Source organism: Bos mutus, chromosome 17 (genome assembly GCF_027580195.1).
Source record: "Bos mutus isolate GX-2022 chromosome 17, NWIPB_WYAK_1.1, whole genome shotgun sequence".
Taxonomy (NCBI): domain Eukaryota; kingdom Metazoa; phylum Chordata; class Mammalia; order Artiodactyla; family Bovidae; genus Bos; species Bos mutus.
The window spans coordinates 22,976,852-23,121,030 of NC_091633.1; positions in this window are offsets into that span (position 1 = coordinate 22,976,852).

Here is a 144,179-nt window from a genome sequence, read left to right on the forward strand (position 1 = left end):
AGGGGCATCAATAAATGATATAGAGAATTAGATTGTATTTTGTAATTTGCAGTTGTGGGAAGGGGAACTCTTACTAGTGTCTTCAGATTCCAAATGGCATCTCTCTGTCATAGACTCTTAATAAAATCTCCAGTGCACTCTCCATTGGAAATCTATTTCTGTAAATGAGTCCATCAGTTACCAGAATTCATTTTACATCTAAAACTATGTTCTGAGAAGACATTAGCCCTTTCATGCCATCCTTTCAAATGGATTTCTATGGTCCTAGGAGATCCTGGAGAACATCAAGGCAGACCTTGGGCAAAGAAACAACATCTGGGTTATGGTTTCTTGGCACTGGTGGGACTGTATCCTGTCCAGAGAAGTGCAGTTTCATTTCCTAAAAATCCACCCTAACAATGAAGTTGATTTCATGTGTGAGCTCTCCTGACAAACTCTCCTCTGGATCTTATTTCTGACGTACCTACTAGTCTACACTGAACTTGTGAGTCCTGCTCAGTATCTTTGTACACCTGAGTCAGACAAGGATGCCATATGTTGAATGCCATATCAGCCAAGAGAGAAAAACAGATGTCAGGTTAAACCCGGACAACCCATGCATCCATTATCATTAAAAACATGTGATTCATTAAACCTCAACCATTCATACAATCTTTAAGCAACCAAAATTTATTTTAACCACTTTCATGGGCATCCATCCAAAATGTGTTTTGCTTTCATGCTCTGTAAGCAGAAAATGATGACTGTAGGATCATGTGTTTGTGTGTACGTGTGATCGTGTGTGTGTGTGATTGTGGGCACGTGTGTGTCTCACTAAGAATCATCACTGTAAACACTGGTGGTATGGTTGAGTACACGTGATTATCTCTGGAACTAATTCTTTTTTTAAACACTGAGTTTAAAAAATAATTTTATTTATTTTTGGCTGTGCTGAGTCTTCATTGCTGGGTGGGCCTTTCTCTAGTTGTGGGGAACAGAGGCTACTCTTGAGTCGTGGTGCACAGGCTTCTCATTGCGGTGGCTTCTCTTGTTGCAGAGAACTGGCTCTCGGGTGCACAGGCTTCAGTGGTTGCAGCATGTGGGCTCAGTACTTGCAGCTACAGGCCCAAGAGTGCAGGCTCAATAATCATGGTGCATGAGTTTAGTTGCTCCACAATATGTGGGATCTTCCAAGATCTGGGATCAAACCTGTGTCTCCTGCATTGGCAGGCAGATTCTTTATCACTGAGCCACCAGGAAAGCTCTGGAAATAATTCTTTAATACTCCTTGTTCCTCTACTCCATTGTCACAGACAAACAAGCTTTATGAATTCTTCCCTTTGGTTTTCATAGTTTCACTCCGAAATCTTACTACATATGCTGTCACTTTTCATTGCTTTTAGAATGCATTCTTGAAAGTTTGACGCATGCAGATTTGCTTCCTGTAAACAACTTTAGCCTGAAAAAATGTATTTTCTGTAATATAAGCTCCAAAAAAGAAGGATCTCTTTTCCCTTGTTCATCTAGGAACTGACGCATAACTGGGTTATACGGAGAGCCCATTAATATTCTTTTAACAAATAACCAGTTCCACTGGAGTTGTGTGTAAAATAAGAATAAATAGCTTTGAGAATCCAAGTGGCTTTACTTTGCTTACATTAATGAGCTTAAACAGAAACCTGGCTGGTCTGTATTGGCTTCTAAAGGGTTTTTGGTTATGTCACTAGAAAGTGTGTTTTATTATTTATTTTTAAAACTTATTTATTTATCTTTGGCTGCATTAGGTCTTCACTGTTGTGTGTGGGTTTCCTGGGGCCACTGCCGAGTTGTGGTGCATGGGCTTCTGGTTGTGGCAGTGTCTCGTTGCAGAGACAGGCTCTAGGGTGCACTGACTTCAGTAGTTGAAGGACATGGGCTTAGTTGCCCTGTGGCATGTAAAATCTTCCCAAACCAGGGATCTAACCTGTGTCCCCTACATTGTCAGGTGAATTCTTAACCACTGGATGACTAGGTAAGTTCAGAAGCTTTTTTCTTGTTACAAATTCTACCATTACTATCATCATCATTATTATTTTATGTATTTATTTTCATCCAAGTATCTTTGGCCCCTTATGGGGAATTCGCCTTCCTCCTCTCCACCTAAGTGGCCCCTGGCTGTGCAGTGGGTGAGACTCACGTTTACAACGCACAGGGTACAGGTTCCATCCCTGGTTGGAGAACTTAGATCCCATATGCACAACCAAATTTTTTTTTTTTTTAATCCAGTGGTTCTAGGAAAAATCTGTAGTGATTGACTTGTGAGAGCTCTCCAGTCAGGGATTTCAACTTGAACTCTGCCAGGTAAGCCAGGTTGGGGAAAAGTGAAAGTGAAAGTCGCTCAGTCGTGTCCGACTCTTTGCAACCCCATGGACTATACAGTCCACGAGATTCTCCAGGACAGAATACTTGAGTGGGTAGCCTTTTCCTTCTCCAGGGGATCTTCCCAACCCAGGGATTGAACCCAGGTCCCCCACATTGTGGGCAGATTCTTTACCAGCTGAGCCACAAGGGAAGCCCAAGAATACTGGAGTAGGTATCCTATCCCTTCTCCAGGGGATCTTCCTGACCCACGAATCGAACTGGGGTCTCCTGCATTGCAGGCTGATTCTTTACCAACTGAGCTATCAGGGAAGGGATGCTCCGAGAGATCTGAACACTCATTGCCTCTTGCATATTTTTCTTACTCCATTTGACTTTAATTTCCTTGCCCTACTCCAAACTCTTTGAGTGCCCTCCTGGTTTATTTATGTTTGTTTACTTCCATTTAAATCTCTCCACATCAACCAAGCCACTTATTTTGTCTGGGTAATTTATTGGCCCAGATGTTACTTCCTGCCTGCAGATTTTTTTGCAAGTTAGTCCAAAGTCTGGCCTTTTATCCTGTCTACTTTCTGCATCAATTCTCCTTCAGAAAACATGATGAGCTCATTTTAAGGGGAGCCAGTTGATAGGTTCTTTTGCCAAACTTTCCATTTGATTGGAGAATCTTCCTTTCATATTACTCATGGAGATTTCTCACCTTTAATGCAATGATGTAACGTGATGATGATTCTCCTGGTTAAAAGGAAGATTATCTTTCAATCATTCTGTCCAATCCAATTGTGATAATCTACTTTGTTCAATTAAATTTGGGAAGACTCCTTAACATTCTATTAGATTGAAAATGATCACAACCCCATGCCCTCTATAAAGTTATCTGTCCCTTCAAAAACGAGAAGGAAATGACAAGCCACTCCAGTATTCTTGCCTGGGAAATCCCATGGACAGAGGAGCCTGGCTGACTACAATCCATGGTGTCGCAAAAGAGTTGGACACAACTGAGTGACTAAAAAACAACAAACGTCTCAATATGTTTTATTTGATAATGAGTTTTACTAATAATTGCTATGCTAAGATTGTTCTGCCAAATATGTCATATTTGTCTTACCCCAGGAGAAATTCATTTCAATGATGGTAAATGCCAAATCATTCCAAGTGTTATCATTTTTGAAATATGGTCTCCTCATAAATTATAGTTTTCTAAACCGTTCCTTGTGAAAGGAATTTGCACTTGGTTATGGATTATATGTTTGCTTTCTTTCTTTTTTTTGTTATTCTCTGAGAATAAAGCTGGCAGACAACAGATATGGAAGTAGGTTATTTAAACTATCTTTCCTGGGCATCTCATTCTCTGCAGGCTGACATTTCTAAGACCCCAGAAAGGCATAAGCTAAGATGGAAATGCTTTGGCAGGATCTGTTCACACATTTGCTAGAAAAAGTGGCAGGGAGGGGCAAGCGTGTCAACTGTGGCTGATGGTGAGGGTTGCAAGGGTAGGAAAGACAGTCTTAGAACATTTTGAAATATTTTATGTTATTTTAGGCCTGCAATATTTTACAACTTGAGAGACAACGAATAAACTCTGAGAGGTTAGAAAAAGGAGTGATGGGTTTATTCAAGTGAAAACAGAGACCTTGTCTAAATTTTCTGTTTGCATATTTGTGTGTGCTTTAGTGTGTTTAATCAGCTTTTCATCTGATAGTTCTGTTCTGATTCTGAGATTCTGACATCATGTGTGCACATGTGACCTCTATCATGGGTATGGTAAATGTTGCAAAGAGAAAGTCTGTGAAGAGATCATTAGATTTGGACTCTGAAACGTTGGGGCTTTGTCTAGGAGGAGAAACTTACTAGGCAAACCTGGGCAAGTTATGGGACATCATTTTGACACCTAGAAATTGGTATATGATCTCTGCCTTGCATACTTACAAGAACACAGGAATAGTGTGAAAATCAAATGAGTTACCGGATGTGACAAAGTCAGTTCAGTTCAGTTGCTCCGACTCTTTGCGACTCTTTGGTCTACAGCACGACAGGCCTTCCTGTCCATCACTAACTTCCAGGGTTTACTCTAACTCATGTCCATTGAGTTGATGATGTCATCCAACCATCTCATCCTCTGTCATCCCCTTCTCTTCCCGCCTTCAATCTTTCCCAGCATCAGGGTCTTTTAAAATGAGTCAGCTCTTCGTATCACGTGGCCAAAGAATTGGAGTTTCAGCTTCAGCATCAGTCCTTCCAATGAACACCCAGGACTGATCTCCTTTAGGATTGACTGGTTGGATTTCCTTGCAGTCCAAGGGACTCTCAACAGTCCTCTCCAACACCACAGTTCAAAAGCATCAATTCTTCAGTGCTCAGCTTTCTTTATAGTCCAGATCTCACATCCATACATGACTACTGGAAAAACATAGCTTTGACTAGATGGAGCTTTGTTGGCAAAGTGATGTCTCTGCTTTTTAATATGCCATCTAGGTTAGTCATAACTTTCCTTCCAAGGAGTAAACATCTTTTGATTTCATGGCTGCAGTCACCATCTGCAGTGATTTTGGAGCCCCCCAAAATAAAGTCTGACACTGTTCCCACTGTTTCCCCATCTATTTCCCATGAAGTGATGGGACCAGATGCCATGATCTTGGTTTTCTGAATGTTGAGCTTTAAGCCAGCTTTTTCACTCTCCTTTTTCACTTTCATCAAGAGGCTCTTTAGTTCTTCTTCACTTTCTGCTATAAAGGTGGTGTCATCTGCATATCTGAGGTTATTGATATTTCTCCCGGCAATCTTGATTCCAGCTTGTGCTTCTTCCAGCCCAGCGTTTCTCATGATGTACTCTGCATATAAGTTAAATAAGCAGAGTGACAATATACAGCCTTGATGGACTCTTTTTCCTATTTGGAACCAGTCTGTTGTTCCATGTCCAGTTCTAACTGTCGCTTCCTGACCTGCATATAGGTTTCTCAGGAGGCAGGTCAGGTGGTCTGGTATTCCCATCTCTTTCAGAATTTTCCACAGTTTGTTGCAATCCACATAGTCAAAGGCTTTGGCATAGTCAATAAGCAGAAGTAGATGTTTTTCTGGAACTCTTGCTTTTTCGATGATCCAACGGATGTTGGCAATTTAATCTCTGGTTCCTCTGTGACAAAACATGGATGTGACAAAACATGAACAGAAGTCACACAGGAAGGAAGCATTTTTAATTATTCAGATTCTCCAAACTGTACAGGCTTCCCAGGTGGCACAGTGGTAAAGAATCTGCCTGCAATGCAGGAGACATGGGTTCGATCCCTGTGTAGGGAAGATGCCCTGGAGAAGGGAATTGTAACCCACTCCAGTACTCTTGCCTGGAGAATTCCATGGGCAGAGGAGCCTGGTGAGCTACCCATTGGGTCACAAAGAGTCTGAAATGACTGAGTGGCTCACACCGACTACTAATACTACTAAACTGTTTGTGCTGGGACAGTACTTCTCCAAATGTGATCAGGAGAAGCCTTGAGGGTCTCAGGAAATCACTTTAGGAAGACAGTGAGTTCAGAAAGGTGTTTATAATAATACAGTGGAATTTTCCAGAGGCTATACCATGTGTGATGTTGTCACCACTGGGAAGACAAATGGGATGTCTGTGTGGGTGTTCTTGTACTTTCTAAAACATTCTAACGTAGACAGTTTAGAGCAAAGTTATGCACAGTTCCAAAGAATAACTGTTTTTTTTTTTCCAGTACCTCCACTGGGCTTGTCCTACAAATCTTTAGTTCCACTAGCTAAATCTTTGCAACTCCCTTTTCATGTAATAAAACATCATCGTGAAAACACAAACTTTTCCTAGAACCTGTAAGGAAACACAAGAAATACACTGCTACCTTGTCTTGAATCAATTTATTAATTCTTTCCCAAAATCCATATTTAAAATTTTCCACAACGTTGTGATTATATGATTCAATAATATTTTATTTAACATGTCAGAAAATTTTTTATAACAGTTTTCTTATATTTAAAGTTGAATAGTTGGATTTCAAAATGGAGATTTGCTTTTCTAGCCCAAAGCTTTAAAATCTGCATAAAATGCTGAAAAACTGAAAACTGACTTATAAGCTAGTGTTCTAGCTCATGAAAGAGACAACTGTATTTAAAAAAACAAAAAACAAAAAAACTAGCTTGACCTTTTGAGAAATAAAACATAACAAAACCTATCTTTCCCTTAGCTTTACAAGTGTTAATTTGTGGTCTTCTTCACTAGAAATTTTCAAATAATAATATAGTGGCAGATTTTGTGATCTTTCAGAGTTAAAGACAAAGGAATTAAACCTTTTTAATGTAGATGCTTTATGTTTATAGAAAGTCAAAACTTAATTGGTTACTTGTTTTCATATTAGTGGGCTTGAAGAAAAAAAAGACATGGGTGCATCTTCAGGATAAATCACCATATTGCATTTACAGAAATGCTGCCCACAATAGGTGGAAGGATTTTAATACTTTGCAGAGCTGACATTACCAAATTTCTGATGGAAGAAAAGGTAGTGAAATTGAGGACAGAACTGCAGCTTTCTGGGATTCTGATTTACTTTTCAGATGTTTCTCTGAACTTGGATATCTCCCCCACATAGTGTTATCTTCCATTAAAATCATTCTTAGCAAAGTCCTGCCATGGGGCTAGAGGACACTGAAATAAGCATTCTCCAAACCTATCATTATAGGGAATTTAACTGGGCTTCTCTTTTGTGCTTAAGCGAAACTTGTCATTTGACAGAATCAAATACCTGTCACACTTTAAACCAGAGTTAATTGTGAATTACGGCTTGTTTGCAAGAATACACCATAAAAGTACTTACTGGGACTCTTTCCAAAGTTGGAGTGAATTTATGACACATTTGAGATTGGCTAATTATTTGTAAAGTCTATTCAATTTGTTAGGACTGCTGGTGGGAAAAGATTTATTAGAACTAATGTAAAATGTAATGAAATAGATTGACTCCTTATGAAATATTAATATTCATTAACTCTGGTCATTGTAAGTCTATATTTGTAATCTCTCCTTGGTGGATACTCCTAAGTCAAGCTGCAGATGGTGCTTTAAGCTCTTATGACCAGAAGCAGTCAAAGCCCTAAATAAAAAGCTTCTGAGAAAGACAAACGCCAAACAGGATAGTGATTATCTTACAGCGAATGATCGTGTTTGGGAAAGAGAAATCAATAGACTTCAACTCTCTCTCTCTCTCTCTCTCTCTCTCTATATATATATATATATATATAAACATCTACAAAGTAATACAATTCTAACATTTGCTTATATACTCAATGAAGTAGTATATATACAAAGCAGATGTTTATTTATGTATATGCAAAGTATTGGAGAAGGCGACTTAGCAGCAGCAGCATGCAAAGCATATATAAAGTATGCCTGTTGTGTTAAGTTGCTTCAGTCGTGTCTGACTCTTTGCGACCCCATGGATTGCAGACCAGCAGGCTCCCTCTGTCCACGGGATTCTCTAGGCAAAAATACTAGAGTGGGTTGCCATGCCCTCCTCTAGGGGCTCTTCCCAATCCAGTGATCAAATCCTTGTCTCTTATGTCTTCTACATAGGCAGGCAGGTTCTTTACCAAATAATGCCACCTGGGAAACCCATATAAAGTGTATATATATATATATATATATATATATATATATATATACACACATGCACATAGATTTATAGCTACTGCTTCCATCTGCCAACTGTAGTGCATCTCTTATTTAATTTCTTTTTTTTAATTAATTAATTTATTTATTTTACTTTACAATATTGTATTGATTTTGCCATACATTGACTTGAATCTGCCATGGGTGTACATGTGTTCCCCATCCTGAAACTCCCTTCCACCTCTCTCCCCATCCCATCCCTCTGGGTCTTGTTTAATTTCTATTAGGCATTTTAATTAGGTATTAGCACTTTTAGGATGGAGGCTGTCTTGTTCATTGCATCTGATACAACATTTAGAAACGTGTTTTTCTAACATGTTGAATGATTAACGTGGATCATTGGGGTAAGAGATTCTGTCACTGTAGTTGTTCACAGACCCAGAATGATGAAGGGTCAATCAAAATACAAGATTTCACAAAAATAAAGTTCCCATATGATCTCACAATCCCACACCTGCCTGCCAATGTAGAAGACATAAGAGACAAGGATTTGATCACTGGGTTGGGAAGAGCCCCTAGAGGAGGGCATGGCAACCCACTCTAGTATTTTTGCCTAGAGAAAATTCTACAAAAAGATACACGCACCCCAGTGTTTATAGCAGCAATATTCACAATAGCCAAGACATTTTGTATTGTTGTTTAGTGGCTAAGTTGTGTCCAACTGTTCATGATCCCATGGATGGAAGTAACCTAAATGTCTATCAACAGATGAATAAAGAAGATGTGGTACATGTATACAGTGGAATATTATTCAGCTATAAAAGGAATAATGCCATCTGCAGCCACATAGATGGACCTAGAGTTGTCCTACTGAGTGAAGTAAGTCAGAAAGACAAATACCACATGATATTGCTTATTTGTGAAATCTAAAAAAAAGTATGGTACAAATAAATACATTTACTAAACAAAAATAGTAACAGATGTAGAAAATAAACTTGTGGTTATCAAGGTGAAAATGGTGGGGGGATAAGCTGGGAGGCTGAGACTGACATGTACACACTCCTGTATATAAAACAGAGAACTAATAAAGACCTACTGCATAGCACAGGGAGCTCTACTCAGTTCTTTGCAATGACCTATATGGGAAAAGAATCTGTAAGAGTAGACATGTATGTATGTGTAACTGATCCATTTTACTGTACACCTGAAACTTGCACAACATTGTAGATCAACTACACTATAGTGCAATTTTTTTTAAAAGAGGAAGAGAAATACTGTAGGTTATCACTTATATGTGGAATCTAAAACGTGACACAAATGAATTTATCTATGAAACAGAAACATACTCACAGGCATAGAGAGTAGACTGGCAGTTGCCAAGAGGGAGGAGGCCCGAGGGATGGATTGGGAGTTTGGGATTAGTAGATGCAAACATGTATATATAGGATGGATAAACAACAGTTCCCACTGTACAGCAAAGGGAAATCCATTCAATACCCTGTGATAAACGATAGTGGGAAAGTATATGAAAAAGAATGTATGTATATATATATAACTGAATCCCTTTGCTGTACAGCAGAAATTAACACAGCATTGTAAATCAACTACACTTCAATAATGTAAAATTTAAGAAGTTTCATAGTCATGGAGGTGGAGAAGTGAGGTAGAGAGTCCAGACCAAGCAAATAAATACCTCCATTTTCATTTTGCATCAGCCAGCTCAAACAATTCACATGCCTACACCTCCTTGCAAGAAAGCCAGTCAGAACAACCAGCTGCGTTCTCAGGAGAGGGACAATGGTACCTGTGAAGTTTTTAAGGTTTGCTTTTACGCTCAGCAAATGTATACATGCTGAATGAACAAACTGATTGAACGACTGAGTGCTATTTCTGAACTTGACTTCTTTACTGAAAAATATTCATTAACTGTTTACTTTGTACCACAAGACGGTATACAGGGCACCAGGGGACGAACACTGAACAAAACCATGAAACACAAATAGAAGGAAACTCTTCTTAGCCTATCTGTTTATACATGGATTCTATTTATTCACCCTTTTCCATTGAACCTGGCAACTTTCAATTTCAGGGGATGGCCTTATTTTGAAAATGTGGAATCAATAGGTGGATCAACAATTTTAATTACCGGTAAACAGTTTTTAAAATGATACACAACTGTGGATCTTTCCTTTTCATCACTGACAATAAGCAGAAACATTCAATGTGCCTTAAAGTTAGCAGCTTTCTGCCCATCAAAATATGGCAAAAACCTCTGTGGTCAATGACATTTTTTAAAAGCAGGACTGGCAGAAACTTGACATACTTTTTAACTGGCACCCTGCCATTCCTGTCCATGTTCCACTGGCCAAATTAAATCCACGGCCAAGTTGACACCAGTAGAGAAGAAAGTGAAATGGTGTAACCCAGATTGGGCCTTGAATCCACATGCTAGGACTCAAACCTGGCCAAAATCCAATCTTCCAACTGAGATCACACACCTAGTTTCAGGACTTAAAGAAGCTCAGGTTCTTGATGCCTCATTGCATACAGAATTCAGTGACAGACAAAGTGGTAGGTAAGGAGCAGACTTCTTTAGAGAGAAACACCCCACACACAGAGTGGACCATCTCAGAAGGCAAGAGTGGCCTCAAAATATGGTGTGGATAAGTTTTTATGGGCTGGATAATTTCATAGGCTAATGAGTGGGAGAATTATTCCAACTATTTGGGGGGAAGGGGCAGAGATTTCCAGGAACTGGGCCACACCCAGTTTTTGATGGTCTGCCTTGGTACTGCCATGGCACCTGTGGGTGTGTCACTTAGCTTGCTGATGTGTTACAATGAGTGTATGCTGAAGCTCAAGGTCTACTGGAAGTCAACTCATTTACCATCTTGGACCAATTTGGTTCTAATCAGTTTATGTCATGTCTTCAGGCCATGTCATGCTTTCAAAGGTTGTACCCTGCTCCCTTCCCTTCTGTTTCAAAGCCTACCTGTCCCATGTGCTTGGGGAAAGGAGGAAAGACTCTTTGCTGAACAATCTTCCACATTAATGATGAAACTGTCATTATCATGATCACTATCACTGTTATTTATTGCTCTCATTAGCAATACAATCCACCCTTCCCATTTGAATACTCTTCATGATCTGCTTCATGCTTCTCACTTGCCCCTCAAAACCCAACTGACCTAAATCACCAGTGACTGTGACATAAGAGATGGGCTTTTGTCTTTTTTATAAAACATCACACTATGTGACAGTGTGGCCAGCAGATAGATGGTCCCTAGGAAATATTTGTTGTATGAGTTGGATGAACATAGTTCTTACACCTTTCAAGGAAAGTACAAAGAAGTTCACACTCCTGTTATGTATGTTAGTTATTGTCTAGACTGATTCCAAATAGGAAAAGGAGTACGTCAAGGCTGTATACTGTCACCCTGCTTATTTAACTTATATGCATAGTACATCATGAGAAATGCTGGACTGGAAGAAACACAAGATGGAATCAAGATTGCTGGGAGAAATATCAATAACCTCAGATATGCAGATGACACCACCCTTATGGCAGGAAGTGAAGAGGAACTAAAAAGCCTCTTGATGAAAGTGAAAGTGGAGAGTGAAAAAGTTGGCTTAAAGCTCAACATTCAGAAAACAAAGATCATGGCATCTGCTCCTATCACTTCATGGGAAATAGATGGGGAAACAGTGGAAACAGTGTCAGACTATTTTTCTGGGCTCCAAAATCACTGCAGATGGTGACTGCAGCCATGAAATTAAAAGATGCTTACTCCTTGGAAGGAAAGTTATGACCAACCTAGATGGCATATTGAAAAGCAGAGACATTATTTTGCCAACAAAGGTTCATCTAGTCAAGGCTATGGTTTTTCCTGTGGTCATGTATGAATGTGAGAGTTGGACTGTGAAGAAGGCTGAGCACCGAAGATTGATGCTTTTGAACTGTGGTGTTGGAGAAGACTTTTGAGAGTCCCTTGGACTGCAAGGAGATCCAACCAGTCCATTCTGAAGGAGATCAGCCCTGGGATTTCTTTGGAAGGAATGATGCTAAAGCTGAAACTCCAGTACTTTGGCCACCTCATGGGAAGAGTTGACTCATTGGAAAAGACTCTGATGCTGGGAGGGATTGGGGGCAGGAGAAGGGGACGACAGAGGATGAGATGGCTGGATGGCATCACTGACTCAATGGACATGAGTCTGAGTGAACTCTGGGAGTTGGTGATGGACAGGGAGGCCTGGCATGCTGCGATTCATTGGGTCGCAAAGAGTTGGACACGACTGAGCAACTGAACTGAACTGAACTGACTGATATTAACATACATGTTATATACCTGTACATGTTATATACATATGCACATAGGTATCATGCTCAGTCGCTCAGTTGTGTCTGACTCTTTGTAACTCCATGGACTGTAGACAACCAGCTCCCCTGTCCGTGGAATTTTCCAGGCAAGCATACTGGAGCGAGTTGCCATTTCCTCCTCCAGGGGATCTTCCCAGCCCAAGGACTGAACACATGTCTCCTGCACCTCAGGTGGATTCTTTACCACTGAGCCATCAGGGGAGCTCGCACATAGGTGTATGTTTGTGTATACACACACATACTGTATGTGTGTAAGAACATATCTGTGTGCATGTATATACAGTTGTTGAAATGACTTTCGGAATTGTATAAGTGATGGAGTTAGTGCTACTTTTGTTTGTCTGGTGGTTTCTGAAGATTCAGGCAGGACCATGAGAGAAACGTGAGGAAAAAGAATTTGTGCTAATGGCAAGGATGCTAATGGTGGAGTTGATTGAAAGTGAAAACTGCAAAAGTGTTATATGCAAAATGTAGTGTCACATGGCTGAGAGGGAGCCGTGTGAATCCCTGATGATTACAAACTGCAAATCAAGCTTTTCATTCCATCCTCCTGTTGTCTTAATGATTTCACAAACCAAACTGTTGCCCAGGGTACTAGGATACATCAGTATAACTATTTCAGGAAAAATAGCATAAAATAAAATCATGGAAAATTAGATCCTAAGAAAAACAACTCTCATCATTGTAATTTGTCACTCTTATCAACTCATCCAATTTTGCATTAACTTCTTTCATTAGCTCCTCTCTAACCTGCCTGTTGCTCTATTTGGAGTTTTGAATTTTTTTTTTCAAAAAAATAATTTTAATTGTAACGATTACTCAGACATAACTTTTTCAAGACCAAAATGCAAAATCGTAATTTCCATATTCATCATTTCTGAAAGTGCTCTACTTGGCTTTGCAACTTTTTTAATAAAAAGAGAAAATGTTCATTAAGTCTCAAGTGGAGAGTGGTTATATTTCTTATTAAAACTTTTCTAAGTAGTGCAAAGAAGATAGACGTAGAAAAATCAAATCTCCTAAGTGCTTATCCATCAGCAGTTTTGTTAAAAAGCTATCATTAAGAAAGAAAAAAATGCAAATTGCAGAAACGAGGTCACAATTTAATTGATACAAATTGCAGCCACCTGCTTATCTTATTTCCAAGGGAAAGGATTTTGCGTGTGCAATGAAGTAATTTCTTTGTAGGAAAGAAAAGTTGCTTGGCCATCTTTGTTGCTTAGGCATTAATTTAAATCTCCTAAATCCAGTCCACTTGGTTCTTGCAGCATCTGACCAGGATGTTAGCATCTGTGGCTGACTTGGGTGTCAGAGTAACAACCCCATTTCAAATGACAACATGCTCCCCAGGCCACAAGAGTCTGGAGAACGCACTGGGTAATTAATTGGTGATTTTAAAAAGGAGGACAGATCCAAAGGGTCTTGGATTGAAAATAAATTTACAGTTACCAAATGGGAAAAAGGAAGAGAGATAAACTGGGAATTTAGAATTAAAAACATACAAGGAACTATATTCAATGTCTTATAATAACCTATAGTGAAAAATAATCTGAAAAAGAATATCTATATCTATCTATCAATTACGTATCTGTGTATTAAAACTGAATCACTTTGCTGTATACCTGAAACATTGTAAATCAACTCTACTTCAATAAAAAATAAGAAGGATTAAAAAAACACAGAAAGTCTAGGACTGGCTTGTGAACACTACGGTATTACTTCTAGAGTTGGGTTAAGAGGGATGAGGTTCGGAGAGCTACAAATTTAAAATGTCAACATGGTGTCATGCGGGTACATAAGGAATAACGAGCCACGCTGTAGTCATTCTATACTTATACGTATGTGTGGGCTCCCCTGGTGGCTCAGATGGTGAGGAATTCGCCTGCAATGTGGGAGATCTGGATTCAATCCCTGAGTCTGGAAGATCCCCTGGAGAAGGGAATGGCTACCCACTCCAGTGCTGCTGCTGCTGCTGCTAAGTCGCTTCAGTCATGTCCGACTCTGTGCGACCCCATGGACTGCAGCCCACCAGGCACCCCTGTCCATGGGCTTTTCCAGGCAAGAGTGCTGGAGTGGGTTGCCATTGCCTTCCCCAACCCACTCCAGTATTCTTGAATATATATCTTCATCCTATAAATGCAAGTCCAGCACTAGTAATAAGTAATAAGTCAAAGAAAGGTCATCTGATTTTTTATTTTCCCATGTGGCATTTTGCCTGAAACTATACCTTTTTGTATGCATGCCATTATTTTGGAAAAGATTTTGAAACCAAATTATTTAGAAATTGAAGCCAACATATATATTAATAAAACCCCGAATAACCATTTACAACGGCATGGGAAGTTTTACTAATTATTAATAGATTTTTCCTTTGGGAGGTAGAATTTTAATCATTTTGTCTTTATTTTCTAATATTTATTTCATTATTTCTTTCTGACAACTGTTAGCTAGCTGAAATGCTTTTAATTTTAAAATATTTTAAAATGCTTTCTTTTTCCTAAAGGAGAGGGAGTTGAATTGTCAGTAATTTGGAACCAAGAAACCATAGGCTTGTCATATAACAATGACATATTTACTACTTATCTTCCTCACTGTTGCATTGTAGTCTGATAGAAAATGACTGCTTTCATGGCTAGAATTAGTTTCTAAAAATTTATAACCACATTTTCTGGGGCTCTTAATTCACTCAGCTTTTTAATTCCTTTCAAAGTACTAAAGAAGTTTTGCTTTGTTGAAAAGAACATTGTTCTCAACTTAGCAATGAAAAAAGTCAACTATGCTAAAAATCTGGCTCTTATCTAGACTATCAAGACTTGAGATTTTTGGGCAGTTATACATTCTGAAGTCCGTTCAGGGTCAGCCCTTCAGCTAAGGACCATGGACAGCATGATCTGTTTGTATCACGGCAGGGCACGAGGAGGAGAGGCGGCTACCTAGAACTGGGTAAAACCAATTTTAATAGCTATGTTTAATATCTTTTTATGGTGGCATATTTGACATAAATAGATTTAATTATGATAATCATTTTGAAATGTACAGAAATGCAACATCACAGCAGTGTGTAACAGAAACTAACTCAGTGTCATGGGTCAATTATACTTCCAAAACAAACAGGCTCACCCATAGAAAAAGAGATCAGAATTGTGGTTACCAGAAGGGGGTGGGGGAGGGGGAATGAAGGGAGAAGGGAGATGAAGGGGATGAAGGGAGTCAAATACACCCCCAAGCACTTACTTATGTCAAAGTTTGTACCTCCCAGTTATAAGATAAATATTAGGGATGAGATGTACAACGTGATCCATATAATTAGCACTGCTGTACATTCCTCTGTGGCCTTTCCTGGTTTCTCAGTGATAAAGAATTTGCCCGCAATGCAGTAGATGCAGGAGACACGATTTAGATCCCCAGGTCAGGAAGATCCCCTGGAGGAGGACATGACAACCCACTCCAGTATTCTTGCCTGGAGAATCCCATGGACAGAGGAGGCTGGCGGGTAACAGTCCGTAAAGACGCACAGAGTCAGTCACAGCTGAAACCACTTAGCATGCTCGTTACACTGTATGTTCTTGTTCAGTCACTAAGTTGTGTCCTACTCTTTGCAACCACATGGACTTCAGCGCACCAGGCTTCCCTGTCCTTCACTATCTTCTGGAGTATGGATGCTGAGCATCAGGTGGCCAAAGTACTGGAAAAAAGTACAAGTGGAAAAAAAGAACAGAAGATGAACCGAGCCTTTCCTGCTACTGCAGGAAAAGCCTGAAGCCCTACACTTGCCCCTCTCTGTACCCTTTCCTGGTAGGAAGCAAAAGCCTTGAGATTAACAGCCTGCCCAGCATCATGCAGGAATTTCTCAGGGAGTTCTCTCAGGCATGGGAAGGGTGTGTGTGTGTACTGCAGTGGAGGGAAAACCAGACAGTTGGGTCAGCCTGCTGAAGGAGAAACATTTCCTGTTCCAGAGCTTCCTGAATTCCTCAGTAGAACTTTTCACTAAGTTGTGGTTTGGACACTAGCTAATGGTAACTATTACCTTCTTTATTTATTTATTGGTCATGCCACCTGGCATGTAGGATCTTAGTTCCCTGACCAGGGATTGAACCCACACCCTCTGCACTGGAAGTGTGGAGTCTTACTGGACCGCCAGGGAGGTCCCCTCATCAACTTTGTTTAATAATTAAATGTATTTGTTTTTAACTGAAGGATAATCGCTCTATAGCATTGTGTTGGTTTCTGCCAAACATCAACATGAATCAGCCGTAAGTATGTCTGTGTCTCTTCCCTCTTGAACCTCCCTCCCCATCCCACCCTTCTGTGTTGTTACAGAGCCCGGTTTGAGTTCCCTCACATTCCCATTGGTGATCTATTTTATACAAGGTAACATCATCACCTTTTTAAAATTCAGTGCCTGGGGCCACTGTCCATGGTTTACTCTACCCCTGGTTCTCCATCAAAGCAGTAGTGTGCACGAAACATTCCTGTGTTATTGTTCCTAATAAGAGTAATCACTTCTGTTTGACAGCATATTATGGCAAACCTTTTACCTAACCAAGTGTGAAAGAGAAAAAGCATTGTGTCTATTGATTGTTGTCATATACTATTTTATTAAACAGTAACATATTTTCCACGAGTGAGTAATAGGAGGAGACATAAAATATGCATGCATATATTTGGAAATCCAGTCAGTCAGCTGAAAAACCCTATTACAGCTTCATTTTCTTGGTTGTGCTACAGTTTCCATTTGGATATCCTGAAAGGTAATTTTTTCCTTGACAGACATGGACTGCTCTTCTCAAGCTCACGTGTGTCAAATGCCTTGTCACTGAGATGATGGGAATTATTTGTTCAGGATCTAGTGGGAAATTAAACTTAGGGTTATACATGAGGTTTAAATTTGAGTTTAAGGATATGGTTAAGTGCTGTTTAAAATACATCAACTGTTTATTGAATATATATTATGTCCCAGGCACTGTGGAACCTAGTGATCAACAAAATCCTAGCCTTCAGTCAGCTTGTGCCTAGGTAGGGAATATAGCCAATGAGCCATTAAATGACAAGGTAATGAATTCTATGGTGGGAGGTGCGAGGAATCCTGGGACAGGGGCGTAAATTAGGATGTCAGGGCTAAGGAAAGACTTTCTCAGAGATATACATTCATGTTGAAGAACAAGGTTGTTGGAAGTAGGTTCAGCCAGGGAAGGAAAAGGAAGTCTTCAGGCAGACAGAACAGTAGGTGTAGCAGATGCTGGCAGGGCCACATGCTTCCTGCCCCCTTCCAACTGGTCCTACGCTAATCTCCTTTGCTTGAAGGCTCTCCCTCATCGCTCTAGCTTCTGAAATCTGCATGACAGGACAAAGGACAGAGGAAAGAACCCTGCTTCTTCCTAGAAGTCCTCAATCTATGAATATTTTCCAATCCTTTCCAACCTTGAATCTTGTGTGACCATGTGACTTACAGTGGTTGGATGCAGCGATGTACCATTTCTGAGTCTAGCTTCAAGACGGCTTGCACGCTTCTGTTTTTTCTCGTACCTCTGCCTGTAGCATTGGCATAAGCCTGGGCTCACCTGCTCAGGATGAGAGACCAGGTAAAGCATAGCCAGTTTTTCCAACAGAGGTTATCCTAAATTGGTCCATAATCAGCTGGCAGCCAGGCATGTAAATGAATGCCAGGCAAAACTGGGGGTGAAATTTGCTAAGGTAATATCAGTCAAGATCAGCACAACTGTTCAGTTTACACATAGACTTAGGAATATTAATAAATGGTTAAATAATAATTGCTCAGCATTACTGAATTTGGGAATTACTTATTACACACCATTATTATGACAACAGCTAACTGACACAAAACATACCATGATTTTAACTGGGCTTGTTAAGGATCTGGAACTAAATGAAAATTATCAAAATTCATGGGATACAGCAAATCACTGTCTAAAGGGAGATTTACAGCACTGAACGTGTATATTAGGAAAGAAAATATATCTTAAATCAGTAACCTAAGTTCTCACCTTAGGAAACTAGATAGAGAAAAGAAAAAAATCCAAAATAAGAAGAAAATAATAAGAATTAGAGCAGAAATTAATGACATTGAAGACAGTAAATTGGTAGAGAAAAATCAATGAAACTCAAACCAGGTTTTTTGAAAAGGTCCATAAAATTGATAAGCCTCTAGACAGGCTAAGGAAGAAAGAGAAAGGACACAAATTATTGACATCAAAAATGAAAGAGGGGACATTGCTACAGATCCGATGGACATTAAAAGATATTAAAGAAATAATATGAACTATGCTGACAAATTCAATAACCCAGATGAAATGGACCAATTCCTGGAAAGACACAATTTACTAAAACCCAACAAGAAGAAATAGACACTCCAACTAAGCTTATAGCTATTAAATAAATTAAATCAAAACTCATAACCTTTCCAAACAGAAGCTTCAGACCCAGAAGCAACATGAACGGATAAACTGCGGTACATCCAAATGATGGAATATTATTCAATGCTAAAAAGAAGCAAGCTATCAAGACATGAAAACACACAGAGGAAATGGAATTGCAGATTACTAAGTGAAAGAAGCCAATCTGAAAGGCTACCTGTCAGGCTACTTATTGTACAATGCCAATTATATGGTAGGAGACAATAAAATGATCTTTGGTTTGCCAGGGTTTTGAGGTAGAAGTGTTAAATAAACAGAATGCAGAGGATACTTGGGCCAGTAAAATTACTCTATGATACCATAATGATGAAAAATATAGTCATTCTGCATTTGTCCAAATTTGTAGAATGGCTAATACCAAGATGACCCCATGGATTCAGGGTGATTATAATGTGTCAATGTAGGTTTAGGGCTTCCCAGGTAGCGTTAGTGGTAAAGAACCCTCCTGCCAATGCAGGAGACATAAGAGATGCAGGTTTAATCCCTGGATCAGGGAGATACCCTGGAGGAGGGCATGGCAGCCCACTCCAATATTCTTGCCTAGAGAATCCCAGGAACAGAGAAGCCTGGAGGGCTATAGTCCATAGGGTTGCAAAGAGTCAGACATGATTAAATCAATTTAGCACGTGTGCCCAACATAGATTTGACTTATAACAAACATAGGTCTCTGTTGGGGGATGTTAAAAACAGGGGCAGCTGTGCAAGTATGGGGGCAGAGAATATGTGGGAAGCTTATCACTTTCCCCTTAATTTTGCTGCGAACCTAAAACTGCTTTAGAAATTGTCTTAACTGAAAAAAAAAGAAGACCCTAGGGAGTCCGAGAGACGCTCAAGAGGGAGCAGATATCTATACACATACAGCAGATTCACTTTGTTGTACAGCAGAAACTAACACAACACTGTAAAGCAATTATACTCCAATAATAAAATGAAAGAGCTTCCTTAGTGGCTCAGCAGTAAAGAATCTGCCCGTCAATGCAGGACACGCAGGCTTGATCCCTGGGTCCAGAAGATCCCCTGGAGTAGGAAATGACCACCCACTCTATATTCTTGCCTGGGAAATGCCACGGACAATGGAGCCTGGAAAGCTTTAGTCTATAGGGTCACAAAAGAGTTGGACACCACTTAGGGACTAAACAACAACAACAATAAGATAAGAAAATAAGAATAAATCCGTGCAGACATACATAAGAGAGAGGCTGAAGAGAGGTTAGTAACTTTCCCATAAGTCTGGGAAGCAGAAATTCAATTTATATTGAGAGTTTTCCTTCCAGAACCCAGGGGGCTCAATGACTCAGCTATACACTTCTGCTTCCATTAGCCACCTGCTGATTTGCTGCGCAGGTGGTACCAGTGATAAACGACCCATGCCAATGCAGGAGATGTAAGAGACCCGGGTTTGATCCCTGGGTCAGGAAGATCCCCTAGCGTGGGAAATGGCAACCCACTCCACTATTCTTCCTGGAGAATCCCATGGACAGGGGAGCCTGGTGGGCCACGGTCATGGAGTTGTAAAATGTCAGACAGAACTGAGTGACTGAGCATAGCATGCACGATTTGCTGCCAGGTTGGCATCCCCATCTAATCAGTACATGGTCAGCTCAGTCCTTCATTGTCTACTTCAGACGGTCTTCCTGTCTATCTGGCCACTCTAAAGAAATTTACCAGTTCTGATCTCCACTAGAATAATTTTGGATAGCCAAGAACCTGCTACTGAGAATACTATGGCGGCCACAGAATTCATCAGAAGATGCCTCTCACATTTATGCAAGAAAATTGCAAGGTGATAAACAAGACCCTTTCTGCTTTTCTGTTCAATGTTTTATTATGTTCCTCCTCAACTTCATGCGTGAAGACTACAGAGAGTTTTAAAAATTAATATCTGTACCTTATCTATACTGACTTGTCTTCCCCCTAAGCCACAGAAAGGCTTAGATGTAAAAATAGCTGTTAAATCTTTTATTACTCCCGCTATTTTGAAAAGAAGTTCACAAAGTCATCTCTGGTTGTGTATGAATCACCACTATTCCTATTTTGCTGTACTGTCTGGAAAGGAGAAAATTGAACACTACCCCACTAATTGCTGATCAACCAGCACATATTAGCTGTGGTACAAAGAGGTCCTTTAGTGCATTCATTGAAAGTATCACTGAGTAAGCTGGAGGATCCCAGCTAATGACTTTGGAAAAGCACTCTAAACAACGAATGCCAACTAATGAAACGAAATAGTATAATAGATACTGGGGCTCACAGTTTGATAGGCAAGGTCATCAGCCAGAGATGTCCTCATTTTGGAGCTTGGAAGCATCACAGAGGAGAAGTTTATGACTGAGAGAGAGCAGCAGGATGGTCTATTTCTCATTCATCCTTACTTCCAGGGTCCTCATGTGAAGAGTGGGGTAGACCTAACTCCCCTGTCAAGTTAGTCCTTAAACTCTGTTCCTTATCCTTCATCTTGCAAGACTGAAATATGAGTTTAGCCATGATTTCCAGAATTATCTTCCAGGGATAAGAGGCCTGGAAAACTGCTTACCTCCTGTGAACATTTAGCCAGACACCTTTATCCTTCCCTGGGCTCAAAGACAGGAGGAAGCTGGCTCGCCTGAGATGTTCGTGCTTGGGGAGGATCTTCAGAAGAGAGATATAGCTTCTGGTCAAATAAAGACCTCACCCCAGAGGCCCCGTAGGAGGCAGCAAGTCCCCTGGCTGGTGATTGTTCAGTCATTAAATTACGTCTGAGTCTTTGTGACCCCATGGGCTGTAGCCTGCCAGGCTTCTCTGTCCATGGGATTCTCCAGGCAAGAATACTGGAGTGGGTAACCATTTCCTTTTCCAGGGGATCTTCCCGACACAAGGATTGAACCTAAGTCTCCTGCATTGACAGGTGGATTTTAGTTCCCTGACTAGGAATTGAACCCCAGCCCCTACATTGGGAGCTTGGAGTTTTAGCCACTGGACTACCAGAGAAATTCCCTCCTGGATAATTTTTTTTAGACTCTTTATAGCAACTTCTTTCCCTTGTAGTGTAATTATCTACCTCCTCTCTCCTAGGTAATGACTTCCTGGAAAATAGAGGCATTTCTCTGTACCACTGTTTACTAAGGTAGGATATAATGAGTTACTGGTATGTGATTTAAATACACATTCTGTGCTTAGTCGCTCAGTCATGTCTGACTCTTGGCAACCCCATGGATTGTAGCCCACCAGGCTCCTCTGTCCATGGGGATTCTCCAGGAAAGAATACTGCAGTGGGTTGCCATGCCCTTTTCCAGGGGATCTTCCCAACCCAGGGATCAAACCCAGGTCTCCTGTGTTACAGGCAGATTCTTTACCATCTGAGCCACCAGGGAAGCCCAATTTAAGTATATAAATAATTACAAATAAGTAACAGATGTGTATTTTCATGTGTCTGAATATATGATATCACAATTTCATAGAGAGATTTGCTTGTCAGGTGGCTGAGCAGGTAAAAAATGTTCAAGCTCCTTTCACTGTCTAATGGGTTATAGATATTGTATGCCACGGAATACCTTAAAATATGCTTTCTGTGCATGCATGCATGCATGCTAAGTTACTTTAGTTGTGTCTGACTCTGCAATCCTGTGAACTGTAGCCTGCCAGGCTCCTCTGTACATGGGATTCTCCAGGCAAGAATACTGGAGTGGGTCACCATGCCCTTTCCAGGGGATCTTCCCAACCCAGGGATAGAACCCACAACTGTTATGTCTCCTCCATTGGTAGGTGGGTTCTTTACCACTAGCACCATCTGGGAAGCCCATACACTTCCTACTTTAGGAAATTACTAACTATGATTTAATATACAGAGCATACATATGAATTACGGCACTAATATTCTCAGAGTAGCAGTTGTTCTTTCTGGAGATTCTATTCATCTATAAAACAGACACACATCACATCTTCAAGTGACATTTATAAGTCACTCTGTACTGCATGCACAGTCTTCCAGTTGACTATAGTCTACCTACTTGGTTTATTGATTGAAATCACTTCTTGGCAGATGATGATCCTTAGAAAATGTCACAAATTATATACCTTCATAATCTGTGCTACAAAGGGAAAAACGAAACCAAGACAAACAAACAAAAAACCAGGGAGTTTGAACAGTATGTTATAAAACAGATGAATCATACCTGGTCTCTTAGTTTCAACCCCTGGTAACTCCTTCAAGTCAGGCTGGAGGCATGAACTATGGACACGACCAGCAGGTGAAACATACCTTCCTGTTGAGCTTGACACACTGAAGTAATTTCAAGCTCCATTAAATCATGATTCATCTCTGCTTGGTGATGTACATATGACTCTGTCTAAATACATATGTTTCCATGAACTGATATGCATCAGAAATTGTGTACCCAAGGGCTGGCTGGGACATTCTAGTCATTCTGTGGGGTTTTAAAGATGTGAAAAAAAAAATGTGCCTATGGTTGAGAATGATGTAAATCCCTGTGTTTCAACTTTAAGAAAGATGCTAAGCCATAACAGTATTTAATCATTTAGCTGTTATAAGGCTGCCATATTAGGTCTGCCATGTTAGTTGACTTGACATTCCAAATTTTATGCTAAAAGTAGAACTACCATCCAGTTCAGTTCAGTTCAGTTCAGTCCCTCAGTCGTGTCCAGCTCTTTGTGACCCCATGAATCCCAGCACGCCAGGCCTCCCTGTCCATCATCAACTCCCGGAGTTCACTCAGACTCACGTCCATAGAGTCAGTGATGCCATCCAGCCACCTCATCCTCTGTTGTCCCCTTCTCCTCCTGCCCCCAATCCCTCTCAGCATCAGAGTCTTTTCCAATGAGTCAACTCTTCACATGCGGTGGCCAAAGTACTGGTTTTTCAGCTTTAGCATCATTCCTTCCAAAGAAATCCCAGGGCTGATCTTCAGAATGGACTGGTTGGATCTCCTTGGATCTCTATTAAAGGAGACTGGTTGTCTCCTTTAAGTCTCCAGACTTAAACAAACATTTCTCCAAAGAAGACATACAGATCAGATCAGATCAGATCCGTTGCTCAGTTGTGTCTGCTGCGACGGGCGCGCCAAAGCGCAGGCGGCTGCAAGCAGGGCCGAGAGGAGCCACCCCACGTCCGAGGTCAGGGGCAGAAGCCGGGAGGACCCCCATGCCCGAAGGGCGGCGGCCAGAGGAGTTACCCCACATCCGAGGTCAGGGGGGGCGGCCGAGAGGAGATACCCAGCGTCCGAGGTCAGGGGCCGCGAGGAGAGGAGTTACCCGCGTCCGAGGTCAGGGGCGGCAGCTGGGAGGAGCTACCCCACGCCCCTAAGCCCGAGGCCAAGGGCCAGTGGGGAGGAGCAATCCCACGACCGAGGCCAGGGGCGGTGGCCGGGAAGACCAACCCCACGTCCAAGGAGCTGTGGCTGCGCGGGCACAGGAGGGCCTAGAGAAGCTATCCCATGTTGAAGGTCAGGAAGGGCGGCGGTGAGGAGGTAGCCCTCGTCCAAGGTAAGGAGCAATGGCTGTGCTTTGCTGGAGCAGCCGTGAAGAGATACTCCACGCCGAAGGTAAGAGAAACCCAAGTAAGACGGTAAGTGTTGCAAGAGGGCATCAGAGGGCAAACACACTGAAACCATACTCACAGAAAATTAGTCAATCTAATCACACTAGGACCACAGCCTTGTCTAACTCAATGAAACTAAGCCATGCCCGTGGGGCAACCCAAGATGACGGGTCATGGTGGAGAGATTTGACAGAATGTGGTCCACTGGAGAAGGGAATGGCAAACCACTTCAGTATTCTTGCCTTGAGAACCCCATGAACAGTATGAAAAGGCAAAATGATAGGATACTGAAAGAGAAACTCCCCAGGTCAGTAGGTGCCCAATATGCTACTGGAGATCAGTGGAGAAATAACTCCAGAAAGAATGAAGAGATGGAGCCAAAGCAAAAACAATACCCAGCTGTGGATGTGACTGGTGATACAAGCAAGGTCCGATGCTGTAAAGAGCAATATTGCATAGGAACCTGGAATGTCAGGTCCATGAATCAAGGCAAATTGGAAGTGGTCAAACGAGAGATGGCAAGAGTGAATGTCGACATTCTAGGAATCAGTGAACTGAAATGGACTGGAATGGGTGAATTTAACTCAGATGACCATTATATCTACTACTGCAGGCAGGAATCCCTTAGAAGAAATGGAGTGGCCATCATGGTCAACAAAAGAGTCCAAAATGCAGTACTTGGATGCAATCTCAAAAATGACAGAATGATCTCTGTTCGTTTCCAAGGCAAACCATTCAATATCACAGTAATCCAAGTCTATGCCCCAACCAGTAACGCTGAAGAAGCTGAAGTTGAACGGTTCTATGAAGACCTACAAGACCTTTTAGAACTAACACCCAAAAAAGATGTCCTTTTCATTATAGGGGACTGGGATGCAAAAGTAGAAAGTCAAGAAACACCTGGAGTAACAGGCAAATTTGGCCTTGGAATACGGAATGAAGCAGGGCAAAGACTAATAGAGTTTTGCCAAGAAAATGCACTGGTCATAACAAACACCCTCTTCCAACAACACAAGAGAAGACTCTATACATGGACATCACCAGATGGTCAACACCGAAATCAGATTGATTATATTCTTTGCAAATAGAGCTCCAAAGATGGAGCTCTATACAGTCAGCAAAAACAAGACCAGGAGCTGGCTGTGGCTCAGACCATGAACTCCTTATTGCCAAATTCAGACTTAAATTGAAGAAAGTAGGGAAAACCACTAGACCATTCAGGTATGACTTAAATCAAATCCCTTATAATTATACAGTGGAAGTGAGAAATAGATTTAAGGGCCTAGATCTGATAGAGTGCCTGATGAACTATGGAATGAGGTTCGTGACACTGTACAGGAGACAGGGATCAAGAAGACATACAAATGGCTAACAAACACATGAAAAGATGCTCAGCATCGCTCATTAATAGAGAAAAGCAAATCAAAACTACAATAAGATAACACCTCACACTGGTCAGAATGGCCATCATAAAAAAGTCTACAAACAATAAATGCTGGGAAGGGTGTGGAGAAAAGGGAATGCTCTTGTACTGTTGGTGGGAATGTAAATTGTTACCCCCACTATGGAAGACGGTATGGAGATTCCTTAAAAAACTAGGAATAAAACCACCATATGACCCAGCAATCCCACTCCTAGGCATATACCCTGAGGAAACCAAAGTTGAAAAGGACACATATATCCCATTGTTCATTGCAGCACTATTTACAATAGCTAGAAGATGGAAGCAACCTAGATGTCCATCGACAGATGAATGGATAAAGAAGTTGTGGAATGTTACAATGGAATATTACTCAGCCATAAAAAGGAATGCATTGGAGTCAGTTCTGATGAGGTGGATGAACCTAGAACCTATTATACAGAGTGAAGTGAGTCAGAAAGAGAGATAAATATCACATTCTAATGCATATATATGAATCTAGGAAAATGGTACTGAAGAATTTATTTACAGGACAGCAATGGAGAAACAGACATAAGAGAATAGGCTTACGGACATGGGGAGAAGGGAGGAGACGGTGAGATGTAAAAAAAAGTAACATGGAAACTTACATTACTATGTGTAAAATAAATAGCCAAAGGGAATTTGCTGTATGGCTCAGGAAACTCAAACAGGGGCTCTGTATCAATCTAGAAGTGTGGGATGGGGTGGGAGATGGCAGGGAGGTTCAAAAGGGCGGGTGTATATGTATACCTATGGCTGATTCATGTTGAGGTTTGATGGAAAACAACAAAATTCTTTAAAATAGTTATCCTTCAATAAAAGAATAAATTAAAAAAAAAATGGAACTCAATTAAAACAAATTGAAAATTTTATGGTCCTGTGGTTAACACTCTGCACTTCCAATGCAGGGGTGTGGGTTCATCCTTGGTCAGGAAACCGGGATACTACATACTGTGAATCATAGCCAAGAAAATATATTAATTTTTCAAAATTTAGTTTAGATTTGGGTTTAGTTTAAATTTAGATTTAAAGAAAATTGAGAGGATAGTACAGAGATTCTATATATACCCTACACTAAACTTTCTTTATTCTAGATTCTGATGATTTAATAATGCTAATTTACTTTACATCTACTGCTATATTATTTCTTTTAAAATGAAGATAAAAGATCTAAAAATAATTTTAAAAGGAATTTAAGTATAAAATAGATAATGAATATCGATTTAAGTTCCTAATACTTAAAGACCTTTTATTAAGTGAATTAACCTACAATTGCCTATTAGTTCAGATTTCAATCATCACTAAAATTAAATCTGCGCGTTATCTCTTCTTTTTTGGAGCAGATTTAATACTTTGATGCTACCTCATCAGACAGCTCCACTCCTCATTCTAGCACTCTGAAGCATTATTAAGTATCCCTGAAAATGATGACACTCCTCTTTTACTGATAGAAAGATCAATATCAATTTTTAAAAGCAATAATAGACTCAAATAGAAAAATGATCCTAGAAGTGGACAGAAAAATCAACAGAGATTGGCTCTATGGCAAATTTACCAAAATGATACAGAATTCTTCGTATCAAAATACTAAAGTCTCCAACTTGCATGGATTTCCAAGGAAACACAGTTGCACCCATCCAAAGTTATCTGTGCTTTGTAACACCCTGTATATGAAGACTGTGGTTGCTCAACTTCAACTCTAGAGTCAGCTCCCTCGTTCACTGTGTCCTTTTCGAACTTGAGTCCAAAGGAAAAAAATACAGGTTCTTTTCCTGGATGGATTCGCAGCTTCCGATGTGCAGCTGATAACTCGGGATTTCTATGGGTAAGTCTTCATTTGGTTCATCGTCCTCTAAAGTGATGGATGAAATCCTTACATCTGAGGACCCAATTTGCAAGCATCATCTGTGCCAGTCCATTTTCTATCTGTCTTATTTCTCTTATCTCAGACCTTGGAACTTCTGCACATCTACTGAATCTGCATATGTTACCATGGCAACTGCATCAGAAAATCAGGGCCCAGGAGTGAGGAATTCAGGTATAAAAATTTTACACAGGTCACTGAAATGTGGGAGCACAAGTGTTTGAGTTTGCAATCATTAGCTTCCTTTCCTTAAAAAAAAATCATTGTCTAGGGGCTTCTCTGGTGGTTCAGTGGTAAAGAATTGACCTGCTAATGCAGGAGACACAGGCTCAATCCCTGATCTGGGAAGATCCCACATCTTAGTTACTATGGAGTAACTAAGCCCGTGTACCACAATTTTTTTTTTTCAGGGACACAACATGCTTGGCACACCTGTGCAAATCCTTTATTAGAGCAACAACCAAAGTACAGAATGGCTCACATTTTTGTTCTTGCTATAGCAACTACTGAGCCTGTGCTCTCCAGCCCAGGAACTGCAACTGCTGAGCCCAAGTGCTGAAGCATGCGTGCCCTAGAGCTTGTTCTCTGCAACAAGAAAGCCACTGCGATGAAAAGCGCACGCCCTGCAGCTAGAGAGTAACCCCCACTCACTGCAATTAGAAAAAAAGCCCAAGCAGCAATAAGACCCAGCACAGCCAAAAATACATAAAAAATTTAAAAATCATTATCCAGAAGCTTTCCTATTGGTCATAGGAAAACTAGTCTGGCAACTATTTGTTCATACAATCTTAAGACCTATTGCATTAGGAGGTAGAGTGTATGTGATGCAAAAATAAAGTAAGTAATTTAATATTTTTATTTTAGAGTCTGATGTGATTATTGGAAAAGATTCTAACATTTTTGAAATGCACAGTACAGAAAATAAAAGATGTTCCTCTTTCTCCCACCATCTTATCCCCCCAAAATAACTACTGCTGGCATTCCTATGTCCAGACTTGTAGCTCAAATTAACTGTTCAAATGAGAAGCAGATGATTAACAGAGCTAGGGAAGTTTTATTTATATGGTGTTATATCAAATACACTAAAGATATTTCTGACTGATCTTCCCTCTGCCTGAAATACATTATTCTCCCACATCCTGACTTTATTCAAGTCTTTGCTATAATATGGCAATCAGTTCAGTTCAGTTGCTCAGTCATGTCCAACCCTTTTTGACCCCATGGACTGCCACACACCAGGCTTCCTTGTCCATCACCAACACCCGGAGCTTGTTCAAACTCAAGCCCATAAAGTTGGTGATGCCATCCAATTGTCTCATCCTCTGTTGTCCCTTTCTCCTCCTGCCTTCAGTCTTCCCCAGCATCAGGGTCTTTTCCAGTGAGCCAGTTCTTTGCATCAAGTGGCCAAAGTATTGGAGTTTCAGCTTCAACATCAGTCTTTTGAATGAACACCCAGGACTGATCTCCTTTAGAATGGACTGGTTGGATCTCCTTGCAGTCCAAGGGACTCTCAAGAGTCTTCTCCAACACCACAGTTCAAAAGCATCAATTCTTTGGCACTCAGCTTTCTTTACAGTCCAACTCTCACATCCTACATAACTACTGGAAAAACCATAGCCTTGACTAGATGGACCTTTGTTGGCAAAGTTGTCTCTGCTTTCTAATATGCTGTCTAGGTTGGTCATAACTTTCCTTCCAAGAAGTAAGCGTTTTTAATGTCATGCTGCAGTCACCATTTGCAGTGATTTTGGAGCCCCCCAACCCAAAATAAAGCTAGCCACTGTTTCTACTGCTTCCCCATCTATTTGCCATGAAGTTATGGGACTGGATGCCATGAACTTCGTTTTCTGAATGTTGAGCTTTAAGTCAGCTTTTTCACTCTCCTCTTTCACTTTCATCAAGAGGCTCTTTAGTTCTTCTTCACTTTCTGCCATAAGGGTGGTATCATCTGCATATCTGAGGTGATTGATATTTCTCCCAGCAATCTTGATTCCAGCTTGTGCTTCATCCAGTCCAGCGTTTCTAATGATGTACTCTGCATATAAATTAAATAAGCAGAATGACAGTATACAGCCTTGACGGACTCCTTTTCCTATTTGGAACCAGTCTGTTGTTCCATGTCCAGTTCTAACTGTTGCTTACTGACCTGCATACAAATTTCTCAAGAGGCAGGTCAGGTGGTCTGGTATTCCCATCTCTTTCAGAATTTTCCACAGTTGATTGTGATCCACACAGTCAAAGGCTTTGGCATAGTCAATAAAGCAGAAATAGATGTTTTTCTGGAACTCTCTTGCCTTTTTGATGATCCAGCGCATGTTGGCAATTGGATCTCTGGTTCCTCTGCCTTTTCTAAAACCAGCTTGAACATCAGGAAGTTCACGGTTCACATATTGTTGAAGCCTGGCTTGGAGAATTTTGAGAATTACTTTACTAGTGTATGAGATGAGTGCAATTATGCAGTAGTTTGAGCATTCTTTGGCATTGCCTTTCTTTGGGATTGGAATGAAAACCGACCTTTTCTAGTCCCGTGGCCATTGCTGAGTTTTCCAAATTTGCTGGTATATTGAGTTGCAGCACTTTCACAGCATCATCTTTTAGGATTTGAAATAGCTCAACTGGAATTCCATCACCTCCACTAGCTTTGTTTGTAATGATGCTTCCTAAAGCCCACTTGACTTCACACTCCAGGATGTCTGGAGTACAGGATGAAGCAGGGGCAAAGGCTAATAGAGTTTTGCCAAGAGAATGCACTGGTCATAGCAAACAGCCTCTTCCAACAACATGAGAGAAGACTCTACACATGAACATCACCAGATGGTCAATACTGAAATCAGATTGATTATATTCTTTGCAGCCAAAGATGGAGAAGCTCTATACAGTCAGCAAAAACAAGACCGGGAGCTGACTGTGGCTCAGATCATGAACTCCTTATTGCCAAATTCAGACTTAAGTTGAATAAAGTAGGAAAAACCACTAGACCATTCAGGTATGACCTAAATCAAACCCCTTATGATTATACAGTGGAAGTGAGAAATAGATTTAAGGGACTCGATCTGATGGACAGAGTGCCTGATGAGCTATGGACAGAGGTTTGTGACATTGTACAGGAGACAGGGATCAAGACCATCCCCAAGAAAAAGAAATGCAAAAAAGAAAATGGTTGTCTGAGGAGGTCTTACAAATAGCTGTGGAAAAATATTGCAATAAGGAAGAATAAATCTGACTCTATATTGGATCAGTTTCTTTTACTTTAACCTTTGTATCTATTGCTTTTGCTACAAGTTAAGAGTGTTGCCTATAGCCTGAAATACACAGGATATCCCATTCTCAAGGCTCTGACCTTTAAAGGTATAACACTTTTCCATTTTCTTAGAGACAAAAAGTTGCAGAAGAGAGAATCACATTTGTCTTGTTGAAAGTTTACAGGAACATCATGACCTTACCTATGTGGACAGCTTGCAAGAACAAAGGATTCTGACACCAAGAAATTTGTAGCAACCAGTCACACCCTCTCGCCTTTCAATATAAAAGAAGCCTGAATTCTTTCTACTTGTTTGTTTTTATTTTCAAAGCCAGTATTTATTTAGAGCTGCCCATCTGTTTGTCTTTCTTTTACTTTTTATTTTTTACATTATGAAAGTATGATAACACATTTACAGAAGACTTGGAAAATGCAGAAGAATTTATTATAAAGTAGATAAATTAAGATTTTTAGTTGGGGTTTCAGTATCAAACTCTCAAAAATTAATAGAATGAGCATACAGAGAAGTAGAAAGATACAGTAGACCTGAATGGGACTTGAACCAATTCAACATAATTAATATTTATACAGTTTTCACACAACAGTAGGATGCAAATTCAAGTTCTCATAGACTGTAAACTAGGAGACATTGGAACATATCCAGGTACTTATAAAAACAAGGTGCAAAAATTTCATGGTCGAAAGGTATTGATTTCATATAGAGTCTGAAAAGAAACTTGAATTCTTACTTGGGGAAGAAAGATTTTTGGGACACTAGTCTGCATTATTCTTGGTTTGCTGGCTTTCTAAATAAAGCTCTGTCCCTTGCCACAGCTCGTCATCTCTCAGTTCATTGGCCTGCCGCATCATGGTGAGCAGTACAAGCTTGAACTCTCAATCTTTCATTCACAAAGACTTTGCTGACCACCTTAACTGAAATAACAGCCATTGTCTCTCCAGGCAGCTCTATCTTTCCTCTGTTTTGTATTTCTTTAGCGCACCATCACCCTCTGGGAGTTATTATATATTCATCTGTATACCTGTCTTGTTGACTGTCTTCCCCTCAGTTCAGTTCAGTCTCTTAGTCGTGTCCGACTCTTTGCGACCCCATGAACTGCAGCACGCCAGGCCTCCCTGTACATTACCAATCCCTGGAGTTTACCCAAACTCAGGTCCATTGCGTCAGTGATGTCATCCAACAATCTTATCCTCTGTCGTCCCCTTCTCCTCCTGCCCTCAATCTTTCCCAGCATCAGGGTCTTTTCCAATGAGTCAGCTGTTCGCATCAGGTGGCCAAAGTATTGGAGTCTCAGCTTCAATATCAGTCCTTCCAATGAACAGCCAGGACTGATCTCCTTTAGGATGGACTGGTTGCATCTCCTTGCAGACCAAGGGACTCTCAAGAGTCTTCTCCAACACCACAGTTCAAAAGCATCGGTTGTTTGGCACTCAGCTTTCTATATAGTCCTCCTTGATGATAATCCTTATGAGGACAGAAGCTCTACCACTTTGGGTCACAGTATATCACAGCACCACCAGGCCAAACACAGATTGAGACCGTGATGCACATGTTTGTTGAACCAATGAAAAGCAGAAGAATGCTCTGCATGTCTCTTCTCTCCTATGTGTGCTCAGAGCAGACAGGTCTAATCACTTGAATGATTCCCTTTTCCCTTAGGTCTCCTCACTTGGATACTCTTCCCCATCTGGGGCTCCCAGAAGCTACCGAGAAGGCACTGGAGCTGTTGACGACCAGCAAACACTGTCCTTGCTGATCTCAGGTCTAATCTGTGACTTGGGTAACTGCAGACTACCAATGTATCAGATGTTAGTGTGATTGTTACAGGCACTTTTATTCCCTTCTTAGCATCACTCTGAAAACTGAGTGATGTGTATATGTCAATCCCAGCCTCCTAATTTATCTCCCCCGCCTATATCCTACTAACCATAAGTTTGTTTTCTACTTCTCTAACTGTTTCTGCTTTGTAGATAAGTTCATTTGTACTCTTTTTCTTTTTAAGATTCCACATAAAAGTGATATCATATACTATTTGTCTTTCTCTGACTTCACTCAGCATGATAATCTCTAGGTCCATCCATATTGCTGTAAATGGCATTATTTCGTTATTTTCTTTGGTATGACATAGATGTACTATTATATATAAAATAGGTAACTAATAAGGACCTGCTCTATAGCACTGGGAACCCTACTCAATACTCTGTAATGACCTATATGGAAAAGAATCTAAAAAAGAGTGGATACATGTATATGTATAACTGATTCACTTTGCTATATACCTGGAACTAACACAACATTGTAAATAAATTATAATAATTTTTTTAAGTAAACAAATGAGACCTAAAAAAAGGTGAATGAACCTTCTCCATTGGATCAGAAGGAAACACTGCAAAGGAGACAGGATAAACAGTCACATTTACAAAAATAACAGACCTTCCACTTGTTTTTGAATTCTGTTTTCCCAACTTGCTACCTTCTTTTTACTGATGTTTTTTTACTCAAAAATTGGAATAATAATAGAACCGACCTCTCAGAATTGAGTTGTAGAATTTAACGCTAATAAATGTAGAGCAGTTGGAAATTTGGTACATGATAATTTAAGTATTTGCTAGTACTATTATTATCATAACATTCAATCATAAGAACCTGTGTTATCAGTATTATTCAACACAGTTTTTTTTTTTTAGTGCGAACATGCCTGATTATAAGTTTTAAAGAAGTGGATTTCAAATATTTTGATCACAACTCACTACAAGAAACACACTTTATACTTTGAGCAATACATATGTTTACAAAAACTTGTGTCCACACACATATACTAAAACAAAATTTCACAAATCTGTTTTTATCCTCACTAGCTGCAGTGTTGTCAAGTACATCCTACTATGCCCAGGTTTGTTCTATTCTAAGCTAGAATGCTCTAATTGATTTATAAAATAAATACTGGCTCTGACCTATTAACTTATTTCACACCGCTAGTGTGTTGTGGACTGCAGCTTGAGACACTGCCCTAGAAGCAATCTTGGGCTCTTAGAGCAGCAAAGCTTATTGGATATTTATTTTTTCTTATTTTCTGATTTCTAATGTCTTCACCACATTTTCTTCATTCAATATTATTTTCCCCACTGGTTTCAAATTGTGTTTTATTTATATTAGCTTAGTGGCTAATCTTAAATTTTCGTTAGCATATTGTAGGTTTCACCAAGACTATTTTTTCTATACATATATATTTTTTTATTGAAGTATAGTTGACGTACAATGTTTCAGGTGCACAGCAAGGTGATTCAGTTATACATATACACATATATTATCTTTCAGATTATTTTCCATTATAGGTTATTACAAGATATTGACTATAGTTTCCTGTGCTATACAGTAAAGCTTTGTTGCTTGTTGTGTATCTATTTTTTAAAAATTAGAAATCTAGTATTCTATTCATGCTAAGTCAAACAAGTTCACACAGACAATTTAAAAAACAAAATGCATATTTTTTCTTTAATTATATTCTTGGGTCTGTGCATATGGTATAGTCTAGTATTTGAATTTTTTTTACACTTTTACAGAAAAAATTCAATTCTTGGGCATGGATAATATTTTTTATAAAATTAGAAAAAATGGTAATTAGAACTCCCCACCAAGGAGAGGGATCAGACACTGACTCAGGCACAAGTTGTCTCAAATATCCTCAGGTTTAATTAGACAAAAGTTACAGCTGTGGGTATTGTTTCTGATTTGCGAAATGTATCAGCAGGCAGGAAAAATTAGCAAGACATATGCGGAGCCTAATCCACCAAATGAAAAGGATTCTGTTTGAAGCTCAGTTTTGCAGATACTGGCCAAATGATTTTGGACACTTCTTTTAATCTGCCACTACATCAGATGCGTTATGTATAAAATGGAGGTGTTCATTGCTGCCAAGTAATGTTGTTACAAGATTAATAGAATTTCTTCCCCTATGTTGTAGAGAAACATAGTGTACTTCAGATAAAGAAGATATTTAAGGAAGAAAGTAATGGCTCCAAACAAACAAGCACAAGGAATACAAGGAAACTTTTCAAGGTGTTGATCATGTCTATTACCTTGATTGTGGAGATGCTATCATGGGTATTTACATATGTCTAAACTTATCAAATGTACACATTAAATATGTGTGGTTCTTTCTATGTCAACTATAACTCAATAAATCCATGTTTTAAAATAAGAAAGTGTGGATCACTTGATTTTTTTAAACTGGAGGTTTTCAAATAACTCATAACCACGAAAATTGTTTATCAAGGTCCTCAACAAGTTTTGAACTGTATTATATAGTTTATAAACTGAATTGTTAAATAAAACATAAGCTCTAAAATTTTTAGTTTGATAAAATTGATTCAATTATTTTTATATAAGACCTCACTTCTATCTGAAGTTCTAACAAAAAAATGACTTTTAGAAAAAGTATATTATTTAATAAGTTATTCCCCAACAGCAACAATTTAGGATGCACAAAAGGCTGTATGAATAAATCAACTGATCCATCTAATATTGCCTTGAAAGGAACTCATGCTAATGCACTATAACCTGGGCTGCAGGAAAAAACTTTCACTGGGGCTTTGTTTATATCTTGTATTGTTTTTGGTGCTAAAGAAAAGAGCCCATTGCCATCCTTCTGTCCTTATAAAGGGACACTCATGGGGAAACAGAGTTCAACACAAGGAATTTCACTTTACAACCAAACTTATTATTAACTTTTATTGCAAAAGCCAAAGGAATCCTTTTATGTAACCATAAGAAGTAAAAACTAAATTTCAGATATTATACCATCATCATGAGACATTCACAAAAAAATATTTTGCTTAGAGTGATTTAAAGGGAATTTTTATTTCAGTAAAACTACTAAGAACATTAATTTCCAATGGTAAAAATTCTATGACTAGTCAGAAAGGGCATGGGTTTTGCTGCTGAAATGTGCAAACACAAAAACATATTTTTTAATAGTCATAGAAAAACCTCCAATGTGTTTAACTGTGGCAATGATTTCTGCTCTACTTCAATTATAGGGTCCTTATCCAAGGGAGAAAGGTATTGATTAAAACCTGGGAAACTTTGTGGGCGGAGCAGGGTGGGATGAACTGGGAAACTGGGATTGTCATATATATACCACTGATACTGTGTATAAAATAGATAACTAGTAAGAACCTACTGTATAGCTCAGGGAACTCTACTCAGTGTTCCATGGTGACCTAAATGTGAAGGAAATCCAAAACAGGGGATTTATGTATATGTATAGCTGATTCACATTGCTGTACAGTAGAAATTAATACAACATTGTAAGGCAACTCTACACCAATAAAAATTAATTTAAAACAATAAAACCAGGGAAGCTTCTTACTGTTTGTAGTAAGATCTAATATTCAGTGGAGGAGCTGAGAAGTTGACGGCATAGCTTTAGAGTTGCAAAAGGAGAGTGTAATGGGCAAAATAATGACCCCTCCCAAAGACGTCCATGTCTTAATTCCCAGAACCTGTGTACATGTGTTACCATACCTTATAAAGGGGGATTAAAGGAGTAGATGAAATTAGGCTTGTCAACTAGCTGACCTTAAAATAAGGAGATTGTCCAGAATTCTCTGGGTGGGCTCCATATAATCATAAGGATCAAAAGAAATTTAAATAATGCGGACAAAAGAGGCAAAATGAGAAAGATTCAACTGGCCTTGTTTTAAAGATGGAAGAAGGGGCCATGAGCCAAGGAAAGCAGGCAACTTCTAACACCTGAAAAAGGCCGAAAACAGATTCTCCCCTAGAACTTCCAGAAGTGAGGCATGCTCCTGGCACTTTGATTTTTAACTCAGAGAGGCCTGTGTAGGACCTCTCACCCACAGACTCATAAGAGCATAAGAGTAGATTATTTTAAGCCACTAAGATCATGGTAATTTGTTACAGCAGCACCAGAAAACCAGTACAGGCTACTTAATCTAAAAATCTGTGAAGATTAAATTTATTGGAAATGAACATATTTTCCTAAATCGTTGAGTGAGATTTTGGTCCAGTTTAGCAGTGACATCAAGTACCTTATTTCTTCATATGAGAAATCTGTGCCAAGACATGGCTTCTACCTAATGGATGCTACACAACCTTGTAAGGCTGGTGTGCAACAAACATGCAAAATGATGACCCAGTGAAGACAGTTTTGGCCCAAATTCTGTTAATGCAGTAGTGCAGAAATCCTTCTTTACAGAATTTAAGTTTCAGGTCTGGGACAGTCAAAGCCAAAACTGACATCAAGACCACAGTGAAAAAAAAGGAAGATGATGGAAACTTTAGTGGTTATGTGCTGTCTCTTAGGATACAGGTACTGCAAGGTTAATTATAAACATGAAAATGCATTGGTTAAGTACTGTTTAAAATTATTTATTTTTGGTCGTGCTCGGCCTTTGTTGCTTCAACGCAGTCTTTCTTTAGTTGCAGGGGCTACGCTCTAGTTGCGGTGTGTGGACTTCTCATTGCAGTGGCTTCTCTTGTTGTGGTGCGTTCACTCTAGGTGCGTGAGCTTCAGCAGTTGCAGCACTCAAGCTCTGTAGCTGCATCGTGCAGCATGCAGATTCTAGAATGTGAGCTCAGTAGCTGCATCGTGCAGCATGCAGATTCTAGAATGTGAGCTCAGTAGTTGCATCTCATGCACTTTGTTGCTCCATGCAAGTGGAATCTTCCTGAATCAGGCTTCAAACTTACATTCCCTAAACTGGCAGGTGGATTCTTATCCACTGTACCACCAGGGAAGTCCTGATTGAACATTTTAAATTACTCATGTCTCTATATGAAAATAGAGAAAATATACAGACAGGTCAGTGGTGCCCCTTCCCCCTGACACTCCCCAGCCTCCATCGCCCACTGAAGCTCCAAGCCCCTTGTACTGAATTTAAACACTGGACTAAGAGAAGTTAAAAAAAAGAAAAAAGAAAAAGAAAATCATAGCAAAGATTGGAGGAAATTCATTTCCCTAAATATTTCTCTGTGCCTATGTCTCTGCCTTGGTCGACTTACCCCTTAATCCATCTCTCTCTCTCTCTCTCATTCTCTCTCTCTCTCTCTCTCTCTCTCTCTCTCACACACACACACACACATCTTACCTAACCATGTATTTCCAAATAGGGACATTGGTTGAGAAAATCTAAGAAGATTAACAGGAATTAGGGGATCCTAAATCTTTAGGAAGCAGATCCTCAGTGGCTGAGAAATGTCTTTTCACCAGTAACTGAGGCAGATTTCTGTGTCAATAAAGCATAGAAGAAACTTAATCAGCTCAGTCTGCTATATTTCTTTTGCATTCTATTATTAACCCGTACCAGAAGAGCTTGTTTGTCTGCTCTGTGTGGGCTCTTGGGTTTGCTAAAGAGGACGGTGGCAATGCCTTGGATGCATCCATTTCTACAGAGTTCTGCCTGGGTTCGCAGAACTCTAATTAAATACCCTGAGCTTCAGCACATGGGTTAGGACTGCCAGACAGAGGGACTTGAGCTCTAATCTGTCTTAAAACCATGTCCCTGATCTCCCTCCTCCCTACATCCCAGTACATGTGCTCGAAAGTGAAAGAAAAGGGGCAGTGATGTGGTTCAGGGGGTGTGGAGAGCCATGCTGCAGAGATGGTCAGAGAGCTGGCATTTCCCACATCACTTGGTCATTTTCACTCTCATGACCACCCGATTCCTAATCAGACTTTAGATGCCTCATAGACTTCAGATATTTTGGAATGAGGTGTGGCAGAGGGTAAAGTTGCTAAAATTCCACCTGCCACATGATTGCAGGAAACTCAGTGTATTTCCCTGCCTTCTCGAGGTAAAAATAAAAGTGACCAAGAGGGTCTCTTCAAAGTAATGGACTTATGCTGCTAAACCCTACCTGCTGTCTGCTCAGAATCCTGGACAGGGGCTGTTCTCTCCCTTTTATATCTACTGGAGGGCACACGCAGATTGGGGAAAAGGCTATTTTTTAAAGATTTTTTTATGTGAACCATTTTTAAAGTCTTTTTGAATTTGTTACAATATTGCTTTGGAATTTTCTTGTGTTTTTGGTTTTTCGCCACAAGGCATGTAGGATCTTTAGCTATCCATCTGGGGATCAAACCCACTGATTGAAGGTGAAGTCTTATCCATTGGGAAGTACCAGAAGTGGCTATTTTAATCATTTATCTATTTTGTGTTTTCCCTGCAATTGGAACAAGCATAGTACATTTGTTCTACATACTACATATGAAACAAGTGGATTTATGTGATGTCCTATAATAGCTGCTTCTACTTGGATGGGGTGAAAATACATGTGGGGTAGCACTCTGTCATGCATCCCACCATCAACACCACACATGCTCACTTCTCACCAGTCCTCACTGCTGAGCATCTCTCTAAGCAAAGAGCTACATCTAATGTGAAAGGGGCTTCTATCTGAGAAACAGAAGAGCTTGTTCATGAAGGGAATGAAAATTGAAGCCACTGTTGAGCTATTGTGTCATTGTTGTTTTTAGTCCCTAAGTGGTGTCTAACTCCTTGTGACCCCATGGACTGTAGCCCACTAGGATCCTCTGTCCATGGGATTTTCCAGGCAAGAATACTGGAGTGTGTTGTCATTTTCTTCTTCAGGGGATCTTCTTGACCCAGGGATTGAACCCTCACTTCCTGCCTTGGCAGGCGGATTCTTTACCACAGAGCCACCAGGGAAGCTCCTCCTGTGTCATAAATGAGTACAAACGCAGGGCTATTTACAGTTTCACATGGCACAGAGCTCTGGAATTGTGTCTATCCAGTTACCCCATTTGGAGGACTTTTCATTAAGGGGTCTAGCTATGGCCAGAACCCATTTGGCAACTGGACATGAGAGTGTGAGCCTACTATAAATGTTAGGGTGCTGTGAAGTCTGAAACCAAATTGTGATTCAAGTCTTTAAAGAAGAACCAGTTTCTAAAGAAGAGAAGCTTAAAATTTAGACTCAACACAATGATTGTGGGCTGGGTGGGAGCAGAACTGAAATACTATGTTAAATTCCCATTATAGTTGTTAGGTTAGTTTCACTTTCCCAGAAAAAGTGAAATCTTGCTGAAAAGCTGAGACCATGGGATTTTATGAGCTTTGAACATCTTTTGCATAGGTGTTTGACATATAATAAGTATATGGCACAGCTATACTTATATTGCTGAGGACATGCATAAGCATAGTTTCAAGGACTTACAAGTTAAGGACATCTGCAAATAACCACAACTTATTTATCCCATTTAAAATGAATATTTCTTAAAGAGAAAGACAAATACATATGATATCACTTATACGTAGAATCTAAAATATGTATGACACAAATGAACTTATGTGCAAAACACAAGCAGCCTCAGAGATGTAGAGAACACACTTGTGGCTGCCAAGGGGGAAGAGGGTTGGGGGAGGAATAGGGTGGAAGGTTGGGGTTAGCAGATGTAAGCTTTTTATCTAAATAGAATGGATAAACAACGAGGTTGTACTGTAGAGCACAGGGAACTATATTCACTATCTTGTGATAAACCATAATGGAAAAGAATATGAAACACACATATATATATATGTAAAACTGAATCAATTTGCATACAGCAGAAATTAACACAATATTGTAAATCAACTATGCTTCAATTTAAAAAAGAAAGAAAATGAATACTTAGCATTATTAAATTTTGTGTAAATATAAAAAATGCCCTCAATTTAGTTATATCATAAGTTGATATTATGAGATTCCCCCTCCAACTTAACATGTCAGCCTTGTTTTCTTTAAACTTAAGTCTTGTGTTTAGATTACTTTTCTGTAAACCACCTTTGGCTGCTTATTCTGACAGAGCTTAGTTTGTAGCTGGGATTAATTTAAATAGCTCAACAAAGAAAACAATGCTTGATTTTGTCTAAAAGCTTTTGGTCATCAGTCTTATGGAAAATTCAAGTATTGACTAGAAGAAATAAAATCAGCTTTCCTCACACAGACCTGAACATGAAGTTTCAGCTACTCCAACAAAAGTAAGAGCTATAACCTCAAGGGGGGGAAATGGAAAATAGGTTTGTTTTGGCTTATGGAATTTCCAGGGCAATTCCCACAACACCACATGTCATGGGACAACATGGAGCTATTATCATCCCCATTTTACAGACGGGAACACTGAGGTATGGAGAGGCAAAAGTGCTCCATGAGGCCGGGAGCAGCCAGACCTGGGGTCAGACCCAGACAGTCTGGCTCTGGTATCTAAGCTCCTATTCACATTCTGACTCGAGGACCTGCTGGGCTATCCAGCACCCAGGTGACCTTGAATCTTTTTTTTTTTGGTTGCTCTGTGAGTCTTTTGGGATCTTAGTTCCCAGTGAAAGTTCAGAGTTCTAACCACTGGACCACCAGGGAATTCCCAAATGACCTTGAATCTTAAATGTACCCTTATGTATCATGGAATAACACTGTGGAACTTGTGAATATCAATGAGGTAGTCAATATGTTGTCAAGGTATATTAAACTGGGCTCTAGAGATTAAGGGCTTACTTGCTGGCTTAGACAGTAAAAAATCTGCCTGTAATTTGGAACACCCGGGTTCAATCCCTGGGTCAGAAAGATCCCCTGAAGATGGGAATGGCTACCTACTCCAGTATTCTTGCCTGGAGAATTCCATGGATAGGGAACCTGGCCCACTACAGTCCATGGGGTCACAAAGAGTCAGACCCAACTGAGAAACTAACACTTTCACTTTTTTTTCACTAGAGGTTAAGCATCTTACTCATGCCAGGCTAGGCAGTTCTGTGTGCATGACTCTACCTGGGCTGCCCAACTCCTTGCCCCCCTCACCCCCCCTACACACCACTCCTCTGGTGAGCTGCCCTCCACACCATTAGCATCTCTACTCCCTCCTCCTGTCACTTCTTCCACCTGAAATGTTCCCTCTAGGAATCCTGGATTGTCCACTCTTAAAGGACCACATTCATTTCATAATTCCAAACAGCAATGGCACACACTGTCTATACCAAACTGTCTTGCTCCTGAGTCCTGTCTACACCTTCTGTATGTTTGCATGTTACCTTCCCAACCAAAGAGCAAGATCTCCAAGTTCCGACTAGGAGGCTGATGACAGTATCTAAGGCGCCTAGCATAGATTTCATTTCCCAGTGGGTGAAGGTACTACACGTTGAATTCTGATTGATCTGACTGTATCACTCACGGATGCCCTAACCACCTGGATCACTGTTATTGATCACTGTATTCCAAAGCTCATGTAGAAATCTGTGAGAAAGATGATAAGTAATTTTTGATGTATTTTTTAAAAATTGAGATATGGTTGCTCTACAATGTTGTGTTAATTTCTGCTGTACGATGAAGTGAATCAGCTATATGTATACACATAGCCCCTCCCTCTTGTGCCTCCCCTCTCCCCCAATCCCCTCCCCACCCTAGGTCATCACAGAGCACCAAGTTGAGCTCCCTGTGCTATACAGCAGCTTCCCACTAGCTATCTATCTTACACATGGTAGTGTATATATGTCAATCCCATTCTCCCAATTCATCCCACCTCCCCTTCTCACTGAGTCCAAACGTCCATTCTCTACAGCTGCCTGTCTATCCCTGCCCTGCAAGTAGGTTCATCTGTACCATTTTTCTGGATTCCATATATAGTCATTAATGTGAGATATTTGATTTTCCCTTTCTGACTTACTTCACTCTGTACAACATTGTCTAGCTTCATCCACATCTCCACAAATGACCCTGTTTCATTTCTTTTTATAGCTGAGTAATATTCCACTGTATGTATGTATCACATCTACTTTATTCATTCATCTGTCAATGGACAGTTAGGTTGCTTTCGGGTCCTGGCTAGTTTTTGGTGTATTTTATTTTATTCATTGTTAAGTGGAAGTATAATTGACTTAAGATATTTTTAAATAAAAGTTTTGGCTCTCATGGAAGCAATTTAAAACTCAGAAATGTACAACCACAGTGGCCCAGCTCAGAATAATACCCCATCTCTACAACTTGTGGCCCACATGATTACAAATCCTCTGTAGGTCATCCAGCTGTAGAGGGAGGAATGAACTTGGCTTTTAAAATTATTTTTTGGCTTTAACAACACTTAGAATCCAATTTCTACTGGCAGGGATGAGTCATGTCTCTCCCTGGCACTCTCATAGCTGGTGGGGAAGAGTAATCATGTGTATTGATCTCTCTGACTTCCTGTCTATTCATATTTTCAAAAGATGTGTAGGGAACACATTTGCTTTGACAGCACTGTGCTTCTGATCAAGTGAAAAACTCTAAGAAAAATCAGAAGCATCTATTATGTTTCAACCTTACTCATAACTCTTGAATACATGGGTAGTAGCATAAAGGGTGTATTTCCAGAGACTTAAGGATTTTCCTCTAATAAAATTATGGTCATCAGAAACATCTTACCCATTTAATGGAAACTGAAAATATCACTCACCTAAAAATATTGTTTTGGCTACTACGTAGCCAGTCAAAGTTTCTCTCTGTTACCTCAATTCCTTTTTAAGAATTTACTGTGAAAATGTCCAGCATACAAAAAGACATAAAATATAATACAATATGGGGGAGGGATGAATGAGAGTTTGGGATTAGTGGATGTAAACTATTATATATACTATATATTATATATATATATTATATATATAATATATATATTATATAAACTATATCCATTCTATATTATATAGAATGGATAAATAACAAGGTCCTACTGTAGAGTGCAGGAAGCTCTATTCAATATCCGGTGATAAGTCATCATGGAAAAGAATATGAAAAAGAATGTATATATATGTGTGTGTATAAATATACATATTTTGTGTATGTTTGTTGTACAACAACAATTACTTTGTTGTACAGCAGTAATCAACACACCACTGTAAATCAACTATGGTGATGGTGACTTAGTCGCTCAGTCATGGCCGACTCTTCTCAACGGTATGGACAGTAGCCCACCAGGCTCCTCTGTCCATGGGATTTTCCAGGCAAGAATACTGGAGTGGGTTGCTATTTCTTTCTCCAGGGGAACTTCCCAATCCAGGAATCGAATCCGGTCTCCTGTATTGCAGGCAGTCTTCTGCATAGCAGGAGGATTCTTTACTGACTGAGCAAAATCAACTATACTTCAACAAAAATAATGGAGATTCTTCAATAATTGGTTGCTAATTTATAGAAGTCAACATGCATAAGAAATCATTTTGATTGGGATCAGGAGCCAAGAGGAAGACAAAGTCACTTTTTGGGAAGTCTTGTCTGTGTTTAGATTTAACCTACTTTGCTTAAGAAAAGCCACCTGTATTCCTTGTTGGCAGATACCTGGGGATTTGCGTCTGTTATTCCCTCCAAGATAATTTCCTGACTCAACAAATGAGCATTGCAGGTGGAAGAAAATAATAACACTTTTCTGACACTGTGTCAAGGATAAAGATTCCACATTTAACAAGAATAAATAACCATTTCCCCCTACCCAGGTTTAAAAGTAGGTCAAGAAATTAGGTTAAGGAATTCAGAAGCCCCTTGTTATCTCTGTGCCTTGAATTTCAAGGGTTTGAAGCACGTGTTGGCCTCTCATGATTGCAGGAGGCTGCAGGGCTGGAAGGTAATTATGGACTCTTCCTCCCCTGTTCACGCTGCTCTGGACAGGTGACCCTTTATATAAAAATCTCAAAGTATCATGTCAATTTCCACAAACTTTCTGTAATAGAAAAAAAAAAATGCTATTGAAACTCTGGGCAGAAAAATGCAGCTGTTGTGTTCAAAGCTCTTTACTTTCTATCTGACAGCAAAAGACAATGGTTTTGGGTGTGACAAGTCAATCCATTGTGCTCCATCCTTGCTAGAAGCACTGCTCAGGTATGAGCCTTAGGCCTGGGAGAACTCTATTCAGGTGACTCATTGCAGAGGTCTCAGTTTTCAAGAGAAAAAAAAAAAAGAATGATCTCCAGGATGGAGATGAACAGGAAGGAAAGCCAAAAGCTAAAGATGATGCTGGATTTTCCCATTGGCCAGGCAGGCAGTGGGAGTCAGTGGAATAGTCTATGTTGGGATTTTATAAAACCTTAACCAGCCACAAGAGATGGTCCAGGATTCCAGAAAAGTGATATTGATCCAAGTGATCTGGAGCCACAGTATTCATTAACCTCCTTCTAGCAATGGCAAAAATGTACTTTAATTTCAAATAACATATTATTTGCAACATGATGAAAGTGTGATTGGTATTCTTTGTTGATGGAAGAAATAAATTACAATATTGAGGTCTGGTGGCAAGACCAGAATTTAGATTCTCTCTTTCTGTGTGATTCACTGGGACCAAACTGATTTCTAGACAAGGCAACGGATAGAGGAGGGTTTCTGAATTTTGGAATACAGCTTCATGAACTTGTTCAGAGGCTTTTAGTCAGTGTTCTGACAGCTAATTACCTTCCCTTCCCCAGGAAACCAGAAAAGAATAGTTCTTATTTTTTTAAGTGGTTTATCACTGCTATGGAAAATCAATCCAAACAGTTATATATCCCAGTCAAATGGTGTAAAATTATTTCTACATAGCAACAATAAAATAAAGATATAACTTATATGGCCTGAAATAAATATTGCTTCTTTTAAATTGATCATATAGGAAAGGGCAGTTGCATAAAAGGAAAAAAAACACAAAAAGCTAACAAACATGGACATTTTAAGCTAAAAAGGGTTTTTATCATTGCTACTCCTGATACTATTTAATTGTAGCCTCGGATTAATCATCTCAAAAACTGTGTTTTTGAAATAATAACCTTCATATACTTTTTTAATGGCTACAAAAGAAAAATATATTCATTGCAGAAGTTAGGGGATGCAAATAATTTGTAATATAAGTCATACACCTACCAAGAACAGCTATTTTTATTGTATATTCCTGGAGGCTTGCTCCTTAGAAGAAAAGTTATGCATAGCATATTAAATAGCATATTAAAAAGCAAAGACATTGCATTGCCAACAAAGTTCCATCTAGTCAAAGCTATGGTTTTTCCAGTAGTCATGTTTGGATGTGAGAGTTTGGACTATAAAGAAAGCTGAGCACCAAAGAATTGATGCTTTTGAACTGTGGTGTTGGAGAAGACTCTTGGATTGTCCCTTGGACTGCAAGGAGATCCAACCAGTCCATCCTAAAGGAAATTAGTCCTGAATATTCATAGGAAAGACTGATACTGAAGCTGAAACTCCAATACTTTGGCCACCTGGTGCAAAGAACTGACTCATTGGAAAAGACCCTGATGCTGGGAAAGATTAAAGGCGGGAGGACAAGGGGACGAGAGAGGATGAGATGGTTGGATGGCATCACTGACTTGATGGACATGAGTTTGAGTAAGCTCCGGGAGTTGGTGATGGACAGGGAAGCCTGTCATGGGGCAGTCCATGGGGTCGCAAAGATTCGGACATGACTGAGCGACTAAACTGAACTGAAACACATACATTTCTTGTGTTACACAGAAACTTCGAATTAGCTAACTCTTCTACACATGGTAATGCTTGAGTTTGAGTAAACTCCGGGAGTTGCTGATGGACAGGGAGGCCTGGCGTGCTGCGATTCATGGGGTCGCAAAGAGTCGGACACGACTGAGCAACTGAACTGAACTGAATGCATATGTTTCAGTGATACTCTCTCAGTTCTTCCCACCCTCTCCTCCCCTGCTCTGTTCGCAAGCCTGTTCTCTATGTCTGAGAATTCCTGCCCTGCAAATAGGTTCATCAGTACCATTTCTTTAGATTCCATATTTATGCATTAACACGTGATACTTGTTTTTCTCTTTCTTACTTCACTCTGTATAACAGGCTATCCAGGTTCATTCCACTAGAATGCATGGGGTAGGGGGTGGCAGGGAGGTTCAAGAAGGACGGGATATATGCACACTTATGGCTGATTCACATTGCTGTACAGCAGAAATTGACACAAAATTGTAAAGCAATTATCCTCCAACCAAAATAAATTAAAAAGATAAATACATATATTTCTTTATTTGCAGTATGTGTATAATTACAGCATACTGTTTTCACTTTCTGTATCGTGAAGCTGTACAATGTATTTTTTTTTCTATAGCATCAGTTTTAATGCCTTCATTGAATTCAGTTGAAAACAGTATATTTTATGTATCTAGTTTCATAACGTTGGGACTTTTGACGAGTTTCATTGTCACTGATAATTACATCATTCCCAATATCTTTGAACATATGTCCAATTATACCCTAGGATAATTTCTAGAAGTGGAATTTCTGGATTTGCATAGATTTGAATATATTTGTCCCTCCGAAAGTACCATTAAGAGTGTTTCTTGATACCTACTCATTTTCCCTTATGCAGAAATTGTCCTGTAACTGTCCCCTTGGTCTATGGAGTAACAACCCCTGGAAAACCGTAGACTTGTGGCAGCAAACTAGATAAAATCTAGAGTCTCTCTGTATATAGGCCTCTTCATAGGGGCCACCCACTCTCTTCCTAAGGCTGGCTCCCTGCCATCTCTCTTGAGTTTTCAGACAAGGAAGCGAGGGCTCCTGAGAGATTCCGGGAGAATCTTGGGGACACCTTATCCCCTATGACACTGTTAGGAAGGAGAACGCTTCCCAGTCTTTCCCCAGCCAGCAGAATGCTCTGTGTCTGTGTCTGTGTGCGTGTGTGTAAAATTCAGATATAGAAGGCAAAAATCAAACAATCCAAAACAAAAGTTAAGCAGCAAGTTCAATATTAAATGAAGGTCAACCCAATTAAACTGTAACACAGGTGTTTAGAAAATCATTACACCCGTGAGACCAGCTCCCAGCTCGAGAAACAGCATGTGGCCAGCCTGGGTGGCCCATGCTCCCTTCCTGTTACCACATACTTAAAGACAACCACCGCCCTCACTTCTAACAGGAAAATGGATTGATTTCGCCTGTATCTGTACTTTATAGAATTGGAATCATACAAGTATGTACTTTGCTTTTTCGCTGACTTCTTAAGCAAATCTGTGATGTCTGAAAGATTGACAGCCTATGTTTCTGGATGAATCTGGCTTCTTTTGCCAAACATTATGTTGCCAGAACTACTGCAGATCTTTACTCAAAGCCTACCAATCTCCATCTGTAACAGAAGTTAGCATAAGTCTTTAGTTCTAGGGTCCAGAGTTAATAAAGGAAGCTACCAACAAACAAACAAAAATATCCAAATGGAAACAGCTGGGACCAAGATGGCACTGAATCTGACTTCCAACATATCCTGTCTCATTATATGCTGATTTGAATCTATTAGCATATTAAATGACACAGCTACCAGCAGGCAGGATGGGACATGAAGAAGGGAAAGAGGATGAAAAAGGGTGGCACTCCTCTCCCTTGAAAAGCCCTGCCCCTCCCGTGGTAGACTAACGCATATGCCTCCCCATCACTCGCCTCGCTCCTCCTCCCTTTGTCTTCACTCTCTAAAATTAAATCCCTCTTCCCGGGTGGGTGAGAAGCTGATCTGTGAACTTAGTTCTCTTTCTCCATTCTTCCACCACTGAATAAAGCTTACACTTCTGATTCACTATTTGGCTGCTCAAAACCTAATGGAAAAAAAATTTTAAAGCCTCAGTTGGACTAGTGCCAAGCAGGATCCATACAACTTAATTTGGTAACAATTATGGTACATGGAGTTGTGGATAAGTTTTATTGTTGCTGTAGAATATTTCTGAGCATGAAGATCATTTTATCATTCCCACAGGCGCTTCTTGAGACTGCTATGGGCCAGCTATTTTCTAGATTCTAAGAATATTAAGGTGACCAAGGTCAGATAAAGCTTGTATTTTATTGGAGGCACATATGACTCATAAGTTTTGGGGGAAAATAAGTATTCCATGGACCATAATGCGGTGAGTGTGAAGGAGTGTGAGATGATAAGTAGGAAATACAATTTAGGGAACTTCCCTGATGGTCCAGTGGTTAAAACTCCATGCTCCCAACGCAGGGGGCCTGGGGTTTGATCCCTGGTCAGGGAATTGGATCCCACATGCCACAACCTGTGGAGCAATGATCAAAGATCCTGTGAGCTGCAATTAAGAACCAAATAAATAAATTTTTAAAAAGAAAGGAAGGAAAATGGTCTACAGAGGTCATTTCAAAAATCTCCAAATGGGATGGTCTTGGGCTGAGATCTAAATGAAAATTAGGGGTCAGAAAAAATAAGATGGACTGTTAGATCATTTCATAAGAAGAGGTCAATGAGACAAAGGCCCTGAATTGGAAACAAATCCAGTCTCTCTGAGCCAGAGATATGAAGGGCTCTGTGACAAGAACATGATGAAAACAGGGGAAAAAATGCATGGGATTTAAAGGTTGGAAGGGACCAAATGCTGAAGATTCCTAAAGGCTCCAGGTTCTCTTCCACCGGTGCATCTATGTCCCAGTATCTAAATCCCACCCTTCTTCTAAGGGCTTCAGTCAGATAAGTTTAGTTGTTGTTAGTTGCTAAGTCATGTCTGACTCTTTGCAACCCCATGAACTGTAGCCCACCAGGCTTCTCTGTCCATGGGATTTCCCAGGCAAGAATACTGGAGGGGGTTGCCATTTCCTTTTCCAGGGGATCTTCCCCACCCAGGGATCGAACCTGAGTCTCCTGCATTGGCAGGTGGATTCTTAACCACTGAGTCACTGGGCAGCCTCCAATTAGTTTAAGGGGCCTCCTAATCACTTCCTCTGAACTCTGTTACATCTGCAAAGACAATGTTTCCAAGGAAGGTTAAGTTTACAGGTACTAGCGATAGGACTGGAGAAGGCAATGGCATCCCACTCCAGTACTCTTGCCTGGAAAATCCCATGGACGGAGGGGCCTGGTGGGCTGCAGTCCATGGGGTTGCAAAGAGTTGGACACTACTGAGCGACTTCACTTTCAATTTCACTTTCATGCATTGGAGAAGGAAATGGCGGCCCACTCTAGTGTTCTTGCCTGGAGAATCCCAGGGACGGGGGAGCCTGGTGGGCTGCCGTCTATGGGGTCGCAGAGTCGGACATGACTGAAGTGACTTCGCAGCAGCAGCAGCAGCGATAGGACTTCAGCGTAATTTTGAAGGACCCAGTTCAACCCACTAAAATGACGGTCAGCAAGGTCTTATTTCTCTAGACCACAGATTCCACATCAGTAAAATAATATAATAAAATAATAATAATAGAAACAATGAAATCAGCATCAATCAATGGGTTATTCTAAGAATTAAAGGCGATCAGGGTGGACACTGCATCGCTCTAAAGGCATACTCCTTTATAGTGGAAGGAACTGGATGATATTAGAAAGTTTTTTCCTTGTTCAGGTCTTTAGGGAGGAAGAATATGGTGGGGAAAGTATGGGGAAGCAGACAGAGAATGGGTGTGAATCAGAAAAACAATTTTACTTTTTTCAGGTTCTACATCAAATCTATAATGAAACAGGAATTTTTTTTTTTTTTTAAAGGGACTCTTAATCCAACTTGGGAAACCTTAGCATTTCAGACTTTCCATAGTTGAAATGCTGCCAAATTAGAGCAGAATCTGAGAAAATATCATATGAAAACAGTTTAAATTATATAACATCAGACAACTCTTTATTACTAAGCAATCTGAAAAGCCTATACAAAGAAAATCGTATCTACACAGTCACAAGACTGAGCCAACAGAACTAAAATCTGTGTGCTGTATGTCTACATGGACATTTTCTGTATCACATCAGAAATTCTTACCTTATTTTCAGACATACCCTCAAGGCACCAATAACTTGATTTTTGCTCATGGAGAAATCACCCATTTCAGCCTCCTGCATATTGTAGTGACAACACTTCCTTTGCCTTTAGAATCTTCTCTGAATTCCCAGAATTCAAGTTTCCAATGCTATTAGCTTGCCACCTTTTCTCAATTTAGAAATTCTCATGGTCCCCAGGGGAAATTTCCAAAGGATAAATTTAGGAGACTGCTTAGCTACTCAATGTTCTGTTCTAAATATCCATTTCCAAGTACAAATTTGACAGCCATGCACAGATGCACATGGCATGAGCTAAGTACAAATGTATTTCAAGAACAATGCAAGACTCTGTAACCCTAACACCGTTGGTCCCAAGTGGGCAATTTGTGCACCTGCTAGCATTACCATTCTTTTGCTGATAGTTTTGAAACACCTTCATAGGTGACAGCCACATGCAGAAGAAAGCATGCAGGAAAAGGTTAACAAGAGACAGGAGTGTGATATGCCAGGGACATCGGAAAATCATCTGATGAATATAATATTCAAGCTTCACTCTCTGAGAGATACAGTACAAAGGGCACATGTGCCAAGAGAAATAATTCTCCATAAGCTGCTGCATGAATAAATGAAGCAAGAATATCCCATAAGTGCAAGTTCTGTTCTTAGGAAATTAGCCCAGGTTGCTGGGCTGGAGGGTCAGCTAGTCTCAAAAGACTTGTGTGTTGGCTGTTAGTGGGAACTTAAGTTTGTACAGCCACTGTGAAAAACAGTATGGAGATTCCTCAAAAACCTAAAAATAGAATTACCGTATGATCTGGCAATCACACTCCTGGGCATATATCCAGACAAAAGTCTAATTCAAAAAGATACCTGCACCCCTGTGTTCACAGCAGAACTATTCACAATAGCCAAGACTTGAAAACAACCTGAATATCCATTGACAGATTAATGGGTAAAGAAGACATAGTACATATATACAATGAAATATTACTCAGCCAGGAAAAGGAATGAGAGAATGCTGTTTGCGGCAACATGAATGCAGCTAGAGATTATCATACTAAGTGAAGTAAGTCAGAAAGAGAAAGACAACATATGATATCACTTATATGTGGAATCTAAAATATGACACAAATGAATCTGTCTATGCAACAGAATCATAAACACAGAGAGCAGACTGGTTGTTGCCAAAAGGGAACAAGTTGGGAGAGGGCTAGAGTGGGGTTAGCAGATACAAACTTTTGTATATAGAATGGATAAATAACAGTGTTCTACTATATAACACAAGGAACTATATTCAATATCCTATAATAAACTCTAATGGAAAAGAATATTTTTAAAAAGAATATATATACATTCTTTATATATATATAGTCTCTAAATCATGTCTTACTTTTGTGACCCCATAGACTATAGCCCTCCAAGCTTCTCTGTCCATGGGATTTCCCTGGCAAGAATACTGGAGTGGGTTGTTATTTCCTTGTCCAGGGTATCATTCTTATCCAGGGATAGAATCGACGTCTCCTGTGTTGCAGGTGGATTCTATGCATATATATATCTGTCAACCCATTCCAGTATTCTTGCCTGAAAATTCCATGGACAAAAGATCCTGGTGGGCTGCAGTCCATGGGGTCACAAAGAGTTATATATGGCTGAAGCAACTGAGTATGACACAACACACACACACACACACACACACACACATACTGTACTCAGTTATATATATATAACTGAATAACTTTACTATAAAGAAATTAACACATTGTGAATCAACTATAGTTCAATTAAAGATGTGTGTTGGTAAAGTTTTCAAGAAGTTTGAAGAGATATTTGTATTTCTGGGATTCTTTTGCACAGCTAGCTAAATAAAGGATAAAGCTTTCTCTCTTGACCATTGTTTTCTTGCCAAGATATCTCTAAAGATTAGTTTGTTACTGAGATTTAGTGTTGCTAAGTTTGGTTGATTCACTGTCTAGAATCCCCCTTTTTTTTTTTTAAATTTTATTTTATTTTTAAACTTTACATAATTGTATTAGTTTTGCCTTGACTGGGATAGATAATGCAGCATATATGTAGCCTACAAGTTTATAGCAACACACGTAAATTTCTTCAAATGTCCATCTCAGAGTAAGTCTCTTATTTGGCCAATGAAAAGGAGACAGAAACCAAGCACTTTTTCCCAAGTCATATTCATATATCTTTTCTCATGAGGTTTTATTGTGAGTCTAGTAACTGCATACAGATTCCCAACTTTAGAAATTAGCTTATGAATATTTCATTCATATCTGAGAAAATAATTTGCCCTACAGTCATGTTGACAGCTTGGAAACTGAAATATGTCCTGTGGTTCATTTTGCCTGGAAGTGGAATATTCAATTCTACATGCTGATTAGTGTATCTATCTTATTGGGATTAAAAGTCACATCCTTAGATAAAGATGTGATATATATCATCTATCTATCTATCTTTACACACACACACACACATATATATCAATACCTCACATAATATTCCATTGTGTGTGTATATATATACATATATAATGGAATATTACTCAACCATAAAAAAGAATAAAATAATGCCATTTGCAGCAACATGGATGGACCTAAAGATTATCATACTGAAGTAAGTCAGAGAAAAACAAATACCATATGATATCACTTATATGTGGAATCTAACTGCTACTGCTACTGCTGCTAAGTCACTTCAGTCGTGTCTGACTCTGCGACCCCATAGACGGCAGCCCACCAGGCTCCCCCGTCCCTGGGATTCTCCAGGCAAGAACACTGGAGTGGGTTGCCATTTCCTTCTCCAATGCATGAAAGCAAAAAGTGGAAGTGAAGTCGCTCAGTTGTGTCCGACTCTTAGCGACCCCATGGACTGCAGCCTACCAGGCTCCTCTGTCCATGGGATTTTCCAGGCAAGAGTACTGGAGTGGGGTGCCATTGCCTTCTCCAGGTGGAATCTAAAATGTGACACAAATGAATATATCTACAAAACAGAAACAGACTCAGGTAAAGAGAAAAGATTTTTGGTTGCCAAGGGGGAGGAGATGAGGGAGGGAAGGGCTGGGAGTTTGGCATTAGCAGATGTAAAGTCTTATGTATAGGATGGATGAACAACAAGATCCTACTATATAGCACAGGGAACTATATCCCATATCCCATATCTTGTGGAAAACCGTCATTAAAAGAATATGAAAATATATATATATATATATATATATATATATATACTTTGCTGTATATATATACACACTTTGTGATATATATATCATTTCACTGTACAGAAGAGAGTAATATGACATTGTAAATCAGCTATACTTCGATAAAAATTTCGTTTAAAAAGTCACATCCTTCACAGCTGCTTCCTACTGTCAATAGTCCAAGAAGGGGAGTGGAAGGGAGAGATTAAAAATCAGCCCAGGACTGACTTGAATTCAGGCCAAAGGCTGAATAATAAAGGCTTTCAATAAACTCACCTGTTCACTAATATTTATCTCCTAATCCATTCTCCAGGGAGCAGCCAGAGTGATCTATTTAAAACATAAGTCACATATTGTGTTTCTGTGCTTGAAACTCTCCATGAATCACTCATTTTCCACTTATAATAAAGTGCACACACCTGGCCATAATCTACCAGTCTGCCTCCCATCCTGAACCTTCATCTCCTCTTCACCCTCTGCCCACCACCTCCAGTCACACTGACGTCTCCATAGGCATCAGCCCCACACAGTCACTTTAGGCCAGTTACCAGCATAAAACCCTTTAAAATGATGACTCAACTCCTCTGTTCACACAAAAACCCTTTGGGTGCAGAAATGGTACTTTACATAGTTCTGTTTCTTCCACGAAGTTTCCTACACTTACTCAACGGGTCATACCTAATGCCGGTATGTGGCTTGTAAATTCAGAACCCTAGTGGAAATCTCCTGTAGAAAATGGCCTTTGAACATCTCTTAAGATATCTTTAAAGTATGCAGTACACAGGTGTTTCATGACTGCAGCCATGAAATTAAAAGACGCTTACTCCTTGGAAGGAAAGTTATGACCAACCTAGATAGCATATTCAAAAGCAGAGACATTACTTTGCCAACAAAGGTCCATCTAGTCAAGGCTATGGTTTTTCCTGTGGTCATGTATGGATGTGAGAGTTGGACTGTGAAGAAGGCTGAGCGCTGATGAATTGATGCTTTTGTACTGTGGTATTGGAGAAGACTCTTGAGAGTCCCTTGGACTGCAAGGAGATCCAACCAGTCCATTCTGAAGGAGATCAGCCCTGGGATTTCTTTGGAAGGAATGATGCTAAAGCTGAAACTCCAATACTTTGGCCACCTCATGCGAAGAGTTGACTCATTGGAAAAGACTCTGATGCTGGGAGGGATTGGGGGCAGGAGGAGAAGGGGACGACAGAGGATGAGATGGCTGGATGGCATCACTGACTCGATGGACGTGAGTCTGAGTGAACTCCGAGAGTTGGTGATGGACAGGGAGGCCTGGCGTGCTGCAATTCATGGAGTCGCAAAGAGTCGGACACGACTGAGCGACTGATCTGATCTGATCTGAACATTGTTCTCTGTAGTAATAATGCCTGTAGAAGATGAAAACCACTGAGACAAAACAAAGAAAGCAGTAAAACCAAAGATTCAAAGCAGACATTTAAAGGTCCAAATCATTATTCTTTTAGGACACCTATCAAGTCCTTAGCTGTCAATGAGAGATGGTGGATAATTTACAAGCATTCCAGCTTGCCTTGCTGTTTCTTCCGTTCCATTTTCATGCTTAGCCTCTATAATCTCAGGCTTCCCAGGTGGTGCTAGTGGTAAAGAACCTGCCCACAACGCAGGAGACAGAAGAGATGCGGGTTCAACCCCTGGGTCAGGAAGATCCCCTAGAGAAAGAAGCGGCAATCCACTCCAGTATTCTCGTCTGGAGAATCCCACGGACAGAGGAGCCTGGCAGACTCCAGCCCATGGGGTTGCAGAGTCAGACATGATTGAAGCGATTAGCATGACACACACACACACTCTATAATCTCAGCACGTGTTAGTACAGGGGTCCCCAAACCCCAGGATACCAGCAGGAGTCTGTAGCCTGTTGGGAACTGGGCCACACAGTAGGAGGTGAGCAGCAAATGAACAAGTGAAGCTTCATCTGTATTTACAGCCCCTCCCCATCACTTGTTTTATGACTTGAGATAGCAAATGATGATGGCCTTAAAATTTTAAGACTATTTCAAATCTCCATACCTTCTGGATGGAAGTAAAGGCAGAATATCCTGAGAATGCCACAAAAGCACTAAAAAGTCTGCTTCCATTTCCAACATCCTTTCTTTGTGAAGCTGGATTTTCTGCAGTGATAGCAGCCAAAACGAGATTAGGGAGTAGGCTGGATACAAGCAACCACATTTCAGGTGTCACTGTCTCCCATCACTCCCAGATGGGACAGTTTAGTTGCAGGAAAACAAGTTTAGGGCTGTCACTGATTTCTGCATTATGGTACAACTATTCATTATATATCACAATGTAATAATAATAGAAATAAAATGCACGATAAATGTAAAGTGCTGGAATCATCCCCAAACCATCCCCCTACCACCCCAGTCCATGGAAAAATTGTCTTCCACAAAACTGGTCCCTGGTGCCAAAAAGGCTGGGAACTGCTGTGTTAGTAGATTTTCTTGTTGGGAAGATTTGATGCAATTACATGCTCACACCTCACTCACCCATGGATTAGGTATTAATCCTGTCAAAACACTTGCCCTTATGATGTCACACCACTATCTACAGAAGATGCTCAACATGTGTGAAGCAGGAAGTGTTGACCAAAACATCAAGATTTCCAAAGTAAGGCCACAGACCAGGAAGCAGATTTTCAAAGGAGTATCTGAACAGTTAGTTATTCAATGGTTGTTAAAGCTTTTCAACCATTTCAGTAACATAAAAGATGCTGGAGAAGGGAGGAGATGGCAAGTTGCAAGGATTTCCGGGCTGATCGAAGAAACAGTGTTCCCAAGATGGCAGCAGAACATCTTTATGTGAATGTCTCCTTGGCAGGTTGCATTCTGGGAAGCCCCTCAGCACAGACAGTTCAGAGGTCACTCCTGCCCTTTAGAGCTCTCAGACCCAGAGAGTCCCAGCCTATCTAGACACTCAGCTCCTTCCCGCATGAATTCCCTTGCTCTTCATCCTTTCTGTGGAGGGAAGAAGGGGAGGAAAAATAGAGAGTGGTTATTTCCATAGATGCTTCACAGAACACTGGTGCATTCCTAATATAAAATGTCAAGAAAGTAAAAATGGTGGATGTAGACCTCAATATTAAAGCCAATAATTTACAAAATAGGGGAACCTTAGAAAGATTCCCACTGAGATCATGAACAGCCCAAGAAGGTCCACCATTTCCCCTATTATTTAAAGTTAGCCTTGAGATACTAGCCAAGACAGACTAAATGAAACAGTCAAGGGTATACAAATCAGATAGAAAAAATAAGTGTCTCTATTTGCAGAGGACCTCACCATAAACCTAGAGAGCCAATGATGACACTAACTCTATAAGAACCCTGCAAAACATAAAATTAAGTTACAAAAATTAATAGCATTTATATGCATCTGTAATAACTAGTTAGATGATGCAAGGAATCTGTGGATCTCATTTTTAATAGCAGCAAAGTAGATAAGTATTTTAGGATAAATGTAAGCAGAAATGTTCAAAGCCAACATGCAAAAAAAATCTATAAAACTCTCAAGACAAAAATAAACTTGAACATTGTATGGTCTCTCTTTTTCTAAGTAGGACATCTCAAGATCATCAATATTTTAAGTCATTGACGTTTTAATACTTTTTTTGGACTGACACAAACTGATGTTACATTTAATATGGAAAGTAAACACACAAGAATAGCCAGGAAAATATTACTGAAAAGTCTGAGGAGTATCAAAATAAGTAAATAAATAAGAGCAGTGAGTGGCTGGCATTAGTACAAGAGTTGCCAGATCAGTGGACTGGAATAGGAAGTTCTGAATAGACCTAAAGGCATGTAATTCTATAGTCTATGGTTACCATGACATTTCAAAACATGTGGGCAACATAGTCTTTAAAATAAATGGTGTTGGAATAAATGAGTAGTCATTCAGTCAGAGACCATATAGTTAGATCCATTCCTCACACCATACACAAGACAAACTTCCAAATGAATGAGAACTAAATTAAACGAAAGAAAAGTGAAGGAAGGAGGGAGGAGGGAAAGAAAGAAAGAGGAATGGGAGGAGTGAAAGAGGAAAGAAAGAAAGAAAAAGAAAAGAATAGAGACAGGAAAGAAAATGTGATGATAAGTGGATTTCTATTTTATCTGAGTCTAGGGAAAACCTTTCCAAATATGGCTGAGGCTGGTGGAAGAAGCTACACAAAGCACACCCCTCAGGCCTAAGTCCAGCTCCTCCCTCATGACTCTCTATAAACCCGCTGTGCATGATAGGGCTAAAATAGAAGCTTACCTTCAAGGATGGGAATTATTCCTCCAAAGCCTGATGAGGCACAAAACACCCACAGGCATATTTGTAGGCAAGCAAGAATCAGCATAAACAGCAGCTGCAAGAGCCCCTTGACACAGACAAATAGAGGGATTTCTGCTCCTAACACTAAGATAGGGAATAGATCTGCCCAGAATGGTGAATGAGTTACCTACCTTGTGTTAACCCCAACACCAGAGTAAAAAATAGCTCTTTGCTGCTGGCCTAAACATCAGAGAAGGAAATGGCAACCCTCTCCAGTGTTCTTGCCTGGAGAATCCCAGGGACGGAGGAGCCTGGTGGGCTGCCGTCTATGGGGTGGCACAGAGTAGGACACGACTGAAGCGACTTAGCAGCAGCAGTAGCAGCTGGCCTAAACAGTTTCTGGATCTATCTTTCTAATTAAAATTGAATCTATGTTTATATTTTTTAAAAGGCAATAGAATAACAGGAAATCATAAAAAAATAAATCAACCTTGAATATTCATTGGAAGAACTGATGCTGAAGCTGAAACTGCTATACTTTGGCCATCTGATGCGAAAAGTCAACTCATTGGAAAAGACCCTGATGCTGGGAAAGACTGAGGGCAGGAGACAGGGGTGACAGAGGATAAGATGGTTGGATGATGCCTCTGACTCAATGGACATGAGTGTAAGCAAACTCCAGGAGACAGGGGAGAACAGAGAAGCCCAGCATGCTGCAGTCCATGGGGTCACAAAGAGTTGGACATGACTTAGCAACTGAACAACAAATATTTATATTTTTTAGAAAGGCAATACAATAACAGGACTAAAATCATGTTTCCCCTAAAATAAGTAAACTCAACAGTCATTCTTTCTTACATTATTAAAGGATAATTTTTGTGGTCCTTTAACTTTTAAAATTTTTATACAATTTAAAAAATTACTTTCCATTTATAGCTATTATAAAATATTGGCTACATTCCCCATGTTGTATATGATCCTTGAACCTATTTTATGCCCAAGAGTTTGTACTCCCATCCCCCAAACTTTATATCCCCCTCACCTCTCCCCTTTCCCACTTGTAACCACTAGTTTGTTCTTTATATCTGTGAGTCTGCTTCTATTGTGTTATTATTCATTTTAAATGTTTTATTTCTGTCTGAAGTGTAACAGCATAATCTTAGTCATTTAAGAATAAAGGCAATTAGGATTTCTCTGTGGTCCAGTGGTTAAGAATCCACCTGTCAATGCAAGAGACATGGGTTTGATCCTTGATCCAGGAAGATCCTACATGCCACAGCAGCTGAGCCGGTGCACCACAGCTGCTGAAGCCCACGCACCTAGAGCCTGTGCTCCACATCAAGAGAAGCCGCTGCATTGAGAAGCTTGTGCATCGCAACTAGAGAAAGCCCGCACGTAGCAATGAAAACCCAGCACAGCTCAAAATAAAACTAAATAATAAGTACTTTTTAAATAACTTACAAAAAGAATTTAGTTAAAAGCAGCTTCTCTTTTCTCCACCCAGAAACTGATCAGAATACAAGAGCAAACAAAAATTTTTCCATTTTCTTCTGGGGTAAAACCCAAGTCTCTAGGTCCATCAAGTCTATATCTGCAAAGCCAACCAGGGTTAGCCAGTCCCCATGTACATAACTAGGGTGGTACATCAGGATAATAGCCACCTAGGTCTCTGCACAGTTCAGCCCTGTTTGAGTCAGAAAGGAGAGAGCTTGAGGATGGAATGAAGAACAGGTAACAGGTGTAAACTCTCCTCCTGGCTGGAATCAGAAAGAGTCTTGAACATTAATCACTAAAACTTTTCTTTCTTTCTTATTATTTTTCCTTACCCCTAAACTTTCTGATCACACCAGACTCATGAAATATTTTATGGCCGGTAAATAAGCAGATTTTTTTTTTCTAAACACGAACCTGTTTTACTTGATGGTCTCTTTTGAAAAATAAGCCCATGTATCCATTTTTGTCTCCAGTTACCTGTAATTTTGTAGCCTATTAAGTTTCCCTGCACTCACTGTCCTTTCCTGAAATGTTAATGCTATCTTTGAAGACCATATTAAATCACCTTTCCATTAAAATGAAGAAATGGCCCTCGAGTTCTTTATTTCTTGTGGCTCATTTCCTGCTGAAACTATGCTCTGAAACCCTTGGCTGTCTTGTGCATCAGTGCATTGCACAAATCTTTACGGGCTACTGGAATCACCATCTCTGGAGGCTGAGGAATTCCACGTGCTGCTCATCTTTTTCTGCAATGCAGCAGTAACTTGCCCACAGCGTCGGTTCCATCTTAGTGATGTCAAGTGAGCTGATAGTCCATTTAAGAAGAAACAAAAAATGTAGGCATTGGCACTCAGACTGGGACCAGGGAGCCTCTGCTGCAGTGCTGCAATGCTTGCACCTGGACAAAACTCTCTTCCAACAACAAAGTACAAAGAAACTATAGGGCACTAAAAATAACTGCAAGCGCAGTTGGGACAAATTCTGGGCACATGTACACCCATGGCTGATTCATGTCAATATAGGGCAAAAACCACTACAACATTGTAAAGTAATTAGCCTCCAATTAAAATAAACTAATTAAATTTTTTAAAAGGTTTTAAAAAACCCAACTGCTACTTCTGAAGAGCCGGGAGCAAAAACCCAGGGTCAGGAGCAAAAGCAGGGTACTGGGCATGCCCCCTGCAGACACCATCACATAAGGAGTGGGCAAAACACCTAAGCCATCCATCTAGCCTGACCCCTGGACTCATCCCTACAGTCACCCCATGTAAGGAACCAGCTCACCCCTCCTGCATTGGAGCAAGCAAGCAAGCGAACCTGTTGCTTATTCTTACTTCCCCCCTGCTGCAAAACGGGCCCAAATAAAGGCCCTGAATTTCTTGCCTAGCCTCTAGTCAATTTCTATTGATGGGGGAGGGCCAAGAATCCTGGTCAGTATGAGCATCCATTGCCAGAAAGCACTGGATTTAATGAGAAGAACTAGGTATGGCCTTTCCAGTAAGGGAATGATGGGGTGAAAAAGAGCAGTCCTGTGGTACCTGGTGGCTTCTTTCCCATCAGTTTGAACTTTCTACAGAATCTAGTGACATAAATACCAAGTTGACCCTGTTTAACTGGAAAAAAAAAAATCTGAGGGATTTTTTTGTTGACTTGTGATTAAAATAATAGGGACTGAACTGTGGCTCCAGGCTTGCCTAGAACCTGGGGCTTAAATGAGAGCATCCTTCTTGGTTTTCCTCCATCCTTCATCCAGTTTTTTGCTGAGTTTGACTCATCTATGGGGTTGTATGATGTAGTCCCATTGTTTCAGCTACCCATTCCATCTTGACATTTTAAGCAGAAAATAAATCATCTCTCTTTAATGGCTCCAGAAAAAACATGTGAATTCAACTTTGCTTAGACCAATCTGGGTACACTTAGAGAGTATTTCCATGCCTGGGGCAACCATCTGTTCAACTCTGTTTGAGTTCCCTGATCCAATCCCAAAATCCACATGTAGAGACCTTCCAAAACACAAGGACAAATAACGGGAAAGAAGTGTTCCCCAAATGGAATTGGGTGCTGGGACCACAAAGCAGTGGGGTGGGGGCATACTTAGTAACTGGATCATCCATAAGGACCAAATGAGCACACCTCATACGGAAGGGGGTGCAGATATTTCCACTTCCATTCCATGACTAAAACTTAACCAGGCGGCCACACTTGACTTCAAGAGGGCCTGGGACATGCGATCTTTATTGTGGATGTTCAAATGCCCAGCTCACTTGGAGTTATTATTGGGTTGGCCAAAAAGTTTGTTGAGGTTTTTTCCATCCGACGTGACAATGCGTTCTTCCAATGCAATGGAAGAATGGCTATGGAGGACAACTCATGGTCTCTGCAATATTTTATTATACCCGTTCCAGCAGCAGTGTTTTGCCTGGCCATATGCTCTCTTGAATAGGAAAAGGTAGGGGAACTTCCCTGGTGGCCCAGTGGTTGAGAGTTTGCCTTCCAATGCTGGGTCAATCACTGGTCGGGATCCCACATACCTTATGGCCAAAAAAACAAAACATAAAACAACAGAAGCAATATTGTAACAAATTCAGTAAAGACTTTAAAAAGCTCCACATTAAAAAAAAAACAACTTTAACAAATAAAAATTTTTTTCAAAGATTAAAAAAAGTAAGTAAATACAGTGAGATACTGCTCCTATCATCATCATACAATTTGTGTTTCAGAGACAATGTATTAAAAAGCTGATAACTCTGATGTTATATAAGAAATAAACGTGTCTTGTGTTTGTTTCAGGTTCCTGGGGTGGAGCTTCTAAATCCTTGGAATTTCCCCAGTGAAAGGAGTAGTAGTATTCTTGGTAGCCTCTTCTGAGTATATCCTATTGAAGCGACTCCATGGTGGGACCCTAGGTAGTCTCAGGACAGGAGTTGGTATTGATAACAGGATGAAACACTATCAAGGTGTTGAGACTGAGCCACATGCTGTCAGGTTGACCTCTAAGGAGGTGAAAAGGGTGGCAGTTTGAGTTCAATCATGGGATCAGTGATTCAGTCAATTCCACTGACGTAATGAATCCCCAAAAGAGAGTCTGGACAGCTTGGGTAGCATCCTGGTTGGTGAACAATAGATGTATCGGGATGATGATCTGTCCTGAATCCAAGGGAAAAATGGACACAGAGGCTCTGTGTTTGGACTTTCTCCCTGCGTGTCTCTTAACTTGGCTGCTCTTGATTTGTATGCATTAAATACAACTGTCATTGTAATAGAGTGCTTTCCTGAGCCTTCTGAATTGTCCTAGGAAGAAAATCATGAGACAACACCTAATTTGTAGCCAGCTGGTCAGAAGGACAAGGGTCTGGGGATCCCTGAACTTGTGACTGGCATCTTAAGTGAGGGCATCCTTTTGGGGACTTTACCCTTAATCTGTAGAGTCTGTGTTAGCTTTGGATGGTTAGCGCCAGAGTGGGATTTCAATAACTCCGTCCCTTAGTTCTCTTGAGGATGTACCTAGGAGGAGGACGTCTGGGTCATCAGACAGGTATCGGTTTAGATTTAATAGATGCTATTTCTACATGTTGTTAGGGCTTCCTGGTGGCTCTGCTGGTAAAAAAAAAAAAAAAAAATCCACCTGCAGTGCAGGAGACCTGGGTTCTATCCCTGAGTTATGAAGATTCCCTGAAGAAGGAAATGACAACCCATTCCAGTATTCTTGCCTGGGACATTACATTGACAGAGGAGCCTGGTGGGCTACAGTCCATGGAGTTGCAAGAGTTGGACATGACTTAGCGACTAAATTACCACTACCACTACATGTTGTTAGACACTCAGAGTCATTTTATTTCAATTTAGTATGTATTTTCCTCCACCTACATGTGTATTCACCAAAAGCACCTTCCTGAGTGAAGATGAGTTCTTTCTCATGAAGTCTTAAACTGAAGAAACCATTCTGCTACTTGACCCAATTGTGTATTCTTGTCTATTATTCTTTTTTAAAACTATGTGTTTATTTGGCTGAGTAAGGTCTTAATAGCAGCATGTAGGATCTAGTTCCCTGATCAGGGATGGAACCCAGACTCCCTGCCCTGGGAGTGTGGCGTCTTAGCCACTGGACCACCAGGGAACTCCCCTGTCTATTATTCTTTACTGATCAGCTTCAGAAGGTCCCTGGGGTACTGCCTGTCCTCTGAAGGTGGAGGGAAAGAAAAACCAGCTCATGCATCCTTCATTGTTTTCTATTGAAAATCCCGCTTGGATTGTTTGATTAACTGAAGCTTTCCCCGTAACTCTGCTTTGAACTCGTCTCATATTTTGCATCCACAAACATCCATTGTACCTCAATTATTTTGCAACAGAGAAGCAAATCTCTTGAAGGAAACAAAAAACAAGAAAGGAAAAGGAAACCTATGAACTCCGGGCTGGACTTTAGTCCTTTCTCATGAAGTCTCAATCAAACAACACTATTCCATGTTTTCCAGGTTCACTGTTTTTATTGCTCTGGAAACCTCCTGGCAGGGTCAGAATTTCAGAAAGTGTAATCACATGCATGGCAGCCTCCATACCTGCCTGCACCATTAGCCCATATTCTGTAACAGAGCAAAGTAAGCTTCTGTGGCTTTGTGCCAGTGGCTGAACCACAGCCCTCAATTTGTCCTGAAACATTCAAAGGAAGGACTTTGCTCCTGGAGAACAGTCTTCAAAGAATGCTTCCACAGAAGCATGAAAACATACCTCAGAATGGATACATTTTTTTTTTTTTATTTATTTTTTTTATTTATTTATTTTTTTTTTAAATTTTATTTTAAAAAAAAAAATCACATGCTCCCATCCTGAACCCTCCTCCTCCCAACCTCCCCATACCATCCCCCTGGGCCTTCCCAGCGCACCAGCCCCAAGCATCCAGCATCGTGCACTGAACCTGGACTGGCATCTCGTTTCATACATGACATTTCACATGTTTCAGTGACATTCTCCCAAATCTTCCCACCCTCTCCCACAGAGTCCATAAGACTGTTCTATACATCAGTGTCTCTTTTGCTGTCTCGTACACAGGGTTATCGTTACCATCTTTCTAAATTCCATATACATGCGTTAGTATACTGTATTTATGTTTTTCCTTCTGGCTTACTTCACTCTGTATAATAGTCTCCAGTTTCATCCACCTCATTAGAACTGATTCAAATGTATTCTTTTTAATGGCTGAGTAATACTCCATTGTGTATATGTACCACAGCTTTCTTATCCATTCATCTGCTGATGGACATCTAGGTTGCTTCCATGTCCTAGCTATTATAAACAGTGCTGCGATGAACATTGGGGTACACGTGTCTCTTTCCCTTCTGGTTTCCTCAGTGTGTATGCCCAGCAGTGGGATTGCTGGATCATAAGGCAGTTCTATTTCCAGTTTTTAAGGAATCTCCACACTGTTCTCCATAGTGGCTGTACTAATTTGCATTCCCACCAACAGTGCAAGAGGGTTCCCTTTTCTCCACACCCTCTCCAGCATTTATTATTTGTAGACTTTTGGATCGCAGCCATTCTGACTGGTGTGAAATGGTACCTCATAGTGGTTTTGATTTGCATTTCTCTGATAAAGAGTGATGTTGAACATCTTTTTCAAGTGTTTGTTAGCCATCTGTATGTCTTCTTTGGAGAAATGTCTATTTAGATCTTTGGCCCATTTTTTGATTGGGTCATTTATTTTTCTGGAGTTGAGCTGTAGGAGTTGCTTGTATATTTTGAGATTAGTTGTTTGTCGGTTGCTTCATTTGCTATTATTTTCTCCCATTCTGAAGGCTGTCTTTTCACCTTGCTAATAGTTTCCTTTGATGTGCAGAAGCTTTTAAGTTTAATTAGGTCCCATTTGTTTATTTTTGCTTTTATTTCCAATATTCTGGGAGGTGGGTCATAGAGGATCCTGCTGTGATGTATGTCAGAGAGTGTTTTGCCTATGTTCTCCTCTAGGAGTTTTATAGTTTCTGGTCTTATATTGAGATCTTTAATCCATTTTGAGTTTATTTTTGTATATGGTGTTAGAAAGTGTTCTAGTTTCATTCTTTTACAAGTGGTTGACCAGATTTCCCAGCACCACTTGTTAAAGAGATTGTCTTTAATCCACTGTATATTCTTGCCTCCTTTGTCAAAGATAAGGTGTCCATATGTGCGTGGATTTATCTCTGGGCTTTCTATTTTGTTCCATTGATCTATATTTCTGTCTTTGTGCCAGTACCATACTGTCTTGATAACTGTGGCTTTGTAGTAGAGCCTGAAGTCAGGTAGGTTGATTCCTCCAGTTCCATTTTTCTTTCTCAAGATCGCTTTGGCTATTCGAGGTTTTTTGTATTTCCATACAAATTGTGAAATTATTTGTTCTAGCTCTGTGAAGAATACTGTTGGTAGCTTGATAGGGATTGCATTGAATCTATAAATTGCTTTGGGTAGTATACTCATTTTCACTATATTGATTCTTCCAATCCATGAACATGGTATATTTCTCCATCTATTAGTGTCCTCTTTGATTTCTTTCACCAGTGTTTTATAGTTTTCTATATATAGGTCTTTAGTTTCTTTAGGTAGATATATTCCTAAGTATTTTATTCTCTTCGTTGCAATGGTGAATGGAATTGTTTCTTGATTTCTCTTTCTGTTTTCTCATTATTAGTGTATAGGAATGCAAGGGATTTCTGTGTGTTGATTTTATATCCTGCAACTTTACTATAATCATTGATTAGTTCTAGTAATTTTCTGGTGGAGTCTTTAGGGTTTTCTATGTAGAGGATCATGTCATCTGCAAATAGTGAGAGTTTTACTTCTTCTTTTCCAATTTGGATTCCTTTTATTTCTTTTTCTGCTCTGATTGCTGTGGCCAAAACTTCCAAAACTATGTTGAATAGTAATGGTGAAAGTGGGCACCCTTGTTTTGTTCCTGACTTTAGAGGAAATGCTTTCAATTTTTCACCATTAAGGATAATGTTTGCTGTGGGTTTGTCATATATAGCTTTTATTATGTTGAGGTATGTTCCTTCTATTCCTGCTTTCTGGAGAGTTTTTATCATAAATGGGTGTTGAATTTTGTCAAAGGCTTTCTCTGCATCTATTGAGATAATCATATGGTTTTTGTTTTCAATTTGTTAATGTGGTGTATTACATTGATTGATTTGCGGATATTGAAGAATCCTTGCATCCCTGGGATAAAGCCCACTTGGTCATGGTGTATGATCTTTTTAATGTGTTGTTGGATTCTGATTGCTAGAATTTTGTTTAGGATTTTTGCATCTATGTTCATCAGTGATATTGGCCTATAGTTTTTTTTTTTGTGGCATCTTTGTCAGGTTTTGTATTAGGGTGATGGTGGCCTCATAGAATGAGTTTGGAAGTTTACCTTCCTCTGCAATTTTCTGGAAGAGTTTGAGCAGGATAGGTGTTAGCTCTTCTCTAAATTTTTGGTAGAATTCAGCTGTGAAGCCGTCTGGACCTGGGCTTTTGTTTGCTGGAAGATTTTTGATTACAGTTTCAATTTCCATGCTTGTGATGGGTCTGTTAAGGTTTTCTATTTCTTCCTGGTCGAGTTTTGGAAAGTTGTACTTTTCTAAGAATTTGTCCATTTCTTCCTCGTTGTCCATTTTATTGGCATATAATTGTTGATAATAGTCTCTTATGATCCTTTGTATTTCTATATTGTCTGTTGTGATCTCTCCACTGTCATTTCTAATTTTATTGATTTGATTTTTTCTCCTTTGTTTCTTGATGAGTCTGGCTAATGGTTTGTCAATTTTATTTATCCTTTCAAAGAACCAGCTTTTGGCTTTGTTGATTTTTGCTATGGTCTCTTTTGTTTCTTTTGCATTTATTTCTGCTCTAATTTTTAAGATTTCTTTCCTTCTACTAACCCTGGGGTTCTTCATTTCTTCCTTTTCTAGTTGTTTGAGGTGTAGAGTTAGGTTATTTATTTGACTTTTTCTTGTTTCTTGAGGTGTGCCTGTATTGCTATGAACTTTCCCTTAGGACTGCTTTTACTGTGTCCCACAAGTTTTGGTTTGTTGTGTTTTCATTTTCATTCGTTTCTATGCAAATTTTGATTTCTTTTTGATTTCTTCTGTGATTTGTTGGTTATTCAGCAGGGTGTTGTTCAGCCTCCATATGTTGGAATTTTTAATAGTTTTCTCCTGTAATTGAGATCTAATCTTACTGCATTGTGGTCAGAAAAGATGCTTGGAATGATTTCTATTTTTTTGAATTTACCAAGGCTAGCTTTATGGCCCAGGATGTGATCTATCCTGGAGAAGGTTCCATGTGCGCTTGAGAAAAAGGTGAAATTCATTGTTTTGGGATGAAATGTCCTATAGATATCAATTAGGTCTAACTGGTCTATTGTATCGTTTAAAGTTTGTATTTCCTTGTTAATTTTCTGTTTAGTTGATCTATCCATAGGTGTGAGGGGGTATTAAAGTCTCCCACTATTATTGTGTTATTGTTAATTTCTCCTTTCATACTTGTTAGCATTTGTCTTACATACTGCGGTGCTCCGTGTTGGGTGCATATATATTTATGATTGTTATATCTTCTTCTTGGATTGATCCTTTGATCATTATGTAGTGACCTTCTTTGTCTCTTTTCACAGCCTTTGTTTTAAAGTCTATTTTATCTGATATGAGTATTGCTACTCCTGCTTTCTTTTGGTCCCTATTTGCATGGAAAATCTTTTTCCAGCCCTTCACTTTCAGTCTGTATGTGTCCCCTGTTTTGAGGTGGGTCTCCTGTAGACAACATATGTAGGGGTCTTTTTTTTTGTATCCATTCAGCCAGTCTTTGTCTTTTGGTTGGGGCATTCAACCCATTTACGTTTAAGGTAATTACTGATAAGTATGATCCCGTTGCCATTTACTTTATTGTTTGGGGTTGAATTTATACACCATTTTTGTGTTTCCTGTCTAGAGAATATCCTTTAGTATTTGTTGTAGAGCTGGTTTGGTGGTGCAGAATTCTCTCAGCTTTTGCTTATCTGAGAAGCTTTTGATTTCTCCTTCATACTTGAATGAAATCCTTGCTGGGTACAATAATCTGGGCTGTAGGTTATTTTCTTTCATCATTTTAAGTATGTCTTGCCATTCCCTCCTGGCTTGAAGAGTTTCTATTGAAAGATCAGCTGTTATCCTTATGGGAATTCCTTGTGTGTTATTTGTTGTTTTTCCCTTGCTGCTTTTAATATTTGTTCTTTGTGTTTGATCTTTGTTAATTTGAGTAATATGTGTCTTGGGGTGTTTCATTTTTGGGTTTATCCTGTTTGGGATTCTCTGGGTTTCTTGGACTTGGGTGATTATTTCCCTTCCCAGTTTAGGGAAGTTTTCAACTATTATCTCCTCAAGTATTTTCTCATGGTCTTTCTTTTGTCTTCTTCTTCTGGGACCCTATGATTGAATGTTGTAGCGTTTAATATTATCCTGGAGGTCTCTGAGATTGTCCTCATTTCTTTTAATTCGTTTTTCTTTTATTCTCTCTGATTCATTTATTTCTACCATTCTATCTTCTAATTCACTAATCCTATCTTCTGCCTCTGTTATTCTACTATTTGTTGCCTCCAGAGTGTTTTTAATTTCATTTATTGCATTATTCATTGTATATTGACTCTTTTTATTTCTTCTAGGTCCTTGTTAAACCTTTCTTGCATCTTCTCAATCCTTGTCTCCAAGCTATTTATCTGTGATTCCATTTTAATTTCTAGATTTTGGATCAATTTCACTATCATTATTCGGAATTCTTTATCAGGTAGATTCCCTATCTCTTCCTCTTTTGTTTGGTTTGGTGGGCATTTATCCTGTTCCTTTATCTGCTGGCTATTCCTCTGTCTCTTCATCTTGTTTAAATTGCTGAGTATGGGGTGTCCTTTCTGTATTCTGGCAGTTTGTGGAGTTCTCTTTATTGTGGCTATTCCTCACTGTGTGTGGGTTTGTACAGGTGGCTTGTCAAGGTTTCCTGGTTAGGAAGCTTGTGTCAGTGTTCTGATGGGTGGAACTGTATTTCTTCTCTTTGTTCAGTCGCGCTGTGGGGAGGGAGGGAGGATGCTGCAAGCAAATAACACTGGCGTGCGCCGCAGTGCCTCAGCCACACTGGGTCTGCCCCCTCCACCGCGTGTAGCCTCCCTGCCCACACTGCTCGGGCTCTAGGTTGTTCCGCCGGGAACAGTCCGAGGCTGGCCCTGGGTTGCATGTACCTCCCAGGTCCAAGCCGCTCAGGTTCAGGCACTCGGATAGTCCTCAGAGGCGCAGACTCAGTTGGGCCTGAGTATTGTGCTCTTCCCAGGTCCGAGCAGCACAAGTGATGAGGTGTTTGGCGAGCGCCAATGCTGCGACTTATCGCCTCCCGCCCTTTCGGTTATCTGGGCGCAAAACCGCGCACCTTCTTAGGCAGATGTTAACCGTCCAGACCCCAAGAAGTTTTAGTTAGCAAAGAAGCCTGCTTACAGTTTTATAGATAATGTCTCTCTGGGGCTGCGATTGCCCCCTTCCGCTCTGGCTGCCTATCACCGAGGGGAAGGTCTGCAGCCGGCTATCTCTATTCAATTCTTTGTTCGTCTTGCTGGCCTGACGGTCTTAGGTTGGGGCTGGCTTTTCGCGTAGTAGATATCCCACAGTCTAGTTTGTTAGCCCAAATTATTTCGCTCAGATAGTGCTCAGGGTATTCAGGCCAGATTCTTACTCTAAGCGATGCAGCCCGCGCTGCGCCTCCCTGCCCGGCCCCCGCTTGTTAATGGCGCCTGCAGGCGTCTGCGCTGCTTCTCCACTGGGGGAGTTACCGTAGGACTCGCAATCTTCGAGTTTTAATTGTTTATTTATTTTTTTCTTCCTGTTATGTTGCCCTCTGTGCTTCCAAAGCTCGGCACAGATTCGCAGTGAGAAGGTTTCCTGGTGTTTGGAAACTTCTCTCTTTTTAAGACTCCCTTCCCGGGACGGAGCTCCGTCCCTCCCTCTTTTGTCTCTTTTTTTGTCTTTTATATTTTTTCCTACCTCCTTTCGAAGAGTTGGATTACTTTTCTGGGTGCCTGATGTCCTCTGCGGCATTCAGAAGTTGTTTTGTGGAATTTACTCGACGTTTAAATGCTCTTTTTGATGAATTTGTGGGGAGAAAGTGTTCTCCCTGTCCTACTCCTCCGCCATCTTGGCTCCTCCTCCAGAATGGATACATTTTAATAGGGAGGCTTCCCTTGTGGCTCAAAGGTAAAGAATCTGCCTGCCGATGCAGGAGATGTAGGTTCGATCCCTGGATCAGGGAAGATACCCTGAAGGAAATGGCAACCCACTCCAGTATTTCTGCCTGGGAAATCCCATGGACAGAGAGCCTGACGGGCTACAGTCCAGGAGGTCGCATGACTTAGCGACTAAGCAACATAAACAATAGGGAGGCACAATGTCATCCTCTAGCAGCTCAAATCGCCTTTACTTCTAAGGCTCCAAACAGGAAAACCAATACTCTGGTTTTACAAAGGTGTGAAAGATGCTAACACAGATCTCAAGCTGGAATTTAAAGAGTGATGACGTGAGTGTGTGTTTCCCGACAAGGAGCTCCAAACATCAGTGTGGGGCTTGATGCTGGAGGGCGGGAGACCTGCTGTGCGTATTCCCTGTGCGGCTGGGATCACGTGGACCTTAGGATGCTGAATCTTGTACTGAGCTCTGTGGCTGCACTTTTCATCAGCTGCCCTAGGCAGGCAAAAGCGTGATTACTCGGTGTTTCTGAGAAAACGGAATTGATGCTGAGAGTTTCTGGAGGTAGTGATGAGAGCTGTTGTGCTCATTGGCTATTGGTGTTCTGAGCACCTACTGTAGAGAAAGATAATGAAAGGAAGAAGGTGAAGGATTACTTTGCGTGTCATCATCCCCCAAGGAAACCTGCAGCAATGAGGACCTTATCCCATGGATTCAGCTGCCACGATCCCATGCAACTTCTCTATGAGAAGCCTGGCACACAAGGCCAAGGCCATCCTCAGGCCTTTCATGGTTCTGAGAGTCTCCCCTGAGATGCCCTGGGGGCTGCTTCCCTGGGGACCATGACAGAACACTCCCAGCATTCCATTCAGGACCAAAGCTGCTCCAGGTAATCTGGAGATCTGATTCAGGGGAAGGTCAAGGGAGAGGGGAAGGAAAACTTGTTCGTGTACCCTGAAAGATGCTCCCTGGTTCCTTCACATTTTATTTAAATCATTAACAGCTTTGGTGAGGTACACAAAGCTGCATATATTTAAAGATATTTAATGTGTACAGTCTGATGCGTGTTGAAATATAAATGAATGTCATATCTATATGATAGCTACAGTGTCTATCTACCCATCCATCCATTCATCCATCTGTATATCTATATCCATCCTTTTTATCTACCTATCAACCTATTTATCTATTATCTCTCCATTATATATATATGTATGTACAAATCTATCCATCAATCTATTCTATCCATCCATTTATCTCTACATCGATATCCATCAATCTTTATGTATGTATGTATCTATCTCTCTAATACCACAGGATTGTTTTGTCTTCATATGTCATCAGTTTGATCACAAATATATACTTTCATCTAAGTCATTTCCAGTGGAGACTTCTTTTACAGTGAATTAAATTGGGCATGACCTTTAGATCTAATGGGCTTGCTGCTGCTGCTGCTGCTAAGTCGCTTCAGTCGTGTCCAACTCTGTGTGACCCCATAGACGGCAGCCCACCAGGCTCCCCCGTCCCTGGGATTCTCCAGGCAAGAACACTGGAGTGGGTTGCCCTTTCCTTCTCCAATGCATGAAAATGAAAAGTGAAAGTGGAGTCACTCAGTCGTGTCTGACCCTCAGCGACCCCATGGACTGCAGCCCACCAGGCTCCTCCGTCCATGGGATTTTCCAGGCAAGAGTACTGGAGTGGGGTGCCATTGCCTTCTCCACTAATGGGCTTAAATGCCAACAAAAAATGATACAGTGCATCAGGACATTTTCCCCAAAGGAAAAAAAATCTCCCAGTAACAATGATCATGAAGTTATAGATAAGGCTCTTCAGAAGCTGATCTCCCTGCAATTGAGCTGTGGACCACGGTAGGTGCTTTTGTTAGTTCAAGGGAATGATCAGAGGAAAAAAACTCTTCATCCATTTGGCCTCAGGGAAGAACTAGGCAGGATGCTGAAGATTTGCTGGGACAAAGGAGTTGAATTTCTGATAAAATAAAAATGAAGCATGTTCCCCCTGTTAATGATAATGACCAGAGTTAAGTGAGCACAGTGTTGTCTAATGAAGAAGTAATTTTTTCATCATCCCTTAAAAGGCGTAACCAGACTTGAATGAAATGTTGCATCACACAGCCCATATCAGAGGGCAACAGGATTCTTTCCAGGTTCCTCACATGAAAGATGGCCTTCCCAGATGGCACCAGTAGTAAAGAACCCACCTGCCACTGCAGGAGACCTAAGAGATGCAGTTTTGATCCCTGGGTTGGGAATATCCCCTGGAGGAGGGCATGGAACCCACTCCAGTATTCTTGCCTGGAGAATCCCATGGACAGAGGAGCCTGGAGGGCTACAGTCCACAGGGTCACAAAGAGTCGGACATGATGAAAGCAACTTAGCATACGCAGACAGTCATGAAAGATACAGCTTAATCAGCACAGCCCTTTATACAGAGCAAGACAGCGGAGATGTGTCCAAAGGACCCGCTAATACATTTTAGCATCATGACTCATGAGCTATAGCTTTTGATCTGTTCTTAAATAAATAAACTTGAAGAAAATCAGTTCCCGGAATTTGACAAAATCACTAAGTCCAGGGATGACTCTATTAGGATTGATTCCCTGTTGAGGACAGCTTTAGTCATTAATGGCTAAAGACCAGCTTTTATTTTTAAAAGGTAAAAGAGAAAAAATAGGCACAGACACACACCATTTATTATTTTTCCATTCTTTTTTTTAAGTTGTGAGTTTAAATCCTCAGCACTTAAAATTTTACATGCGATTTGTAGATTTCTTTAAAAAAATATTTCAAATGCTATTTAAATAGCATCCTGATATTTCTCTGTACCATTTCTATACTTGCAGTGTTGCAAACAATTTGTGGGCAATAGACAGTTTTCTGAACCAATCTACCCTTCTCCAAGGAAGCATAGCTGTTTTTGTAAATGCTTCAGCATTTTATTTTCACTAATTACAGAGGGGAAAAAAGCAAACAAAACAAAACCTCAAACAAAACCAAAATAAAGACAACCATGCACACACACACACACACACACACACAAAGAAACGCAGAGCTACTTACCTGCTCCTTGTTTATTCTATTTTCTCCCTTTAGGGCTTCCACTTCTGGAGATTTCAATATGGCTCAATGCCTTACATCTGAAAAAAATTTCATTGTACATAAACACAAGATAGTGTCAAATTACTTAATGTCTCCCTGCTCATAGGAGACATCTGTGTTTTGTTTATTTGGTTTGGTTTTGTATTCCCAGCTTTTCCCTTCCCATAGACGATCCTCCTTTTGGTATTAGCACCTAATTTCCTAGGGGGACACACCTGCCCCATCCACTACATCTCCCTGGATCATTTCAGAGAAGAGGTTAAGCTCAATCCCAGGATGCAGGAAGTCATCTGACCCAAGCCTGGCCAATCACTGCATCACACCCCGTGGTGTGGTTGTTTAGTCGATAAGTTGTGTCCAACTATTTTGTGACCCTGTGGACTGTAGCCTGCCAGGATCCTCCATCCTTGGGATTTCCCAGGCAAGAATACTGGAGTGGATTGTTATTTCCTTCAAGGGATCTTCCCAACCCAGGGATTGAACCCACTTCTCTTGCATAGGCAGGAGGATTCTTTACAACTGAGCCCTATCACACCCCATAGAGAGTATATAAATGACAGACACGTAGGCCAATGACATATCCCCTGGCACTTTGCTGGGTCTATGGAGAGGCAGTTGCCCTTAATTCACTCCAGTTTCTAATGAGATAAGTGAATAGTTATGAACTGCATGGACCTGTCAACTAAAAAAAAAAAAAAAAATTTCACAACCTAAACTTTGAGACTTATGTTTTATTCAGAGGGAATTTTTAGGACTTCAGGCCAGGGAGGCAGTGTCTCAAGTAACCCTGAGAGAACTGCTACAAGGAAGTGAGCAGGAGAGCCAGGATATATAGGAGTTTTCCAACAAGGGCAGATGATAGGAATAAAATATTACTGTTAATTAAAGAAAACTGGAAATCTCAAGTTAATTCAGAGCTTTTCTATTTATAGGAAGATGCAAGAGTCTGGACTCACTGAAATCATTCTTTGGTATGCACCTCAGCTATCTGTGGCAAGAATCCTGTGTTTTCACATCCTGAAATTCCTCAGGGCTCACTGTAGGGAGTAGCTACAATCTGATGGTTGGTAAATGGCAGGTATTCTTTCCTTCCCGAGTTCCCTCAGGGCACACTGGCTCAGTCAGAGGGCTGCAATTACTGATAACTGCGACATCCTTTGTTTACTGATATAGCAGGCAATATTCCACTTCTCAGAACTATCTTGTTTTCACTTAGGAAGAGTCTACCTGAAAACTACGGAATAAAATGGAGCCCAAAAGACAGAAGTTCTATTGCCATAAATCAACTTTTGAATTTTGGTTTTCTCCTGTACTTTTCAGCAACAGCAGGCAATGTATACATTTAATTTTAATTTTTGCTTAGTCATGGTCGAGTGAGGTCTCGGTCACTTGAGTATAAGAATCCTGAAAAAATACACTCATGGTAGACTCTGCACCTTATTTACCCTTAATAAGCTCTCTCCTGCATCTGTGCCTTGGAAGCACTGCTTCCTACATCCAAGATGCGTTTCCCTTCTCTTCGTCTGGAAACTCTGTGGCAGGAGTTTAAGCACATGCCACATCTTCGTCTACTTTCCCAGGACAGGCCAATGGATGCCGTTTATGGCTCATAGTGTGTTAGTCATTCAGTAATGGCCTACACTTTGTTACTTCATGGACTGTAGCTCACCAGGATCCTCTGTCCATGAAATTCTCCTGGCAGGAATACTGGAGTGGGTTACCATTTCCTTCTCCAGGGGACCTCCCTGACCCAGGGATTAGACTGGGGTGTCCTGCGTTTCAGGCAGATTCTTTACAATGTGGCCATAAGCCTTTGACTATGAGTGGACTATGAGTGACAGAAGATATGTTGGTGGGGGGTGGTGTCTGTGCTTCCTTAATTTCTTCAGCCTCTAATACAGGGCTGGCCATGAAGTAACTCAGTAATGTGCTGACTATTCACAAGAGCCCAGACATGGAAACAACCTACATGTCTATTGACAGATGAATGGATAAAGAAGATATACATATATACAGTAGGATACTACTCAGCCATTAAAAAGAATGAAATAATGTTATCTGCATCAACATGGATGCAATTAGAGATTATGATAATAAGTTGAGTAACTCAGATAGGTTACGACAAATACCATATGATATCACTTCTATGTGGAGTCTAAAATATGACACAAAGACACCTGTCTAAGAAACAGAAAGAGACTCACAGACATAGCAAACAGACTTGGGGTTGCCAAGGGGGACAGAAGGTGGGGGAGGAAAGATTTGTGAGTTCAGAATTAGCAGATGCAAACTACTATATATCAAAAGGATAAACAGCAAGATCCTACTGTAGAGCACATGGAACTATATTCTATATCCTGTGATAAACCATAAGGGAAAAATATGAAAAAGAATATATATATATACATATAATAGAATCACTATGCTATACAGTAGAAATTAACAATATTGCAAACCAACCATATTTCAATAAAAAAATAATAGTGTGGTTGACTTTATTTTTTTGGGCTCCAAAATCACTGTAGATGGTGACTGCAGCCATGAAATTAAAAGACTCTTATTCCTTGGAAGGAAAGTTATGACCAACCTAGATAGCATATTAAAAAGCAGACACATTACTTTGTCAACAAAGATCCATTTAGTCAAGGTTATGGTTTTTCCAGTGGTCATGTATGGATGTGAGAGTTGGACTATAAAGAAAGCTGAGCACCAAAGGATTGATGCTTTTGAAGTGTGGTGTTGGAGAAGACTCTTGAGAGTCCCTTGGACTGCAAGGAGATCCAACCAGTCCATCCTAAAGGAAATCAGTCGTGGGTGTTCATTGGAAGGATTGATGTTGAAGCTGAAACTCCAATACTTTGGCCACCTGATGCGAAGAGCTGACTCATTTGAAAAGACCCTGATGCTGGAAAGATTGAGGGCAGGAGGAGAAGGGAATGACAGAGGATGAGATGGCTGGATGGCATCACCAACTCAATGGACATGAGTTTGGGTAAACTCCGGGAGTTGGTGATGGACAGGGAGGCATGGCATGCTGTGATTCATGGGGTCCCAAAGAGTCGGACACAAATGAGCGACTGAACTGAACTGAACTGAGGGAGCAGAGGAGCCTCTATCTACAATTCTTTATGGATTTTGATGTCTTTCAGGTGCCCAGCTCACTGAAAAAACTCTCCTTTATTTCCCAGGATTTCTGAATGTCTTCCTCTTCCAGCTCTCCATCAGGAGTGGAGCATAACCACCCACACCATGTCCATTCAGTCTGCTGTGCTTTGAGGGATTTGAGACATTTATTTCCCATATCAGCCATCTCTTGAGGCTGGAAGTGAGAGATCAGGATGCCAAGCACTGTCCTAGAAACATTAATTAAACAATTCTTTTAATAGTTCAACAAATAGGCACTGGAAGAATTATTGTCTTACACGAAGGAATCAGAAGACCTGCAAAATGAATCTGTCAAGATTACACTTGACATTTTTTTTTTGACTTTTTATTTTTTGGCCATAGTGAGCAGCATGTGGGATCTTTGTTCCCTGACAAGGGATCAAACCTGTGTCCCTGCATTGGAAGTGTGGAGTCTTAACCACTGGATCACCAGGGAAGTCCCTGTACTTGAAAAATTAAATATATATATAATAGATGCATATAAATATATATATATAGGACATACATCCTAATATTTATATAATATATATAGCCTTATACATATCATCATATAATACTTCCTAATGAATATATAATAATATAATATATAGTATATTGCTGATAGGCTTCCCTCATAGCTCAGTTGGTAAAGAATCCACCTGCAATGCAGGAGACCCCAGTTTGATCCCTGGGTCGGGAAGATTCCCTGGAGAAGGGATAGGCTATCCACTCCAGTATTCTTGGACTTCCCTTGTAGCTCAGCTGGTAAAGAATCTGCCTGTAATGTGGGAGACCTGGGTTCAATCCCTGAGTTGGAAAGATCCCCTGGAGAAGGGAAAGGCTACCCACTCCAGTATTCTGGCTTGGAGAATTCCATGGACTGTATGTATAGTCCATTGGGTCGCAAAGAGTTGGACAGCACTGAGCAACTTTCACTTTCACATTGCTAAGATATAAATATATATATATGGCTTCCTAGGTGGCGCTAGTGGTAAAGAACCAGCCTGCCAGTGCAGGAGATGTAAGAGACAGGGATTTGATCCCTGGGTTGGGAAGACGCCCTGGAGGAGGGCATGGCCACCCACCCATGGGAGAATTCCCATGAACAGAAGAGCCTGGTGGCCTAAGTCCATAGGGTCGCAAATGCTGGCTTTGACCTCCAGCAGTCTTCCTCTAGAGCCCCCGTTCTGAACCTGCACTCTTCCTTGTCTTCATATTGACCTTCATCTTAAATAGGATCTGCTCTTTGAAAATGGCTCTATATAAATACAGTATGACGATGAGGCATAAGAATGAATTATGAGGGGATGGGATAATTAGAAATATTCAAGGACACTGGTTCTTACCTTTGAGTACACATTGAAATCGCCTGGGAAAACGACCAGCCTCTCAGTTCTGTGCAGGAATATCTGATGTTCCTGTTTTTCATCTCAAAGAGCGCCACCAGTTGGTGGTAACCACATACTACAACTAGCTTTACCTGCACTACTGAATTTGTGCAATTATAAAAATGACTGCTTTGGGTGTAAACATCCTTTCACAGTATATGCATACATTGAGAGACTCATTGATAGCTAGAAATCCCACAATTGGTATTTGCAAGAGTCACATTTTCATCTAGTGTTGTAAAAATAAACAACAATTTTGGAAAGCATCTTTGAAGTTGTCCTCTCCCTCATGATATTTCAAAGCAAACATGAGTCCTGTGGGATTCTCCAGGTAGCTTGATTTCAGTTTTAAAAACAAGATTACTGGTTTATCAAATTTTTCAGGGGTGCCTGACAATCAGGATGGACTTCTCTTCCCTCCAAGGCTACCACAGGACCCCCTGCCGGAGGTGGTTCAGCAATGTTTTAGACCCTCCATAACACTCCCCACCAACCCTGGAGCAAAGCCCATTAAGAGTCAGAATAAGAGAAAAACACACAGAGGGCATCTGAGCCAGTTCCAGCCTTCAGGGAACCCAATTTCTGCTAAAGAGGATAAGATTCATCCCCCAGAACAATACTGAGAACAACTTAAGATTATAAACTAGAGATAGCAACATGGTTCCATGATGGCTGGGTTTTATCCACAGATATATGTTGTTGGGCCCACGGCTTATTGCCAAAAAGGAAAATTTGACAACATTCAAAACATCAGAATGTTTTATATAAAAATCAGATCCCTGGCTTCTCTTGAGAAAAATCAGATGTCCCATCAATACCTGTCCTGCATTTCCACACCTAGGACATTTGGTTGAGCTGAACAGTGGCCCCTGCCCAAGTGTTTCCACTTCCTAAACCTGTGAATATTCTGGGCTCACAGACTTAGGAAATGAAACGTTAGCCTTGTCTTTGTTGTAATTAACAAGGGTAGATAGGAATAAATAATCATAATATTATCACTTTCCATTGTACCATCCAACTTAGCATTCCATTTCAGGAGTGCCCCTCAAACCAATTAGTAGTGAATTATTTATGTTAGCAGCTGCTGCCAAGTATATTCCAGCTGTTGCTTCATGAAGAGCATTCTGTGCAATTCAAATTTTGCCCAAGGCCCATGTAAGAAACCAAAGTCAACATCAAGTGTAAGGAATTTATTATCTCATGTTCAAAGTTAAAGATGTAGTCACACACAGAGACCCTTCATATGCAAAGCAAAGATATCAATCCTTCCTGTCCAATTTTGACTTTAAGGTTGCAAATTAGAACTCTTATTTGCTCTCATGTTCTGTGCAAGATCTGGTCTTATAAGGAAACCCAAGTGCGAATTCTCCCACTACCAAAGGCAGACACTTTGAGGGTCAGTTGTAGGGTAGAATCCACCACTTGGGGGCCCCTCAAGTACCTTGACATTCCCTTCATTTGCAAAATATCACTTATGAGCACACAAACTTTCATAGTAACCAGAGCAAAACCTTACTATGCAGTCAAAATATTGACAGTGTCAAAAGAAATTAATTGAGATATGTGTTAACTTTCTTTTTTTTCTTTTTTTTTTTAAATTTATTTATTTTTTAAAGTTTATTTTATTTTTAAACTTTACAATATTGTATTAGTTTTGCCAAATATCGAAATGAATCCGCCACAGGTATACCTGTGTTCCCCATCCTGAACCCTCCTCCCTCCTCTCTCCTCATACCTTCCCTCTGGGTCGTCCCAGTGCACCAGCCCCAAGCATCCAGTATCGTGCATCAAACCTGGACTGGCGACTCGTTTCATACATGATATTATACATGTTCCAATGGCTTCCCACATAAAAACTCATCCATTTATTTTATCATCACTCAACACCCCATTTCCATTCCCAAGATAGCAGGTCGGTAACAGGACAACGTATTTGGAATAATCTGTTCAGTAATTGTTAGCAGATTGAATTTAGGAGAGTTCCATTTAAGTGGGAATTTTAAAATTAATTTTTATTATAGTTCCTTCACAACATTGTGTTAGTTTCTACTGTACAGCAAAGTGAACCAACTATACATATACACATAGACCCTCTTTTTTGGATTTCCTTCCCATTTAGATCACCACAGAGCCCTGAGTAGAGTTCCCTGAGCTATACAGTAGGTTCCTATTGTTACCTGTTTCATATATATGCATGTATGTGTGAATATGTGTGAATCCCAGTCTCCCAATTCATTCCACCCTCCTCCTTCCCCCTTGGTATCCACACATTTGTTCTCTACATTTGTATTCTGTATTTGTTCTCTATTTCTGCTTTGCAAATAAAATCTTCTATACCATTTTTCTAGATTCTACATATATGTGTTAATATTCGATACTTGTTTATCTCTTTTTGACTTACTTCACTCTGTAGTAAGTAAGAACCTAGACACATCCATGTCTCTACAAATGGTTCAATTTCCTTCCTTTTTATGGCTGAGTAATATTCTTAATGGGAAATTTTGGAAATGTAAAGGGGGGCTGTGCTCGTGGGAATTTTAGCAACAGTTATGTAAATGGTAATGAGAAATATGATCGTCTAGCTGGTGTTTGGGAGGATCCAGGTGTCCATTGATGGAATGAGTAGATAAACAAAATGCTGTCTATTCATACAGTGGAATGACATTCAGCTTCAAAATATAAGGAACAACAATCTATGCTACAACATAGATGAACCGTGAGTACACTATGTGAATTAACTAATCACAAAAAGACAGATACTGTATGATTCCAGTTACACAAGGTCCCTACAGTAGTCAACATCATAGACACAGAATGCAGAATTGGTGGGTAACCAGGAACTAGGGAGAGGGAGGGATGGGTAGTTAGTGTTTAAAGGGGACAGAACTTCCCTGGTGGTCCAGTGGTAAGACTCCATGCTCCTAATGCAGGCAGCCCAGGTTCAATCCCTGATCAAGGAACTAGATCCCACATGCCGCAACTAAGCGTTTGCATGCTGTAGTGAAGACAGAAGATGTCCTGCAACTAAGATGTCCCATGTGCTGCAACTGAGATCAGAGGCAGCCAAATAAATAAATAAATATTAGTGAAGACAGAGCCTAGACACATTCTGAATGTATTTCAGGCTGTTGAATTGTCCACTTAAAATGGTTAAGATGGTAAAATTTAGGTTATATGTATTTACCACAGTAAAAGGTGGAGAAACAAAGATAAGATAAATAATATTCCTTAAAGGAATTTTGAAAAGAATTCAGTCTATGGGTTTGTTTATCTGGTGCAGGAAGAATGGGGCCACTACCCCCCAGAAAAATGAGAGCTATGCTTCTTCAATCTCTCATGTTATTTATTTGCTATTACTGAAGACATTTAAATTGCTTGTTTAATACACTTTTTAAAGTTTTCATTGAAGTCTAGTTGATTTATAATGTCATGCTAATTTCTGCATGTTAAAGTGACTCAGTTATACATACATATATATATATTTTTTCATATTCTTTTCCATCATGCTTTATCACAGGATACTGAATATAGTTCCCTGTGCTCTACAACAGGACTTTGTTGTTTATGCATTCTATATATAATAGTTTACACCTGTTAATTCCAAAACCCTCAATTCATATTTCCCCACACCCCAATACACTTTTATATTGAAAATAACATTACAAAAAATAAGATCATATATTTCAAACTAAGCCATACAATTAAAGAAAAGTGAATTTGAGGTTTTTCCCTGAAACAATTCAAGGACAGAGATGACCCAGCTGACATGAGGTTGGCTGCCCAGGACCCAGGTGTCTAAGTGTGTGATGGAGCCCAGAAGGGCAAGGGCTTAGGACTCTGCCCTAACGAGGTGCCCTGGTGATCCCTGTCTTGGCAACAGCAAAGAACAGCACTGTTGCCATGGACCTCGAATACGTGGCAGCCACCTTCAGGAGGGACAGAACTGAGGCTCCTCCTGGTGACCTCCAAGTAGCAGACTTAATGAGACCTAAAGTCATAAAGTGCCGGGGTCCAGCCCTGGCTGATCCAGGGAGTTCGAAGCGAGGACGGTGTTGGCGAGGATCAGGATACAATAGCTTCAATTAGATATTAATTAGAGATGTAAAGAGTAATAGAATGAGGATAGCTCAGTAGGAAAATTCAGTGGAGAAAAGAGGCTGAGTAGCTTGGTTTACGCAGGAGACCAATAAAACTTCAAGACAAGAAGTTTGCACCACTTACGTAGGCCGCAGGCGTCCTTCCATTCTCCCGAAGGAGAGGAGACACTGAGGCCTCCCCGGTCAGATCTTAGAAGCCCAGGCATAATTAGTAAGCATGGCAGTTTCCATGCTCCAGATGGAGACTCAGCCAGAATTTGAGAGAGAGAGAGACATGGGGAGACCAGTCTTTCGAGGAGCTGATCCCAATTCTTTATTTTCCATGGTCTACTTTTATACACTGAGATGTTATGCAAAAGTCACGCGGGGTCAGCAGTCCTGACTTTTATCAAAGTCAGGTGCTTCATACAAATGTATACAGAGGTCTTAGGGATGTTACATCATCTTCTGGCCAGGGGACCTGCTGACAATTTATGACCCTCTCCTTGTGACAGCGGTCAGTCAACCAGGACACTTATTTCTCCAGGGGTGATTATTCTTAAAACAGACGCCACCCAAATAAAGTTACATTCCTATAGGGTGAGGGTATAGTGGGTTTTAGTTAAGGAAAGAATTTACTTAGCCTAAGGTCTAACGTGATTTATATCAAAGGTTAATACTTATTTCTTCTATATATTCATTAATGTGTGTAAGGGCAGGGGATATGGAGACTTAGCAACAAACATTGACTCAACAAATGAAAAACCCTTCACCAATACAATTTCTAATCAGCCCATTATACTTATACTAATAGTTTTCTAACTTTTCTAAGAAACCTGTTTTTAGAAGGTTTAAAGCATCTCGTGCCTCTCACAGTTGGGAGGCTGTGAGCAATCACATGTGGCCGAACAAGCCTGTCAGGCAGGCTAGAGAACCTTCAGAGGAGTTTGTAGGTTAAAACACTCTTGTCATACCCAGGAGTTTTTATTAACTGGAGCTCTAAGTTAACTCCTTCTCCGAAAGAGGTGGTGGGGGACAGCCCCCTGTAAAGTCAGAGGTGTAGGTGAGAGCACAAAGTAGTACAGTAGGCAGGCTCTGGTTATGGGGGTAGATGTTCGAGGATTTCCAGGGGGACTCCTGAGGCTCGATCCTGCCTTTGCATATGTCGAGCCTCCTTCCTCATGACCTTTGCCACGGGTGGAGTGCCTCGCGCTGGCCCCCAACAATAAAGGGTGGTTGTTAAGGAGTAACAGTGGGCAGGTGTCACTGGTCGACAGACCAACAGTCCTCTCAGGTCACCAGTCAACATCTACTAATATTCTAAGGTCTGATAGTGACATGTCATATAACAGCAATGAGACATTGATTTTATCTAAATGTGTAAATTTTAAACAGGCTTCAAGTCCTTCTATATTATAATAGTTCCATCTATAATAGTTCCATCTCAAAAACAGTTGGCAGAAAATGGGTACAGGTCACCATTGGCACTGCCACCACCCTGACCCACACCACTGTCACCCCTCTGGGACCTTGATAAGAATCCTCAATCTGTCTCCATGATTCCTTTTGTGGCCCTCTGCCAGAGACATCATTCTAACTTTTTCAACTGAAGAGTAGTTGTTCACAATGTTGTGTTAATTTCTGCTGTGCAGCAGTGATTCAGTTATACATGTACATATAACACATTCTTTTAAAAGACTCTTTTCCACCACAGTTTATCATAGGATACTGAATATAGCTCCCTGTGCTCTACAGTAGGACCTTTTGTTTATCCATTCTGTACAAAAACACTAGCATCTGCTAACCCCAACCTCCCACTCCACCCCTCCCCACTCCCCTCCCCCTTGGCAACAGCCAGTCTGTTCTCTTTGTCCCCTAAGTCTGTTTGGTAGATACGCTCATTTGGAGCCTTCACTTAAAAGGTGAAATGGCAGCATGCCTTGCTCCCTCTTCCCAGCCTTCAAGGACATCTCATTTCACTTAGAATTTTTAAAAATGCCAAGTGATCACTGACACTCAGAGTGACCTGACCCCACGCCCTCCATCTCCTGTCGCCTCCCAGTTCCTCACTGAGCACAGTTACTTGGTGTTTGTTAATTCCTGGATGCAAAACAACTTTGGCCTTTTAAAAAGGGGGAATCTTAGTTTTGGAGGCTTTTATATAAGAATACCTAAAACCCTCACAAGGTATCAAGAGATACATGACTGATTGTGTTGAGCATCTTTGTGTAAAAAGCCAAATTGGTGGACAAAGTTTGTTTTTGGGAAGACTTGCGTGTCACAGGTAGGAGTGAAGGCAGCTGCCAGCACACACAGCCCAGAGAGCCCAGGAGGAGCTGTGAGGCTTCCAAGCAATATATCAATCTTGACAGCGAGGCTTGGATGCTGATTACGTTGCGGACACGGGGAGATGAAAGACGCTCCAGAACCTTCGTCTTGGCGGCGTCTTTTCTCCAGACGCCAGGGCAGTGGAGCGCCTGCCTCTGCAGGTGACACGGATGTTGCTCCTTGGCCCAGAGATGGATGGTAAACAGATGGAAGGAACTCACTGACGCGGCTGCTCTCTTCCTCACCCTCTCCACCTCGGCTGTAAAATCCAGCACTGTGGATTTCAGTGAAGAGGGCTTATTGGGGAAGTTCAGGGAGCACCGGCTGAGAAGTTGGATGGCATAAAGAGAATGCAGGCACTAAGGGTGCTCCCCGAAGCTATCTGCCAGCCGGGGATTACTGTATCTCAATCACTTGGTTGACATTCTGGGAAAAACTGCAACACACACACACACACACACACACACACACACACACCCATCAGAAGGATATATCTAGGATGTGAGGGAGGCGGGGTATTTATGAGCATGCGTGCTCAGTCCCTTCAGTCTTAATCAGAATCTTTGCGACCCCATGGACTGTAACCTGCCAGGCTTCTCTGTCCATGCCATTCTCCAGGCAAGAATACTGAGGTGGGTTGCCAGGCCCTCCTCCTTGGGATCTTCCTGACTCAGAGATCAAACCTACATATCTTAAGTATCCTGCATTGACAGGCTGGTTCTTTACCACTCGCGCATGTGGGAAGCCCTCCTTTTGTCTATAAATAAATAGGCATTATTTTGCCTAAAAATAAATTAATTAATTTTATTTATTTGCCTGCACCAGGTCTTTGTTGCAGCACACTGGATCTTCGATTTTCCTTGCGGCACGCAGAATTTTTAGTTGCAGCATGTGAACTACTTAGCTGTGGCCTGTGGGATCTATTTCCTTGACCAGGGATTGAACCCAGGCCCCCTTCATTAGGAATTTGGAGTCTTAGGCACTGAACCACCAGGGAAATCCCTGGACCAGTTCTCATTGTCATTTATGCTTCAGTTTGTACCTGCAGCTGCATGGTGATCAGACTGTGCTGCTCTTATGTATTTGACTATCCCCACTAGACTACATACTAACTGAAGGCTAGTGTTGTGGGCTTCAGCACATAAAAATGCAGCACTCCCAGCTCAGTTTGAATCTCAGATGAACAAAGAATATGTTTTTAGTTTAAGTGTATTCCGCGTGTATCCTGTACATGTGGTATTGACTGGGAATCACATACTACCTGGCACTGGACAGGGGCTAATTCTGATGAGTGAATGGACAGGGTATTTGAAGTAGTCACTAGCTAATTATCTAAAGGTGGACATGCCTCTGGTTTTACAGCAAGCCTGTGTTAACCTTGCCACAGCGGAGTCTGCACAGGGATCACTTTTTCTCAGTGACAAGAGGTTCAGTGTGCATGATCTTCAGGAAATGCATTGGCTCTCTGTCAGGGCCAGTCATCACCTTTCAGGGTAAAAACATGGAAATCATAGCATGGCGGAAACAATGAAGCTGTGATCAGTTTGTGGGTAAATAACCTTGTGTCTAAGCACCCACGTGTTTTGTGTCTCTTTGTCTTTAATCATTCACGGAAGCAACTGTGTTATTAAATTTAATAGAATGTCACAATGGGCTCACAACGGTTACTTCCCTTCTCACTTGCTCAGTTGAGAAATCTGCCTTGATGTCCTGTCCAAGACAAGCGATGCCTTTTATGAGGCAAAAGTTTGCTGCTATTGGGTAGATGATCATGGAGGACATGGAGTCCCAGGCCACCAGCAGACACGCACGGACCCTGGGAAACTGACACTGATCAGCTTCCATTCACTCTTTTCACTGCAAATTTATTAAGGAATTTCACTCCCTCCCTGGAAAATTTGTGAAAATTGTACATTTTTTCTATATCTATTTCCATACATGCTGATATCTGATCATTAGAATGGATTTTTTCCCCAATCTATGGATTATGCATGAAAATTCTTCCAGAAAGAACGGCAGATAAAGCATTGTAGATAAATCATTGTGCTTCTTGTAGAGTTGTTGGAAAGGCTACTTCTTTGAGAATTCCAAGAAGATACTTTGTATAGAATTTTCTGTCCAGTAAATCCTGACTCAGAGGTTGACATCTGGTGGGAGATGTAACAGCCTTGACATTGATACATTGACATATAGGGAACTCAAGCCTGCCTTCCATCAGGGGCAGAAGTGGTTGAAGTAAGTGAAGGAAACTGGATCTATGGGTCTACTGGCAGCTGGAAGGTAAGCTTGATTCTAAATAAGGGTGTAAATGATACAGGATTCCAAAAATGTAACTTTTGGCTGTGTGCCATGACAATTGAAGAGACATTTCTTTTTTTTAAAAAAATACTGCTTTTGCTTCTTGGTTGCACTGGGTCTTTGTTGCTCCTGGAGGGCTTTCTCCACTTGTGGTGAGCAGGGGCACTCCTCTCCATTGTAGTGCATGGGCTTCCCCTTGTGGTGGCCTCTCTTGTTGCCAAGCACAGGCTCTAGGTGCCTGGGCTTCGGTAGTTGCAACAAGCAGCCTCAGAATCGCAGCTTGCAGGCCCTGGAGCATGGGCTCAGCAGTTGTGATGATTGGGTCAGTCCTCTGCACCTTGTGGGATCTTCCCAGACCAGGGATAGAACCCATGTCCCCTGCATTGGCAGGTGGATTCTTAACCACTGGATCCCGAGGGAAGCCCTAGAAGAGACATATCTAACTAAGGGTGAGAGCTGATCCAAGAATACTCATCATTTTTTTCTTCTGAATTTTATTTCTTTATTTATGGCTGCTCTGCATCATCATTGCTTTGCACAGGCTGTCTCTAGTTGTGATGAGCAGGGGCTTCTCTTTGTTGCGGTGGCTTCTCTTCTTGTGGAGCTCAGGCTTTAGGCATACAGGCTTCAGTAGTTGTGGCACATGGGCTTAGTTGCCCCACAGCGTGTGGGATATTCCCAGACCATGGATCAAACCCCTGTCCCCTGCATTAGCAGGTGGATTCTTAACCATTGGATCACACAGCAAGTCCTAATACTCATCTTCTTATCTTCACTTAATATCTACAAATGTGCTTCAGCACCCATCAGAGTATTGAAGAAGTTTCCTATGAACCAGAATCCATAAAGGAAGTTAGATTTGATTTATTTCGTATGATGAATCCCTACCTTGTCACTGATTCTGTGAGGCCATGGGCTTACTGAAGTCTAGCATAAGACTGGTAAGAGCTGGCATATTTAATCTAGGAATTAATATTAATATAAATTATTATTGATAAATGAGATTTTTGCAACTTAGTAATGATGTGGGAAACCATTCTTCCCCCTACTGTGGACAATTAACCATTGAGAGAATAATTATAGACCTCATAAAAGTAAAAATCAAATTAAATAGTTGGATATGCTTAGGGAATTAGAAAATGTCCTACTCATTAGTTTTCATAATTAAGAACAAGAAACATAAAACTGCTCAATAATATCATGATAAATAATTTAATCTTTTATTTTCACTCTCCATTATGGTAAATTAGGAGAAAATGAGATGAAAGGGGACAGAGACTGAGAAAATACGCTGGGTTTACAGAAGAGCTGGGAAGCTAGAGGCTTTGGGTTTGCCAAGTCTGCACTTCATTACAAGAGTTATTTCCATTGTACAACAATTAAATTCAGTGTTTTCTTGGGCCTCATTTAGATGTACCTGTGACCTGGGGTCAGAAGAGAGACAGAGAAAGAGAAAAAGAAATACAGAGACAGAGAGGGAGATGCTTCAGTAACTTTTTTTAAAGATTTTTTTATGTAGACCATTTTTAAAGTCTCTATTGAATTTGTTACAGTATTGCTTCTGATTTATGTTTTGACTTTTTGGCTGAAATGCATATAGAATCTTAGCTCCCTGACCAGGGATCAGTGCCTTCAAGTGCATTGGAAGGCAAAGTCCCAACCACTTGACTGCCAGGAAAGTTCCTTAGTGACTCTTTCAATGACTGATACAAGTGGAGAACATATTCTTCTCAGGTTTCCATGGAATAGTTTACCAATACAGTAAGTCCCATACATATAAACAAGTTCTGTTCCAAGATCGCATTCTTAGGTAAGTCCAATTTGTTTATAAGTTCTACAAAGTTAGCCTCGGTACTCAACTAACACAATCGGCTATATAGTACTGTGATGTAATCAATTTAAAGTACATTTCACACACATAATATAACCAAAAAGCACAACAAATTAAAAATATTTTTAATCTTGCAGTACAGGACCTTGATAAGTACAGCAGCACAGTATAACAGCTGGCTTGCCCGGGCTGGCATTGAGTGAATGGTCAGGAAGAGTCATGGGAGGAAGGAGAGGAGGTGAGAGATGGTAGAGCTGAAGGATTTTCAGCAACAGGAGATGGAGGGCAAGCTGCAGTTTCACTCACACCTGAAATGGATGGCCCAGGTTCTGGTTCTTTGCTCAAAGCAGATGCATTTCTGCATCTTTGAACATTTGCAACTTGAAGGTTGGTATGTAGGAACTTACTCTATAGATCATATTCTGGGACCTAATGAAAGGTTTAAGTAATTGTAAAGGTTTAAAATAATATGATTTATATTATCTGACCAAAAAGGAACTAAATTGGAAATTGTCAGGGGAGTTTGTAATTTCCTCAGTTCTGTCTTGTTGCAGCAAAAATTTGAAGCGATGCATGGACCAGTGTTACAGCTCAGTTTTATTTGGCAAGCAAAGGAAAATACATCCTTGAGGCATGAGGGCAGGCCAACCCAAAAGACACAAAGAGAAGAGAAGGCCACGGCTGAATTTTGGCTCCTCTTTTTATATGGGTTTTCTCCTCCCCCTGAGCCTGCCCTATGTAAATTGGGCTAGCCAGGAGGGCTGTTTGTTTTACCTGAGGTCCTCACTCTGGTCCTTGTACCTTCCTTTGTTCTATTTTTGCAGGCTTTTCCCTTCTTTGTCTTTTAGCCACTGCCATTTTGGACTCCTTTTTTCCTATTCTAACTACCTAACAAAACCAATACCAGATCTATAAAAAATTCCCAGATATTTGGAAATTAAACAACACAATTTTAAAGAAGAACTCAAATCAGATATTAGGGCTTTGAACTGAATGACAATGAAAAAGAACATATCAAAACATATTTGATCAGGTTTGGTAAACTGGGAGAAGGTAAGAAAGGCTTCTAGGTGTTGGTCACAGATGGATAGCAGCTTTGAATAATTTTAAACACAATTTAGTTTTCAAGTGGATGGGGAGATGATGAAGAAAGATGTTTAGGAGTGTTGACTCTCAAAAGGGCTTATTCATGATCCCCAAATAATATAAAACATTACCTGTAGTCATTTTTTGCCCTCAAGGAGAAAAACAATACAGGTGGTAATAACTGCTTTCTTAATCTAAGCCTGCATTTTTGTAGAAGTTCCCTTTCCGAACATGTCTCACCTAAAATAATGGAGCTCTTTGTCCAAATTAAATGTGATCACCAAAGCTGCATCAATCCATTAGCATCTCCTATGGAATGCTATAACAGAATACCACACACTGGGTGCCTTGTAAATAACAGCAACTTATTTCTCTTATTTCTGGGTGCCAGAAATCACAGACTTCGTGTCTGCTGACAACCTGCTTCCTAGTTCATAGAAGGCTGCCTTCCCTGTGTTCTTACTTGTTGAAAGAGGTGAGGAGCTCTCTGGGGTCTCTTTTATAAGAGCACTAATCCCATTTCTGAGGACTCCACTTGCCCCCTTGTGTGTTCAGTCTGATTTTTGTCTGTGGAAAAACTTTAGCCAAAGAATAAGTTAAATCACAGAGGTGAGCAAATGCAAAAGCAAAGAGAAACAGTCAGGACAAAACAATAGTAGTTTAATCACTAAGCATAGTCAAGGACATTTAGTTCCTCCTCAAGGGTTATAGATAATATTCTGACCCATATTCTGTGAACTGTGTTATAGATACTGAATCCCCCACCAAGTGGAAGAAGTTAACTACATGATGACAAGACTGTAGTGAAGATATAAGCTGCCACAATTCTAAGAATTGACCTCAAAGAAATGGGAATGAACCCACCCCAGAACTGTACTTAAAATAATCAAGGTGACAGTAATGCAGCCACAGTGTGACCAGTTTCAAGATGACTGTCAGAGCTGACTGTACTGTTTCTGCATGTAGCCCCCTCCCTCCATCTACAAAAGCTTTTGCCCACTGATTGTCAGGGGGTGGGGGAGGCAGAGTCAGCCTTTGGACATGCTTCCCTCTCCCCTGCCCATGTCTGGCCTCCAAAATAAAGCAAACTTTCCCTTCCACCAGCCTGGCCTATTTAATGGCTTTTGAGTGGCAAGTAGCTGGACCCCACTTTCAGTTACACAGTTTTAAGACCTAATAATCTTCCAAAGGCTCCACCTCCCAAAACCATCACCTTGAGGAACAGGGCTTCAACTTATGAATTTGGACAGTTTACTGTCGTTTAGCTGCTAGGCTGTGTTCGACTCTTTTGCAACCCCACAGACTGTAGCCAGCCAGGCTCCTCTGACCATGGGCTTTCCCAGGTAAGAATACTGGAGTGCATTTTCACTTCCTTCTCCAGGGGAGCCTCCCAGACCAGGGATCGAACCTGCATCTCCTGCACTGGCAGGTGGATTCTTTACCCCTGAGCCGCCCGGGAAGTATATTCTGTCTATAGCAGCAGCCAGAGAGATTTGGAGGAGTGAAATTATAAAATTCTTTTTTAAAAAAAGTTTGATTTTGAAATGTGCCCAAATAGAAGTCTTTCATGATTTCTTGAGCAAATCAAGAAACCCCAAGGCACTTTTAGGCGAAGAGGGAAAATTTATTTTAAATTAAAGCAAACAGATGATTTCTGATTACCTTATCAGTTTTCCAGATTAAATCTGATCATTTCATGACAAATCATATTCCATAGTCATTTAAGGTGGTTGGGGTGGTTCGCTGTGAAGTGGAAACACAAGAGTCATGATAAACTTGGCAATTAAGTCAAATATATCCTGACAAATAATATGCAGAATTCATGCACTGTGGTAGTACTGATTTTGCAAAATTGCAGACATTTTTTCCTGGATGACTCAGATGTGATGTGGAATTCACCCACGTAGAAACATGCCTTGATGAGCTTATTGTGGTCATGGGGACAGCTAAGTCTCTGATGAGAGCCATCAGGAAATAATCATTACACTTATTTAGATCTTCCTGCTACAGTTGTGAAGTCAGTGATTCATGTATTTACAACGTTTAAGGGAATTAAAAAAAATGAAGTCACAGGAAGCATGAGCCTGAGTGAGGGTGGTGGAAATTGAGATGAGTGAAGCATCAATTTCCCATCAAGCCTTAGTTCCAACAAGGGAGGCATCAGATATGAACATCCATGGAGACAGGACTCCGACTCCCCTTTTTCAAATTAGTGACCTCCATCCTTCCTTTGAAAGATATTTTTATTCTACGTAAAAAATATTTAATACATAAATACACATTTAGTTTAAAAAATAACTCTAAACATGGACTTCCCTGGTGGCTCAGATGATAAAGAATCTGCCTGCAATGCGGGAGACCTGGGTTCGATTCCTGGGTCAGGAAGATCCCCTGGATGAGGAAATGGCAACCCACTCCAGTATTCTTGCCTGGAGAATCCCATGGACAGAGGAACCTGGTGGGCTACAGTCCACGGGGTCGCAGAGAGTCAGACATGACTGAGTAATTAACACTTTCACTTTTCTAAACACAGATTAAAAAAGAAAATGAAAAGCACTCAATTCCTACCATTGATGTAAAAAGATGCTTATATGTAATCCTTTCACTGATATTTGGATGGATTTAAAACATAGAAAGTGTGTATTTTAATCTTAACCTTCAGTGATTAAACTGAGCTCAGTTACTTCAGCTGTATCCAACTCTTTGCAACCCTATGGACTGTAGCTCACCAGGTTCCTCTGTTCATGGGATTTCCCAGCAAGAATATTGGAGTGGGTTGCCATTCTTTCCTCCAGGGGATCTTCCTGATGCAGGGATCAAACTTGGCCTCTCCTACATCTCCTGCACTGCAGGCGGATTATTTACTGCTGAGCCACTGGGTAAGCCTGATTAAACTGAGAGTATGTACAAATAGCATTTTGAAAATATTACAAATACAAAATAATCAGGTGTGGTTTCACTGCTTTTCTACTGATGTGTTCTGTGTTGGAGTCTATTCAGTAAATTCATGTTTTACAGACCCATTCTGTATTTTCTATGTGAGCTGAAATGCATCGTCAGAAGCAACTTTATATAATTAATTTTGGGGGGTCTGCACTGCAGGGCCGGAGAAGGCAATGGCACCCCACTCCAATACTCTTGCCTGGAAAATCCCATGGACGGAGGAGCCTGGTGGGCTGCAGTCCATGGGGTCGCTAGAGTCGGACACGACTGAGCGACTTCACTTTCACTTTTCACTTTCATGCATTGGAGAAGGAAATGGCAACCCACTCCAGTGTTCTTGCCTGGAGAATCCCAGGGACGGGGAAGCCTGGTGGGCTGCCCTCTATGGGGTCGCACAGAGTCGGACACAACTGAAGTGACTTAGTACCAGCAGCAGCAGCTCTGCAGGGCATGTGGGTTCTAGTTCCTTGACCAGGGATCGAACCCATGCCTCCTACATTGGAAGTACAGACTTAACCACTGGGCCACCAGGGAAGTCCTTCCAGAAGCTGCTCTAAAAGGCATGACTTTTTGCACTTTACCTGTTTCTCACTCAGCTTTACAAGCCATGCTGTAATTAGTCACAGGCCAAATGAACACCTTATACATATGACCCCTGGATTGAGATCAGTAACCATTAACATAGTGCATTCTCCAGGTTGTCTACATCTGGGCAATGTGATGCTATTTTTAATGGTCTCAGCCAGACCATTTTATGATCACTCACCATTTAAGTGCCTTTTGGCCTTAAAAGCTGACCACTTACAGGTGGCCACTTGTTTCACAGAGCGACATGAGTGGGCCTGGTTAGAGGTGAGGAACATGGGTTAGACCTTAAACAGCAAAGCTCCAAAAACCTTTCTTCAAAGAAATTCATCTGTATTTCACAAAACCCTTTGGAAATGGCTGAGCAGGTGGCTGCAATTTATATCCATTGAGCTCTCCCTGCTGTTTTTCACTTTTTATTCCTAGCTGACAGCTTTTTAACTAACCGCTAGTATACAAGTAGTTATGCTGTTTGGTTATTTTCCATGTCCATGTGCTTCTTTGCCACCATCCTGGAAAGTTTTCACCAGAAATATAAGCACGGGACTTCCCTGGTGGTCCAGTGGTAAAGAATACACCTGTCAATGCAAGGGACACAGGTGTGATCCTTGGTCCAGAAAGATCCCACATGCTTAGGAGCAACCAAGCCCTTGCACCACAACTACTGAGCCAGTGCTGTAGAGTCTGTGCTCTGCAATACGAAGCCACCACAATGAGAAGCCCTCACATCACAGATAGAGAGTAGCCTCTGCTCGCCACAGCTAGAGGAGACCTGTGTGTAGCAACAGAAACGCAACGCAGCCAAAAGTTTAAATATCAATTAAAACAAACAAATTCATTAAAAGGGGGAGGAAAAAAGAAATGTAAGTGCAGTCTATTGGAAAATCCAACAAACCAAATAACAAATGTATTTCTTTTTTTTAAAAAGATATATATATTTAAATAGATCATTTATGGAAAATTATTAACAAGGACAAATTATGATTCTCATTGTGGGTTGTATGGTTTTTCTCCCACCAGGCCCTGAGCTCGTTTACAATTGAAATTCTTTTTCTTGAAAATCCAAGACGAAGTTTTAAAATTTCGAAATAGTGCAAGATGCAGGCAGATAGTAACAAATGCAAGTTCAGTCCCTGGGTTGAGAAGATCCTCTGGAGAAGGGAATGGTAACCCATTCCAGTATTCTTGCCTGAAAAGTTCCATGGACAGAGGAGTCTGGTGGGCTACAGTCCACAGGGTCACAGAGAGTCAGACATGACTGAGTGACTAATGCTGATTGACTGATTGAGCCTATGAAAATATTCATCTGGTAAACTACAGAGAAAGTTAGATTAAGCAAATCAGTGACTCTGTTTTCTTATTTTAAATATAGTCATGTGTTTGTCAGAAAATTCCAATATAATAATTTATTTCTGCATTTAAATGATGTTAAATCCTCTTTTAAAATATCTTTTTTCCCATTTCAATGATATTAACTAAATTTATAGAAATAGATTGAAATTTGGCACACAAATTAAACTTTGAATTTAAGCTCAAAGGAGAAACAGACTATTGTGTATGAGTGTACAAACACTGACAGACATGGAATTTTTTATTTGGTGGAAGGAAGAGTCTCTTTTTAAGATTAAAGAACTGATACAAGAATCTTCTATCTAAATATAAGTTTAGGAAGCACACATCTGGTCTATTTGTCCTGTCATGCATCATCTTCCATGTTTAGCTTTATGCATTTTTTGCAATGTTGCAGTTTGAGGGAAGCATTTCTAATCATGAGATTCTGTGGAACTCAGCTTATTCTCTAAATCCTATCAGTTCTTTCATGGCAGAACAGTGGCATTGAATGTGTATAAAAAATAATGAGGCAACGGCTTATTTTGAAATTTGTACCATATTAACTCATATTTAATTTTTCTGCTTTCTATTAACCATGTGCAGGAAAACTCTTTCATTTCTGCAAACCATCAGCTGTGTCTGAAACCCTCCATAAAATAGTGGCCTTTTCAGTATGTAGAAAATAATTCCTTGTGCAGTGAAATTCACAGATTTATAGTATATAGAAGCAAACTTAATGGATGGGTTGAAAAACTGTTCCCCAATAAGGGATTTCTCCAATGGTCCAGCAGTTAAGAATGCACCTTCCAATGCAGAAAAGCAGGTTTGATCCCTGGTCCGGAACTAAGATCCCACATGCTATGGGGTAACTAAGCCCACATGCTCCAACTAGAGAGCCCTCATGCTGCAATGAAGACACATTGCTGCCAAATTTTAAAATTAATTAATTAAACAGTATGTTATAAAAAGAAAAAAAAATGTTTCCCTTTTGTTTAGTACCAGAGATTGTCTGTCAGTATCAGATAATAATGGGAAGAAAATAATATTAGCTGTAATAGTTTATTTCATTCAGCATGTATTTACCCAGCAGTCACCTATGCTCTTCACACTGATGTATTGTGGTAGTCTGTTCGCTGCTACTCACATATCCTTGGTCTTCTCTTTTTCATTAACAATATCCACAATTTTAGCTGGTTGTGCAAGGTAAACACTGCATTTGCCAACTTCCAGATGTTCAAGCTGGTTTTAGAAAAGGCAGAGGAACCAGAGATCAAATTGCCAACATCCACTGGATCATCGAAAAAGCAAGAGAGTTCCAGAAAAACATCTATTTCTGCTTTATTGACTATGCCAAAGCCTTTGACTGTGTGGATCACAATAAACTGTGGAAAATTCTGAAAGAGATGGGAATATCAGATCACCTGACCTGCCTCTTGAGAAACCTGTGTGCAAGTCAGGAAGCCACGGTTAGAACTGGACATGGAACAACAGACTGGTTCCAAATAGGAAAAGGAGTACGTCAAGGCTTGATATTGTCACTCTGCTTATTTAACTTCTATGCAGAGTACATCATGAGAAACACTGGGCTGGAAGAAGCACAAGCTGGAATCAAGATTGCCGGGAGAAATATCAATAACCTCAGATATGCAGATGACACCATCCTTATGGCAGAAAGTGAAGAAGGACTAAAGAGCCTCTTGATGAAAGTGAAAGAGGAGAGTGAAAAAGTTGGCTTAAAGCTCAACATTCAGAAAACGAAGATCATGGCATCCAGTCCCATTACTTCATGGCAACTAGATGGGGAAACAGTGGCTGACTATTTTTCTGGGCTCCAACATCACTGCAGATGGTGACTGCAGCCATGAAATTAAAAGACGCTTACTCCTTGGAAGGAAAGTTATGACCAACCTAGTAGGCATATTCAAAAGCAGAGACATTATTTTGCCAACAAAGATCTGTCTAGTCAAGGCTATGGTTTTTCCAGTAGTCATGTATGGATGTGAGAGTTGGACTATAAAGAAAGCTGAGCACTGAAGAAATGATGCTTTTGAACTGTGGTGTTGGAGAAGACTCTTGAGAGTCCCTTGGACTGCAAGGAGATCCAACAAGTCCATCCTAAGGGAGATCAGTCCTGGGTGTTCATTGGAAGGATTGATGTTGAAGCTGAAACTCCAATACTTTGGCCACCTGATGCGAAGAGCTGACTCATTTGAAAAGACCCTGATGCTGGGAAAGATTGAGGGCAGGAGGAGAAGGGGACGACAGAGGATGAGATGGTTGGATGGCATCACCAACTCAATGGATGTGGGTTTGGGTGGACTCTGGGAGTTGGTGATGGACAGGGAGGCCTGGCGTGCTGTGGTCCATGGGGTTGCAAAGAGTTGGACACGACTGAGCAACTGAACTGAACTTGCAGCTATATATGTTATTGTTTTTCAGTCGCTCCATTGTGTCAGATTCTTTGTGACCCCATGGACTACAGCATGCCAGGCTTCCTTGTCTTTCACTGTTTCCTGGAGTTTGCTCGAGCTCATGTCCATTGAGTCAATGATGCCATCCAACCACCTCATCCTCTGTTGCCCTCTTCTCCTCCTGCCCTCAATCTTTCCTAGCATCAGGGTCTTTACCAATGAGTCAGCTCTTTGCATGAGGTGGCCAAAGTACTGGGGTTTCAGCTTCAACATCAGTCCTTCCAATGAATATTCAGGGTTGATTTCCTTTAGGATTGACTGGTTTGATCTCCTTGTAGTCCAAGGGACTCTCAAGAGTCTTCTCCAGCACCACACTTTGAAAGCATCAATTCTTTGATGCTCTATCTGTTTGTGGTCCAACTTCACATCCATACATAACTACTGGAAAAGCCATAGCTTTGACTGCAACTATATGTCATGTGATAACAGTCTGGCCCATTGGATATGGAAAGCAATGCACACACTCTCCGGGTCACAGCTTTAAAAGAAGAGGACATATCTTTCTTTTCCTTCATCTCCTCCCCCACGCCCATCAGCTGTAGTAGGATGTGAAGGTGCATCTTACTGAAGTGTTTAGTTAATGACAGTCCTTAAGAGAGAAGCAGCAGTAGCCCCCACTTGCCACAGCTAGAGAAAGCCTGCACACAGCAATGAAGACCCAATGCAGCCAAAGATAAATACTTTTTTAAAAAGGAGAAGGAAGTGGGACTCTGATCAAACTTGGGGCTCATCTCACATTAAAAAAGAGAGAGAGCTTCCCTCATGGCTCTGGGGTAAAGAATCCACCTGACAATACAGGAGACATGGGTTTGATCCCTGTTCGGGGAAGATCCCACATTCCGTGGAGCCACCAGGCAGTGGGCCACAACTATTGAGCCTGTGCTCTAGAACCTAGGAGCCACAACTATGGAGCCCACATCCTGCAACTGCTGAAGCTCGTGCACCCTAAAGCCCACGCTCCTCAACGAGAGAAGCCATAACAATGAGATGCCTGAGCAGTGAATTGAAAAGTAGCTCCCGCACACCACGACTAAAGAAAAGCCCATGCAGCAATGAAGTAAAAATAAATTAATCAAATTATTAAAAAGAGAGATAAGCAGCAAAAGAGAAAGGGTTCCTGCATGAACATTCTTAAAGAATGCTAGGTTCCAGAGACTCAAAAAAGTATGAAATAATCACCAGTCTACATACAAGGTAAACTGTCACCATCACTGTTTGAAAGTTGCAGAATCTGGCAGTCAGAAAGATATGCATTGATAACGGCATTTGCAGCAACATGGATGGACCTGGAGGTGATCACACTAAGTGAAATAAGCCAGGGAAAGACAAATATACAGTGTCAATTACATGTGGAATCTAGTAAATGATACGAACGAACTTGTTTACAGAACAGAAATAGAGTTACAGACATAGAAAATAAACTTAGAGTTACCAAAGGGGAGGGGAGAGGGGAGATGAATTAGGAGTTTGGAATTAGCATATACATACTACTATATACAAAAGAGATGAACAACAAGGGCCTACTGTATAGCACAGGGAACTCTATTCAATGTCTTTTAATAACCTATAATGGAAAAGAGTCAGAATAAGAACATATATATAATATATACATAAATATATATGCATAAATTTGTTCAGTCATGTCCAAGTCTTTCCAGCCCCATGGACTGTAGCCTGCCAGGCTCCTCTGTCCATTGAATTTTCCAGGTAAGATTACTGAGGTGGGGTGCCATTTCCTACTCCAGGGGGATCTTCCCAACCCAAGGATCAAGCCCATGTCTCTTGCATCTCCTGCAATGGTAGGTGGATTCTTTACCACCAGTGCCACCTGGGAAACAGAAGAACTGTACAAAAAAGATCTTCATGACCAAGATAATCATGATGGTGTGATCACTCCCCTAGAGCCAGACATCCTGGAATGTGAAGTCAAGTGGGGCTTAGACAGCATCACTATGAACAAAGCTAGTGGAGGTGATGGAATTCCAGTTGAGCTATTTCAAATCCTGAAAGATGATGCTGTGAAAGTGCTACAGTCAATATGCCAGCAAATTTGGAAAACTCAGCAGTGGCCACAGGACTGGAAAAGGTCAGTTTTCATTCCGATCCCAAAGAAAGGCAATGCCAAAGAATGCTCAAACTACCTCACAGTTGCACTCATCTCACACGCTAGTAAAGTAATGTTCAAAATTCTCCAAGCCAGGCTTCAGCAATACATGAACTGAGAACTTCAAGATGTTCAAACTGGTTTTGGAAAAGGCAGAGGAACCAGAGATCAAATTGCCAACATCCGCTGGATCATGGAAAAAGCAAGAGAGTTCCAGAAAAACATCTATTTCTGCTTTATTGACTATACCAAAGCCTTTGACTGTGTGGATCACAATAAACTATGGACAATTCTGAAAGAGATGGGAATTCCAGACCACCTGACTTGCCTCTTGAGAAACCTGTATGCAGGTCAGGAAGCCACAGTTAGAACTGGACATGGAACAACAGACTGGTTCCAAATAGGAAAAGGAGTATGTCAAGGCTTGATATTGTCACCCTGCTTATTTAACTTCTATGCAGAGTACATCATGAGAAACGCTGGGCTGGAAGAAGCACAAGCTGGAATCAAGATTGCCGGGAGAAATATCAATAACCTCAGATATGCAGATGATACCACCCTTATGGCAGAAAGTGAAGAGGAACTAAAAAGCCTCTTGATGAAAGTGAAAGAGGGGAGTGAAAAAGTTGGCTTAAAGCTCAACATTCAGAAATGAAGATCATGGCATCTGGTCCCATCACTTAATGCAAATAGATGGGGAAACAGTGGAAACAGTGTCAGACTTTATTTTCTGGGCTCCAAAATCACTGCAGATGGTGATTGCAGCCATGAAATTAAAAGATGCTTTCTCCTTGGAAGAAGTTATGACCAACCTAGACAGCATATTGAAAAGCAGAGACATTACTTTGCCAACAAAGGTCCGTCTAGTCAAGGCTATGGTTTTTCCAGTGGTCATGTATGGATGTGAGAGTTGGACTGTGAAGAAAGCTGAGCGCTGAAGAATTGATGTTTTTGAACTGTGGTGTTGGAGAAGACTCTTGAGAGTCCCTTGGACTGCAAGGAGATCCAACCAGTCCATTCTGAAGGAGATCAGCCCTGGGATTTCTTTGTAAGGAATGATGCTAAAGCTGAAACTCCAGTACTTTGTCCACTTCATGCAAAGAGTTGACTCATTGGAAAAGACTCTGATGCTGGGAGGGATTGGGGGCAGGAGGAGAAGGGGACGACAGAGGATGAGATGGCTGGATGGCATCGCTGACTCAATGTAGGTGAGTTTGAGTGAACTCCAGGAGTTGGTGATGGACAGGGAGGCCTGGCGTGCTGCGATTCATGGGGTCGCAAAGAGTCAGACACGACTGAACGACTGAACTGAACTGAACACACACACACACACACATATATATATATATATATATGAATAACTTTGCTGTACACCTGAAACTAACACAACATTGTAAATTAACTGTACTTAAAGAGATACATGCTGAGTTAAACATCAGAAATTGGAGTCAGATTTTCCTATTAGAGCCTTTGATAGGAGGTGACAGGGAGAGAGAAGAGCTTTAAAAGCTTTTAGTTGTTCAGTCCCTAAGTTGTGTCCAACTCTTTGTGACCCCATGGATTACAACCTGCCAGCCCCTGCTGTCCTTCACTGTCTCCTGGAGTTTGCTCAGATTCATGTCCATTGAGTCAGTGTTATTCCCTAACCATCTCATCCTCTGCTGCCCTCTTCTTTTGCCTTCAATTATTCCCAGCATCAGGGTCTTTTCCAATGAGCTGGCTCTTCACATGAGGTGGCCAAAGTATTGGAACTTCTGCTTCAGCATCAGTCTTTCCAATGAATATTCAGAGTTGGTTTCCTTTAGGATTGACTGGTTTGAGCTTGCTGTCCAAGGCTCTCTCCAGAGTATTCCCCAGCACTACAATTTGAAAGCATTGAAGGTAAATGTCCTGTGAGAGCCTGTATTTCATTCTAACAGGCACAGGATTTAATGTAGAGGGTAGTGAGATAATCCATCAGGGATGAAAAGAGCTTTAAATTCCTGAGTAGCAAGTAAAGATCTCAGAGTCCAACAGTATTACAGGCCATAAACATCTTTCTCCCTTCATTCCTCCCCATCATGCCTCCAGCACAGACAGGTAGCCTCATTGCTCGCCCTTTGTAATTAGAGAATTCTTACAATATCTATTTATTTATTTGGCAGTGTCAGGTCTTAGTTATGGCATGTGAGAATTTTCGATGCAGTGCATGGACTCTTTAGTTGGGGTGCATTGGCTCAGTTGCTCTGAGCCATGTGGGATATCTCAGTTTCCTGACCAAGGATGGAAGCCACATCCCCTGCATTGCAAGGCAGATTCTTAACTACTGGACCACCAGCGAAGTCCTGCAATTAGAGAATTGATACTTAGAGTTTGGAAGAATTTGACCAAGAGCCTTAAGTGATAAAATAGAAGTAGAGAGAACCAAGGTTACTTATTTTTGCTCTGTTTAAGGACAGATTAAGGAAGATTTCTAGAATGGCTGAGATTGGCAGTTGCCTGGGAGTTCAGTCTGGTTTGTAGACACACAGAGGCTATGGGAGAAAGTCCCTCAGGGTGCCTGCAAACAAATCTCTCAACCTTTCTGGACAACTGTTCATGAATGTTCAGTTGGGCCTTCAGGGAAGCGGGTGAGACGTTGATACAGAGATTTCTGATAAGATTTGACTATTCTCATCGACAGTTTCTTGGTCCTTTTTATTTAAAAGAATGATTCTGCTGGTTTTTATAGAATTAAATCAGCAAATATTTCTACCCCAGTAATGTCTGGTTATCGGAGAAGGCAATGGCAACCCACTCCAGTACTCTTGCCTGGATAATCCCATGGATGGAGGAGCCTGGTAGGTTGCAGTCCATGAGGTTGCTAAGAGTTGGACATGACTGAGCGTCTTTACTTTCGCTTTTCACTTTCATGCATTGGAGAAGGAAATGGCAACCCACTCCAGTGTTCTTGCCTGGAGAATACCAGGGATGGGGAGCCTGGTGGGCTGCTGTCTATGGGGTTGCACAGAGTCAGACAAGACTAAAGTGACTTAGAAGCAGCAGCAGCAGCAGCAATGGCTGGTTATAGGGACAGCTAAAATTAAATACAAAGAGGAAATATCCAGAATACCACTGATTTTCCTGAAAAGAGATCTGGACTTGATATTTTACCCTTAACACTTGATCCTGAAGTAAAAAAAGAATATTTTCTCAACTATTATATATTAATATTATATATATTTATTTATTTATTTATTTATTACAGTGTGTGTTAGTTGCTCAGTTATGTTCAAGCCTCTGCAACCCCATGTATAGTCTGCCAGGCTTCTCTGTCCATGGAATTCTCCAGGCAAGAATACTGGAGTTGGTTGCCATGCCCTCCTCTAGGGGATCTTTCTGACTCAGGGATCAAACCTGGCTCTCCTGCATCATAGGAGGACTCTTTAGCATCTGAGCCACCAGGGACATACATATTCATATGTATATGTACTGTACATATACATATGACCATACATATTCAAATTGGTAATAACATATTGGACCATACATATCCTAATTTGGATGCATATGCATGTACATGCATATATATGTATATAGGGGCTTCCCTAGTATCTCAAACAGTAAGAATGTGCCTGTAGTACAGGAGACCCAGGTTCAATTTCTGGATTAGGAAAATCCACTGGAGGAGGGCATGGCAATCCATTACAGTAATCTTGCCTGGAGAATCCCATGGACAGAGGAGCCTGGCAAGTTACGTTCCTTAGGGTCACAAAGAGTCAGGCATGACTGAAGTGCTTTATTATGCACATAGATGCTAGACTTTCAGTTCAGTTCAGTTGCTCAATCATGTCCGACTCTTTGTGACCCCATGGACTGCAGCATGCCAGGCCTCCCTGTCCATTGTCAACTCCTGGAATGTACTCAAACTCATGTCCATTGAGTCAGTGATGCCATCCAGCCATCTCATCCTCTGTTGTCCCCTTCTTCTCCTGCCTTCAATCTTTCGCAGCCTCAGGGTCTTTCCCAGGGAGTCAGTTCTTCACATCAGGTGGCCAAAATATTGGAGTTTCAGCTTCAGCATCAGTCCTTCCAATGAATATTCAGGACTGATTTCCTTTAGGATGGACTGGTTGGATCTCCTTGCAGTCCAAGGGACTCTCAAGAGTCTGCTCTAACACCACAGTTCAAAAGCATCAATTCTTCTGAGCTCAGCTTTCTTTATAGTCCAACTCTCACATCCATACATGACTACTGGAAAAACCATAGCTTTGACTAGACAGACCTTTGTTGGCAAAGTAATATCTCTGCTTTTCAATATGCTGTCTAGGTTGGTCATAACTTCTTCCAAGGAGCAAGCATCTTTTAATTTCATGGCTGCAGTAATCATCTGCAGTGGAGAGTTCTGACAAAACGTGGTTCACTGGAGAAGGGAATGGCAAACCACTTCAGTATTCTTGCCGTGAGAACTCCATGAACAGAACAAAAAGGCAAAAAGATAGGGCACTGAAAGATGAACTCCCCAGGTTGGTAGGTGCCCAATGTGCTACTGGAGATCAGTGGAGAAATAACTCCAGAAAGAATGAAGAGAAAGAACCAAAGCAAAAACAATACCCAGTTGTGAATGCGACTGGTAATGGAAGTAAAGTCTGATGCTGTAAAGAGCAATATTGCACAGGAACCTGGAATATTAGGTCCATGAATCAAGACAAATTGGAAGTGGTCAAACAGGAGATGGCAAGTGTGAACATCAACATTCTAGGAATCAGCTAATTAAAATGGACTGGAAAGGGTGAATTTAACTCAGATGACCATTATATCTACTATTGCGGGCAGGAATCCCTTAGAAGAAATGGAGTAGCCCTCATAGTCAACAAAAGAGTCTGAAATGCAGTATTTAGATACAATCTCAAAAACAATAGAATGATCTCTGTTCGTTTTCAAGGTAAAACATTCAGTAACACAGTAATCCAAGTCTACGCCCCGACAAGTAATGCTGAAGAAGCTGGAATTGAACGATTCTATGAAGACCTACAAGACCTTCTAGAATTAACACCCCAAAAAGATGTCCTTTTCATCATAGGGGACTGGAATGCAAAAGTAGGAAGTCAAGAAATACCTGGAATAACAGGCAAATTTGGCCTTGGAATACAGAATGAAGCAGGGCAAAGGCTAATAGAGTTTTGCCAAGAGAACTCACTGGTCATAGCAAACACCCTCTTCCAACAACACAAGAGAAGACTCTACACATGGACATCACCAGTACCCCTTCCTCCAACACATTTTTATAAAGGACTGTAGAGAAATGTTGGCCTATATAGAAAATGAAGAAATGCCATTTGGGATTTTATCGATGTCTCTCTATTTTCAGTGAAGGTTGGTTTACTCTAAGCTGAGCCTTCTCTAAGCTGAAAACTTGTGTTCACAGTGACACCCAAATAGTGAGCTGTTTGGGAATTTGCACCTCACCTGTACCATGTGGAAGGGAAAGGTACACATTTGATCCCAGGTGATGCATTATCTACTTGTATCTACAGAGGAAGGAGTAATTTTTGTTGACATTTGAGTCCTGTTTTAAGCTGCTGCACTCATTAGGGTCTTTGTCATAAGCCCTTCATGATTAAAACCTCAGCGGTACAGAGATCTATTGGAATGTTTGGTGGTAGACAGAGCACAGATCTGATTTACATATAAACTAGATAAGCAACAAGGTCCTAATGTATAGTGTGTGCTTGCATGCTCAGTCATGTGGCATGTGGCATGCTCAGTCATGTCTGACTCTTTGTGACCCCATGGACTATATATAGCCTGCCAGTCTCCTCTGTCCATGGAGTTTTCCAGGCAAGAATGCTGGAGAGGATTGCCATTTCCTTCTCCAAAGCATACAGTACAGGGAACTGTATTTAATATCTTGTAATAACCTATAATGGAAAATAATCTGAAATATATATATATGTGTATATATATATGTATAAAACTGAATCTCTTTGCTGTACATCTGAAACACACAATATTGTAAATCAGCTATTTTTTTGTTTTTTAAACTATACTTACATTTTTAAAAAGTTTAACATACTTATCATTGTATCAGAAATTTCACTCCTAAGTATTTATTTAAGATATTTGAAAATGTATGTCCTCTAAAACTTGTGCATAAATATTCACAGCAGAATTATCTATAATCGTCAGAATGTGGAAACAATCCAAATGTCCATTAGCTAATAAATATAGGTTGCATATCTGCATAGAGAAATCACATACAGTCATAGAAAGGAATGAGTGTGATACATATTATAATATGAATGAACCTTGAAAACATATGCTAAGTGAAAGATGCTAGTTGCAAAAGGCCACACGTTATATATTCCATACATATGAAATGATCACAGTTGAAAAATCCATAGAGACAGAAAATGTATAAGTGGTTTTGAGAAGTGGTGGGAAAGAGGAAAGTGACTGCTAATGGGTGTGGTGTTCCCTTCAGGACTGATGAAGATGTTCTGGAATTAGTGGTGATAGTTGCAACCTTGAGTATATACTAAACACATGGGAAGGTATACTTGAAAAGATGGATCTTTTATGGATTTTTATCTCAGTTTTTTAAAAAGAAATTATTAAAGTAACCCTGCTTGTCTTTTTTCCCTTTCCTGGGCCACTACTCTCTACACTCAACTGGGAACACTTTCCACATAAATCACTTGTATTTGAATACTTGTTTTTATGGTTTGATTTATTTTTGGCTGCACCAGGTGGCGTGTGGGATCTTAGTTCCCCACCAGGGATCCAACCTGCACCTCCTGTATTTGAAGCCTGGAGTCTTAACCACGGGACCACCAGGGAAGTCCTCAAGATTTGACTTTGAAGGAAGGCAAAGAGTCACTCAGTCATGTCAGACTCTTTGCCTTCCCACTAGGCTCCTCTGTCCATGGAATTCTCCAGGCAAGAATACTGGAGTGGGTAGCTGTTCCCTTCACCAGGGCATCTTCCCAACGCAGAGACTGAACCCAGGTTTCCCATATGGCAGGCAGACTCTTAACCGTCTGAGCCACCAGGGCAAATTGAGGCAAAACCCCGACTCCCAGTTTAAGGTGAAAGTCATGTGCCCCCTGCTGGTAGGTTGGGGAAGAGCAGGGATTACAACAGACTGATCTCCAAAGAAATCTCTTCATAGGTTTGGCTACCTTATGCACCGTCATCTGTGCATCCTCAAGATGTGTAGGGGCCATCTTTATACAGATAATTTAGCACCTAACTTTGGAAAGTGGGGGTTCTTACCTCCGTATTGCTTTGTTGAGCCCTGAAACAGCCCTTTATAATATTCCATTAGAAGTGTCAGAATGTTATAGCAGCCTTCCCACAGTGACTCAGAAATCAAATGATGCAAATACAGCCACTTAGCTATGCTTCGTGTCTCCATCACCATCCTGAATTTGATGTTAGTCATTTTTCGTAGTCTCTTTAACTTCAGAGTTTGGTGTGTTTCTTGGCAAGAGAGCTTAAACACATCACTCACAATTTGAGGTGGAGGGGGGACATATCCATAAAGGAGAGATTTCAAATCTAGACTTAACAATTACCAGATCTCATGCATTTTCATTTTTCATAAAGAAACAATCTATTTCATTACCGTTTCATTTATTTGACCTAACAAATCCTCATTCATAGGCGAGGCTGACAAATTCAACAGACTTTAGAAACCATTCATCAATATCCAGTTTGTCATAAATTCACTCCAACGTTGGAAACAGGCCCAGAAACTAATTTGGTATCACTTCTTGCAGATGATCCATAATTCATAATTACTGTTTCCTTCACATGTGACAGGTATTTGATTCTGTAAAAATGGCAAAATTGGCTGGCCACACACACACGCGCACACATGTCCCTCAAAAATAAAGAGGGCTGCATTCTCCAGTGGCAGGACATTGCCAACCACTCTTTAAAGATACTCTAGGGGAAATAAAAATACGTTTTCAGAGAAAAATAAAAATAAAAACATGTCTGAGTAACAGAAAGCTGAAAGAAGTCCCTTCCCATTGCTTAGTTCAGCAAAAAGATGTTGGTTTCAGTTTTATGGTTGTTGGTGGTATGTGAATAACTTCTTTTGTCAAAAATTGCAATTTATTTCAGATGTTCAGATAGGTAAATTGAAAGCTCTGGGAATTTTTAGCACCATGAATTTCTGCTGTGGCTTTGGGATAAATGCGGTTATATTGACTTGATCCTTTCTTGCTAACCCAAGAAGTGATTTATTGAACGGAGGCAATGGGAAGTAGCAATCCTGGGACGCGTTTGACATTGAGAGAGATCGTATATGTACGTTATCCCCCTTGGAGCCCTTAACCTCCTTGAAAATACATGAAAAATACCTTTAAAAATATTTGACTATCTTGTGAACTCAAAGGAAACAACTTATTTGAGCCTGAGAGACCACAACAAGTTCTTCCTTGTTAAAAATGGGACCATAAAACAATCTATTTCTCTTCTGAGGATGGGATGTGATGGTTAGAATGTTTTCTCTCCAGAAACATTGTTATTCAGTACTTGAGAGCTATATGAAAACAGACCCCCCAAAAAAGTGGTTTAAAGTGGCAAGATCTGAATCAACCAGTACACTTTCAGACTTTGCATGTTCAGAAGCCATCGGGCAAATTTCCAGTTAATTCTTCAGAGCTTGGAAAGAATATTATCTTGAACAATAATACAAGAGTGTTACCAGTACTCAGTAGTCAATTTCCAACCTGTTCATCCTCAGCTAGACTAAAAGTTAATCACAATAGCTTCTATGGTAGATATTCTATTCATTGGAAATGGTCAGCATTTCCAAGAGAGGCACAGCCTACTTTCTAATGAAAATGGGATTCACAACATAAATTGATTTCTGCATGAAAGGTATTTCAGGATAAAGATGTAAAGATGGTAAGTAAGGGCTGAGACAGGAAAGAATCTACCTGCAATGAGGGAGATCTGTAAAGAATCCACCTGCAATGAGGGAGACCTGGATTCCATCCCTGGGTTGGGAAGATTCCCTGCAGGAGGGCATGGCAACCCACTCCAGTATTGTTGCCTGGAGAATCCCCATGGACAGATGAGCCTGGTGGGCTACAGTCCATGGGGTCACAAAGAGTTGGACACGACTGAGCAATTAAGCACAGCATAGCACATGATAAGTAAGTATGGTACAGGGATTGCCTATGTGCAAGGACTAATGTCTAGCGGGCATCTCTGAGCCTAATGGACCCAGGGGCTGATCAGCTGAGCTTCATGGTGTCCCTTGCCTTTGAGCTATTTTTGCTTCTGTGGAGCGGGACAAGTAGAACTCTGCCCACTGTGCTGCTTCTCTTTTTTGAAATGTTATTGAAATATAGTTGATTTACAATGTGTTAACTTCTTCTATAAAGCAAAGTGACTCAGTTATACATATATGTTCTTTTTCATATTATTTTTCTTTATGGTTTATCACAGGATATTTAATGTAGTTCGCTGTGCTATACAGGGGACCTTGTTGTGTATCCATCCTGTATGTAATAGCTTGCACCTACTAATCCCAAACTTCCAATCTACCCTTCCTCCAAACCCCTTCCTCCTTGGCAACCACAAGTCTTTATGGCTGCGAGTCTGTTTTGTAGAAAGTTCTTTGGTGTCGTGTTTTAGATTGCATATATAAGTGATATCATATAGTATTTATTTTTCTGTTTCTAACTGACTTCATTTAGTACGATCATCTCTAGGCCCATCCATGTTGCTGCAAATGGCATTATTTCATTCTTTTTATGGCTGAGTAATATTCCATTACTTTGGCCACCTGATTCGAAGAACCTACTCATTAGAAAAGAAAGACCCTGATGCTGGGAAAGATTGAAGGCAGGAGGAGAAGGGGACGAAAGAGGACGAGATGGTTGGATGGCCTCACTGACTCAATGGACATGAGTTTGAGCAAGGTCCAGAAGATGATGAAGGACAGGGAAGCCTGGCATGCTGAAGTCCATGGGGTCGCAAAGAGTCAGACACAACTGAGCAACTGAAAAAAGCAAGACAAGTATTTCATTGTATATATGTACCACATCTTCTTTATCCATTCATCTGTTGATAGCCATTTAGGTTGTTTCCATGTCTTGGTTGTAGTGAACAGTGCTGCTGTGAACATGGGCCCACCTGCTCGTTGATTGGTCAAGTTGTTCTCGGCATCTAGACTCACTCATCCTCACAGGGACCTTCTCCTAGCATGACATCTGCATCATCTACACACACAGTTTCTGTCACAGTGAGCAGCTGTCTCATACGTCAGGATCTAGAGACGTCCGGACAATCCCATGTTGAAGATGTCAACACATGCAGTAATGTTTTCAGTAATTTAAAGATATAAAATATTTTAACATTTCAATGAAACAATGGTAATGTAAGGTTTAAGAAATTATGATATATATATATATATATATATATATCCATACAGTTTCCAAGTTAATTCCTTCAACACAAAGAGATATTTTTATTCCAAATATGCTGTTCACGAGATAACCAGGACATTTGAAAATGTGAATTAGGAACCCATGGTAGAGGTTAGGAATCCACCTACCAGTGCAGGAGACGTGAGTTTGATCCCTGGTCTGAGGAGGTTCCACTTGCTGCGAGGCAACTAAGCCCGTGCATCACAAGTACCAAGCCCACACTCCAGATTCTGAGAACCCCAACTACTGTGCTCACGTGCCACGAATACTCACGTGCTGCAGCTACTGAAGCCCACGCCCCCCGGGGCACATGCTCAGCAACAGGAGAAGCGACCACAATGAGAAGCTCGCTCGTCAAAACTAGAGACAGCTTGAGCACGTCAATGAAGACCCAGGACAGCCAAAATTAAAAATAAATAACAATTTTAAAAGGAACACATGGTAGATACCTGTGTATGTACACATGGTAGTTTGATGACAGCACGTGGTTTTACGAGAGTTGGATATCCTTACTGGTAATTGTCTTCCACTTTTAATGTGATTTTATTTGCTTGGTATCAACCGCTTGCCATAATGTTAAGTGGCTTTAATCTATGGCTTTCTCGAACTTTGTGTCCACATAAAGCTCTTCCCTTCTGGTGCTTGCTACTCAGCCCCACCCCAAGAAAGGACTTGCTGAAAAATGTCTCCATTTGTGGTTAACAGCTCTGGAAAAAATAAATATTTTCCAGGTCTGTATCTTTTATTACAAAACTTGAACATCCTTTTGTTTTTTTTAGCTCAGACTCCTAGCCCAGTGTGTTAAAACAACATTGGCTGAATTTCATGCCAGTTTTCAAATCTGCAACTTTCCCTGTATCTCTCAGGCCTTGTTTTTAGCAGAAAACATTTGCGCTGAAAACAGACTTTCTGCAAGAGACCACAAGGAAGTCTTAACTAGGTTCTGATGTTGTTAGTGGTTTCAAATCTTTCAGACAGTTATAGGCAAGAAAGCAAGAGGGTTCTGTTAATTCAGAGAAATTTGAATTGATGTAACTAGCAGGCAAAGAAGACACTAAAATACTTGAAACTTTAAAATATGAGAATGGTTACTAAGGGGAAAGTTTTGTGGGGGAAAGAATGAAGCATGGGTGATCATATTACTTTTTTATTTTTCTTGACTGGACCACACGGCACGTGGGATCTTAGTCCCTGCAACCCCCTCCAATCAAGAATCAAATCCTCACCCCTTGCACTGGAAGTGTGGAGTCTTTTTTATTATTAGTTTTTTAACAATTTTGACCATGATGAATCTTCCTTGCAGCCTGAGGTTTCTTTGTTGCAGTGTATAGGCTTCTCTAGTTCTGCTGCTGCTGCTAAGTCGCTTCAGTCGTCTCCGACTCTGTGCAACCCCATAGACGGCAGCCCACCAGGCTCCCCCATCCCTGGGATTCTCCAGGCAAGAACAGTGGAGTGGGTTGCCATTTCCTTCTCCAGTGCATGAAAGTGAAAAGTGAAAGTGAAGTCGCTCAGTCGTGTCCGACTCTTCTCGACCCCATGGACTGCAGCCCGCCAGGCTCCTCTGTTCATGGGATTTTCCAGGCAAGAGTACTGGAGTGGGGTGCCATTGCCTTCTCTAGTTCTGGCATGTGGTATTTGTTGCCCCAGGGCATGTGGGACTCTACTTCCCCAAATCAGGGATCAAACCTGAGTCTTCTGCGCTGGAATATGCTTAGTCGCTCAGTTGTGTCCGACTCTTTGCAACCCCATGGACTGTAGCCTGCCAGGCTCCTCTGGCCATGGAATTCTCCAGGCAAGAATACTGGAGTGGGTAGCCTTTCCCTTCTCCAGAGGATCTTCCCAACCCAGGGATCAAACCCAGGTTTCCTGCATTGCAGGCAGATTCTTTACCAGCTGAGCTACCAAGGCAGATCCTTAACCACTGGTCCACCAGGGAAGTCCCACAGGTGATTATATTTCTGTAAAGACTTCTCCCTAGTCTACATACAAAACAATACACATAGAAATGTGTAATTATTTGTCTGGGGATCACCTGAATGTTGACACTGAAGATGTGTATGGAATTGCTAAATGAGGTGGGAATAATAATTTCCCAGGAGACATGGGAAAGGAGAAGCATGCAGAAAAGTTGTGGTACCATGGTGTGCAGTATTGTATCCCCTGCCCCTGCAAAGAGCCAAAGATCAAGGGCATGTTTAAAGCCTCTTAAAAGTAGTTTGTGTCTTAAACACTTGAATTAGAACAAAGGGCATTCCACTGAACTCTTGAGACCCATGTACTTAGTGTTAATTCACACACAATTGTGATACATTCAGTTATTCATTCAACAAACACTTATTGATGAATTTTAAAGGCCCTGATGCTGTACTAACTGGTTTCCGGATGAACAAGGTGGACATAGATTCTTGCTTGGGGAGCTTACAGTCTAGGGGGTGTGTGGTCTCATAGGCAAAAGTGGTTTATAAGAAACAAATTACAAAGTCTAGGATCTGATATGGGAGGAAAAAAGAAATAAGACCAGAAGGAGAAGTGACAGCAGACAGCGGATGGCGCTAACACCGTAAAAGTCAAAGGTGAGATTTCAAAGAGCTTGCCCTTCAGGTCATTTACAGAAGAACGAGCTGGCTTAGACCCGTGGCTCCAGGGACAGTCAGTGAATTCTGCACAGGTCACAGCAAGAGCCAGTGCCACCAGGCGACCCCCAGTCCTGCACTTGAATTTTGCTTAAATCCTCCTTCCATTAAGATGGCAAGAAAGTGGGATGCTTTTAAGTCAGCTGACTCTCCATGACGTATGATTAACATTTCAAGGCATCCACTTTGTTGTAATATGTATAGAAATGCTCATATATAATTTTTATTAAATTATAGTTGCGTTACAATGTTGTGTTAGTTTCTGGTGTACAGCAAAGTGACTCAGTTGCACATATATACACATATTCTTCTTCATATTCTTTTTCATTTTGGTTTATCACGGGACATTGGGTATAGTTCCCTCTGCTGTACAGTAGGTCTTAATTGTTTATCTATTTTATACATATACAGTAGTTTGTATCTGCTAATCCCAAACTCCTATTTTTATCCCTCCTCCAGTCCCTTTCCCCTTTGGTAATCTTAAGTTTGTTCTCTATATCCATGAGATATCTCTATATCTCTATATATTCTCTATATCTGAATCTGTTTCATAAATAAACTCATTGGTAGACTCACTCAGATTTAACACTGTTGAGAACAGAAGATTTCTCATCATGATCTGACAACAGTCTTGTTCTTTTTGTCACCATGGCATGCCAGGTCAATGGCTATCTTACCTAGAGCACTTTTTATTCCCCATTCAATGTGGCCAGTGACTGACATGCCACTGTATCCACTGACCCACCACACTGAGGGTGAGAAGATTGAGATGAAGGTTGGAAGACTCTGCCAACAGCCCCATGTTTGTACTGTAGCTGCAAACCTGGAGGTCTGCCTGGAGGAGGCAAATGCAGGACCACCCATTCTGAGATCAGAGGAATATGCATGTGAAGGTGCTCCCTCCCCCGTGTTGCAGATGACAGTAAGGATATAATGGCATTTCAGAGCAAGTGTGTGAATGAAAAACAAATCCTAGGAACTGAGGGCTCATTTCCGGGACCAGGTTTATAACTGAAGAGGAGCTGGCAGTGGCAGGCATGTACCATATAGGAAGTTAAAACCACTCCGGTTATTCCTAAGTGCATAATCATTTTTACATTGCAACTTGGGGACAGACCTTCAGCCTGGGGTAAACGAAACGACAACACTGTTATCCAGTAAAGAGTTCTGAAATGATAAACTACACACAGGATCGCCCACTGTTAACAATATTCAAAATATCACTGGATTTTCTAAAACATTCACTGCTACTACCCGAACCCAGAAATGTGAACAGGACTGAAATCTGTCTCTGTAATACTCCAAACATCCATATGAAATGTGCAGATGTCAGCCGAGTATTCAGATGATTGGTCGACATACTACCAATCACAGAATGAGGATGTTCAAAACCCCAGATGCCGGACATCACAGACCCATGGCTAACCACATTCTGGGGGATGCCTCATCTCCCATTCACCTGCATCCTCCAGATTGGTACCAATTATCCCTCATTGTGTGAGGCTGCATTAGCATCTCTGTTATCCAGGGAAGCAAAAAGCAATCGCTGCAAAAATAAGTCAAAGTTTTGATTTGCCAGTAGAGGAAAAAAGGTGACTTACGAAAGTAAATTTCAGATCATGGCTGTCTTCAAAGGGTAAAGTAGAGGGATCAAGAAAATGTGTGACTTTTCGAAATTCAATACCAAAATAGAAATTAAAGGTGATGGCTTGTTTATAATATGCAATGTCAATTAGCCATAAAAAACAGTCATCATGGTTCTTTAGACTCTCTCTCATCTACTTTTGCTTGGAAAAAGACCAAATGCATAAGTGTTTGGCAAGAAGAGGAAAGAAGGTGGACGAGGAAAGAGAGAAATATATACATCGCTTTTAATATTTTGCCTTTAATCTTGTCAATAAAAAACCAATAATCCTATAAATTGAAATAACTTAGTATTAAGCTTGTAAAACATACCAAAATCCACCATCTTACATGTAATGTATAATTTTTTATGGATTGAGTACACTCATATGGCAATAACAATGAAATGAAATTTTTAAAAGATGCCAAGAGAATTCATCATTTGAGTTGTCCAGGTAAAAAGAACAGTTAATTCCCTGGACAGTTTCCATATTCAAATGTGATCTAATTTCCTGTTAAGATGAATCTCTAGAGACAATGCAAATATTTGCTATTTAACATGGGGTCAATTAACATTGCACTGTGTTAACAATTGAAGTCCTTGGGATTAATTGTAATTCATCCAGTCAACTGAGCTTTAGGCAGAAAATGCAGTCTGTATATGCAGTGACCCCTAACCTCTGTTCTGCAGCCTCCAGACAGCAAAGTCACATGAGTAGCTTGCCGGACATGGATTTGTGTGGCCATCTAGCATGTCAGAGTGTAGACAGAATACACTCTAGCAAGCCTAGGCAGAAAACTAATAAGTGCATTTGAGTTTATTTCCCTCTTTGCTCTGTCTTTTCCCTTTGTTTTCCGCCATGACTGGAATTTTTCTTAATTTTTTTCTTTTTCTTTCTCTCTCTTTCTTTTTACATTTTATTGATTAGTAAGCACTAAGAGCTAGAGAATCTGACATGCTGAAAGAAGAGACTTGAAACTATCCATGACTTGAATTATCATGTAGACATTTACATTTTTGGTACTGTTCTCATACTATCTACATAATTGAAATCATTCAAACAAAAATGTGAAAACTTCAAGGAATCTGAATTTTTACTACCTCCACAAATTAAAAGGAAATTAAGGGAGAAATGCCTGGGTCAGGAAGATCCTCTAGAGAAGGAAAGGCAACCCATTCCAATAGTATTGCCTGGAGAATTCCATGGACAGAGGAGTCTGGTGGGCTACAGTCCATGGGGTTGCAAAGAGTTGGACATGACTGAGCGACTGACACTTTCTTTCACTGCATTCATTTTATTTTTCTTTTCGGGCCACATATGTCAGGACAGAGGGGACAGAAGGGGAGACAAGACAATTTGGAAACCAAAGCAAGTGCCCAGTGTGAGACGATCCAAGAAGAAATCAAGTTTCCACCAAGACTTAATAAATAAATGACAAACCGAGTAGCTCTGCTGTGGTGTTTGTTCAGTTGCTAAGTTCTGTTCAATTCTTTGCAACCTCATGGGCTGCAGCACATCAGGCTCCTCTGTCCTCTACTATCTTCCAGAGCTTGATCAAATTCATGTTCATTGAGTCAGTGATGCTATTCAACCATCTCATCCTCTGCCACCCCCTTCTCAATTTTGCCTTCAGTCTTTCCCAGCATCAAGGTCTTTTCCAATGAGTCGGTTCGTTGCATTGGGTGGTCAGAGTATTGGAGTTTTGGCTTCATCATCAGTCCTTCCAATGAATATTCAGGACTGATTTCCTTTAGGATTCACATTGATCTCCTTGAAGTCCATGGGACTCTCAAGAGTCTTCTCCAACACCACAGTTCAAAAGCATCAATTCTTTGGTGCTCAGCTTTCTTTATAGTCCAATTCTCACATCCATACGTGACTACTGGAAAAACCATAGCTTTGACTAGATAAACATTTGTTGCCAAAGTAATGTCTCTGCTTTTTAATATGCTTTCTAGGTTGGTCATAGCTTTTCTTCCAAGGAGCAAGCGTCTTTTAATTGTGTGGCTGCTGTGATTCCAGGCTCCACCTGGAGTGATTTTGGAGCCCAAGAAAATAAAGTCTGTCACTGTTTCCATTGTTTCTCCATTTATTTGCCATGGAGTAATGGGACCAGATGCCATGATCTTAGTTTTCTGAATGTTGAGTTTTAAGCCAACTTTTTCACTCTCCTCTTTCACTTTCATCAAGAGGCTCTTTAGTTCCTCATCGCTTTCTGCCATAAGGGTGGTGTCATCTGCATATCTTAGGTTATTGATATTTCTCCCGGCAATCTTGATTCCAGCTTGTGCTTCTTCCAGCCCAGCGTTTCTCATGATGTACTCTGCATATAAGTTAAATAAGCAGTGACAATATACAGCCTTGATGTACTCTTTTCCCAATTTGGAATCAGTCTGTCGTTCCATATCCAGTTCTAATTGTTGCTTCCTGATCTGCATACAGATTTCTGACTACATAGGTAAGGTTGTCTGGTATTTCCGTCTCTTGAAGAATTTTCCACAGTTTATTGTGATCTACACAGTCAAAGGCTTTGGCATAATCAGTAAAGCAGAAGTGGATGTTTTTCTGGAACTTCCTTGCTTTTTCAATGATCCAGCAGATGTTGGCAATTGGATCTCTGGTTCCTCTGCCTTTTCTAAATTCAGCTTGAACATCTGGAAGTTCATGGGTCATGTTCTATTGAAGCCTGGCTTGGAGAATTTTGAGCATTACTTTGCTAGTGTGTGAGATGAGTGCAATTGTGCCGTAGCTTGAACATTCATTAGCATTGCCTTTCTTTGGGATTGGAATGAAAACTGACCTTTTCCAGTCCTGTGACCACTGCTGAGTTTTCCAAATTTGCTGGCATAGTGAGTGCAACACTTTCACAGCATCATCTTTTAGGATTTGAAATAGCTCAACTGGAATTCCACCACCTCCACTAGCTTTGTTTGTAGTGATGCTTCCTAAAGCCCACTTGACTTTGCATTCCAGGATGTCTGGCTCTAGGTGAGTGATCACACCTTTGTGGTTCTCTGGGTCATGAAGATGTTTTTTGTACAATTCTTCTGTATATTCTTGCCACCTCTTCTTAATATCTTCTGCTTCTGTTAGGTCCATACCATTTCTGTCCATTATTGAGCCCATCTTTGCATGAAATGTTCCCTTGGTATCTCTAATTTTCTTGAAGAGATCTCTAGTCTTTCCCATTCTATTGTTTTCTTCTATTTCTTTGCATTGATCACTGAGGAAGGCTTTCTTATCTCTCCTTGCTATTCTTTGGAACTCTGCATTCAGATGTGTATATCTTTCCTTTTCTCCTTTGCCTTTTGCTTCTCTTGTTTTCTCAGCTATTTGTAAGGCCTCCTCAACCATTTTGCCTTTTTGTATTTCTTTTTCTTGGGGATGGTCTTGATCACTTCCTCCTGTACAAAGTCACAAACTTCTGCCCATAGTTCTTCAGGCACTCTCTCTACCAGATCTAATCCCTTGAATCTATTTGTCACTTCCACTGTATAATTGTAAGGGATTTGATTTAGGTCATACCTGAATGGGCTAGTGGTTTTCCCTACTTTCTTCAATTTCAGTCTGAATTTGGCAATAAGGAGTTCATGATCTGAGCCACAGTCAGCTCCCAGTCTTGTTTTTCCTGACTGAACACAGTTTCTCCATCTTTGGCTGCAAAGAATATAATCAATCTGATTTTGGTGTTCACCATCTGGTGATGTCCATGTATAGAGTCTTCTCTTGTGTTGTTGGAAGAGGGTGTTTGTTATGACCAGTGTGTTCTCTTGGCAAAACTCTGTTAGCCTTTGCCCTGCTTCATTTTGTACTCCAAGACCAAACTTGCTTGCTACTCTAGGTATCTCTTGAATTCCTACTTTTCCATTTCTGTCCCCTATGATGAAAAGGACATCTTTTGGGGGTGTTAGTTCTAGAAGGTCTTGTAAGTCTTCATAGAACCATTCATTTTCATTTTTTTTCAGCATTAGTGATTGGGGCATAGACTTGGATTACTGTGATTGAATGGTTTGCCTTAGAAATGAACAGAATTCATTCTGTCATTTTTGAGGTTACACCTCAATACTGCATTTTGGACTCTTTTGTTGACTATGAGGGTTACTCCATTTCTTCTAAGAGATTCTTGCCCACAGTAGTAGATATAATGGTCATCTGAATTAAATTCACCCATTCCAGTCCATTTTAGTTCACTGATTCCTAAAATGTCAATGTTCACTCTTGCCATCTCCTGTTTGACCACTTCTACTTTCTTGATTCATGGATCTAATATTCCAGGTTCCTATGCAATATTGCTCTTTACAGCCTCAGACTTTACTTCCATCACGAGTCACATCCACAACTGAGCACTGTTTTCACTTTGGTTCGGTCTTTTGATTCTTTCTGGAGTTATTTTTCCACTGATCTCCAGTTAGCATATTGGGCACCTACCAACCTGGGGAGTTCATCTTTCAGTGTCATATCTTTTTGCCTTTTTTGTACTGTTCAAGGAGTTCTCAAGGCAAGAATACTGAAGTGGTTTGCCATTCCCTTCTCCAGTGAACCATATTTTGTCACAACTCTCCATCATGACCCCTTAGTCATGGGTGGCCCTACACAACATGGCTCATAGTTTCAATGGGTTAGACAAGGCTGTGGTCCATGTGACCAGTTTGATTAGTTTTCTGTGATTGTGGTTTTCATTCTGTCAGCCCTCTGATGGATAAGGATAAGAGGCTTATGGAAGCTTCCTGATGGGAGAGACTGACTGTAGGGAAACTGGATCTTGTTCTGGTAGGTGGGGCCATGCTCAGTAAATCTCTAATCCAAGTTTGCATTGATGGGTGGGGCCCTGTTCCCACCATGTTGCTTTTCCTGAGACCAAACTATGGTGGAGGTAATGAAGATAATGGTGATCTCCTTCTAAAGGTAGCAGTCAGTGCCCCTGACCCTGCAGCAGGTTACCACCAACCCATGGCTCCGCCCGAGACTCCTGGACACTCACAGGAAAATCTGGGCCAGTCTTTTTTGGCGTCATTACTCCTTTCTTCTGGGTCCTGGTGCACATAAGGTTTTGTTTGTGTCCTCCAAGAGACTCTTTCCCCAGTCCTGTGTAAGTTCTATAATCAAATCCCACTGGCCTCCAAAGTCAAATTCTCTGGGAGTTCTCAGTCCCTTTGCCAGAACCCCAGGTTGGACCCACAACAGTGTGGGTCCTATAACTTTCTTAACAGCATGAGAATGTCTTTGGTACAATTGTTCTGCAGTTTGTGGTTGTCTGCTCAGCAGCTCTACGGTGAGGTCAATGGCGACCTCCAAGAGGGCTTTTGCCATGGGCTGTGTGGCCAGGTAGCTGCACCCAGAGCCCCTGCCCCTGTGGCAGGCCACTGCTGACTTGTACCTCCTCAGAAGACTCAAACACAGTATGGCTCCATCTCTGTAAGGTCTCTGGGTCCTGGTGTGCACAAGGTTTTGTCTGAGCCCTCCGTGCATCACTGGCGGGTATGGGATTTGATACTAAATGGGATTTTTCCCCTCCACCATCTTACTGGGGCTTCTCTTTTGCCCTTGGACGTGGGGTGTCTTTTTTGGTGGGATACAACATTCTCCTGTCGATGGTTATTCAGAAGCAAGTTGTAATTGTGGAGTTCTCACAGGAGAAGATGAGCACATGTTCTTCTTCTCCACCATCTTGCCAATACAATGGGTCCCAGGATTTGCACAACTTTAGCCCCAGCAGAGGGGAACACTCTCTCCCCTGATCCCCCAGGGATAGCTGTCTGTGCTGCCACCAAAGGCTGCTTTAGCTTTCTCAGTGTGTATTAGAATACCTGTCCACTGTGTCTGCCTCCCCACATGGACACAGTTCCAGTTCTGCAAGTGTCCTGGTCAAGATGTTCTCAGCAGACCAGGTTAGGGTTAGGGTTTGGTTGGGTTTAGGGTTAGAGCTGGTGTTAAAGTTTTGGTTAGAGTTAGGGTTGTGGTTATGGTTAGGGTTAGGGCTACCCAGGTGGCTCTAGTGATAAAGAACCCATCTGCCAATGCAGGAGACCCAAGAAACCTGAGTTTGATTCCTGGGTCTGGAAGATCCCTTGAAGGAAGGTATGGTGACCCACTCCAGTATTCTTGTCTGGAGGATCTCATGGACAGAGGATCCTGGTGGGCTATAGTCCATGGAGTTACAAAGATTCCGTCATGACTGAGGACTTAGTGGCACATGCATAGAGTTAGGGATACAGTCCAACTTTGTCCAAATGAACTTTCCCCACTTCTCTGCCATCATTCTATCTTCACCCATTATGATATCCAACAAGGAAGATTCATCTCATTGGTCATTAGTAAGCGACTTTGAGATGTCCACATGGTGGCCTATCTCAAAATTCGCCTGGGGTTCTGCTACTTACCTCTTCTTGGTACCTTTGTCTAAGCTCCCAATAAAGCCTTCTATTACAAGAAGATTTCTGGGATTTCTTTGGAAGGAATGATGCTAAAGCTGAAACTCCAGTACTTTGGCCACCTCATGCGAAGAGTTGACTCATTGGAAAAGACTGATGCTGGGAGGGATTGGGGGCAGGAGGAGAAGGGGACGACAGAGGATGAGATGGCTGGATGGCATCACTGACTCGATGGACGTGAGTCTGAGTGAACTCCGGGAGTTGGTGAGGGACAGGGAGGCCTGGCGTGCTGTGATTCATGGGGTCGCAAAGAGTTGGACATGACTGAGCAACTGATCTGATCTGATCTGATTACAAGAAGTCATAGAAAACTTCTGTTTCCTAGTCTACCTCTCCCAAAAGATTGGGAACTCTTAAATCACAGATGATATTGTATTCATGGCTGTGTCAGTAGGTCCCAACACAAAGACAACTGCAAGGCAGAGTCCCAGGAACTGCTTGTGAATTTGATGCCCAAGAGTCTTATCATTGAGGAAAGAATAAGAACATGATGAGGAAGGGCCAGGAATTGATGTGTTGTAACTGTACACAAACAGTTGTACAGGTTGTGTACTGCTCAACTAGTAAAGCTCTGTTCACATACATGATCATATAAACAATGTTCCCTAGTGTTGATTAGGGTATAATGTGAATAGTCTCCCAGGAAAGCCATCCATGGGTCAGATGAACTCATCTGTCTCTCATAATATCTTTCCCTTCTCAAGCAGAATCTCCACTAAGGTAATTAAAGGTCTGTCAGAAGACAGTTGGCTCAAAGATGAGAAAGTGAATCATCAGACTGAATCATCAATCCCATGGGTGTGAGCTCATATCCTGGATTCTAGTCAACAAAATCAACTTCAAAACTCTCTTTAAAAAATATAGTTTCATATCAAGACATCAAATTAATTGCACAAAAACCCAATATTCATGCTGGATCTCAAAAGAGTTGATGATACAGGGATGAAGAATCATTCCACATGAGGAATGAGAAAATTATTCTTGATTCGGAATACGAATGCAGCAAAATCTTCAAAGAAATCTCTTTACTAGGAATGATGAGGTGTAAAGACAGGCAAAGTAGTGAAATTATTTTCTGCTGCACTGCAAGAAAATGTAGCTGTTAAAGGGAACATTTCTATAGCCTACTTGGTATTTTCCACAGTTGGTTTAAAGTTATAAACCGAATTGTTTATTTCAAAGGAAGTTTCTACACAGAAGACTTTTCAAAAGTATCTCTGAAGATAGTAGTTTCTGGTAGTGTCAATGAAAGCTTTCTTTTTTTAAATATTTATTTGTATTTTTAGTAGCACTGGATTTTTGTTACTGTGGCTGGGCTTTCTCTAGTTGCAGCCAATGGGGGCTGCTCTCTAGTTGCAACGCATGGGCTTCTCATTGTGGTGGCTTCTCTTGTTACAGAGCATGGGCTCTAGAGCATGAGCTCACTAGTTGTGGCACAATGCACACCAGGGATCGAACCTGTGTCCCCTACATTGGCAGGTGGATTTTTAACCACTGGACCACCAGGGAAGCCCCTGAAATCTTTCTTGGGCAACAGTGCTGCCATGTGGCAGAGCTCTGGGTGGCACAGCTGGGATAATCAAGAAGTAGAATAGACCTGAATGAATGAACAAACTGAGAAAAGTTCTTGGAACTACACAGCTTCAGCAATGGACAAAACAGAAGACAACACCAAAAGATCCTCAGTGAGGAGTAAATGACTTGTATTGGAAGGATGCTAAGTTACACTCATGAGCTATATTAACAAAGGAGATACAACAAAATAAAATCACTGCCATTTGAAGGCTAGAAATAAAATGTTAAACTTCGTATTAGTGAATGGGGGAAAATGGGGGGGGGGAACTGAACACATAACTCCAAAGAAGGCAGGAAGGGAGGGGGGAAATAAGCATTTAAAAAAAGAGTGAGAAAGAGGGGGGGGGCGGTGAAAAGTTCCTTTCTCTCAAATGGTCTTCACTCCTCTCCACTTGGTCATCCTGAGTCATCCATCCAGGCCCATCTTAACTCACCAATCTGGGAAGACCCTCTGACACTTTGTGGCAAAGCCATTTGGCTCCTTCTCATCCTGATCCTAAACATGCCTGCATGATAACATCTACAGTGTTTTTTATTACAGCCATTGGACATCTTCTTGTTTTGAACACTGGGAATCCACAATCTCTTCTACAGATTTTGGCTTTGGGAGCAAGTTTAGAGAAAACAGCCCTCCTGCCCATTCATGTTTCAATATGGCACTACTCAGGCTTTAGAGGGAACCACGAGAAACCAGTAATTGCTCAGGATCTTCTTGAGGGTTCCTAGTGGCCACCATAAGTGGGTCAGAGATCAAGACATGATGTAGAAACCCCACAGAAGACAGCATGATAACGAGTCCTCTGGTGAATGAACCTGAAAGCATTTACAATTTACTGCAGTGAACACAAGCATGTATATCCCAGGAGACAGCAGACTGTAAGTTATTTGATAAGGGGCTTCTTTTTTTAATTTTAAAGATTTTTTTAAATGTAGACTATTTTTAAAAGTCTTTATTGAACTTCTTAAATATTGCTTCTGTTTTATGTTTTGGTTTTTTGGCCACAAGGCATGTGGGATCTTATCTCCCTGACCAGGGATTGAACTCGCACCCCCTGCATTGGAAGGCAAAGTCTTAACCACTGGACCACTGATAAGTGGATTCTTATAAGATAAGTGAATTCTTGACTCTTCCATCTGGAATTGGAAGTGATGAGGTCTATTCAAGCTGAGGTTTTTGTAGCTTTTAGGAAGTCCTAGTAAGGTTCATCAAGCTTCTTGTTACCCCAAACACATCCCCCTAAAACTCTGACCTGATTAGTTACAAATCTACAAAAGTTGACCTTGGTCATTCACTCTGTCAGAATCTAACACTTAAGGTCAGATTCTGTTTCTTACTACCCTGCTTGCATCATCTTTCTAAATGGCCCACATATTATAAACACTAATTAATCAACATCACCTCTTCCCAGATGATTTGCAAATAATTCCAATACTCAGTCTATAGTCAGGCACCACCATCTCAAGACCTAAGAAGGGCTGATCCCAGGAAGATCTGATCCATACTACAGAGTGAAACCCAGAGCCACTGGATGCTACTGGAATGAAAGAAAGGCAGCTTCTTTTCCACTGGAAATAAGCCTGGAGAGAGGTCATTTTGGATCTGTAGACATCCCAGGTTACCATATATTAGAGGAGTCTGTCTGATAATGGAGCCAACACAGCAGAAGTAAGAGCTGGGAAGTGGATCAAGAGAAACCATGTCTCACTAGCTCCTGGATACAGCTGTGCCTGTGATCCAAATTGCCAACAGATGTTCTAGTACCTGAGATGAAAAATGCTCCTTTTAAAAAGTCTTTATTGAATCTGTTACAGTATTGTTTCTGTTTTATGTTTTGGCTGCAAGACATGATCTTAGCCCCCTGACCACATATCAAATCCACACCCCTTGCATTGGAAGGCAGAGTTTTAATCACTGGACCACCAAGAAAGTCCGCAAAATGCTCTTTTTAAAAGCCAGATCCATATTTGTGTGTCACTGGAAAAGAAACAGCTGTTTGATCCCATAAAGTCAAGACCATATATTTATCTTGGTCTCTCTCATTTTTAAAACATGAGAAAACAGTGACAACAGAATGTCAGATGAAAGAGGGGAAGGATAAAAAAGGGGGAAAAGGAAAGAAGGGGTAGCAAGAGTGGTATTCAGATTTTAATTGAACAGGCAAACTAAGAAATAGAGAGGCTGTAAACTGGCAGCCTGATAATCCCCCAGAACACTTGTTCTACCCCAAAGGTTGCTGCCCATGAAATAAGATGCACTGTTTATAAGCTTAGTATCACAGTCCCATGGGTGCTTTGTAACTAAACCTCCTTCTTTAAAATCTCATTGTTATTTCAGAAAGTAATTTTAGTTGGATTGTGAATTATTTGGATCAGTGGGTTTTGATAAACAAGCTTGTTCTAAACTGATACACCAGAAAAACCATTTCTAAGGACAATTAAAAACGAATTGCTTTTTTCATGCATCAAGAGAACCCTCGGTGGAGGTCTCACAGGGGACCCAGGTGGGAGATATTTATAATCTCGGCACAGACGACCCACTGCTAACTCACTGATCCCAAAATTTCAGTTCTGTCTCATCACACAGAGCAAAATGAAATGAAGGATTCTGGTTCTGTACTAAAGCAAAACTTATTTTAGAAAATTAGAGATGTCTGGGTATCCCTTTCTTTTGAAAGAGGCAAGGTGAGGAAATGCAGACATGGAAAAATAACAAAATAACCAGTTTCACAAACTTGAGAGTTAATTTTTTTACCCTCTTTTATGATCTGAGAAAAAGCGTGGAACCCAAGATCACTTTCCAGAGGCACAGCTTGGAAACATCTGTGTTTCTAACCTGATGTATTCAATGTATACCTGAATACAACCTGATGTATCCAACCTGGGATTATAAGCAGGAGCCCCTAAAGCTGCAGTCTGAAGTTTGGCCTGGGGGGTGAATACACCGCCTGGAACCTTTTCCTAGTTAGGACTCCAGAATGCTGTTACGTGGGACTTCCCAGGGCTGTTCAAGTCTGGATGTTGGTATCTGCCCAATTTGGAGATGTATAAGCTGTTATTTCTCTCTGTTGGTGACTGTACATCTTACGTGACAAAAGTCAAGGTGTCGGCGAGGGGACTTTCCTTACTGGAGAATCTGCTTTGCAGTTCATTCTGAATATTGGCACAATTAGTAGTCTTACATTTTGCACGTGACCCCCGTGTCTCCAAGCCAGCAACCACACACACACACACACACACACACACACATCAAATCCTTCTCATGTTTCCAGTCCCTCTGACTTCTCTCTCTTTCAGTTTAGAGAAAGCTCTGATTTTTAAGGGCCCAGTGATTGCATGGAACTTACCTGGCGCCTCCAGGCTGCTCGCCCTATTTTCAAAGCGACTGATTAGTAACCTGAATTACAGCTGCAAAGTCTTTCTTGAGATTCCCAGGTGAGACATCAGGGGAAAAGGTCATAAGGACTGAAATTCTGCTGACCCCAATGACATTTTATGTGAAATGCTGAATTTTTATTATTTATTTATTTGTTTTGGGCTGCATCAGGTCTTGGTTGTGGCACGTGAACTCTTCCTAGCAGCACTCAGGTTTCTTTAATTGCAGCTCACAGGCTCAGTTGCCCTATGGCATGTGCGATCTTAGTTCCCCAACCAGGAATCGAACCCACACTCCTGGCATTGGGAGGAAGATTCTTAACCGCTGGACCACCAGGGAAGTCCCTGAATTTTTAATTATTGACAACTATTTAAAGTTTTTTTTTTTTTTAAATAACATCTTGTTAGCCCAAGAGTCCACTGCTTGGTCTAGCTACATGCTTAGTAGAATCCAGAATAAAAAAAAACTATTTGAGGACTTCATGTGGGGCTTCCCAGGAGGCACTAGTGGTAAAGAACCCTGCTGTCAATGCAGGAGATGTAAGAAAAACAGGTTCAATCCCTGGGTCAGGAAGATCCCCTGGAGGAGAACACGTCAACCCACTCCAGTATTTTTGCCTGGATAATTCCATGGACAGAGGAGCCTGGAGGGCTATAGTCCATAGGGTCACAGGGAATCAGGCACAACTGAAGCAACTTAGCACACACGAACTGGTGTTCCAGTAGTTAAGATTCCGTGTTTCCAATCCAGGGGGCATGGGTTCAATTCCTGGTCAGGGAACTAAGATCTCACATGCTGCAAGGTACAACCGAAAAGCAAAACAAAAACAAAATACCAATTTAGGTGCTGAAATCACACATTGGTACTCAGTTATGTGGGGTTGTATGCCTCAGGGCACAGTATTGGTCTGCTTCTTAGCACATCACTGGCCAGGGAGGGGCAGTGGGATTTCCTGCTCCAAAAAGGATCATTGAGGGACCTAAGCATCTTTTATCTTGAGCATCTACTGTGTCCTTAGTACTCATTTTCCTTTACAATCAGCCAATGGATGGGACAGAGAGAGAATGGAGAGGTCAGACCTGCTCTTAATTGCTTAAGTCCAAAGGTGTCACACTTTCTTCTGCTCACATTCCATTGGTGAAAACTAGTGACAGGACTCTGATGAGTGTAGGGAAAGTGAAGAAATAGATCCTCTGTTTACTCAGAAGAGGAAAATGCAGATATTTGTGGACACTTGAAGAATCTGCAAAAAAGATTAATAAAGAGATCTAAAATGTGCTTTTATTACTGGAAAAAGTAAGTTATGTCAATGTAACTAAAAATTATCATAGAAACAATGGGATATGGGAAATGCATTTATGGCCTTCCATCTGAGAAACTTTGAATTAAAAGATATTTGGCTGGGGCTTCCTTGGTGGGTCAGTGGTTAAGAATCCACCTGCCAATGCAGGAGACACTGGTGTGATCCCTGATCCAGGAAGATCCCACATGTCTCTGAGTAACTAAGCCCACGTACCGCAACTATTGAGCCTGTGCTGTAGATCCTGGGAGCCACAACCACTGAGTCATGTGCCGCAACTACTGAAGCCCGAGCACCTAGAGCCTGCGCTCTTTACAACAAGAGAGGCCACCTCAATGAGAAGCCCACACACCACAAGAGAAGGCACTGCAATGAGGAGCCCATGCAGGACGAAACTAGAGTAGCCCCCACTGGCCACAGCTAGAGAAAAACCCGTGCAGCAAAAAAAGGGCCCAGCACAGCCAAAAACAAATAAAATCATTTAAAAAAAGATATTTGGCCAAACATCTTTTGCATAAAAGCTTTTGGAGTACCTGGAAAGCTTAATTTGATTAACAGAATGATTGATTTAAACCCAATGCCTCAGAAACCTAAAACAAAGGGTGGCCTCTGTAGCAGAGAAGGCATTGGTTGTCCAGGAGAACAGAGAAAAGACACGTGGCCGTAGTCTGCTGGTTGTTGCCACAATTTTCCTTCTCCTTTTCCACCTCTGTAACTGAGACTGAAGTTATTTGGCTAGGAGGGAGATGTGCTCTAATAGATTTTGTTTTCCAGTCTCTGTTACAGCTGGGTTTGGACAGGTGGCTGAGAGCTGGCCCCCGAAATATAAGTAGACTTACTTAGTGTAGCTTCTAGGAAGGGTCTTCGACTGAGTGACTCAGTAAGAGGGCACACTGGGGGACAGTCATGCCATGAGGGGGACAGAGAGGTTAGAAGACTACTTGACAGTCCATGCTGCTGTTTCTGGTGCTGGGATCTGTTTTCTATATCTGTCTATCCATCTATCATCCATCTATCTATCCACTCATCATATCTACCCACCAAGTCATCCATCATCCTTATCTATTATCTATCATCCATCTGTCTATTATCTACCATCTATCTATATATCTATCTATTGATCCATCATATCTATCTATCCATCCACTAATTCATCCACCATCTTTATCTATTATCTTTGTATCTATCATCCCTTTACTATCTATATATCCACTTGTTATCTGTTTATCTACTTATAATACCTGTCATCTAGCTACTTATCAATCTATCCATCTATTGATCTAAATATATTTAGAGATCTTTATTTTTCTTGATTGATATATATATATATATATATATATAACATATAATATTTAAATAAATCTCTATTTTGAGACATCTATGTTGCTTAAAAATTTTATTGTCATGTAAGTAAACTTTCCTCCCATGTCTTTACACATATCTCTATTTTCTTAGCATAACTCCAAAGAAACAAAATTACTTGGTTGAAAGCCATGCTCACTTATAAGCACACAGACTATCACAACTCTGTCCTAAAATTTGCACTTCCAACAAAATGTTTGCATTTTTTTACTAATACAAAATTATTTAATTTTATTACTGTAGTGACAGCAGCTCGGATAGCCCTGAAATGAGTTAACATTAGAAATAAAGAGGCTACCCTTGATGTGCCTGCAAATGAGACAATTCATATAAAATGATTTGAAAGTGTGAGATGCTCAATATAAACATTGTGATTTCATTACTATCCTTCTTAAGTGACTGTGCTGTCAAGCTAATGACCTCAACAAATTTGCAAATCTCACTTTTTTCATCTACTATGTTTATCCTTAGAAGCAAAATTTTTCCAAAATGAAAGATAGAAATCATATGATCATCCCAATAGGTGGAGAAACAGCCTTTGACAAAATTCAGCATCATCCAGTTGTGATGAAAACTCTCAGCAAAGTGAGTATAGAGGAATAGACTTCAACATAATAATACCATATATGACAAACCCACAGCCAACATCATGAAGTGAAGTGTTGGTTGCTCAGTCGTGTCCAACTCTTTGCTACTCCATGGACTGTAGCCCTCCAGGCTCCTCTGTCCATGGAATTCTTCAAGCAAGAATACTAGAGTGGGTTGCCATTACCTTCTCCAGGGGATCTTCCTGACCCAGGGATTGAACCCAGGCCTCCTGCATTGCAGGCAGATTCTTTACCTCTGAGCCACCAGGGGAGACTCTAGCCAACATCATACTCAATGAGGGAAAAAAAACCTAAAAGCATTTTATTTAAAATCAGGAAGAAGACAAGGACACCCACTCTCACCACTTTTGTTCAACATAGTATTGGAAGTCCTGGTCATATCAATAAGGCTAGAAAAAGGAATTTTAAAAATCCAAATTGGAATGAAGTAAAACTGTCATTGCTTGGGATGACATAAGAGTATATAGGAAATCTTAAAGACATCCTCAAAAGCCTTCAGAACTCATCAATGAATTCTTTATTTGCAGGATACAAAATCAGTATGCAGATTGTATTGCATTTTCATACCCAAATCACTCCAGTGATCTTGCCCAGAAAATCCCATGGACAGAGGAGCCTCATGGGCTTTAGTCCATGAGGTTGCAAAAGAGTCAGACATTACTGAGTGGCCAAACAACAAAAAGCACAAATCACAAACTATCTGAAAGAAAAATTAATAAAACAATCCCAATTACAATCATATCAAGAAGAATAAAATGACTAAAAATGAAAAATAAGGAAACAACAAAAGCTCTACTTGAAGAATGGTCATAAGCTATTAAGGCTGGGTTTCATGAGAAGTTAACTTTCAAGTGGAGATTAGCACAGAGGAAGTTTACCTGGGAGTAACCGCAGGATGAACACCTGCAGAAGGAAGGTGGCAGTGTTTGGAAGAGGCAGATGTCCTGCCGTGTAGCTCAATCCTGGCCTCAACTAATCCCACAGGGAGCACTGAGGCAGGCCTCTCCAGGAAGAGATGCCCATCCAGCATATGGGCAATAATTCCTTCCATCTTTACCAGGGGTGGGGAGGCTAGGTGGTGCATCACAGTAACACAACAAGAAAATACTGCATCACCTTTGAGCAGCTTCTCTACATGTCTTCCCCAACCCCCTGCCACATTTCTGCCCAGACACACCCTTTCCCACACTCAAATCCTCTGAAGTTGTCTTTGAATGGGAAACCCACTCAGCAAGGAGGTGGGGGTTGTTGAGAAAAGATAGTAGGTAAAGAGGAAACAGACTCTCCAACTCCCTCCAGGATGCTATGGAATACCATCTGCGGCTCATCTTTTACTTCTTGAAATCCAGGTTCAAATGCTTGTTGTCATTAGTGGGATTTGTGTAGATGTTATACAGACAAGACCAATTTCAAATTAGTGCTCATACACACTTCCTGATCAAATAGGTGCCCTAGATTTATTCTCTGTAGCTGTTGTCTGTTAATATCCAGAGAGGCTGCAACCCTAGGCTGGACAATACTGCATGAAAATTCCACAGTGTCCCCAAGTTCTATCAGGGACATCAAGAATTAAGTACCAAACAGCAAGCATTAGCATCAGATGTCTTCTATAAGAGATAGTGGGCTTCCCTGGTTGCTCAGCTGGTAAAGCATCTGCCTGCAGTGCAGGAGACCCTGTTTGATTCCTGAGTTGGGAAGATCTGCTGGAGAAGGGATAGGCTATCCATTCCAGTACTCTGGCCTGGAGAATCCCATGGACTGTATAGCCGCAAAGTGTTGGACACAACTGAGCGACTTTCACTTTGATAAGAGATACCAAATAAAGTGCCTTAACTAGGCTACTTGTAATGGAGAACTCATTGACAGAGTTAAGAATGGTCATTATCTAAAATAATAAACACAAGGACTTCCTGGGGTGTCCACTGGTTAAGACTTCACACTGCCAATGAAGGGTGTGCAAGTTGGATCCAGCATGGACAGAAGATTAAAAATAAAATAAAATAAAATTCCAGAGCCATTGTTCACATTTGCTACAGTCACCGACAACTTAATCCCACCCACAGGGAAGAAATGGGGGCAGATATTGGATTCAGCAAGTTTCTGGGATATACAGATGGGACATGTTACCAGGATCATCAGATACAATATAGAATGTGTCATGCTTAGTTGCTCAGTCATGTCCAGCTCTTTGTGACCCCATGGACTGTAGCCCGCCAGGCTCCTCTGTCCATGGGGATTCTCCAAGCAAGAATACTGGCATGGATTTCCATGCTCTCCTCCAGGGGATCTTTCCAACCCAGGGATCAAACCCAGGTCTCCCGCATTGCAGGCAGATTTTTTACCATCTGAGCCACCAGGGAAGCCCACAGTATAGGATATCACAGTGAAATTCCAATTTTGGATAAATAGCAAAGACATTTTCAGTATAAGTGTGTCACAAACATGGCATGGGACATACTTATACTAAAACATAATTGTTTATCTGAACTTCAGATTTACTTTAGCATCTAGTAGATTCTGCTGGTCAAATCTGCAATCCTTGTATAACCCCAAAATGCAAGATGAATTAAAACAGGCCACTCACTGGGATATAAATCAGATTCAAATTTGGGTAGAGTAGTGGACTCTGGAATGAAGTGAGCTGAAAACTGAAATTCTAACACTCCCACCTACTACAAAAATATTCTTGGTTCAATAAATTTCACCCTATTCAATTTTCAATTTTCTCCTCTGGAAGTTGTCTATAATAATGATCTCAATCAATTGGGAACACGTGTACACCCGTGGTGGATGCATGTTGATGTATGGCAAAATCAATACAATATTATAAAGTAAAAAAATAAATAAATAAATAATTTTTTTTTTAATGCCAGAAAAAAAAAATAATGATCTCAATCAACCTAGATGAATGGCTATAACAAACAACACTTCAAGATAATGGCTTAACACCATAGAGTTTTATTTCTCATTCATATCAGAGTCTAATACAGTCAGTGATTGCTCCCTGAGGTCATCTGAAGACCCAGTGTTCTTCTGCCATGGTCAGTTCTCACCTGAGTCCTCTTGGCTGGACCACAGATGGTGCATATGAGCCATGATTTTATTAGGTGTGAATACTACATCTTAAAATATTTTTAAAAATTCCCAGCACAGAGGAAGATGCTTCATAGTTCTCACCTATTATGACAATTATTTAAATTATCATAATACCTTATCATTGTGTTTGTAGAAAGATTACACCCATGTTTTTACCAACCTAAATAGAACAGTGCAGTGAAGTCATGTTCTCAAGATAAGATTCAAGAATGGGGACTGGGCTTCCCTGGTGGCTCTGTGGTAAAGAATCCACCTGCCAAAGCAGGATACACTGGTTTGGTCCCTGACTCGGGAGGATCCTACATGCTGCGGAGCAACTAAGCTCGTGTGTCACAACTTCTGAGCCTGTGCTCTAGACCTGGGAGTCACACCTGCTGAGGCCACACACTAGAACTACTGAAGCCCAGGGGCCCTAGAGCCCATATTCTACAAGAGAAGTCACCACAATGAGAATCCGTCCATGACAACTGGAGAACAGACCCCACTCTCTGCAACTAGAGAAAAGCCTACGCATCAAAGAAGACCCAGCACAGCCAAAAATAAATAAACTTTAAAAAAAGAGTGGGGGTTTTCTCTTTCTTCTCTTTAATATGTATCCACTTTTGCACCATTTCTGTGATGGTTTTCAAATTGTCTGGAATTTATCCCAGTAATAATTAAATGTTGCTCATGCCACATCCAGTGTTCACCTAACTGTCTCCTTTTTGTGCTGGAATAATACACAATCTTCAGAGAATTAGCCTTGTGATGCTACGTAGGAGGAAAAGGAGGCTTGCTAGCCTGGGAACAACAATTAGGATTTTGCTCAGAAGTACCCACAATGCAGGTTCTCTGAGGAGGGGTGTTGGGGAAACAGAGAGGAAGAAAATTCACAATGAAATGGACAGAGAGAGCAACATAATAGGTCTCTCTTGTTATTTGTTTCTATAATAGATTCCTTGGTTGAAAGAGAAATTAATCATGAAGAAGGACAAGTAATCAAAAAAAAAAAGCCAGTGGCACTGGGCCCACAGTGGACAGTCTGCTGAGACCAAGGACAATGTTTATAGAAAGGGTGATTCATGAGCTAACTGATCAGACCATCCATCTTACAAATCAGCCCCTATTGAAAGATTACTAAAAATATAATATAGCCTAGGAATATAGTAAAACTTATTCTTGTTTGCCTGGCAATTTCCTTGTTTTCTTTTTTTTTCACAGTGAAAATTCCTACGACCTGGGAACCCTGCCACCATGGGAAAGCCAGGATATTGAGTCACCCTACTCTGGAAGAGGTTATGCATTTATCCCAGAGAGTAGTAAAGCCTGTGGTGATTTGCAAATGGGATGGAATTTGCACAGAGGCTATACATCTGCGAGGCTGTTGCTTCGCCTGGACTGGGAGCAGTTTGGAGACAGAGACGGCGCCTTCTTCATCTCTGTGCTGGGGACACAAGGCGGGGCACGGAGCAAGCACTCACTCACAGTTTGATTCAGTTATGACTTGCACTTCGTTGAGTGAATTCAAGTAGAAATTAATTAAGTTAAATTGGAAAGACCTCAAGGCTAAGGTCATGAAATCTGACCTGTCCCAGGTCTGATTCTGTGACCCTAATGCACTTGAATGGGCTTCCTGGGTGGCATTTGTGGTAAAGAACCCTCCTGCCAATGCAGGAGACATAAGAGATGCTGGTTCAACCCCTGGGTCAGGAAGATTCCCCTGGAGGAGGCCATGGCAACCCATTCCAGTACTCTTGCCTGGAGAATCCCATGGACAGAGGAGCCTGGCGGGCTACAGAGTTGGACACTGCTGAAGCAACTGAGCATGCATGCATGCAATGCACGTGAATAGCCCTGTTGCTTTTAGTCCCTGACTCTGAGAGAAGTGACCCTTGTTGTCCCCTCATGTCCAGGGACAGCCCAGGAACCTAGGTGGCTCTCAGAACCAGGCAGGTGACATCACACGATGAATGAGACCTTCAGATAAGGCAATATGTGACATCCCAAAAACCTTTCCTGGGCAGAAGAAAAGGTTAGGACTCTAAAAATATTTCTTATAATTTTTTGAGTGTTGTCATTCATTCACTAAATCATGTCCAACTCTGCGAACCCATGGACTGCAGCACATCAGGCTTCCCCGTCCTTCACTATATCCCAGAGTTTGCTCAAAGTCATGTCCGGTGAGGCGGTGATAGCATTTAACCATTTCATCCTCTGCCATCTCCTTCTCCTTTTGCCTTCAATCTTTCCCAGCATCAGAGTCTTTTCCAGTGAGTCAGCTCTTTGTGTCAGGTGGCCAAAGTTTTGGAGCTTCAGCGTCAGTCCTTTCAATGGTGGTGATTCATTCATTACCCCCAAATAACTTGCCTTTCATTTAAAAATGTTCAAAATCGGGACTTTCCTGTGGTCCAGTGGTTAAGACTCCATGCTACCACTGCAAGGGGTGTGGGTTCCACCCCTGATCAGGGAACTAAGACCTCCCCACTGGCCACACAGCATGGCTGAAAAAAAAAAAAAAAAGACTGCTTCCCAGACAACCCCAGATTCTCTGTTTAGTGCTAGTTAATGCTTTCCTTAATAACTAGGGAAACATAACTAATTGTTTCATTCCTGCAGAAGAACCCTTCCCATGATGGAACTCTCAGGCTGGATGTCTGTCTCCTCATCCTCTCCTGGGCTGTCATCCCACAACTAGAAAAATAAAGATGCAGCAGCTGAGTTCTGCCCCATAGAAAGGGCAGCGCTAAGGTGAAACGTGAGAACTCTGCTGAGCCGAGGACCCCGTTCATCACTGGGTCAGAGCCACGGAACTGCAGTTTTCCTGTCCTGTGGCTGATACTCTGGTCCACTCTGAAGAAGCTCCATACAGAGCTGGGGTGATTAAGATGTGCCAATGTACATCCATCAACAGTACAAAGGTACCAAAAAAGAAAGAAAGAAGCTTCATAGAGTTGATGAGTGTGTGTGTGTGTGCTCAGTCACTCAGTCATTCCCAACTCTTTGCAACTGCCTGGACTGTACCCCTCCACACTCCTCTGTCCAAGGGATTTCCCAGGCAAGAATACTGGAGTGGGTTGTCATTTCTTTCTCCCAAGGATCTTCCCTACCTAGGGATCAAACCCATGTCTCTTGCATTGGCAGGCAGATTCTTTACCTCTGACCCACCAAGGAAGCCAAAGAGTTAAGGATGATGCCATAAACCTAGTTTTCCATCATGTGCTGTCTAACAGCATATTTGTTTTTGTACGTGGACTCCAGCTCTGCTCTGTGCTGAATGTCTTCCAGAAACAAACTACAAAATCCCCAGGGTGGTGCGGTTGATAACTCTGACTTCGGAGGCTGGAGGGGTCAGGGCAGATGGTGCAGGAGGAGTGAGCGGGGTAAGGACTTGGAAAGTGCAGGTAAGTCTCCCTGAATGAAGAAGACTGGGACACTGGAGCTGGGGGCTGTGTCCTGAGTCATGGCTGGGTCTGCAGGCTGCAGGACACAACAGAGTTGGCATTGCCCAGACAGGGGAGCCCAGTGCTTGACCCTGACCAATAGGAAGGAAGTATCTGTGGCTGATTCTATGGAGCCAACTGACCCCTCCCAGAAGCATCATGAGGATGAACTGGGATACTGAGTCTGATGCTAGCAGCTCAGAGTTCAGCAGGGAAGAGGTGCAGAGCTCAGAACAGGGAGAGTCCCTCCCGGTGGGGCTCAGGACCCAGCATTTAGGGGGCAATCTTTGCAGAGTACAGGGCAGGCTGGTCCCCTTCTGGGACCTGGCCTCTCCTGGACTCCTAATGAATCACCAGTTCTCTGTGATTTTTATCAGCCTTGAACTGAGAGGAAAATGCAGCTAAAGGGAAAGACATCAGTCAATAGGAGTGTGGACTAAGTTCCTGCAACTTACACTGTCTGGCTCACTGTCTCTATATCCACTTTAATGTATAATTTCTGGGTAAATTAATAGAAACCAGTCAAGCAAGACTATGCACACAGTGCCATGTTCAACAACAGATGAATCCAATAGTGATTATTTTAGAATAACAACAACACTTTAAAAACGCCTGGTCATCAGTAGTACATTGGGAGTGCTAACAAGACTGATGGTCTCATCAACCACACAGCCAGTGAGGGAACCTGTGGCTGATGCTGCTGATCTCTGCCTGCCATAGAGTCAGCCAACCCCACATCTCAGTTTTAGTTTATTCCCAGGACCCTGCATTCTGGGGCAATTGTTCTGTGGGAAAGGGCACATTTTTCTAGCCAATGTAATAGACAGTGGGGCTTCCCTGGTGGCTCAGTGGCAAAAAATCCACCTGTCGATGCAGGAGATGCAGATTTGATCTCTGGGTTGGGGAGATCACCTGGAGAGGGAAATGCCAACCCACTCCTGCCTGGGAAATCCACTGGGCAGAGGAGCCTGGTGGGCTACTAGTCCATGGGGTCACAGAGAGTTGGACACGACTTAGGGACTAAACAACACAGTATAATAGCCAGTGGTTTCTTTTGGCTTATACCTGTCCACCTCTAAGATGCAGAACTGTTCCCCTTCCCAACTCCTGGAGCTCAGACTGAAGCTCAGTGGAGTGCTGTGTTTCCCTCTCCCCTCCTCCTGAAAACTCATGGGGTAACCTTGGGTAAGAGACAGGCAGTCAGAATCCTCACCACCCATGGCCCCTACAATGGGAGGTGGGCACTTTTCTGTATCTCTTGCCCCTTGGTTTCCTCATCAATAACAATATGCCCTGTTGTGAAGGTTACAGGGCATCACACAGTGGCCATGCTCAAGAGCTCACCTGACTCACAGCAGAGGCTCCGCAAGGTCGGCTGAGATCACTCATATTTTCTAAGGAGCGTCCCATACGCCCCTGCTGGGTCCCCACTGGCAACAAGAGGCAAGACCCTGACTCTTCCATCCGTCCAGCAACTACATCATCAGCTGGAGACATCAAGAAGTTTGGGTTCTCACATCATGTTCATGAAAGACCTCAGAATTACACTTTTGAAGCTGTCTCTAAGGGAGTCTGCAAACCCAAGGACAGAATTACACAGAGTGGATTTCTCCAAAACCTCTTCATCATGGGACTTAAAACCCCAACCGGTGACAAGACCCAATTTCCCCTTGAAATTAGGACAGCTGACTTTTGAATAATTAGGGGATTAGAGGCATTGTTCCTCCAGGCAGTTGAAAATCTGCATATAATGTATAGCCAGCCCTGGTATAAACGGTTCCTCTTTATCCACACCCCTAGATTCCACCAAGGGAAGGCCATGTAGTATTCACTGTGGAAAAGCATCCATGGACAAGTGGACTCGCGCAGTTAAACCTGTGCTGTTCAAGGGTCAGGTGTATTTCCAACACGTCTTTTCAGTGTAGCATTTGCATTTAAGAGCATTCACTCGTTCATCGTGAGCAGTTAAACTATATCAAAAATTTTAAACATGATTTTGTGTTTTCTCCATTTATTTATTGAAACTGGATTGGGCGGTGGAAAAACAGTATTTTTAAACAGCCTGGTTTTTTCGTTACATCCAAGGAGCTCTGCTATTAACAGAGTGAAGACCTTTATGAATGAGATAAAGAGGTGTCTATGAAATCGTGAAATTGCAGGCTGAATTCTCTAGGCTTTTGCGCATTTTCCTGGGGAAACTTCCACTGATTTAATTAGATTATTGGAAATGGAGGGAACTGTCGGAACAGAAAGGAAAGAGGGGAGGGGAAAGGGCGCATACATGGTGGGAAAAGGCGGCGCCCTGAGGTCTGAAGGGAATTCGCATTCCAAGCTGCAGCGCCAGGTGAGACCACCTGTAAGACATGCAGTCCCTCCCGCCGACGCTAGAAGGCGCGCCCGGGCACAGCCAGCTCAGCGAGGACGCTGCAGACTCTCCGAGCGGCCAACAGGGGGCGCTGTTACAGCCACAGCAGGAGCCCTACCTGGAGATGCGGAGCCGGATCACCTTCCTGGTGGAACAAGGTTCCACGGCCCTGGGGCTGGTGGACAGGGCCAGAGGGAGGCTTCCTTGTGCACTGGTGGAAGAGATTCTACCTCGTCCAAATCCTGAGGGCGACTTTAGCTTTGGGGAGGCTGGAGGGAGCATTGCAATGAGCCCAGTGACCTTTGCAAAATCCTCTCTCAGGATGGCTCGGAGGTCAGTGTCCCTGGATTAGAATCTCAGCTCTTCCCTTCACTGTGTGACTTTGGACAAGGAGTCCACCTCTCTGAACCTCAGTTCCTTCCACCACTAAAATGGGGATAATGATCATGCCCAAATGGTATAGAATTAAACGAGACACCTGCAGGGGGCCCACAGTACAGAGCATGTGGCACGTGGTAAATCTTCAACTATCTTCTATTACTAACATTACTCTTGTCACCTATCGTTGTTACTATAATATTGTGACTACACGATTACTGTATTACTATATTACTGTGTTTGTCCATTGGGCTGCTGTTTGGCCACTCTAGATACTTGTCCCAAAAGAACTATTTCTTTGGTTAGAACATGCAGTGCTAAACCTTTTTGATCTTTTCCATTCTTGAAAGTTTCAAGGGCCTGAAGTCTTTCTGGTTTTGTGCAATTTACTTGCCGTTGAATTTCACCCCATTTAAATCGATCTTGCTAAAATGTCTCTGTGGGCAGAGGGATCAGATGAAGATTCAGGATTGCTGGCTTGAAAGATTCCTGCTTGCTTTTAGCAGGAGAGAGAAGTCAGCTTCCTCAAGGACACCCCAAAAGGCCATGTGGCCCAAGGGCTCCAGACTGGGAGGACAGGGTTCAGATTCCAATTCTGCCCCGAACCCCACTGTGACCTCAAGGGGGCGCTCCATCTCTGTATGCGTGCTCAGCTGCGCAGGAGGCAGTCAGTATATTTTTATCCCTGTGGTTCCCCCAGCTGTGACTTCGCGGCTCCTAGCTCTCCTACTGTTAGAATGCATGGGTCTGAGGAAGGAGAACCCAGCCATTGCCATCCTCAAAGGGACGGTGTGGGGGTGGGACATGGGTTCACAAAGTCCTCTGCTGGACCGTTAGTTCAGCCACTGCCTACACATGACCTTGGCAAGTCACTCCTTATTCCTCCCCCGGGGGGTCAGTGTGTGGTGACATTCAGGGTAGGACACATGACCTTCGACCTTCGCTTTCAGCTAGAGTCCCAGCCCAAAGTTCTGCAGAGAGAGAGGTGTCCATCAGCTGGAGTTCAAGGTCATCAGTGGCCACCTTATAAAGGGGAGCATGCCCAGCACTGCTTGATCTCAGACTGCGGTCAAAGGCAAGTCCATTTTCCTTAAGGGGGCTCTTCTCCAACTAAGTTCACAGAGGCCCTGGCAAGAGCTCTAGGTACCCTAAGACTGGGTCCAAGTCCATCCCTCTCTGACTGTGCAACATTAAACCCCTGGCCTCACCTCTGAACCTCAGTTTCCTCCACTGCAAAATAAGGGTGTCAGGGACTTCCCTGGCGGTCCAGTGGCTAGGGCACTGTCCTCCCAGTGAGGGGGCCTAGGTTCTGTCCCTGGTCAGGAAACTAGATCCCACATGTCACAGCTGAGGATCCTATATGCTGCAGCAAAGATTATACCTGCCACAGTTGAGGCCCAGGCCAGCCAAATAAATATTGAAAAAAGAAAAGAAAAATGGGGTTGTCCGTTCTCCAAACTGATGAGAGGAACATCACCCAGGGAGCACCCCCCAACCCCCGCCTTCTCACTGTGCCCAGACTCAGCGCTTCATGAGTCTTTGCTTTCTTCTTCTCCCTAATCAGGAGAATGGATACATTCTATGCTATGCTAAGTCACTCCAGTCGTGTCCGACTCTGTGTGACCCCATGGACTACAGGCTACCAGGGTCCCCTGTCCCTGGGATTCCCCAGGCAAGAACACTGGAGTGGGCTGCCATCTCCTTCTCCAATGCATGAAAGTGAAAAGTGAAAGTGAAGTCGCTCAGTCGTGTCCGATTCTTAGTGACCCCATGGACTACAGGCTACCAGGCTCCTCCGTCCATGGGATTTTCCAGGCAAGAGTACTGGAGTGGGCTGCCATTGGATACATTCTGTTCACCATCAAAGCTGCATGTCAGGAGGTTAAACTGTGAACCAAGCTCCAAAACATCAAGGATAAACGTGCCTCTGCACCTCAATGTTCATAGCAGCACTACTAACCACAGCCAAGTCACAGAAGCAACCGAAGTGCCCATCAGCAGAGGAATGGGTAAAGAAGAGGAGGTACGCATATACAATGGAATATTCAGTTCAGTTCAGTTGCTCGGTCGTGTCCGACTCTTTGCGACCCCATGAATTGCAGCATGCCAGGCCTCCCTGTCCCTCACCAACTCCCGGAGTTCACTCAGACTCATGTCCATCGAGTCAGTGATGCCATCCAGCCATCTCATCCTCTGTTGTCCCCTTCTCCTCCTGCCCCCAATCCCTCCCAGCATCAGAGTCTTTTCCAATGAGTCAACTCTTCACATGAGGTGGCCAAAGTACTGGAGTTTCAGCTTTAGCATCATTCCTTCCAAAGAGATCCCAGGGCTGATCTCCTTCAGAATGGACTGGTTGGATCTCCTTGCAGTCCAAGGGACTCTCAAGAGTCTTCTCCAACACCACAGTTCAAAAGCATCAATTCTTCAGCGCTCAGCCTTCTTCACAGTCCAACTCTCACATCCATACATGACCACAGGAAAAACCATAGCCTTGACTAGACGAACCTTTGTTGGCAAAGTAATGTCTCTGCTTTTGAATATGCTATCTAGGTTGGTCATAACTTTTCTTTCAAGGAGTAAGCGTCTTTTAATTTCATGGCTGCAGTCACCATCTTCAGTGATTTTGGAGCCCAAAAAAATAAAGTCTGACACTGTTTCCACTGTTTCCCCATCTATTTCCCATGAAGTGATGGGACCAGATGCCATGATCTTCATTTTCTGAATGTTGAGCTTTAAGCCCACTTTTTCACTCTCCTCTTTCACCTTCATCAAGAGGCTTTTGAGTTCCTCTTCACTTTCTGCCATAAGGGTGGTGTCATCTGCATATCTGAGGTTATTGATATTTCTCCCGGCAATCTTGATTCCAGCTTGTGTTTCTTCCAATCCAGCGTTTCTCATGATGTACTCTGCATATAAGTTAAATAAGCAGGGTGACAATATACAGCCTTGACGTACTCCTTTTCCTATTTGGAACCAGTCTGTTGTTCCATGTCCAGTTCTAACTGTTGCTTCCTGACCTGCATACAGATTTCTCAAGAGGCAGGTCAGGTGGTCTGGTATTCCCATCTCTTTCAGAATTTTCCACAGTTTATTGTGATCCACACAGTCAAAGGCTTTGGCATAGTCAATAAAGCAGAATATTACTCAGCCACAAAAAGGAACAAAACCATGCCATTTGCAGCAACATGGATGGACCTAGAGATTATCATGTGGAATCTAAAATAAATTATACAAGTGAGCTTATTTACAAAACAAAAATAGACTCACAGACATAGAAAACAAACATATGGTTACCAAGGGGGAATGGGGGGGGTGAATAAATTAGGAGTTTGGGATTAACAGATGTGCACTACTATACATAAAATAAATAGCAAGGACCTACTCTGTTGCACAGGAAACTATATGCAATATCTTAGAATAATCTATAACGAAAAAGAATTTGCAAAAGAGTATGTATGTAATAACTGAACTACTTTGCTGCAGCCCTGAAACTAACACAACATTGTAAATCAATTATACTTCAATTAAAAAAAAAAAGATAAATGCGTCTTCAAGGGACACAGGCATAGTGGCTGTACTTGACCCTGATATTGGGATACAGTCACAGACCTAAGACCCCAGTGAACCCCCAGGACCTTGCCCTGAGCAGGGCCTGATGGAGAGGAGAGGTGAGAGGTGGCCAGCAGAGGAGAAGGAAGCGTGCGGGTGTGTTTACTGAGGGAGGGAAGCCAGAAGGCTTGCAGACCTACCCTGGCTCATTCCAGGGTTTCTCCGCGTGATGCCAAAACAATTCCAGAATGTCAGTTCTTCATTAGAGATGCTAAAGACAGAAAGGAACAAAAGATCTAATTAATATTGAAATCAGAGTGATGCTGATGGAACAAAAGGTTGGGGATGCAGCAATAGCTATCCTCTAGCCAACAGGAAATATATGACACATCTCCCATCAGGAAGAACAATAAAAGTCCAAATTACCAGCATAAAGAAGGACAAAATTAGGCAATAACATCCAAGCTGCCTGACGACTTATTCTTAGCTGCCTGGCTAAGCTGCCTGGTGATGGGTAAAGCGAAGGAAATTCATGCCCAGAAATAGAAGAACAGTGTTTTCTGGAGGAACGTTTGCCAAGCGTCACTGAAAAAGTGAGAAATGGGCTTAAACTGCTCTGGGATTTCTCTCCATCTCCTTCTGATAAAATTAGGATCCATCTGAGGGTTTCTCTGGAAGCTTGTTGGAGCCCACGGCAGACAAGGACCCTTTCAAGGTAAGTCAGTGCAGAGACTGTTCTGAACCCACTTCATCAACATCGTGGGGTCCCCACAAGGTCCTCAATCTCACTCTCACCTGTGACGGGGCCCCATCTTTCATTAGTGAACCTGCTCCTACAGCGCAGGACACACAGAGGTGAGAATGACAGACCCTGGGCATTTGCACATCTCTTTCAACCGGATGATGTGCCAACACTGAACAAAGATCAAGCACAAAAATCTGGATTTTCAGAAACTTCTGTCTTTAAATGAGAGAAGAAACAGGAAGGGACTGTCCGTCCACTTTGCAGTACCATGAATTTGGACACGCAGTAGACTACTGTTTATGCACAACTCACTGAATCCAGACATTTAAACCTCTCCAACCTCAGTTTTCTGGGTGGTAAAATGGGGATAATATTGGGACCTAGTCTGTGGGACTGCTGGGTGCATTGGAGGCGGCAATGTGTTTAAAACCAGGGGAACAGAGTCTGGCATGGTGTCACTGTGGGCTGTGACGGTTTTCACTGCTCCTTCTAACAGACCTTTTGGGGCAGGAAGAGAAAGCGAGACACGGACCTGCCTTCCACTGCACAGGGACACAGAGTACACGAGTCCCTAATATGTACGTCTACACAGGGGGTGGGAGCACAGAGGTGAGGACCCCAGGGTGGGAGTGGATTGGAGATGCAGAACAGCAGGGATGGGGCGGCAGCACCCAGCAGGGGCACCGCCCAAGTCCAGAGGACAGCCAAGGTTTCTCCAGAGAATGGGGGAGGCATGCTGGGCGCAGGAAGGAGTATTATGAGCCCAGGAAAGAGATGCACAAAGTCTCCAGCTGTCTGGGGACCTGGGCAGGGTCCAATGTTCTTGGGATACAGACAGATGAAAATTTCCCTGATGAATCAACTCTCTCACTCTATGCCTAGACTCTGTGTTTCAGGCTGAAGTGATGTCACCTCCAGCCTCGCCTGTGGATATCTGACCCAGGCAAGACCAAGGTGTATGTTCTCTTCTATGGCCACAGAACTGCAGGGTCAAGAATGAATACCAGACCCAATATCGTTCAAACCTGGGATCTCGTAGGAAGCCTTAGAGGAGAGAAGCTTCATTCTTCTGGACTTGAATATAAAACAACATGAACCTCTGGGTGTCAGAGGTCACATATATAAAGAGTCCCAGAAACGTGGATGCAGCTAGAGATGATCTCACTGAACGAAGCAAGTCAGACAGACAAAGACAAATAGTACCTGGTATCACTTATAGGTGGAGCCTCTAATATGGTGCAAATGAACTTATCTACAAACAGAAACTGACTCACAGACATAGAGAACAGACTGTGGTTGCCACGGGGGCAGGGGGTTGGAGAAGGGACAAATTGGGAATTTGGGATTAGTAGATGCCAACTAGTGTATGTGAGATGGATAAACAGCTAGATCCTACTATAATACTCTATTTAATATTTTGTGATAGACTATAGAATATGAAATATATATACATATATATGTGTATATAAGAATGTACATATATATATATATATATATATATGTACATACACACACATATATACATATCCTGGAAAGGGAAATGGTAACCCACTCCAGTATTTTTGCCTGGAAAATTCCATGAACAGAGGAGCTTGGCAGGCTAAAGTCCAGAGGGTTGCAAAGGGTTGGACATGAATAAGCATACACACAAACACACACAAACACATATATGTAAGGATATATGTATAGCTGAATCACTTTGCTGTATAGCTGAAATTACCACAATATTATAAATCAACCACACTTCAATAAAAAAATTAATTTATAGAAAAAGTTCATCTGAGAATAAATACAACCTAGCAGACATCAGAACTAAAGGTAGAGAGAAACCAAATCCTAACGAGCTTCTGATGCAATCTTGCTTGAACTCATTACAT